This window comes from Rhineura floridana, chromosome 9, assembly GCF_030035675.1.
Source record: "Rhineura floridana isolate rRhiFlo1 chromosome 9, rRhiFlo1.hap2, whole genome shotgun sequence".
Lineage (NCBI taxonomy): Eukaryota > Metazoa > Chordata > Lepidosauria > Squamata > Rhineuridae > Rhineura > Rhineura floridana.
The window spans coordinates 101,346,596-101,490,774 of NC_084488.1; the positions used below are offsets into that span (position 1 = coordinate 101,346,596).

General features: G+C 41.4%; 1 protein-coding gene, 1 long non-coding RNA gene and 1 other non-coding gene across 11 annotated transcripts; 1 reads left to right on the forward strand and 2 right to left on the reverse strand.

The window, feature by feature from the left end:
* Window positions 1-1,523: 1,523 nt before the first annotated feature.
* Window positions 1,524-65,332, reverse strand: SMARCAD1 (SWI/SNF-related, matrix-associated actin-dependent regulator of chromatin, subfamily a, containing DEAD/H box 1). Of its 7 annotated transcripts, none has more exons than XM_061583006.1 (25): window positions 64,835-65,054; window positions 63,099-63,230; window positions 56,907-57,248; window positions 50,634-50,799; window positions 47,986-48,133; window positions 46,893-46,956; window positions 34,437-34,528; window positions 33,354-33,437; window positions 31,877-31,961; window positions 28,923-29,317; window positions 18,739-18,941; window positions 17,387-17,477; window positions 15,432-15,531; window positions 14,959-15,018; window positions 14,652-14,727; window positions 12,893-13,028; window positions 9,676-9,813; window positions 9,264-9,359; window positions 8,963-9,080; window positions 8,656-8,777; window positions 5,916-6,104; window positions 5,365-5,483; window positions 4,538-4,720; window positions 3,347-3,456; window positions 1,524-2,065 (listed from the first exon to the last, which is right to left on the reverse strand). In XM_061583006.1, exons 2-25 carry the CDS (start codon window positions 63,130-63,132, stop codon window positions 2,004-2,006), a joined length of 3,213 nt encoding a protein of 1,070 aa, XP_061438990.1. In that variant the 5' UTR covers window positions 63,133-63,230; window positions 64,835-65,054; the 3' UTR covers window positions 1,524-2,003. The 7 variants fall into 7 exon arrangements, with proteins under 7 accessions (XP_061438990.1, XP_061438991.1, XP_061438989.1 ...); XM_061583007.1 differs by lacking the exon at window positions 64,835-65,054 and adding an exon at window positions 64,375-64,769; XM_061583005.1 differs by lacking the exons at window positions 63,099-63,230; window positions 64,835-65,054 and adding an exon at window positions 65,216-65,332 and having other exon boundaries at window positions 33,396-33,437.
* Window positions 65,333-115,928: 50,596 nt separating this feature from the next.
* On the forward strand, window positions 115,929-116,003 carry TRNAR-CCU (transfer RNA arginine (anticodon CCU)). The gene has a single exon. It is a non-coding gene; the product is annotated as a tRNA-Arg (tRNA).
* Window positions 116,004-118,337: 2,334 nt separating this feature from the next.
* LOC133364313 (uncharacterized) lies at window positions 118,338-128,234 on the reverse strand. Of its 3 annotated transcripts, XR_009757913.1 has the most exons (5): window positions 127,995-128,234; window positions 124,613-124,665; window positions 124,247-124,335; window positions 119,629-119,713; window positions 118,400-118,480 (listed from the first exon to the last, which is right to left on the reverse strand). It is a non-coding gene; the product is annotated as an uncharacterized LOC133364313 (long non-coding RNA). The 3 variants fall into 3 exon arrangements; XR_009757912.1 differs by lacking the exons at window positions 118,400-118,480; window positions 124,247-124,335 and adding an exon at window positions 118,338-118,370; XR_009757911.1 differs by lacking the exon at window positions 124,247-124,335.
* Window positions 128,235-144,179: the final 15,945 nt, after the last annotated feature.

A 144,179-nucleotide genomic window follows, 5' to 3' on the forward strand; every position in this document is an offset into this window, starting at 1 on the left:
CACTTAAATAATCCAGAGGCCCAGCTCTGCATCCCTGTGCCAGCAGGATGTGTGGCAGTCGATGGAACAGGATCTTTTCAGCAGCAGACTCAATTCTCCTTGAGGTTGGGAGACTCAGTTCATTCAGTCTTTGCTGGCCTTTAGGCAGTAAGTCGACAAAGTTTTGTTTCCAAGGGCTTTGGGGATCAATTTATGATAGAAGTGTGTCCAGATGTTATGGGACTATAGCAGGGATGGAAAACCTGTTTTGTAGACGACAACTCTCACACTCTCTGGCCATTGGCCATGTTGGCTGGAACTGCTGTCCAAAAACATCTGAATAGTAGCATGTTGGGCACCCTATTTATGGTACGCTGACAAGTTCTGTGAGCTGATTATTCTTAGTTTTCGCCTTTTGATATTTGTGTGTGCATTGTGGGGAGTTCCTGTTGGATTCTATAACTAATGCTGGCATATATATTCACAACACTTTTTATAAGGTATAAGCTGCTTCATGGACCCATGTTGGTCTCATGTGGGACATGTGTATCATAAATAAATTAAATTATTTATTTATTTATTTATTCAATTTGTTAATTGCCTATCTGGCTGACCATCCAGCCACTCTAGGCAATGTACAAAGCAAAATGATACAGAAACAACAACAGATCTAAAATACTAAACAATGAAATAACACTTAACCAGCATTAAAAATAACAGAATACAACCAAACAAAACAATAAGAACAAGGAATCTTCCATGATCTTCTTCTGATCTTCTTTTCCAGGTGACCTCAAGGCAACTTGAGGCCTCAGGCAGCCCCTCTTCTTTATATACCTGGAGCAGGGAAGACACAGGATGAGTGTCCAGGCAGAGTTGTGGAGTAATTGGAGCAAGTGGCCGCAGCTTATCTAAATTAAGTTCAGGTTTGTTCCTAGCCACATCCAGAGGTTTTGAAATGATAGGAGGCTGGTAACATTTATTATATTTAGATTAGATTGCAAGCCCATTGGGCATAACCTGTTCTTTTTACGCATTTTGTACAGCACCTAGCATTTTAAGCACTTCACAATCATCATAATCTTGTTTATTCCCGTACGATTCAAGGGAATTTTAATCCATAATACAATACAACTATTTCTAAACAATACAATCCATAAGAAAGTCAGTAAGTTTAATTATATAATTCATATAGTATTAAAACTAGTCTGAGAACTGAAAATGGATTACAAACAAATATACAACTGTACAAGACATTAAAACAAAGCATATTTAAAATATAATGATCCATAGATTTCAGTGTTTCTGAAGAACAGATCTACTGTCCACTACTTTCTAAAACCCACTGGGATTGGGACCAGGCAATATTTAGGCAAAGAATTCCAAGGAACCATGGCCACAACCCAAAAAACCTCAGTGTAACTCCACCATATTGAATAGAAACTTAATATGAAGAATTTTAAACTTTTATTTACGTTGCATTACCAGTTGAAAGCCCCCCCCCTTTATGGGTTCCAAATAACCATTTATCAAAACACGATCTGTCAAGGTTCAATTTTTATTATGTGAACAATTTGATACAAAACATTACGGTACTTCAAATAAAAACAAGCAAAGAGACACAATATGAGCATTTCAAATAAGGCACATGTAAAAAACCCCCACATATCCAGTGAAATAGACAAGTTCTGTATATATATTTGGAGGTAGAAATAATTACAAAAATATGGAACAATTTTAAGCATTAGCAGTTCAGTTAAAACAAGGGTCCCCATTTAAAACTGCCTTGGTACAATAAGATTATGTGGCATTTTATGCACTACATTTTTGTGGCATCTCTACCTTTTGCTTCTGAGTACCAGAGTGGGAAAAAAACCTATGACATGAGGAATACAACAAGGAAATTACAAAAAGTTATAAATGTCCATACAAATGTATTTAGTAACAAGAAATTCTTGAAGCACCACATTTTATTTCTTCTCAAATTAAAAAAGGTATCTACAACACTTTTCTATATATTACTATTAGAGACCTAATGATGCCTTTAATAGTGTTGCTATATCTGCTGGAATGGCCCCTTCTTCTCCTGCAGAATAAAAAGAATGCATCAGAGCTGTAGTTGTAAGAAACATTTCATGCAACAATATATTTGTTTATTTATTTATTTGGTTTATCTCCCGCCCCTCCTTCCAGTAGGAGCCCAGGGTGGCAATATATTCAAATATAAAACCAATGTTTTAAACCTTTTTTAAAAAAATCTTGAAAGCTTTTTAAAAAAATGTTTTTAAAGATGTTTTGTTTCAATGTATTTTAAAGTCTGTTTTTATGATGTTTAAAGTGTTTTTAGTGCTTTTGTTTGCCGCCCTGGGCTCCTGCTGGGAGGAAGGGCGGGATATAAATCAAATAATAAATAAATAAATAAATAAAATATACAACTAAAAAAACCCCAACTAATCATCATCCCTATTTTTCTGCAACCTTGCTACCTTCTTAAGATGGGATCCCAGTGACCTCAGGTCCATATGGATGTTACCTTATTGTAAAAATGGAGTGAGGGACTGTAATGAGTTGCTTGGATCTGTATGTGTAAAACCACCGATACAAACTCAATCCATATGTTCCACATAAATCTCCAGGTTTTGTACAGCACATGTTCTTGCCTTTGTTTGCACTAGCTGTGATCCAATATGGGAACTGGCACAGTAAATGGTGTGGTTTGCAACCATCCAGCATGCAGGTTGCTTGTGCAAAAGCAATACAAATGTTTAAGAAAGCCAATGGAGCAGGAGACTACCCTGAGCCCAGCTCCTGCCTTTGAAAAAGGGTGGCAACCACATTGAGGAAAACAAATTCTGATTAATCAATATGAGATTTTCTACTCTGGATCTATGGTGCAGGGAATGTGTTGAGTTAGAACCCAATTCACAACTTAGTTCAAATAGCAATACACAGCTTTTTTCCATTTCTTCCTCCACTGAATTCTTATCTGCTAAGCTTCTAAAATATTGTTCTACAGAATAAGAATTATATCTGGGCAGTTTAAATATGAGATGTCTTCTCCATCATCCATTACATTTAAAGTACTGTGATGAATCTGCTATTGAACAAGCTTACGCTGCAATGTTCTGACCAATTGGTGAAATTAAGCATTGCTGGACCTGCAGATTCTGCTGTCTTTCGTGCCTTTTAAAGATCTTTAACTTAACAAAACAAACTATACTTGCCCATAAACTCTTCATTTCCCTTCCCCATTAATCTCCTGGCACAATGAACACAAATATCTTTAATTACTTTCTCTCACATAGTTTTGGGCCCAGAATTACTTCTTATAACTCAGCACATTCAAAATGGTGCTGCAAGAGTTTACCTGCATCTGCTGCTGTCATGTCTTGTTCTAGTTTTAACTTCTGCTGGCTGATTCTGAGCATGGATTCCTCTATAGTCCCTTTACTTATCAGCCGTATCACTTTCACTTCTCTTAAAATTAAAAAAAAGAATGAGTTTATATAAATCTGTAAATCCTGGTTTCATCACAAGAATGAATTATTTCTGTTTAAATCTCACAGTTCTAAGAACACAACGGTCCCTGTACATTAATCTTTTTAATGGAAAGGGAAATGTCTCATATACACCACTGTGAAAAAATAATATGCCAATATAAACTCCCTTTTGAAACTTCTGAATTAACATGCATGTGTGCCAAACAATTGCAATATCATCTAGCAGTGAGTCAGACCTGTAGTGGCTCATTCACACATGTAATGTCACAAACAGATCATATGCACTGAATATTTTTAAATAGAGGAAAATCATACTAGTCACTTAATTACAGCTGAATGTAAGCCAACAAGTGAGGAGCTGTTTTTAACTAGTGGCCACCAGTCTGCAATGTTCAAGATATTTGCATCTGCAATTGGGGATTTCTCCCATCATTCCACTCATGTTATATAGTAATAGGACACTCAAGTAGCCCACTCCCAAGTAGAAAAAGCAATTTCTCTGTAGGGTCATATAAGCAAACCACAGTGAATGCTGCTGCCAGGAAACAGCATGAAGATGACATGGGTGCATGCACTGATACTGGGACTACGGCCAGCTTGCTTGTCCAGCACCATGTCACTTATACCAGTTTGCTTACACTCTCTCTTTCTCTCTCACACACACACACTCTCTCACTCACACACTCTCTCACTCTCACACACACACTCACACACAGAGTCTCACACACAGTCTCACACACACACACACACTCTCTCACTCACACACACACACTCTCACTCACACACACACACTCTCACTCACACACACACACTCTCACTCACACACACACACTCTCACTCACACACACACACTCTCACTCACACACACACACTCTCACTCACACACACACACACTCTCACTCACACACACACTCTCACTCACACACACACTCTCACTCACACACACACTCTCACTCTGTATTAAAGCTGATAATCACTCCAACACTTTGTGAAGTATATGGCGTTTGTTTACAACTGAAATTTTCCCTCAAACTAAAAAAAATACACACAAAACATACCTAGTTTGTCCTACTCTATGGCATCGGTCTTCAGCCTGCTTGTCGTTGTAAGGGTTACAGTCAATGTCATGAAGGATGACCACATTGGCGGAGGTTAGATTAATCCCAAGACCCCCAGCTTTAGTTGAAAGCAAAAAGATAAATATACCCATATCTGAATTGAACTCGTCTATGAGATGTATCCTACCAAAGAGAGAAAAATCAAAGAAGTCATCAGTATACAAGCCTGTGGATTTTTTTATTTCTTTCACTATTTGAGCTGGCATACATGAACATTCACTTGTTGACTATCAAGCATATCTGCAAGTGAACCATTGTAGATCACGCCTCTCAGATATACTTTTCACACAATGCATTTCAATGGAGTCAGTTCAGATATTCAGACTGCAATTCTATGCATGATAACCTGCAAGTAAACTCTGCTGAACACAGTGGGACTTAATGCTGAGAAAACATTGCTCTGTTAATTGTTAATCTTTGAATACTGAGAATTCAGTTACGTGTAGGCTCCAAGCTTCTTGGTCATCTCAACCATTACTCATTTATCTTTTTATTTCCAGGTCGTCTGTCGGGAGTGATATCAATCAACTGTGCATTGTGTAATTACTTTATTATCTTTGTTTCAAGTTTTACAGCTATTTTAGTTCCCTTCATTCTATTTATCACATGAAGGGAAGAAACGTTAACCATCTAGTTTAAGGGGTTTTTCATTCTATATGTCTGTTCTGATCCGCAGTACTACCCAGAGTAAAACTCAAACAGAGGCATGAATGACCATTAGTTGAACCCGATAATGCTTCCTTGCGTTATTATGGAAGTTCACCTACCTGTCCGAAATCTGTGTCTTTCCATCCAGCCTAAGGTATCGGTGCTGTTGATGTTTCAGAAGAACCTCTAGGATGTCTAGCATCATAGTAAACTGGCTAAACAGGACAACTCTGTCACCCTAGAGGAAGAAAGAGCATCACTGAAGAAAAGTCTCATGCATGGTTCTGAATGTTTGTTTTATACATGTATGCACATTTCAACAACATCTGGAGGACACCAGGTTGGGGAAGGCTGCCTTATGCAGGCATAACACTACCCAGGGATAAACTCGAAACAGGTAGGAATTTCAACCAAGGTTAATTACAAACCTAGGTAGAGTGGGGTGAGGGGAACGGAGTGGCTGATTTCTAAACCCTGGTGACAGTTATGTCTAGTCTGGCTCCCAATGTTCATCATATTGCCAGAGATTTGGGCTTCCCACATCCAAGTCTAACATTCTAATAACTTTCTACAAGATTTACTGACATTAGAATAGACCACAGCTGAGATCAGCATATTTATGTGTGAGATGTGTACATTACAGGATGTCTAAAATATATTTAGAGCAAACCTTTTCTTTGAAGTCAGACAAAATGTGTGTCAGTGTTCTAAATTTTCCAGAATCCAAAAGCAGATCAATTTCAAGCATGAAGTCACGAATATTTGCATACTGTTTACAAAGCAAATGCAATTCATAGTCTGTCATCACTGACATATCTTCAAATATAAGGTCAGGGTTTGCTTCACAGTGTGTAGGCTCCTAAAAAAACAAACAAGAGGGATCCAATGAAGCAAATTATTTAGGAATTCCCAGAAATATTAAATTGTCAATGATTTCATTGGGCATTTGTACACATACTGCTAGCAAATTGAAATGCGGTTTATATGAGCACAATTAGCTCCTGCCGAATTTTGTTTCAGACCTGGCAGGTAAGTGAGGCTATAATTATTATTAATCAGATTTATTAGTCATCTGCTACCTGAAGGTCTCCAAGCAACTTACAATGTTAAAAACAAAATCAAATTACCATACTATAAAAATGATAAAACAACAATATTTCCAATCAGCCATAGCCATAGGAAACTTTGGCAGCATACTAACAAACACATTAGACTGACTTGGTATATGTTCACTTCTGTACAAATGAGATACAAGCAAGAAATGGCAGGGCTAAATTCTGCCTTGTTAGCTATGAATAGCATACTCATGCCTTAATAAATTTGTCAGTTTTTAAGGTGCTACAAAATTATTTAGCTTTGTTACATTTTATTTGGAGGGGTACAGAAAGAGTAGACATTAATGGTATTTTCATTTGATTGCATTTTGCTTAATGATATCTAAATGTCGCTTGTAGTAATATTCAATTGCATTTACTGACATGTAATTAGGTAAATTGTGTCTCCATGGTTTGTCTCCATCCATTTGTTCTGGCTAATACCAACTGTAGGCAAATCACAGAAATGTGGACCCTTTATCTTGTTTCATCCCTCAATCTGTGGCCCATTTTCACTTCTAGCAATGTTTTCCTAAGGAAGCTTGCTCTAGTGACACTTGATTTCATGTCTTAAATAATCTAATTCATTTGATGAGGGACACATAGTTGAACAGTTATTGATTGATTGATTGCACTAGTATACTGCCCCACAGCTGAAGCTCTCTGGGTGGTTTACAGCAACTAAAAACATTAAAACAAATATACAATTTAAAACACATATTTTAAATACAATTTCAAACACAATTTTAAAATTTAAAAACAATATAAAAACCATTTAAAACACATGCTAAAATACCTGGGAGAAGAGGAAAGTCTTGACCTGGCACCAAAAAGATAACAGTGTTGGCGCCAGGCGCACCTCGTCAGAATGATCATTCCATAATTTGGGGGCCACCACTGAGAAGGCCCTCTCCCTTGTTGCCACCCTCCAAGCTTCCCTTGGAGTAGGCACCCGGAGGAGGGCCTTTGATCTTGAACATAGTGTACGGGTGGGTTCGTATCAGGAGAGGCATTCCATGAGGTATTGTGGTCCCAAGCTGTGTAAGGCTTTATATGTCAAAACCAGCACCTTGAATCGAGCTTGGAAACATACAGGCAGACAATGCAAGCAGGCCAGAATCGGTTTATATGTTTGAACCGTCTGGTCCCTGTTACCAATCTGGCTGCTGCATTTTGCACACGCTGCAGTTTCTGAACCGTCTTCAAAGGCAGCACCACATAGAGTGCATTGCAGTAATCTAATTTGGAGGTTACCAGAGCATGGACAACTGAAGCCAGGTTATTCCTGTCCAGATAGGGACGTAGTTGGGCCACCAACCAAAGTTGGTAGAAGGCACTCCGTGCCACCGAAGCTACCTGAGCCTCAAGTGACAGAGATGGTTCTAGGAGAACCCCCAAGCTACGAACCTGCTCCTTCAGGGGGAGGGCAACCCCATCCAGGACAGGTTGGACATCCACCATCTGGTCAGAAGAACCACCCACTAGCAGCATCACAGTCTGTCTGGATTGAGCCTCAGTTTATTAGCCCTCATCTAGTCCATTGTCGCAGCCAGGCACCAGTTCAGCACATTGACAGCCTCACCTGAAGAAGCTGAAAAGGAGAAATAGAGCTGCGTGTCATCAGCATACTGATGGCAACACACTCCAAACCTCCAGATGACCGAACCCAACAGTTTCATGTAGATGTTGAACAGCATGGGGGACAGAACTGACCCCTGCGGAACCCCATACTGGAGAGTCCAGGGTGCCGAGTAATGTTCCCCAAGCACCACCTTCTGGAGGCGACCTGCCAAGCAGGAGCGGAACCACTGCAATGCAGTACCTCCCACTCCCAACTCAGCTAGTCTCCTCAGAAGGATACCATGGCCGATGGTATCGAAAGCCGCGGAGAGATCAAGGAGAATCAACAGAGTCACACTCCCCCTGTCTCTCTCCCGACAAAGGTCATCATACAGGGCGACCTAGGCTGTTTCTGTGCCAAAACCAGGCCTGAAACCCGACTGAAATGGATCCAGATAATTGGTCTCATCCAAGAGTGTCCGGAGCTGGCCTGCAAACACTTGTTCCAGGACCTTGCCCAGGAATGGAACATTTCCTACCGGCCTATCGTTATTAAGATTTTCTGGGTCCAGGGAGGGCCTCTTCAGCAATGGTCTCACTACTGCCTCTTTCAGGCAGCCTGGGACCACCCCCTCTCGCAGAGAGGCATTAATCACTTCCCTGGCCCAGCTACTATTTGGTAAAAATGCAAGTTCATTTAAAATTGAATTAAAATGCACCAAGAGACTATTGGGTTATTTAAATCCAGCATCTTACCTTGAGCATAAGTTTTGACATCACTTTAAGTTTCTCTGATGTGTAATACTGGCGGTGTAGGAGAGGATGATTGGCCATTTTTCTCAGCTGCATCATGACATTGCCCATTTCTGAATTCTTTTCTAGGGACAGAAAACAAATGATACAACAAATCCATAGAATTAGACTACTACCTGCAAGTGGTTGATTCTCTGCCTCCCTCCTTGTGTATTAACATCTACATACACATACACACACTAACCGGAACTCAGCATTTCTGCTCTGTACAACATGAAATAAGTGCCAGAAGAAAATTTAATCTACATACCATGACTGTCAATAGATTTTTTCAGGCAGCTGAAGAGATCTTGGTATAGTTTTTCCTGTTTCTCAGACATTTCACACCACTCAATAATATCTTTTTTGGGAGGTAGCTGCTTAAGGACCTGGTGGGCCAAAACAACATTTTGAATTATTTGCAGACTACCAAGAGTTTGGACTTTGACCTGGATCCTAACACACACTTTAAAGGGAGGTTAGTCCTATTCAAGAAAATCGGTGTTCAAGTGATTCAAGTTAGCACTGGAGCCTAAACCAACCACTATAGGGTAAAAATGAAAAAGATATACCTCATCTTTTACTCTTCTCAGGATGAATGGTTTTATTATCTGCTTGGCATGTACAATTCTCTCCTTTTCATATATATTGTGTTCCTCAGTTGCTTTCTATGGAAAGAAATCATATGGTGTTTTTCAGACAGTGGATGCTATCACATTGTGTTAACTTTACTATTTACTAAAAAGGAATGTGATTGTTCCAAATGTGAATGCTTTGCGGTAAATGGCTCTGATTTCTATAACGTTTACTATAGTGTAACCCCACTAGCCAAAATGGAGGCATTCTTCAGTGCTAAGTATGAAGACTGCATGATGACCTTTTGGGTTGTCTGTGATGATAGGATACAAGACAGTTTCCACTATGAAGAACTAACAGGGATTTAATTTGTTCTGAGTTGTAAAAATGCCTTCCAAGTATACTTACTGCTTTAGAAGAGAACATTCTCCGAATCTCACTAGTGCTACTGCGGAACATGTGTGGCATGACAAAATTCAAGAGAGACATAAGTTCTAAAAGATTGTTTTGAACTGGAGTTCCTGTTAACAGCAAACGGTGTTGTGCCTATATTCATAAAAAAAAGACAACCATTAGGAGACAATTTTATATCAATACATTCTCTTCAAAATGCCCTTGCAACAGAAGAATTGTTTCACTGTTGAGCAATTAAATTGTCTCAAAGTTAAATGCCAAAAAATGAGTTTTTTTTCTTGAGGATATTCTGCCTAGTTCAATTTGAACATTTTGCGGGAGGACAATTAAGAGGCTTGTTCAGACACAACTCTAAACTATGTAGCTATACTGAACACTATATTATGTTACTATATGCTTTAGTGTTATGTGAGCAAACCTCAGGGTTATCAGATCCCCTCTTCCCTTCCTCTGACATGACCAAGAGGAGATTGAAAACATTCATGTTTTAACTAACCAGTTTACTGTTATATACTCAACTGGACAAATGGTGGTTGACGTTTTTATTATAGTTTAGGGCAGGGCATAGCTAATGTGGTGCCCTTCAAATGTGATGCCAACTCCCATCAGCCTCAACTAGCACCATCAACAGCCAAGGAGTTGTAGTCCAACAACATCTAGAGAGCACAGTGCCTACCTCTGATTAGGAAAACAAGCCAACTTAAAACCATGATTGATCAAGCTGGCTTGTCTCCCTAAGTCGTAATGAGCTACATTTTAGGGGTAGGACACAATGACAAACTGCAGTTAATTGAAAATGGAAGTGAGAGCTTTCAACTTCTTCCTTGTGGCTGTGCAGAAGGACAGGGGACAAGAGATCCTGAGATTTGTGTAGTCAATGCTAAACAGTAGTCTAGTGTCGCATCCAAACCACACCCAATGAGACAGCAGCACAAAATATGAATTCTTCCATGCTTCTCCACTGGTTATCAGATTAGAACTTTCACATCACCAACAGCAAGATAAGTTGCAAAAATTCTGTTTCAAATGAGATGGTAAGGATAAAAGGGAATGGAAATGGATTGCCTTCAAGTTGATCCCAACTTATGGCGACCCTATGAATAGAGTTTTCACCGTAAGTGGTACCCAGAGGTGGTTTACCATTCCTCTGAGGCTGAGAGGCAGTGACTGGCCCAAGGTCACCAGTGAGCTTCATGCATGTGTGGGGATTCGAACCCTGGTCTCCCAGGTCACAGTCCAACACTCTAACCACTACACCACACTGGCTCTCAAGGATAAAATATTTCACTATAAAAATTGTACTATCTGCTATCCACATATCTGAAGCCATTCTAACTGCTAGCAAGTCATATCAATTATAACTAACTGGCCAAAAGGCTACTGTATTTAGATATTACACAAATCTACTGTTTGAACACAGAAGATGACACCCCCCCCTCCCAGTTGTGAAACTAACATCTACAATAACCATGGAGGACTGGTGAAGTGCCGGATGACTGGAGGAGAGCTCATGTTGTCCTTATCTTCAAAAAGGAGGAACCGGTGAACTACAGACCAGTCAGCCTAACATCAATCCCTGGAAAAACTATGGAGCAGATTATAAAGCCGTCAATCTGTAAGCACCTTGAAAACTGCAGTGATTACTAGGAGCCAATATGGATTTATGAAGAATAAACCCTGCCAAACTAATCTTATCTCGGTTTTTGATCAGGTAACCTCCCTTGTAGACTGTGGGGATGCTGTGGACATAATATATCTCGACCAGCAAAGCTTTTGACAAAGTGCCCCATGATATTCTGGTTAGCAAGCTAGCTAAATGTGGGCTGGATGGAACAACTTTCAGGTGAATCCACAGTTGGCTCCAGAATTGTTCTCAAAGAGTGCTTATCAATGGTTCCTTCCCAAACTGGGCGGAAGTAACGAGTGGGGTACCACAGGGCTCGGTCCCGGGCCCAGTGCTCTTCAACATTTTATTAATGACTTGGATGAGGAGGTACAGAGCATGCTTATCAAATTTGCAGATGATATAAAATTGGGGGGCATAGCTAATACTGTGGAAGACAGAAACAAAATTCAAAGGGACCTTGATAGGCTGGAGCATCGGCTGAAAACAACAGAGTGAAATTCAACAGGCATCAATGCAAAGTTCTACACTTAGGAAAAAGAAACCAAATGCACAGTTATCAGATGGTGGATACTTGGCTCAGCAATACGACATGTGAGAAGGATCTTGGAATTGTCGTTGATCACAAGCTTAATGTGAGCCAACAGTGCGATGTGGCTGCAAAAAAGGCAAATGCTATATTAGGCTGCATTAACAGAAGTATAGTTTCCAAATTGCATGAAGTATTAGTTCCCTTCTATTCAGTGCTGGTTAGCCTCATCTTGAGTACTGCATCCAGTTCTGGTCTCTGCACTTCAAGAAACTGGAACAGGTTCAGAGGAGGGCAACAAGCATGATCAGGGGACTGAAAACAAAGCCCTATGAGGAGAGACTGAAAGAACTTGACATGTTTAGCCTGGAGAAGAGAAGACCGAGGGGAGATATGATAGCACTCTTCAAGTACATGAAAGGTTGTCACATAGAGGAGGGCTGGGATCTCTTCTCAATCGTCCCAGAGTGCAGACACGGAATAATGGTCTCAAGCTGCAGGAAGCCAGATTTTGACTGAACATCAGGAAAAACCTCCTGTGAGAGCCATATGACGATGGAACCAATTACCTAGAGAGGTAGTGGGCTGTCCAACACTGGAGGCATTCAAGAGGCAGCTGGACAGCCATCTGTTGGGAATGCTTTGATTTTGGATTACTGCATTGAGCAGGGGGTTGGACTTGATGGCATTATAGGCCCCTTCCAACTCTACTATTCTGTTATTCAAACTACAAATTTAGACTTTAAATCTTGTTTCCAAGCAAACAAAAAATCCATCATCAATTCCCTACTGTTTTTAGAGTCTGACAGATACATTTTCTACTACAGCTGGCTTACTCAGGTTACACTTCCAAGTAAACAAGCATAGATTAAGTCCTCTGTATTCAATAGAGTTTACAGGGTAAGTGTGCACAGAATTATAGCTTAATTTTGTAATTTTGTATAACCCATGCACAACATCATAAAAACAATTTCACTGACATTGTGCTTAACAAAACTTGAAAACATAAGGTAATATTTGCAAGGAAGTACCAAGAGTAAAGGCAATCAAAATCTTACATTAATTGTCATCAGGTGTTGATAGCGCACAGAACCCATGTTTTTTAACATATGACCTTCATCAAAGATGGCATAATTAAGTTTCATTCGACGAAACAGACTACGATCTTCTGGACTGCTGATTGCACAGTTGTACCTATCAAGAGAGAAAAGTACAAGCCTATAGCCATTTACACACACACACACACCCCTCAACCATTCAGGTGTTTTATTTTTGTGTATTTAATTTATTATTTATTTATTTAATTTATTGTTTTATTTATATCTCGCCCTTCCTCCCAGTAGGAGCAGGAGTGTATAAGATGCATGGGAGGGGAAGTAAGTATGAGTGTGCCAACTCTGCCCCCCATTTGCCCTCCATTAATTGGGGGGGCAACATCTTTCCTACTCGAGTACGTGTCCCACACAACGGAAAGACTTCTAAATCATACAGGAAACCTACACGAGTTTAGCAGGCTCCTTGCTTCAGAAATTATCTTGCTAACTGAAGGAGGGTGACAGAGAAAACAAATGGAAGGATGGAGGCAGAGCTAGGATGTCCTCACTCTCCCACCCATGCATGTTGATTTAACACAGAAGAAAATGCTTGAATAGTGCAATAAATACAATATACTCAGACATTCGCAAATGCCAAGAGAGGCAGCTGTGATAGCCCAGGGATGCACTTTTTACTTTAATGCCCTTCACCAAATAATCTGGAGGCAACACCTACTTAATCCTTGGTTGGATCCAAAGAACTGTGGGCAGAAGGGGAATAGCCACTAGTATTATTCAGCAAACACTTGTGCAAGTGAATTTGCATAGTGCTATAATAGGTTCTGTAGCAGCTCTCATGCTTTCAAGAAGATCATTGGTTTCAGTTTAATTTCTCATGCGATACTGTAGCACAAAATCTAGAACAACCTTTGCACGAGTGGAACGCATTTCCTACACATGGAAGGACGCATGTGGAACCTACCCCCTAAAGTGGAAAATTATATAATGAACACCAGGGCTGGGTTTACTTTGCAGTTTTATAGCAATGCTCAATATTTGTGCAAATACGATTTAAAATTAGGATCAGTTGAGAAAAGTCTAGATTCAACACAGTGTTTCAGATGGCAGGTGAAAACTATGAATGCATATGCACAAATGGGTACATTTAATTATAAGCATGACTTCTGCATGCATTTATCACATTCAATGTTGTTAAAAGTTTGGTGTTGCTATGAGAACTCCTTCCTTAATTTTCCTAATACCAAATCCTCTACTGATTACTTTTTAAGTCCTAGAAAATACCATCATTATGAGCAACAACTGATGGTTTTATGAGTGGAGGGACCACAAACTCCTCGGAGAGTACAATATATATCTACATATTCTGTACATAGCCACCTAACATACACTGCAAGCCCTTGTGGAACTCCTGTGAGTGGGGAGGAATTGGACCATAGAGTGTCATGAGAGCAGGTTGTGTTTTCACTCTAATAATTTCCCTCAATGCAATGTGCTCTTTTCCCCATAGGAGAGAATGATAAACGTTTCCTGACATAGGAAAAGAGAAAGGCATACCTGTGGGGATATTACTGGAGTAAAAACCTGCCCTGCGTCATTCCAGCTTTTGAAAGTCAAGCTTACTACTGTCAGTATAGCCCCAACCTGGTTTCTAGAATGGAGTGATTCAGTAGATAAAAGTCCCAGCTACAGGTGGGAGAGCTTGAAATAAGTGCCTGCTTAGAGAACAGCAAGTGGCTACATTTCACACAGTACCCGTACTTACGTTGTCACAATGACATTGAAATCTGCAACTTTATTATGGATATCCATTCTCAGATGCCTCCTATCATCTTGTGATCCTAGGCAGAAATATAAACTCAGTTAAAATTTTCTTTGCAATTCTAGAGAATTCTCATACATTCTCTGCAGTTCACAATTTTGGTTTGCAAGTTTACATTCCCTCCTCCCCCCCAAAAGGCATACTGGCTATATTTCAGCCCTGGGCTCCTGCTGGAAGGAAGGGGTATAAATAAAATAATAAATAATAATAAAATAAATACAAATGCTTAGCTTTTCTTAGCATTTCTTACCATAATAAAATAAAACTTGGAGTTCAGGACACCACAGGTTAACTTCTCTTATCCAATTATCTATTTAAAAAAATGAATTAAAATTATTACAGAATGATTTTACAAATGTACATACAGATTAATATTCCTATTTTCTTTCCACTAAACTACAAATCAAGAATAATGTGCTGACTAGAATAGCTGTTGTGCAACAGACAGAGTGGACTTGGCTCAAGAACACCTTAGTTCAAAACACCACTCAGCTATGAAGCTCATTCAATGTCAGTCTCTCTCAGCCCAACTCAGCCCAATGGGAGGTTGAATGGGGAACCCCCATGTGTGCTGCCCCGAGCTCCTTGGAGAAACGACAGGCTATACATGTAATTTTTTTTTAAAGTTCAACATGCAATATGCATATTTACATGAAGTCCTACTGAGCTTAATCCCATGTAATCTTGTTCAGAATTGCAGCCTTAAAAAAATTCCTTACTTACCTATTGTCGATGCTGGGACTACAATCAAATGTGGACCTACATCACCCATTTGGTAAAGATATGCCAGAAATGCAATTGCTTGAATGGTTTTTCCTAAACCCTAGGAAAAAACAGAGGTAATTTCTAATAGAATACAATTACCTTTTTACAGTATTTGTACTATGGATTGACATTTCATTGTTTACTCACCTTTGTTTCTCAAGCTAAATTCTGGTTTTAAAATTGGAAATGAAGGGTCATATTCAAAAATGTTATTTTGCTAAATACTACTCTTTAAAGAACCACATAGCCATATTTATTAAGTGCGTGATTGGCAGAGGCATATTGAAATTTCTGGTTTCCACATTATCATACAGCAGCCAGCACATGAAGTCAAAAGGTAATCAATTTATTGAGTACCCAGATTTATTACACCACAAGCAGGTGCAATGGTCATATATCCCTTCCCCTTTCTTCTCAGGTGGCCACAGAGTCCTTGACCTTGTTCCTTCACAGGTTCTACATATGGCAGGTCTTCCTCTTAGGAATTGAGTGTTACAAACCAATGATACCAAAGTTTCTCACTGTACTACTTGGACCATACAAAGTTATTCCCTGAGAACTGAACTTGAGAAGTTCTGTGGAGATTCCTGCTCCTCTTAGTGAGGCTCTAGGTGCCATTTGAGCCCCTCCCCCATGTTCCACCTCTGCCACCAACCTATCCTAAGCATGATTGCAGGGGAGTAAATCCCACTGAACTCAATAAGCATGCAAATGATCAATCCATTTTCCACAGGATCCCTTTTCTTACCTCCCGGATTAAAAAGCAGAGAAATTCACTAATATGCAAAAATGCTTGCGGTTTAAGAATGTACCTATAGCCGACAGATATTTCTATCAAACTTTAAAAAGCAGGGAAATTGGGCAGCTATAGTGAATCCCCAGGGGAGCAGGAGACCCGATCTCCTCTTTGAGACATTGTACTGCCCTACAAATTTGTCAAAATGCAAACACAATTTGGGTTGGTCTTTCACAGTCCAATCCCCTTCCTGTGTAGCTTGGAAGAATTTGGTAACATGTGCCTCTGAGCATATGATGAGCGGTGGCAACATCTGCAATCAGCCCAAATAACAGAAACAGGGCATGTGCTGTGCTGATCTTGTTTTAGCAGGAAGGAAACAACTAAATTAAAACAGTTGATAGAGTTCAGATAGTCACTTTAAATATGTTTGATTTACTTTGCAATTTTAGTGAAGTCTCCTATAGTAAATCATTCTCTTTTGCTTCTGCTTCTGTGAATATGTGAAGTATAGCAACACTTTGCAACACTAAAAAAAAGCTCCAAAACAATTGTGGAATAATGGCACTGACTGTTCTGCAGAATAGTTTCCAACGGACATGAGGAGTGTCTCAGTTTGCACAAGATCAAACAGTGGGAGGTGAAATATATTCTAGCAAACTGCTAGGTGTACTCTATGTTTTTAATTGACCATGCCCACCTTTTCTTAAGTGGAGTAGTTTCAGCAAGCATAGCAGGCTGAAAACATGCATCTTGGGCAGGCCAAGTTTGTTTTTTCCAACAGCTAAAGGCATTGCTTAAGTATCAACATATTGTAATCAGTCTGATTTTACATCAAACTAAAGTTTCAGATTCAACTGTTAATGCACCCGAAATAGAAATAGAGCATAACCTCCAGTTTGAAACACAAAAGGCTGTCTTCACCATCATATGACACTGACCAATAAAAAGGCTTTGAAATTAGTAAAAAGAAATTTGACACAGACTTCAAGGACGAATAATGAGAGAAATCTAATTTTCTTGGTTAGATTCTCTGTAGAAATAGTAGTAACACAGAAAAGAAGCAAAGTAAGAACACCAACAAACATACAAAAATGTAATTCTCCATCTTTGGAGATGGCAGGTACATTAGTGAATATATTCATAAACTAAAGTGATCATAATGATGTCAACTTACCATTTCGTCAGCTAAAATGCCATTCAACGAATGTTTATGCAAAAGTGCTAGCCAGTTTAAACCAATCTTCTGATAAGGCTTAAGCTCCATGCTGATGATCAAAAAGAAAATGCACTATTAATACTCATGAAAATTCCAAACTAATGACCTGCAACAATCCATGAGACTTGATGTTTACAATACAAGGGTCTCTACAGGCTTACCTAACGACAGTGGGACATTCCTGTCATGGTTTTTGAAGGCAAGGAAAAAAATTGTAATAGATCTGGAGCCCCCAATGTGGCACCCATGGGCAACACATCCTCAGACACCCCCCCTTGGCAAACAGCAAGGCTCCCTCCCCCCCCCTTGCATTTATATATTATAACGTGAATTTTTTGTTGTTTGGGTGGTTGGCTTTTTTGAGAGAGGGTTTTTGTCTGTGTTTCATTTGTTTTGGGGAATGTTTGTAACTGTTTTACCTATTGGGTTCAGAGCACTGACAGTACCCCCCCCCACCTATTTTGCAGGTTGGGGATCTCTGAACCATACTTTCAAAAAATGAACAACTATAATAATAATAATAATAATAATAATAATAATAATAATAATAATAATAATAATAATAAAATAATAAAATTTAATTTATGTGTCGCCTATCTGGCCGGTGGCCACTCTAGGCGACGTACATATAGTAAAATGCAGCAAAATACAATACAATAAAATACAATATAACAATATAAATTAAGATAACAACAATACAGGGTAGGAGGCGTTTCGATCATAAGAACATTAAGCCTCCCCAGAAGTCTCAAAAGCCTGTTGAAAAAGCCAGGTCTTTAAGGCCTTGCGGAACATATTCAGGGAAGAGGCGTGCAAAGATCTTGTGGAAGGGAGTTCCAGAGGGTGGGGGCTGCCACTGAAAAGGCCCTCTGTCTAGTTCCCGCCAATCTAGCTGATTTGGTTGGCGGGACTGAGAGAAGGCCTTGTGTGGCCGATCTTGTCGGGTGGCATAATTGGTGGCGTTGTAGGCGCTCCTTTAGATAAACTGGGCCGAGACCGTATAGGGATTTAAAGGTTAATACCAACACCTTGAATTGGGCCCGGAAAACAACTGGAAGCCAGTGTAGATCGAACAACACTGGCGTGATGTGGTCCCGGCGACGACTGAGGAAAGAGAGGAAAAACAATGGAATTCTAAGCAGCACTCTAGGATTTGCTGTGAATGAATAGGCACATGGATGCTGCTGGGTGTTGGCTATTTTCCAAAAGCAGTTTCCTCATTGAGGATTTGGAACCCTAACTTCTAGCAACTATTACATCTCATCTCTTCTGTATTTACATAACATTTACTGAACAGCAATCCTACCAACCTTGGATTCAGAATGGAAGGCTGCTCAATGTTCCATCCACTTCCAGTATCGCCGGTGATCCTTGTCACTTGCTTGGTCAGTTTATTTGAGATCTCTTCACATTTGTTCATTAGCTTTAATACAACGTCTCTCTCTCTCAACAATATTTTGCAGTTCCATATAATATCTTCTGACAATCCATTGGTCTTGCACATTTTTGTAAACTGAGAGAGATCGGGGGGGGGGGGGAAATAGCCACTACTTCAGTAAAAATCAAACTGAGCTTGAAGGAACTCAAATGTTTGCTTAGTGCTCAATTATTCTTATAAAACATTGTGCTATACGTGTCAGGCAAAACCCGGGGGAGGAAAAACCTCAAGATGCCAAGGTCAAACAAGAAGCAGCAAACAGTGTAGATATCAACTATTTAGATATTTCATAGAATCATAGAATAGTAGAGTTGGGAGGGGCCTAAAAGACCACTGAGTCCAATCCCCTGCTCCACACAGGAATCCAAGTTAAAGCTGTCCAGCTGCCTCTTGAATGCCTCCACTGTTGGAGAACCCATCACCTCCCCAGGTAATTGGTTCCACTGCCATACTTCTCTAACAGGAAGTTTTTCCTGATGTTCAGTTGAAATCTAGCTTCCTGTAACTTGAGCCCATTTTTCTGTGTGCTGCACTCCGGAATAATTGAGAAGAGATCCTGCCCTGCTCTGTGTGACAACTTGAAGAGCACTGTGATATTTCCCCTCAGTCTCCTCTTCTCCAGGCTAAACATACCCAGTTCTTTCAGCCTCTCCTCATAGGGCTTTGTTTCTAGTCCCCTGATAATTTTTGTTGCCCTCCTCTGAACCCGTTCCAGTTTGTCTGCATCCTTCTTAGTGCAGTGTCCAGAACTGGACACAGTACTCAAGATGAGGCTTAACCAGTGCTGTAGAGGGGAACTTGTACTTCATGCAATTTGGATATTATATTTCTGTTAATGCAGCCTAAAAATAGTGTTTGCCTTTTTTGCAGCCACAACACACTGTTCAGCTCATATTCAGCTTGTGGCCAACAACAATTCCAGGATCCTTCTTGCGTGTAGTGTTGCTGAGCCAAGTATCCCCCATCTTATAACTGTGCATTTGGTTTATTTTTCCTAGGTGTAGAACTTTGCACTTATCCTTGTTAAATATAATTCTGTTGTTTTCAGCCCACTGCTCCAGCCTATCAAGATCACTTTGAATTTTGTTTTTGTCTTCCAAGTAAAACATAGGAAATCTGCCTGTGCTTTGCTTGGATATTGCAAAAAAAGTTATTGTCAAGGTTTTCAAGACTGCCCTTGAGAAAAGGTCCTGTTGGCTTGACACGCATGAGGATTGAATAAATATCTAAATAGTGGATATCCATGTTTTGCAGCTTTTTGTTTGACCTTGGCACATCAAGGTTTTTTTTATATCCCTGGTTTTGTTTGTCTTCTAGTGCCTCCCTGGTGTTTCTGCTATATATGGGAGCAAATATTTTTAAAAATTATGCAAAATCCCCCAAAAACTTTATCTTGAAGGGCTGAACCTCTACACTCCATAAGAAGCAAGCTTTGTCTCCAATTGCAGCGCTTTTTCCCCCCACACACAGAAGTGAATGGCAACAACTTACATATTGGAGGATGTATGGCCTATGGCAAGAGAAGCTCCCCATGACCAGTCATCAACTACACATAATTAGTATCTACACAAAGCAAAGTTAATTTATGAAAATTCACCATTACAAAAGGTGGTAAAACCTAGAAGGCTTTAATTATGCATGGAAAATAGATCTATGAGTGGCATCTAGCAATGATGGTTCAATTAAACCATGCTCAGAGACTGTACTCATGAGGTCACTTATTGTCCTCTATATGAGCTGGGGTGATGGTGGTCACTGACATCAACAAAAGATTAAGTGATAGTTGTAAATTTAAAGTGTCACAATAATATGCATATTTCTATAAACTCTTAAACGAATATTTATTTATTGGTAAACACATTTTCATCACTTTGAGATTTTGTGCCCTAGCACTTAAATTTCATAGCTTTCTCTTTTTGTCCCAGCATGCCTCCCTAAGTATTAAGAGTTCCTTCTGAGTTGGCAAAGGCAAGATGAAGACAGAAATCTCAGCCATCAGTTTGAAGATCCATTAGAGTGACACACAGACAACACAGACACATATCAGACTAGAAGGGTGGCGGTTTGCTGATTGTCAGATTGACTTTGCATATTATTCCAATTGTATTTTATGAAAACAATCTCCACTTCCTGGTCCACAAAAAACAAGAATGTATATATAGTCAGGGAGGTGATCAAGCCTCCCTTAGGGTGAGCTATCTCACACTGAGAACTACAAAAATAGGCGGTTGGATCCAGACTTCCCATGATTAGAGTTCCATACACAGGACACATTTGTCAAAGGCAGGGTTGGGAGCAGGGAGAGATATTTTCACCAACTTCTATTTGTCCCTGAAGCTTCTTGAAAAGCTGCTCCAGAACAGTGTGGGAGGTGGCATGAGGGGCTGAAAGAGAAAAAGTTGCCTTCCTGCATCTCTCTCCAGTAGGAGCCTCCATTGGAATGGAGTATATTATGTTTGTGGAAGAGTATGTCTGGATCGAACTCACTACATTTTTCAACCCCAGTATAGTTTTTAGCGATCACATTTAAACCACTGTACGAAAATGGAAGATTTATGTTTCAACAATAGAGGGCGCTATTAATACAGAGTTGAAGACATAGCTGTGCTGTAACTTTTTTTTAAAGTCTGTACTGTATGGTTTTATTTATCGTGCGTGTCTGAACTACAGATGAGAGACTAAGGATCATTATCCACAAAGTAACTTTACAGCAATCTCTCTCAATTAATTACAAGGAACAGAATAAATGTGGTATTCAGGCTACTTATTAAAAGAATAAGTGGATATGATTTCTGTATGAATCCATTCATTTTGTATTACAATATTAGATGCTTAAAAAGCAGAACAGATGCAGATTGTTTCTTATACTATTATAATTGTGGTAATTGTACCACAGTTTAGCAAGAACCCATGTGATGCTGTGGTGAAGGATGCATGGGGTAGGGGGAAACCTATGCTCAAATCCCCAGTTAGAAATACTAAGACAATTAGTAACCTCATATTTACTAAATTCATTAGTAACGTTGAAAATAAAGAACAACAGAATATGTGTAGATACTCCTCCTGATCTGCTGGAGGATGATCCACCAGTTTGCAACATGGACCACTGTGACAGAAGATTAGAAATAATGCCTAAGTACATGGCAAAGACAGACATGCAGGTAAGGTCTTCATGTTCCTGCACCTCCCTCATGTAATGGAAGAATGCCCTTTCAAAGTCAAGATAATCAACATGGACAATACTTGTCACAGATCTGGCTACAGTTCTAAGATTGCCTCTAGCACCCGAGAACCACCCTCCATACTTGTCTAAACAGGGATATGAGAAACAGAATGCAAAATAAGTTAATATTTTCCTAATCCCAAAGCTGTAAGAGTCTTTTGTTGCACTCACTATTGCAAATTTGTATGATATAGCATCTATTACTTGATTTCTATGGGCGTTAATCTCATATTTTGCTTTGCCAGGATTGTTTCACAACTATGGCTTGCTATAAAGCCCATTAAAAGCATCCTGAAAAATCACCATGAGTTAAAAAGGAACTCTTCTAACATTTAGTACAAAGGAAAAGTATGGTTTAATCTACACTGGTGACAGAATGAAGTGGTAGAACAGTCAAAATCCTGAAGGAACACCTCTCTCTAGATCAGCCTGCCCATTTTGTTAGATCTGGACAGGAGGCCCTTCTCATTATTCCACCATTAGGAGAAGGGTATCATGTGCAGACATAGGATAGAGCCTTCTCTGTGTTGGTGCCCTGACTGTGGAATGTCCTCCTTCTAGAGGCATGACTAAGATTGACATTTTTTGTCATTTTGAGATGCCAGGTTTCCCTTGGCACTCATTTGCTTGCCTGGGCTTTTTTTTTCCGGGGGGGAGGGGGGTTACTTCTCCAAGTGAGGAGCCCCGTTGTGATTCCTTAAGGATACACTGTATTTTTATCTGTTTTTAATAGATGTGTTGAACTAGTTTTACTATACTGTTACTTTACTGTTTTGTTGTGCTGTGGCCCACCCTGGCATATATGAGGAAGGGGGGCTAGAAATTGTCTTATAAAATAAATAAAATGGAACACATTGAGCCACTTCAGGCTGTAGATGGGAGAGTATTAAAATTTGATGCATATAAAGAATTCCCTGCAAATAACATCAATAAAAAGTACAGCAGACAAAGGCTTACATTTTTCACTAATTTCTTTGTAACATAAAAATCCATTATGAAGAAGCACTCCATTTAACAACTGCATTTCAGCACATTTATTTCAAGAACTCAGTGTAGCTTTGATTTTGTTGTTTTGGTGAAACCTTTTGAAAGTAAGTTTAAATATTCACAAACTATTTTGCATTTAAGCAATACTGAACCACCAAGAGTAGAAATGGTGTTAAAAACCCACAAAGATATTTTAAATAGGAGATTAAAAATTCTATTAATTATTCTAAATGCCTAAAGCTCAGGTTGGCATGAAGGTAAAACTTGTAATCTTTAAATAATGCACCTGAAGTTATAAAAACCACCCATTTTGTTTCATATCAGATTGTTAACATCTGTTTCCAAGTCACAACAAGAAGTACCTTCAGCTGTTTTCCAACGTCAGCCTCATGAATACTAGGATATACCCAGTTTACACACAATTTATTTATTTATTTATTAAATTTATATACCGCCCGACTAGCCATAGCTCTCTGGGCTGTGAACATAAAATAGCATAAAAATACAATGAATAACAAAATAATACTAAAATACAATCAACAATCCAATACAATAAACATTTTTAAAAGTAAATCAGTGTAACTTAAAATGCTTCAGAGAATAGGAAGGTTTTGACCTGGCGCCGGAAGGAGAGCAGAGTCGGTGCCAGGCGTACTTCCTCGGGGAGACTGTTCCATAGTTCGGGGGCTACCACTGAGAAGGCCCTAGATCTTGTCATCACCCTCTGGGCCTCCCTGTGAGTTGGAACCCGGAGGAGGGCCTTCGTAGCGGAATGTAATGCACGGGCCGGTTCATATCGGAAGAGGCGTTCCGACAGGTATCGTGGTCCCGCACTGTATAAGGCTTTACAGGTTAATACCAACACTTTGAATCTAGCCCGGAAACATATTGGCAACCAGTGCAAGCTGGCCAGAACAGGTGTTATATGCTCAGACCGCTTGGTCCTTGTCAGCAATCTGGCCGCCGCATTTTGCACTAGTTGTAGCTTCCAAACTGTCTTCAAAGGTAGCCCTACGTAAAGCGCATTACAGTAATCCAAACGTGAGGTTACCAGAGCATGTACCACTGATGTAAGGTCCTCTTTACTCAAATAGGGACGTAGCTGGGCTACCAACCGAAGTTGGTAAAACGCATTCCTAACCACCGAGGCTACTTGAGCCTCAAGTGAGAGGGAAGAGTCTAAAAAGACTCCCAGACTACGAACCCGGTCCTTTAGGGGGAGTGTAACCCCGTCCAGGACAGGGTATATATCCACCATCCGATCAGAGAACCCGTCCACCAACAGCATCTCCGTCTTGTCTGGATTGAGCTTCAGTTTGTTAACTCTCATCCAGTCCATTGTCGCGGCCAGGCAACAGTTCAGCAAATCGACAGCCTCACCTGAAGATGAAAAGAAGTAGAGCTGCGTGTCATCAGCATACTGATGACAACGCACTCCAAAACTCCTGATGACCTCTCCCAACGGCTTCATGTAGATATTAAAAAGCAGGGGGGACAAAACTGACCCCTGCGGGACCCCATATTGGAGAGCCCGCGGTGTCGAGCAATGTTCCCCAAGCACTACGTTCTGGAGACGACCTGCCAAGTAGGAGCGGAACCACTGCCAAGCAGTACCTCCAACTCCCAACTCCGCGAGCCTCTCCAGAAGGATACCATGGTCGATGGTATCAAAAGCCGCTGAGAGATCAAGGAGAATCAACAGAGTTACACTCCCTCTGTCTCTTTCCCGACATAGGTCATCGTACAGGGCGACCAAGGCTGTCTCGGTGCCAAAACCGGGCCTAAAACCGGATTGAAATGGGTCTAGATAATCAGTTTCATCCAATAGCGCCTGGAGCTGGCCAGCAACCACCCGTTCCAAGACCTTGCCCAGGAATGGAACATTCGCCACTGGCCTGTAGCTGTTAAAATTGTCTGGGTCCAAGGAAGGCTTTTTCAGGAGTGGTCTCACCACTGCCTCTTTCAGACAGCCCGGGACCACTCCCTCTCGTAAAGAGGCATTTATCACTTCCTTGGCCCAGCTACCTGTTCCATTCCTGCTAGTTTTTATCAGCCAGGAGGGGCAAGGATCCAGTACCGAAGTGGTTGCACGTACCTGTCCAAGCACCTTGTCCACGTCCTCGAGTTGAACCAACTGAAGCTCATCCAACAAAACAGGACAAGACTGTGCTCCGGACATCTCACTAGGATCTGCTGCTATAACTTGAGAGTCTAGGTCCTGGCGGATACATGTGATCTTATTCTGGAAGTGATCGGCAAACTGATTACAGCGGGCCTCCGATGATTCCACCGTGTCCGGAGGGTTTGAATGGAGAAGCCCCTGGACAACTCGAAAGAGCTCCACTGGGCGGCAAAGAGATGATTTAATAGTGGCAGCAAAATGATGTTTTTTAGCTGCCTTCACTGCTCCTACATAGAGCTTAGTCGAAGCACTAACCAGCGCATAATTGTATCCGTCAGGAGTTCGTCTCCATTTCCGCTCAAGCCGCCTCCTATCTTGCTTCATCGCTCTCAGCTCCGGAGTATACCATGGAGCTGTATGAGCTCTACACAGGAGAGGGCATGCAGGAGCGATCGTGTTTACAGCCCGGGTCATCTCCGTATTCCACAGAGCGACCAGGGCTTCAGCAGGAGCGCCAGTCCTATCAGCCGGAAAATCCCCCAGAGCCCTTTGAAAACCTTCAGGATCTATTAGTCTCCGGGGGCGGACCATTTTAATAGGTCCCCCACCCTTGCAGAGGGAAGAGGTTACTGAAAGTCTAAACTTCAGCAAGCAATGGTCTGTCCATGACAAAGGGAGTGTTGTAAAACTCCCCACATCCAGATCACTTTCCCCATGCTCAGTAGCAAAAACAAGGTCTAGAGTGTGCCCCGATACATGTGTTGGACCACTAACATATTGAGACAGCCCCATGGCTGTCATGGAAGCCATGAAGTCCTGAGCCGCGCCAGACAAAGTGGTCTCGGCATGAATGTTGAAATCCCCCAGTACTATTAGTCTGGGGGACCTCAACAATATATCCAAGACCACTTCCGCCAGCTCAGTTAGGGAAGCCATTGGGCAGCAAGGTGGGCGGTACACCAAAAGGATTCCCAGCCTGTCCCTCTGGCCCAACACAAGGTGCAAACACTCCAGGCCAGTAACTGAATGAACATGGTGCTTGGTGAGTGAGATGGAACTCTTATAGACGACAAGCTGTTCAGGTTTAAACACTCTTCCATTTGTTAAGCATGGCCACAAACTGGCTAAACGTTCCATTAATTTAAATAGAAGAGAGTTTAGATCATTGCATCTGACAGTGCTTAATTATGTACTTAAGAACCTGACTTAAACCAAGTCAGACCCCATCTTGCTCAGTCTGACTGCCACTTGTTCTTCCCAGCCTTGTTTTCTGAGGGCATCCTCTTCTACTTTTTTTAAACTGCAGTTGTGGGTAATTGAACTGGGGACCTGCATGCCAACAGATGTGCTCTACTGCCAAGCTACAGCCCCTCCCCAAACACAGCTGGCTTCAACTGAATATGTTCAGAAGTTTGTGTGTCTCTGAAATCTCTGAATCAAACCTTCACTTTAGCGAAGTTCTACCATTTTCAGTCAGAATTGCAGTGCAAAGGGCTTTGTACACCCTAGTGATTGCTGGTCTATTTCTAAGAACTGACTCTTGCAAACAGCTTGCCCAACAGAAAAGGCATCACATATTCCATGTCTGTGGGGAAAAAGCTACACCCCCCCCCCGAATTTCACATGGTGAAAGTGAGCAACTGTAACATTTTATATTTAAGGTGCATTTGTTTCAGCCTTCACACTTTTGTCTGAGAGTAAAATAAACTAAGCATAGTTTTAAATATTTTAATTCAGATGAGATCCCACTATTCTATCCTAAGCATTAATGTCCTTTGAGAAATGTTAGACACGTCTTCTTCCCACAAGAGTATAAGCAGGCAAAATGAACATAATGATTTGCATTCAAGGGTGTCCTTGCTCTGGAAGGAGCCCCTTCAGTTGGATCCAACCCAATGTACTTTAAGTAAACACTTTTCTGCTAGTAAAGCACCTTTCCCACAATTTAAAATCATGCTCTTTCACACTGATTCAAGAACTCTAGCTTACATGAATAATTTCCATAAAGACATCTCAAGCTATAATGTAAGCATGCAACTTTAAGTTTATAGAATGCCTTGCCAATACTGCATATGCTTTGGCTATTTTTAACCAGGGACCAAACATGAGAAAGAGAAAGTAAAATAAAACATTTCTAACATGTGTCTGTTGAAAACAGACTAGAACTGTTTTGTTTCTTATTAGCATTTGGCAAAGTAAGACTAGAATTAAACATGTTGCAAAATACCATCTTACAACTTAGTAGCAAAAACTGCAGGTCTGCTGTAGAGTCTGCTTTAAGCACATTTAAAAGCTACTCTTAAAAAACTTTCCAGATCTCTAATTTGCTGCATTTCATTAATATTGTGGGCATGCATGTAGCTGTAGCAACTATGTACATCTTTGGGTGCTGACAAACACACCTTTTATGAAAGGGATTTTTAATCCAAACAGGCCCACATAGCTTAATTGTATGGAGCTATTTCAGAGGGTGGCAGCCCTTTAGCAATTCCTTTTGCAAAAAACCTGTCTAGGCAAAGTTCAACATGCTCCCAAATGGACAGATGTTCTGTTCAAAGACAAAGGCTTCAGGCAAAACAGTCTCTGAAGCAGCATTTCTGTAAAGTTGCACTTTTCTTTCACGCACATTCTGAAATATAAATGAGTATATTTTTTTTGTTCAAAAACTTGACCAAGTCATCTTAGGGTCTATTATGATGAAACAGATAGTAGCACAGCATATATAAAAATGATTTTAAAAATAAATAAAAACTGAGTATGTACAAAAATGCAATTCCCCTCCAATCACTCTCCCAAAGGAATATTACTTTAAAGAATACAGTCCGCACAATACCTAACGATTAGAAGGGCCCATCTACTACTATTTATCTAAAACCACATCAAACAGAATTCACAGAGTCAGAAATACTGGAATTCCACAACTTTCCCTTTGAATTATTAGCATTTCCAATCACACAATCAGTCTGCTCAGGCTAGAGGCTGTTCACTTTGCTGGAACATATACAGCTTGAAGCACAGAATTATAGATAAAGTTTGAAATAAATAGTACCCACGACTGGGACACTGCACCAAGTACTCACTGTTAGCTAGTTTTTCTTCTTTCCATTCTTATGTTAAGGTTTTCTGGCATTGCTTTTGAAAATAAGAAGTCATAGCACTCCATAAAATGGCCACATTGCTTAGTTAATAAAACCAGTGTTAAAAAGACAGAATGATTTAAAAAGAGGGAACCACCACCACAAAAAATCATCAAAAGAACAGTTTCTTCAAACAGTGAAGCTTATAATATCCATCCTGGCATCTTCAAGCATGCAGCAACCCTGGAAGGTGGTTGCTGATTCTCTGAAGTAGTTGCAGTAAAACTTCTGCCACAATCGTGCTTTTTGCAAGGTTTTTCAGCCACAGCAGATCAGAACAGGCTAGAAAACAACAGCCTCCCAAATGAAAGCTCTAAATTCTTCTTCTACAGTGAAATGAACCAAGTTTCGGTGCTCAAGAGTGAGTGACAGTGTTGCCAGCCAATCAGATTGGGTTTTTCAGGAAAATCACCCCTTAATTCATTCAAAATTAGGTCATCTGACACTATTTGAAATGCTATTGGCTTAGAATAAGTATAGTGTTTTAGCCTAATCAGGAAAAGGCCACCTATCTATGTCTTTTTGGATTTAAGACATCCTTGACTATAATGCTGTAGATATTTAAAAAAAAATGAATGCAGACTTACCAGAGTATCCCAACTATTAAAGGGACGGAGCTCTATTATCCTCTGAGCCTTTTTCTGAGAACACTGAGGGATCAAAGTGAGTTCACCCAGTGAAGCATCTTGCAGGAAACTAAGTATTTTAGCTCTGAAACCATCCTCCATCACTTCATCACCACTGCCATAGTCCTCATCAAGGGAGCTACCAGCTTCCGAAGCAGACTCGTATTCCAAATCTTGTGAGTCTCTTTTAGTACTCCAATTTTTTTTCTTTTTTTCTTTTTTTCTGAAGCCATTTTCAGATTGTGTGGAAGATTTCTCTTTGAGTGTGACATTAGTGTCATTCTGATGATAATGACTGTTATTAATGGAGACCCCTTTTCCATTTGAAACTTCATTTTTGGAAGGATATTGGGTATCTGTATATACATTAAAAAAAAACCATACACAGAGAACTTACAAGCAGACAGTAAAGATTAGGCAGGAAACTGCATAGTACCAATGCCTATCTTCTGGAATATGCTACCATGTCCTTATTCAAAAACATTTTATCCAGTATTTGGCAGTTTCCCCATGATTGCATCGTGCAGCTCTGATACTTGTCACAATCATCACAGAAGATTGCACAATCCTATTTAAAAGCTTAAATATTATTGTCAGTATCACATATCGGGTAGAAATAAGCTCTAAAAACAGCAATACATTTTTTAACCCCAAGCTATAGATGAAAACTGGTTAAATCAGGGCACTAAATAGCCACTGCTTCTTTCTACATTGCACTACTAACTGCAGTGCACTAAATTGTACATTGGTTGAGAGTTTTAATAATAAAAAGTCATTTTGTATCTGAATTTGTTTTAATGTGATGACCATATATTCAGCAACAATAAAACATGCTGCTGTTTTAGTAATATTTCATGATTGCTATAAATATTGCTTAAGGCTATGGTGCAAGGTGAAGATCTTTTTGTTCTTCCAGGCCTTTTAATTGCAATGGGTACATTTGTCTGGTGCTTTTAGATCCTTGAACCAAATTATTCCCTCTTTGTTTCTAAATATTTTTAACTGCTGTGTCTAAGTTGGTTGTTTTTTATCTGTTTTATATTATTTATATTATATTATTTATAATTTACAGTTTAAAGGATGGATTGTTATTTGCGTTTTTAATGTGTCTGTAAACCCTAGAGAGAACTAACTATACGGATGTCTTATAAATCTAACAAGTACATACATACTTAAATAAAAGTTGGTAATGTGTACATCTACCACTGTGGTGTAGTGGTTAAGGTGTTGGACTACAACCTGGGAGACCAGGGTTCGAATCCCCACACAGCCATGAAGCTCACTGGGTGACCTTGGGCCAGTCACTGCCTCTCAGCCTCATGAAAACCCTATTCATAGGGTTGCCGTAAGTCGGAATCAGCTTGAAGGCAGTACATTTACATTTTACCACAGTCACAGCAATTAATTCCATTCATGCAATACCTGAACTAAAAGGTAAAGGAATCCCTATGTTGGCAGATGAAACAATAGCTAATGAATTTGCTTCAATTTACCGAAGACAGAATCCAAAAACGATGAGCCAAAGGAAGCTTTAGACTTGTGTTTCTCAAACAGCAGCTCTTCACCCATATGGCAAACTGCTTTTAAAAGTGACAGGATTTTGTGACATTTTGTGTTTGGGGGTGCAAGAGAGAAAGAGTTTGTGTGCAGGTAAGAAAGGATGCTGTTCAAAGGGGAAAATGAAAAATTCCACTGCTTCAAGTTCGCATGTACACATCTCTGGATCCTGGCCTGAACATTTAAGTGTGCTCATAATTTCATTTTATGAGAAACCTTAAACAGTATACCTATATTTAATGAAATGTTAGTAGTGCAATTTCTTAAAAGAGCGGCTGGTAGAACAGCATCAGTAACATGTAAGAAGTGGATGGACATTTTACATCACTGTCCCCCTCAAAGCTTCCATAAGTCACCTGGCTGCTGGGACAAGCCAAGAGTTACAGACCATTCAGGTGCTTAGGGGAGGGGAACCCCCCCCCCCGCCCTTTGGACAAAAACATCCAGTACTACATGTTTCTGGTTGTTATATAGCACACTTCCAAGGGTGCCCCCCCATGACTACTGCAGAAATACAACAAATGAAGCAACCACTGCAACTGCAGTAACACTGGAGGCTAGGGTATTGACATTTTACATAATTATGCCACTCAGTGGCAGCAGAAAGGCAGGAAATAAATATTTTAAAATAAACAAATGTGCTCCAGCATTTGTCTTGTTATCTATAATAAACTTAAAGCCACTCACAGTCAAGACATTCAAGCCTAATCTCTTTCCCCAGCACACCTTTCAGTTGATGCATCAATTTACTATTTTAAGTGCATTGCTAAGTCCTACTCAGAGTAGACCCACTGAAATTAATAAACTCCACCTGGGGAGAAGGGAATGAAGAGCAAAAAGGGGGAAATATATAGAAAGAATGGCAGGCATGTGAAGTTGCTATAAAGTTGCTTCTGTTCGTGACTTTTTGGGCTCTTCTTTGCATAGCAGAATCTCCGTTATCCATGCCCTCTCCAGAAGTCAGTTGTGGGGGTCAGAGAACATTTCAGAGAGTTATTTGATATGACTTGAGGGACTGCTAACAGAAACAACTATTGTTGAACTGTCTCTTTGAAGGCTTTAGGCACACATATATAAGGCTCTCACCAAAGGAGAGATTGCATTATTATAATATATATTGCAATAGTTCTGCCCACATTAGCTGCACAGTTCTCACTCAAACTTTACATCACTTATAGTTCCTCAACTTTCATTCTACCATAAAATCATTCATTTTAAAGGGTAAATTGCTAAATTAACATCTGACATAGTCATTTTTCCTATTAAAAATTATTTCCATACATATAACAGGAAATGCAGCTCCTTGGGACAGATAGAGAACCTTAGGGGAGATATAGATGAATGAAAATTATCTTTACCCTCTTGATCTTCCATAAATACTTTTAAAGACTCAAAAGCTTCCTGGAATATCCAGTTGTGTTCCCGAAGTACATCTCTCAACTCCTAATTAAGAAAAATTCAGAAGAAATCCTATTTAGTCACAGAATAGCCTATAAATAGCAAGGTTTTCTCACAGCTGAACAAACTTACATCTATGCATATTAAAGCCAGGAACAGACACTTCAGGAATCTTCATATTATATCCAATTAAAGCTGAAAGTACTCCATATCAAAAACTAGCAAATTCCAACTTCAAATTCCAGAATGCTACACATTATTTGTTTACAAGACTATCTTGTAACTTAGTAACAGCTTTCTATTCTACTTCATAATGTGGACTGATTATTCATTCAATCTTTTGTTAGATTGCGTAAGCATTATATTTATTAGTAGCAAAACCATTCTGAGTGCCTTTGTAGCCAGAATGACACCATCCATGCACAACAGGAAGGTTTGCAGAGGTACAAAAAAGACTTTTAAAAATCTAAAGGAGGGGGGCTCAAAACAGCCCAGTGAGGTTTCAGCATACTCAATGGCCACAGAATGCTGAGGGTCTGAAGGGAGGGAGGGAGAATAGAAAACTAGAGGTGGGGGATAATGGAATGGCATATCCTAGAAAAGTGTGTGGCTGGCTGGCTGGCAGGCACTGTGAGCGGGAACACTTCACACTGCAACATTTTGATGCATCTGGTTGCTTTTAAACCATTATGCCTTCTAACAATTCTGTCTCCAAAAAGCTTGACAAGTAACAAACCACACTTCAGCTTTATTAATCAGAGTTACTAAAAATAGTGTAACAAAAGCCTAAACTAGAATTTATACTTGCATGTTTACAGGGTAGGAAGCCTCAATGAATTCCATGAGACTTACTTTACTCCCAAAGTAAGTGTGCATAGGACTGCTTCTAGGCAAAAGGGCAAGCCAAAAGAGAAGCATTAGTAGAAAGGGGTTGGCAGGTGATTTTTCCACCCACTTGTGTACCTTTAAAGCCTCTTGTGTTAGCACCCTCATGAATGGGACAAATGCAGTGGGCTAAAGGAGCTCCAACTTACAAAAGGTGGCTCCACCCAATTTTCAGTAACCCATCCACTTTCCCTAGAGCCACTTGCATTCAGAAGGGTCCACCACCCTCAGGAGAGGCTTTGGGGGGGGCACAATACTGAGAAGGAGGGGCTGATGCTTTTTTGGTTCAAAATGTTGTGTTGGTTATGTTCTGAAGTACTCCTGAGTGCCTACACTCCAACTGCCAGATAGGAGGGGAATGTATATTTTGCACCCCGTCACAGAAATATTTCTGTGCACCAGAGGGCCAAACGTAATCTAGTCAATTTCCTTTATGCAACCCAAAATTCTTATTCAAAAGGAGCAACAGCTAATAATAGCAGCTAGAATGTGAAGTATTATTTTTTGTATAAAGGTGGTATAAAACATGCTTGTTGGGCAAACACAACATACCTCTTTATCCAAGCTGGGAAATTCTTTGTGCAGTTTGCTTACCAAATTCTCACGCTTCTCCCACTGATTTTCAGGGCTTTGTAACTACAATTCAGAAATGATCCAGTTATTTTAGAGTTCATCTTATTCCACTAATTAGACGAGCACCAAGTAGGAAAACACAGTCTTACAAATATCACAATCTGATATACTTGCCCACATAACGAAAACAGGTAATTTGTAGGAACCACAATTTTGTAGCCCAGGGGTGAGGACCCTCAGGCCTGGAGGCCAATGCAGCCCAAGCCTCTCTATTGGCCTCCGGGACTCTCCCCACACCACACCCTCTCTATAGCCACACCCCTCACCCCAGGCCACAACTCTCACTGGCTCTGAATTGCACCCTAAGTGCTTTGCTTTCTGAGTGCTTTGCTGTGTTGGAGATGTGTTTTTGAACTCTTGACAATGCCTTTTGCTTGCCTGGATGGAGAACAGAGAAGTGTGTGTGAGTGTGTGTAAAAGCTTACCCGCCATACAAAGGGCAAAATTTACATCTACTGCTCCATCCACATTTGCCTTTGTCCCCACCCACTACTGGACTGTGGCCCCTGGTAGGTTGCCTAGAAGGCAATGCGATCCTCGTGCTGGAAAAATTCTTCATGTAGTCAGATATAGCTGATCTTCTATATTTAGCAACTGCAGATATGGCTTAACTTCAAAAGTTTCTTTCCTCCAACAGAAGGACCAGGTATTTCACATTTTCAATTCAACACAATTCTATCACCATACATGAGGTTTGAAAACTTTATCTATTTAGAAAAAAAGAGGTTTGAGGCCACACAAAAAAGTGTAGAGTTGGAGTTCCCTGCTGCATGTAATCCCCCCCCCCGTAAACTGAATTGGACATGTGGCTGCCAAGCTGTGCATTAAATACAGAAAATTCAGTGTATAAAAGAGATATGCTTAGGATAACATTTAATTTCTAAAAGTCATTTCACAAATAATTACCTCAGAAAAAGTGAAGACAGATGGAACATTTTGGCAAGGCATACAAATGCTAGTTTGGGTATCTGTACATAAATGAAGATATAACCAACTACTTACAGGATCAGGCCTTTTCTTCTTTGTATTTTGGTCATCATTATCTTCAGCACCATCCCCGGCACTTTCCTCAAGTTTCCTTTTGCGAGATCCACCTTTTAAAATAAAGAGGGGTTTTATATATTTTTTTAAAACGGTAACTACATGCAGTCCAATATGAAAGCTTAGGTTATTTCTGGCAATTACTCCAAATGTCCTTTAATTAAATTATTATATAAACAGCTAAAACAGAATAGACTCCAGTGAAGAACTTTTTAAGTCTCATGATCTTAAAAAATGCTTAACTCTGACTTGCCCATCCTCATACATTTTAAAAATCTAATGCCCATTTCCTATACATGTGGTCAAGTATAGAAGTATAATTTCACTCTGTCCTGATGTTTCCCCATTACATATTAAAGCCATTAAGTAAAATTAAAGAGACATATTTACATAAACACAGTCTTATGTCTACTGCACCAGGAAGTATCTTAAACAATTTCTAAACCAGCACAACATAAATATGATTTTGCAGCCTGATTTTGACAAGGTTATGCTAGAATGTTAATAATTAATAGTAGGTGAATACTCAACACCTTTGCACATTTTTAGATGAGTAAAGACAAACTGGAATCCAGATGACTGCATAATCTCATTATTTTGTGCACTTGAGATTATTTCCCTGCTTTGCTTAGGGTTTTTGTTGTTACTGCATAGAAGTCATCCCCCTCACCACAATATAAATTACAAGCTACTTTTGAAACACGAGGAATGATTGTGCTGCTATGCCATAACTGAAAAGTCAAAAACTGTACGTGCGCAACCCCTCCATGTGTGTAAATGGCTTTGCTGGATATGTGCCACAGCCTAATCGTTATGGAAGAGCTACACTTTATAAAACATTTAGTGAGGTCAACAAGCCTTGGTATATAGACACATATCATGTAGTACATGATTATCAAAATTATATATTAATGGTTATTAAGAAACAACTATTCAATTCAGGCTTTAAAGACAACTGATTTGATATTTATTATGAGAAATCTGGTGTAATTTTACTGTGTTCATTTCAGATTAACCAAGCAGTCAAAAACAGATCAATTCTATTGTATACTGCCATATGTTTTTGAGTTCATGGTTTAGAAATATTCTTATAAATAAAATAAATAAAAACGTGCCAGTTTTTCTTCCATATTACCCCACAAAACACACACACACAAAAGTTTAAGACTGAAAAGCAGATGTTCAGAAATTCCTCCTCCTTTTAAAACTTGTCCAGAATCAGAGGCACTGTGCCCTTATGCTTAGACATGTTTATTCATGTCTATGCATTTATACACAGGAAGACCAGCTGCAATGTTTTCCACAAATGTTTGCTGTCAAACAGATACACATCTGTGAGACTATAAGCAAGATGTACAATTTCTGTTTTAGAAAAAAATCTGGACTAAACTAAGAAAGCCAAGGGACAAAACAAAAAATACAACACACTTTGGAATACTAAAGAGATATACAGTTGAAATAACTTGTACCCAAAATCAGAGACACTGCTATGTGTACTTCCCTAGGAGTAAGCAAGACACTTATGGGTTAATATGCAAAGGATTGTTTTGTAAATAATTTCAAAAAAGTTGACTTCCACAGAAGATACCAACATATCTGTATGCACTCTGCAGTGGGACCCCCAAGTGCGGTTGCCGATACCTAGCATTCAAAATAAGCTTGATAATTCAGAGCAAATTGAGTAAATGAAATGGAACTCAACCAATATTCATGTAAAAAATCAGGCACAGAAATAAATTGTAGATGGTATCATATATTTGAACTTAGGAATCAGTAAAGGAAGGACGCAAACCGTTGGGTTCCTGAAGATCTGTATTGGAACCAGTGCTTTTTAACTTGTTCATAAGTGATCTAGGGTTAAGGGTAAGCAGTGAGGTGTCCACATTTGCAGATGATACCAAATTATTTAGTGTGGTTAAAACAAAAATGGCAAAGAACTCAAAAAGGATCCTTCTAAACACGAATGGGCATTAAAATGCAAATGTGGTTCAATATAAGCAAGCATATATTGATGCATTTTGGGAGTAAAAAAATCCTAACTGATGAGGTCTGGGCTGGCAGTGACTGACCAGGTAAGGGGATCTTGGGGTAGATAGCTCAACAAAGATACTGACTCAGCTGCTGTGAAAAATGTAAACTATCTGCTGGGGATCACTAGGAAAGGAATTAAAAAATTAAAAATAAAAGTGCCAATGTCACAATGCCTGTATACCAGGAGTTCCCAAACGGTGGTCTGCAAACCGCTAGTGGTCTGCAAGCTTCATTCAGGGGGTCTGTGGTGTGTTTGTGGTTGAAAACTGGGGATGGCACATCCATCCCATTAAACATTCATATTGATTTTTAATTGTATTTTCATTTCTTCTTTTATTTCTTATATTATATTGCAATTTGAATGCTATGGAACAAAGCAATAAAAATAGAATTAAAAATCATACTGCATCTAGCACAGCACATTACAATTGCTACAACAGGCAAAAAAATCATGTAGTGGTCTGCCAAGACCCTCAGTAATTTTCAACTGCATCTTGGGGGCAAAAAGTTTAGGAACCACTGCTCTATACAAATATATGAGGCTACCACAATGGGAAGAAAAGGGACACAGAAGTTTTTCTCACTCTCCCATAATAAAATCTGGAGTCATTCAATGAAGCTGGATGGTGGAAGATGCAGGACAGACAAATGGAAGTGCTTCTTCAGACATTACACAGTATGCAAATTATTATTATTTATTTATTTATACCCCGCCATTCCTTCCAGCAGGAGCCCAGGGCGGCAAACAGAAACACTAAAAACACCTTAAAACATCATAAAAAGACCTTAAAAATACATTTAAACAAAACAAAGTTAACATTTTAAAAAACCCCGTTAAAAACATCTTTAAAAAACAAAAGGGTTAAAGATATTAAAAGACATATTAAAAGCAATTCTAACACAGACGCAGACTGGGATAGGTCTCAACTTAAAAGGGCTGATGAAAGAGGAAAGTCTTCAAAAGGCGCCGAAAAGATAATGGCACCTGTCTAACATTTAAGGGGAGGGAGTTCCACAGGGTAGGTGCTGCCACACCAAAGGTCCGTTTCCTATATTTGCAAAACGAACCTCTTGATAAGATGGTATCTGCAGGAGGCCCTCACCTGCAGAGCACAGTGATCAGCTTGGTATATAAGGGGTAAGACGATCTTTCAGGTATCCTGGTCCCGAGCTGTATAGGGCTTTGTATACCAAAACTAGAACTTTGAACTTGGCCCGGTAGCAAATGGGAAGCCAGTGCAGTTCTTTCAGCAGCAGGGTGACATGTTGGCGATACCCTGCCCCAGTGAGAAGTCTTGCCGCTGCATTTTGCACCAGCTGCAGCTTTCGGACCAACCTTGGGCAGCCCCACATAGAGTACATTACAGTAATCCAGCCTGGAGGTTACCAGTGCATGGACAACAGTGGTCAGGCTAACCTGGTCCAGAAACAGCCGCAGCTGTCTTATCAGCTGAAGCTGGTAAAAGGCACTCCTAGCCACTGAGGTCACCTGGGCCTCTAGTGACAAAGATGGATCCAGGAACACCCCCAGACTATGGACCTGCTCTTTCAGAGGGAGTACAACCCCATCCAAAGCAGGCAACTGACCAATTATCCGAACTTGGGAACCACCAACCCACAGCACCTCTGTCTTGCTAGGAGTCAGACTCAGTTTATTGGCCCTCATCCAGCCCACCACCAAGTCCAAGCACCAGTCCAGGGCTTGCACGGCCTCTCCTGATTCAGATGTTATGGAGAAATAGAGCTGGGTATCGTCAGCATACTGCTGACACCTCACCCCAAATCTCCTGATGACTGCTCCCAAGGGCTTCATATAGATGTTAAACAGCATGGGGGACAAGATGGTACCATGCAGCACTCCACAGCGCAACTGCCAGGGGGCTGAAAGACAGTCACCCAATGCTATTCTCTGAGAATGACCCTGAGAGTGACCTTGGAGATAAGATCGGAACCACTGTAAAACAGTTCCTCTAATACCCATCTCACCAAGTCGGCCCAGAAGGATACCATGGTCAATGGTATCAAAAGCTGCTGAGAGATCAAGTAAGAACAACAGGGTCGCACTCCCCGTCCTTCTCCCAATAAAGGTCATCCATCAGGGCAACCAAGGCCGATTCAGTCCCATAACCAGGCTTGAACCCAGACTGGGATGGGTCAAGATAATCTGTTTCATCCAAGAGTACTTGCAATTGCTGTGCCACAACCCTCTCCATCACCTTCCCTAAAAAGGGGATATTTGCAACCGGTCAGTAGTTGTCATAAACCAATGGGTCCAGGGTGGGCTTTTTCAGGAGTGGTCTGATCACCACCTCTTTCAAGGCGCCCGGAACCATTCCCTCCCGCAATGATGCGTTGACCACACTCTGGATCCACTCGGTCAAGCCCCATCGGCAAGCTTTAATAAGCCAAGAAGGGCAAGCAAGAGGACATGTTGCTGGCCACATCATCGCAAGTACCTTGTCTACGTCATCAGGCCGCATCAACTGAAGCCATTCCCAAGAAGTTGCAGCAGACTTTGTACTGGACACCTCATTGGGGACTACAGTAGATGTGGAGGGAGCATCAAGACTGCCATGGAGATGAGCAACTTTACCCTCAAAGTGCCTAGCAAACAATTCACAGTGGGCCTCCGAAGGGTCTAAAACTCCATTTCCTGGAGTTGATGTCAACAGACTCCTGACAATACGGAAAAGCTCCACCGGACAGCTACTTGAGGATGCGATGGAGGCAGAGAAGTGGGCCTTCTTCGCCGCCCTCACCGCCACACAGTAGGCACGGTTGGGATGTTTTACTTGTGCCTGATCAGCCTCACAGCACGTCTTTCGCCACTTGCGCTCTAGCCGTCATCCAGCCTGTTTCATTGCCCTTAGCTCACTAGTGTACCAAGGTGCAGACCGGGCTCCACAATGCCGGAGAGGGCGCTCGGGGACAACCGTGTCAAGAGCCCGACGCGCCTCACTGTTCCACAGTGTGACAAGGGCTTCAACAGGGTCCCCTGCTCTATCAACTGGAAACTCCCCTAGGGCATTCAGGAATCCAATGGATTCCATTAGGCTCCAGGGATGGACCATCTTAATCTGTCCACCACCCCTGCAAGGAAGCGTTGCAGCCATAAGTCTAAACTTCACCAGGAAGTGATCTGACCATGACAATGGGGTGACATCCACCCCCTCTATGTCCACACCACCCCTCCCTCCATCTGGAGCAAAAACCAAGTCGAGGGTGTGTCCTGCCCTATGCGTCGGGGCAGTGACGACTTGAGACAATCCCATGGTCATCATGGAGGCCATGAAGTCCCGAGCCGGAACACTAGAAGCAATCTCAGCATGGACATTGAAGTCACCAAACGCTATCGTTCTGGGCTCCTCCAACACCAAAGCAGAGACGGCCTCCGCCAGCTCAGAGAAGCTGCTGGGCAGCAGGGTGGATGGTACACCAGCAGCAACCCTAGTTTACTGTCTCCTTGGCCCAACACCAGGTGCAGGCCCTCACATCCAGCTCCAAGACAGAGTGGTTTCCTGGTGACAGAGATGGAAGTTCTGTAGACGACAGCAACTCCTCCCCACCGTCCCTGCAGCCTGTGCTGGTGTTGCACTGAGTATCCAGGTGGGCAAAGCTGTGTCAGATCAACTCCTCCCAGCTCACCCACCCAGGTCTCAGTAATGCACACCAAAGCAGCACCTTCATCCACAATCAAATCATGGATGAGAGTGGTCTTATTATGTATCGATCTGGCGTTAAACAACAACACACACAGGCCAGTGGGCATAGCAGATGAGCACAAGAACATAAGAACATAAGAAGAGCCTGCTGGATCAGGCCAGTGGCCCATCTAGTCCAGCATCCTGTTCTCACAGTGGCCAACCAGGTGCCTGGGGGAAGCCCGCAAGCAGGACCCGAGTGCAACAACACTCTCCCCTCCTGAGGCTTCCGGCAACTGGTTTTCAGAAGCATGCTGCCTCTGACTAGGGTGGCAGAGCACAGCCATCACGGCTAGTAGCCATTGATAGCCCTGTCCTCCATGAATTTGTCTAATCTTCTTTTAAAGCCATCCAAGCTGGTGGCCATTACTGCATCTTGTGGGAGCAAATTCCATAGTTTAACTATGCGCTGAGTAAAGAAGTACTTCCTTTTGTCTGTCCTGAATCTTCCAACATTCAGCTTCTTTGAATGTCCACGAGTTCTAGTATTATGAGAGAGGGAGAACTTTCCTCTATCCACTTTCTCAATGCCATGCATAATTTTATACACTTCTATCATGTCTCCTCTGACCCGCCTTTTCTCTAAACTAAAAAGCCCCAAATGCTGCAACCTTTCCTCGTAAGGGAGTCGCTCCATCCCCTTGATCATTCTGGTTGCCCTCTTCTGAACCTTTTCCAACTCTAGAATATCCTTTTTGAGATGAGGCGACCAGAACTGTACACAGTATTCCAAATGCGGCCGCACCATAGATTTATACAACGGCATTATGATATCGGCTGTTTTATTTTCAATACCTTTCCTAATTATTGCTAGCATGGAATTTGCCTTTTTCACAGCTGCCGCACACTGGGTCGACATTTTCATCGTGCTGTCCACTACAACCCCGAGGTCTCTCTCCTGGTCGGTCACCGCCAGTTCAGACCCCATGAGCGTATATGTGAAATTAAGATTTTTTGCTCCAACATGCATAATTTTACACTTGTTTATATTGAATTGCATTTGCCATTTTTCTGCCCATTCACTCAGTTTGGAGAGGTCTTTTTGGAGCTCTTCGCAATCCCTTTTTGTTTTAACAACCCTGAACAATTTAGTGTCATCAGCAAACTTGGCCACTTCACTGCTCACTCCTAATTCTAGGTCATTAATGAACAAGTTGAAAAGTACAGGTCCCAATACCGATCCTTGAGGGACTCCACTTTCTACAGCCCTCCATTGGGAGAACTGTCCATTTATTCCTACTCTCTGCTTTCTGCTTCTTAACCAATTCCTTATCCACAAGAGGACCTCTCCTCTTATTCCATGACTGCTAAGCTTCCTCAGAAGTCTTTGGTGAGGTACCTTGTCAAAAGCTTTTTGAAAGTCTAAGTACACTATGTCCACTGGATCACCTCTATCTATATGCTTGTTGACACTCTCAAAGAATTCTAATAGGTTACTGAGACAGGACTTTCCCTTGCAGAAGCCATGCTGGCTCTGCTTCAGCAAGGCTTGTTCTTCTATGTGCTTAGTTAATCTAGCTTTAATAATACTTTCTACCAGTTTTCCAGGGACAGAAGTTAAGCTAACTGGCCTGTAATTTCCAGGATCCCCTCTGGATCCCTTTTTGAAGATTGGCGTTACATTTGCCACTTTCCAGTCCTCAGGCACGGAGGAGGACCCAAGGGACAAGTTACATATTTTAGTTAGCAGATCAGCAATTTCACATTTGAGTTCTTTGAGAACTCTCGGGTGGATGCCATCCGGGCCCGGTGATTTGTCAGTTTTTATATTGTCCATTAAGCTTAGAACTTCCTCTCTCGTTACCACTATTTGTCTCAGTTCCTCAGAATCCCTTCCTGCAAATGTTAGTTCAGGTTCAGGGATCTGCCCTATATCTTCCACTGTGAAGACAGATGCAAAGAATTCATTGAGCTTCTCTGCAATCTCCTTATCGTTCTTTAGTACACCTTTGACTCCCTTATCATCCAAGGGTCCAATTGTCTCCCTAGATGGTCTCCTGCTTTGAATGTATTTATAGAATTTTTTGTTGTTGGTTTTTATGTTCTTAGCAATGTGCTCCTCAAATTCTTTTTTAGCATCCCTTATTGTCTTCTTGCATTTCTTTTGCCAGAGTTTGTGTTCTTTTTTATTTTCTTCATTCGGACAAGACTTCCATTTTTTGAAGGAAGACTTTTTGCCTCTAAGAGCTTCCTTGACTTTGCTTGTTAACCATGCTGGCATCTTCTTGGCCCTGGCGGTACCTTTTCTGATCTGCGGTATGCACTCCAGTTGAGCTTCTAATATAGTGTTTTTAAACAACTTCCAAGCATTTTCGAGTGATGAGACCCTCTGGACTTTGTTTTTCAGCTTTCTTTTTACCAATCCCCTCATTTTTGTGAAGTTTCCTCTTTTGAAGTCAAATGTGACCGTGTTGGATTTTCTTGGCAATTGGCCAGTTACATGTATGTTTAATTTAATAGCACTGTGGTCACTGCTCCCAATCGGTTCAACAACACTTACATCTCGCACCAGGTCCCGGTCCCCACTGAGGATTAAGTCCAGGGTTGCCGTCCCTCTGGTTGGTTCCATGACCAACTGCTCTAGGGAATAGTCATTTAGAATATCTAGAAACTTTGCTTCTTTGTCATGACCGGAACACATATGCAGCCAGTCTATGTCCGGGTAGTTGAAGTCACCCATTGCTACCACATTTCCTAGTTTGGATGCTTCCTCAATTTCATATCTCATCTCAAGGTCTCCCTGAGCATTTTGATCAGGGGGACGATAGATCGTTCCCAGTATTAAGTCCCTCCTGGGGCATGGTATCACCACCCACAACGATTCTGTGGAGGAGTCTGCCTCTTTTGGGGTTTCGAGCTTGCTGGATTCAATGCCTTCTTTCACGTATAGAGCGACTCCGCCACCAATACGTCCTTCCCTGTCCTTCCGATATAGTTTATATCCAGGGATAACCGTATCCCACTGGTTTTCTCCATTCCACCAGGTCTCCGTTATGCTCACTATATCAATGCTCTCCTCTAAGACCAAGCACTCCAGTTCTCCCATCTTGGTTCGCAGGCTCCTAGCATTAGCGTACAGGCACTTGTAAGCAGTGTCTCTCTTCAAGTGTCTTTGGCACTTGTGGTTAGGCCTGTGGTAATTTTGCTCTTCTGAATTTATATCCTGTGCCCCTGCTCTCACAATGCCTACTTCTAGGCCTACCCCTTTTAAAATTTCATCATTTCTTTGGTTTTTATCCCAGGGGGGAGGTTTATTCCGAACCGGACCTTTCTCAGCTCCTGTCGGGTTTCCTCCCTCAGTCAGTTTAAAAGCTGCTCTGCTACCTTTTTAATTTTAAGTGCCAGCAGTCTGGTTCCATTCTGGTTCAAGTGGAGCCCGTCCCTTTTGTACAGGCCCGGCTTGTCCCAAAATGTTCCCCAGTGCCTAACAAATCCGAACCCTTCCACCCGACACCATCGTCTCATCCACGCATTGAGACTGCGAAGCTGGGCCTGTCTGGCTGGTCCTGTGCGTGGAACCGGTAGCATTTCAGAGAAAGCCACCTTGGAGGTCCTGGCTCTCAGCATCCTACCTAGCAACCTAAATTTTGCTTCCAGGACCTCACGGCTGCATTTCCCCATGTCGTTGGTGCCAACGTGCACCACGACCACTGACTCCTTCCCAGCACTGTCTACCAAACTATCTAAACGACGGGCGATATCCGCAACCTTCGCACCAGGCAGGCAAAACACCTTGCGGTCTACACGCCCATCACACACCCCACTGTCTATGTTCCTAATGATCGAATCACCCACTACAAGGATCCCTCCACCCCCTGGAGATATATCCTCGGCACGAGAGGATAGCTGCTCATCCCCCAAGGAATGGGTCCCTTCTAAGGGATCGTTTCCCTCTTCCTCAGCTGGATGCTCTCCTTCCCCGAGACCATCGTTGTCCATGATAGCAGGAGAGCTATCATCGTTGGAGTGGGACACAGCTATAACGTCCCTGAAGGCCTCCTCCACACACCTCTCTGCCTCTCTCAGCTTTTCCAGGTCCGCCACCTTGGCCTCAAGGAAATGAAGTCGTTCCCGGAGAGCCAGGAGCTCATTGCACCGAGAGCACACCCACGACTTCTGTCCAACAGGCAGATAGTCGTACATGCTGCAGGCGGTGCAAAACACTGGAAAGCCCCCACACCCCTGCTGGCTTCTTACCTGCATAGTTTTGTTTAAGGTTTATTACGTCAATGGGTTGGAGACTGCGGTTTAGTTGAGCTCAGGGAACAGACGGGCAGAGTGGGGGGCCCTGGCCTCCTCGCCCTGCTGCCGAACTCGCTCTGCTGCTTAACTCGCCTTGACGCTTTGTCAGCTGGGGCCTTGACGCTTCGTCAGCTGGGGTTCCCTCTAGCTCGTGGAGCAGGCTCCCTCGCTAGGGTGCTCTGACTTTATATGTGTGGCTGGTTCCTCCCAGCTACTGCTGCCAGCCAATGATGTGTTACTTGAGGCTGATGGCTATCAGCTGGGGCTTAACTCTTTAGTATTCTCTCAGGCTTCCTTCCTGAGCGAGGGGCGGGGCTGTTTAAGCTTTTGGCTGCTTTTAATCTCAGCAAGGGGCTACGCCTTCCAGGCAAGTCTTTTGTGTTTGTTGTTTTCCCACCTAGAACAGCCTGAGCTTTCTTTAACCTAGGGAAACAGAGCTTGTGGTTGTGTTTCAGGAAGGCTGAAGCTGCCCTTTTTAGCAAGGACTGAGCTGACTCTCTCCCTGTATGTATCGGTGGAGTTTCCTTTTCCCCCATCCATGAGAGGAGCGGCAGCAAGGAACAAGGCGTAGATAGCCTTGCCCTCATTTTCTATGGTAATTCACCACATCCCCATGTCTGTATTTCCCTCTACCCATGAACACTGAAATTGGGGTGGCATCACCCATGTTCCTCCGTACTAAGACTCCTCCTAAAAACCTGACATGGACCCAACACAAGCCCACCAACAAAGCCTGCCAGAGCCAATTATCCCAGAAGGCCTCTGTGAGAATTGGGAACAGTCATACCCATTCAAACTTTTTCACACGGGACCCATCTACTCCCCCTCCTGTCTCACACCCAGGGAGGGCCAGCCTTCTGCCACTTACAGACTCTCACTCTGAAGGCATCTGGCGACTTTTTCCTACCATTCAATTCACTGCACAGGCTCTCACCCTGTGCAGGAACTACAGATGCACCACACGCCCTCCCCACCACCAATCTCTTCTAGATTGGTTTAACAGAAAATTAAAATGAACAAAAAAGGAAGCTAATAGAAGGGGGGTAGCGCCCTCACCCGCGGGACTCCCTAAGGGGCTCCCCAAGGGCAGCTGGGCTTTTATGCCTCCTGACCCAGCCAGCAGCTGATGCAAGAGGCTGCAAGATTAACTGCAGCCTCTCTCTGAAGCCAGGGTCAGGCAGGGGGTCCCAGTCCTTGCAGCACTTACCAGGGACTTCAGCTGTCTTGAGAGACAGCACCCCAAAGGAGCAAGCATCAAGCACCCAGATGCTTAGATACTAACACCCAGGGCAGGTCTTCTTCAGTCCCCTAGTGCTGCAGCTGTTTCCCTTACATAGCATGCAGTATGTTGATGACACCCAGCTCTATCTCTCCATACCATCTGAATCAGGAGAGGCTTCACAGGTGTTGGGATAGTAATCTGGAGGCAGTGATGGGCTGGATGAGGGCCTACCAGCTGTGGTGAATCCCAACTAGGGATGGCCCCAAGCACAAAAACCATGTTTGATGTAAAAATCAATTAAAAAAACCCATACGAGGTGGTCCAAGTTGTGAATGCTTACAAGTTTGTCCAAGGGCTTGCCTGTCTGTCTTCTTTAAAAAAATAACTTTAGCCTCCTAAGAGTGGCTAGCTACTGTACAGGACTCTTGCCACCAAGCATGCTGAAATCAATGTAGCAAGTTCTGCTGGAAACAATGAGTCTTAATGATGTGTTGTCACTCTCAGGGGGACGTTTATGTATTTGACATACATTTTATGTTCAATTCCTCAATCTTAGGGAGATTAGAATGTAAAGTAAGTAAAATACTTAAAAAATTTCCTTGAGAGCAGTAACATGTAATCAAGACCTGCCTCTCCCATTGGGAACTGCTCCACTGATTTCAACATGAACAGCGGCAGAAGCCCTGCACACTACCAAACCACTCTTACGTGGCTGAAATGTCTTTTTAAAGACGACAGGCAGCCCTTGGGCCACCATGTATGCAAATCCATAAAAGTGTGAATCTAACAATGCATGGATTGTAGAGCAAAACCCTAACCTTCATCCCTCCCCATATTGATCTGGGTAAATCAGACTGGCTGTCTCCACTTTCGAATCATGGCTAGCTAGATTCCTTCCTCACCCCTAACCCTGACAAAACAGACGCTTTGCAGGTTGGTGGTCCCTGGGTCTGAGAATGAGGCAGACTGCCTGTTCTGGATGGGGTAGAACTCCCACTTAAGAAACAGATAAGCATCCTCCTTATTGACAAGCTACAGCTGATTCACCAGCTACAGCCATTCCTGGATCAGGATAACCTAGCTACAGTGGCCCATGCTCTGATAACTTCCAAAATGGACTGCTACAATCAGTCTATGTGGGGCTGCCCTTGAAGACAGTCTGGAAAAGTTATAGGAAATGACTGCTTGGATAAGCAACAAATAACAAAAAGTAATTCATACTTTCCTCAATTAACTTCAGGCCAGCAGCTATAGCTTCATCCATTGTATCAGTTGATTCTATTAGCTAAGAGAGAGAACAAAAGAGTCAACAAACATTTATTTATTATAATTAGAGCAATTTTAACTATACTCTGAAGAATTTACAGTGAAACCCTATGCATGTTTATTTGGAGGAAGTAAGTCTCACTAGGTTCAGGTTCTCCACCCCAAAAAAGTCAAATCCTTCAATCCAAACAAATTATGCAAACTGAGCACACTTGCACGATTTTTTCCCCAAATTTTGCACAGTTTATTCTAGCTTTGCTAGTTATAGAGGGGGACAAGGAGCTATGCAGAGCCCTGTAACCTACTGGAAACGTTATGTACCCTTCTCTCTGCCTTCTGAGCCATTAAGAGACATTGGTCACACTCCATCAAGTGTATCCCCACAGCCATAAGGGCTGGACAACTTGTTTAAGAGAGAAAGCAAAGATTTTTAGGAAGCTGCTACACTCTGTGCACCCCCCTACAACTCCTGCATTGACAACAACATTTAGCAATTCTATGCTGCTATGAGTTTCAAAGAGCTTTCCATACATCACCTCAGCAATCCTTAAAACTGCCATTTAAACTAAGGTTTGCTTAAACTCTTATTTTATTTATTATATTTTCTATCATTTTTATGAGTCAACTGGGAGAGCGGGGAAAGAATCCCACTTTGTGGAACAGAATTGCAGGGTATAAATATTTTTTAAAATCAACACATAAACCACAAAAGGTAGATGGTATAAGAGCCTCAGGCTGGTATATATAGAAGTGTTGCCTACCCAAGATCACCTAGTGCATTCAGAGTAATGCAAGATTTGAAATGGGGATTTCCTGGGTCACAGCTCAGTTTTAGCCACTATGTTACATTACCAATGTCATGTGAGAATGAGTAAGTGGGTGAGTATGAGTAGCTTACTGCCAAATGTATACTAACATTGCTTTAAGAAGATTAAATAAACCAATCTTCACAATCTTCACAAGATTTTTTTGATTGAGATTTGTCAAGAGGCTTATATGTGGTTGCTCCTTTCAAACTGGTTAACAACTCAAAATTATATTACTGTACTTGTAATAACTCTTGGTCACTTTTTTGCGGAAAGAGTTCCTTTAGTGTTTGGAGTTTGCAATAGTTCAGATCCTCCTCCTCCTCCTCTTCCTTTATGGCAGATTTTGATGGTTTGACTTCATCTTCTTCGCTATCAGAAGGCTCAGAGCTGTCATGTATGATAAAAATATTTTAGTCTAGAATTGTAATATTGCATTTCTGTAAATATATGAATTGGTGTAACATTGTAGGAACAACAAATTCATTATGACATAAGCTTTTCTGGTCACATCTGATGAGGTGCACTGTAATCCATGAAGGCTTATGCCATAATAAAATTACTGGTTGTTAAGGTACCCCAAGACACTCTTGTTTTTTCTGCACAAGATTTAATAAGGCTATATTCCTTTAGAATTTGCAGGAATGTAACTTTTATAAACCAATTGCCCTGTAAACAGTCTTGCTAGAGCAAGCAATTAACTCTAGCCTTATCGTAAACTCTTATCCAACACAGGAGCTGTTTATAATCTGTTTCTGTCTGGGAAACCTATCTGCATTCCTCTCTACAATATTTTGCTGCAGCAGATGCAACATTTTCTCTACAAATAGGTGAAACCTAATTGTCTAAGACTATGTCTTTCTGATGTCAAAGTAGCATTCAGGAAAAATTGCCAGAGTTATCCCATGGAACAATATCCACCCCTAAACATTCTAAGTTACATCTAACTTGATCTTCTTGATCTAAGAAATCTCAAAAATATTGTCAAAACATAAGTACCTATATACCACACTGTTCTGGATCAACGTTTTAAGTTTTCTGTATTCCAACCTAGATGGCTTTTAAGGTCATATCTATGCAAGAGAGGGTGTGGAGTGGTTGTAAGATTTCATAGGTACACAACCAAGCCCATATGAATTACAGTAGTTGTACAGCACTACAATTATTTATATATATATACACACATATATACATACATACATACTTTACAACATTGGGTTGTATCCCACTAAGTCTTACCCAGAGCAGAGCCACTCAAATGCATGACCCTAAGTTAGCCATGTCTATTAATTTCAACAGGTCTACTTTGAGTAGAACTAATATTGGATGCAACCCATTACATTCACAAATGCTGGCACTTTTCCTGTCTATACATAGCCAACACAACGTTTTTAGACATTACCAAACTGAAAAAGAACCTGTTCTGTTTACAAAAATTCTTCCACCTGCACGCCTGGAAATAATACTTATTGACCACAAGCGACTGGCTATTTATAAAGGCTGGGATAGTTCCTTCATTCAACAAGAGGAAGGTCCTGAATGTACTAAGAACAGTACATAGAAGCGTTCTCTTTCAGGAAATATTTAAGAGCAGAAGTCACCTAAATACACTTATGCAGTAGCAGAATTATAACCACATAGGAGTAAGAAGCTCCTTTCCAACACTACCTAGTTTACACATTCAATCAAGAAGCTGATTGTGAACAGCCACACCTGAACACAGTGAAATGTAATAGCTCTTTTTAAGAGAAGGCGTTAAATCCTTATGAATCTGCCTTAGATTTGCCTTGGGGAAAAAGGATTAAATATTTGTGTTAATTACAAAAGATAAAAAGTAGCTTCAAAACCCCAATCATTTTTTTGAAAAGTTAACTCACAAGACATCTTTTAAATCTTTTATGAAACTGAATGCTCAAGGGCATATTAAAATGCACATCCAATTACCAAGTTGTTGTCATTTATAATCACCTTTTCTTGAAGATGTGTAATTAAACATAAAAATAAGTACATAAATAAAGCTCTATGGAAACAGTCAAGGATGCTCAATGTATCATATAAAACAAGTATTTTCTACAGACTTTATTTTATATTAAGAATAATTTTTCATAGTTAAAAAACATATGGATTTAAAATGCAGAATGCAGAAGGTGCACATCTATAATTGAGAGATTTTAAACTGGGAATGCTTGTTTCAATATCTGAAATTCTCCATTTTTCCTCTCAACTCCTGGGCTTTTTCAAATATGTGATACATAGGAGTGTAACAGATATTAGTAATTAGGAGCGTTACGTTACAATCCAGTCAAGCACCCTTGCACATGCAGTTTGTCATTATGCTGGTGTATACGCTGTTGGGTCTACAATCATTGGCTAATGAAGTGGTAAACAGTGAAAATGGAAATAATTGTGGACTTACTAAGAATGTTTTCTTCAAAGGATAGCGCTTTAAAAGTTATAAAGCTCTATAATTGCCACCTTGGTAATAGCATTTGTATGTTACCAACTGATGAAGGTGGAAGCTGAAATGTTTTGCTAGTAAAATAAAAACCTCTGTTTGGTTAATTACAATTACGCGTGTGTCTCTGTGTGTATACACAGAGAGAGAGAGAGGTTATGGACTAGTCCATCCTTTAGAATTTGCTGTGTGTGTGTGTGTGTTGCAAATTCTAAGGGAAGGACTATTCCATAACCACCTAGTTCTTATATGGCTGAGTAGGGATGTGATCCAATCCCACATTCTTCACTTGGTCTCATGCAGTTGCTAATTATAAGCTTCATTCATTTTTAAGCTAACAATCCAGCATTTTTTTCGTAAGGAGGCATTCAGAAATACGGAATTAGTATCTTAGAATCCAAATGCATAAATAAAGCAGGTATTACTAAGGCTTACATTATAATCACATCCTTCCTGGGTGCAACGTGTTTTGCATGGGAGTGTTTTGGTGCCGCTTCTTCTTCACTTTCTGATGACAATTCAATAACATCTTTCCGAAACTTAAAATAAGATAACTGTGTTGTCCTCTTAGCTTCAGGGGTTTCTGGAACACTGGAATCATCTGCCAAAGCATTTTGAAGAACGAATACATATATATTATAAATTAACAAGAGTACATGCCTTACTATAGACCATGGTTTCATCAGAAGTTGCCACATTGATGATCCAACTTAATTAGAAGTGTGCTTTTACTGTTGATGAGAAAAGTTGATGAGAAAAGTCTAGACGTAGTTGATGAGAAAAGTTGATGAGAAAAGTCTAGACATAGGTGAAAACTACAGCCATATTTAAGCTCAGAAAATAGAGTGTGGCCTTCTGGTATGAAAAGGGAAGGGGTTTCAGTGTCCTGCTATGCTCTTGCTTTAAATGGCTGGCAGCAGGAAAAGCAGATGGGGGAGGGGGGAGAAGTGAAAAGATTATGGTTTCCCACTGTGTGCCACCTAAATAAAAATAAAGAGCATCTAGAGCTCCTTTCAGGGCTGGAAACATTCTGACCCTGGAGGCATGCAATGCAAAATGAGAAAGACAGCAGCACACACAAGAGAACAGCAGCTGCAGAATGGGATTGCTGGCTGACAGAAGTTTACGGGAAATAAATTTAAAATAATCTGAAAGTGTTCAAGAGATGCTTCGTGGAAGCTCCAATAAATCCTGAGCTTTTATAACCTCAAGCAACTGACTGTCACTGGACACTACTACACAGTGTGAACTTTGAAAGTGGGAGGTGTAACATCCCCCCACCCCTAGTTGTAGTTAAAATGGACTCCCAAATGGTACAAACTGGAGAGATTTATTGGACATGGGGAATAAAAAAAGATCTAGAAAAGACTTGCAACTTGGAGAGCAGCTTTTGGATTATAAAAATGCATTCCACACACCTGCTCCATTTAAAAGTAAAATCAAATTATCACAGTGTAGTAATATGACCATGACATTACATGCTTCCCCCTTCCCAGTATTCAATGTTTCATCTGACCATCACCAAGCCTAATTAGGGACATGTTAAATTCAACGTTGGATCATCTGCACTGAAGCACTCGTAAATCAGGGTCGAGCAACAGTCAGATACTACACTGAACCAGGATAGAGAGAGTGGGGGATGGAGTTGCATGCGATCTCACAAGGAATGGAGCATGCGATCTCACAGCCTAAGAACATAAGAAGAGCCTGCTAGATCAGGCCAGTGGCCCATCTAGTCCAGCATCCTGTTCTCACAGTGGCCAACCAGGTGCCTGGGGGAAGCCCGCAAGCAGGACCCGAGTGCAAGGACACTCTCCCCTCCTGAGGCTTCCGGCAACTGGTTTTCAGAAGCATGCTGCCTCTGACTAGGGTGGCAGAGCACATCCATCATGGCTAGTAGCCATTGACAGCCCTGTCCTCCATGAATTTGTCTAATCTTCTTTTAAAGCCATCCAAGAGCCTACTCTTAATACCTAAACCATGGCTATTATTGCATTTGTCTATAGTACAGAAACAAACTTTCCATTCATCTTACCAATAAACTCAACTGGAAATTCTGATTTCTACCTTGTTCGTTAACTTGTTTGCTTACAATTCAAGGATAGTACAGCCCTTGGACTATACATGAAATGCCATGGAAGCAGAAACAGGAATTTGAATTAAGCTATGGAACATGGGTGCTACGATATGTACAGGTGGGAGAAGAATATGAAAAATCTGCTACAGACATTTAGACTGTGACTGGTTAAAAACAATAATGTATTATCACCATCCTATAAATTACAAAACTAAGCAACATAGTCTAAATCATATGTCTATGATAAACTGAGACTTGATTAGTATCTGAGAAAGTTTGCACAGTAGGTACCAACTTGCAAAGGAACTTGTGTGATCCAGTTGTGCTAGTACCTACAAAATCACACTACTTTGAATTCTTTCTTTCTATGAGTTATTTAGAAAAAATATTCAGTGATAACCATTTGGTTCAGTAAATTCTTATTCATATCTCTGCTATTAAGCCAAGATGGGATTGTCCACATGAAGGCACTGGAAACTTTGGTTTGTCACTGTGTAACGTGTGAAATATCTCTCAGATGCTGTTGGAGCCTTCTTACTACAGCTGCTGATTCCAAGGAATAAGATGGATGATGTCTCATTAACACATGAAGAACAGACAAGTTTATTTCCTCTGGACAACAAAACTGACTGAAAAAGCACTGAAATATACATGACTGTAAATAATCACCAGCCAATAAACACTTGAAAAATTCCCATGACAAACTCATTCTACATTTATAGGGGACATGTGCCCATTCACCCATTAAAAGATATTATAATTATTGATTTTTTATCAATAAGCAGCCACCCCAAGAGCTTACAATTTAAATTTTTGCAGTGGAGGAGATAAGGTTAACAATGGATAAATGTTAACAAATTTAGTAAATAAAGTCACTGGTTATATTGCTCCACACTGGATATCATCATCATCATCACCACCACCCCTATTGTATTTGTTGAGTAAAAACATACTCCCCCTCTGTCTTCTTTACTGTATACCAGTAGACCCAACTCTTTTAAGCCGCTACTTAGGTGCTGGACAAGAAAATTACTCAGTTTCTATGGAGACTATTTGAAATCTATTTCTATTTCAGATCTATTGCAAAAAAAGGTAAGTGTATACTTTACCTATAAACATGAGATTTCTTCATTATAGGAAACAGCTTATTTATCTCATGTTAATGGCATCATCCATAGCTCAAGATTTCCCCACATTTTGAGGAGGGGTGGAAAATATTTTTGCCTTAGGTAGATCTCTTTTCTTAGGACAGGACTAAACATGCATCTATATAACCATTACACTGCTCTTGCTGTAGTACACTCTGCTTTGATGGTGAGGGGAAATACCACATTATCACTGACCAATACAATGGCTCTCAAAAGTAATTGAACACGCAACATGGAATAGTAACGGCAAGAGTGAATGCTATGCTCACACAGAGAAAATATCAAAGGGTTGTCCAGCTTGTTTTTCTACCAAGGTTAGCTTCAGTGAATCAGGATACAGACAAAATGTTGCCATGAATTTTTAAAATAATCAAAGTCTGGATGTATGTTATCAGGGTCAACTTATCAGGTATTTTCTTGCAAGTTCTTAATTAGTCCAAATTCCTAAACATTTTTGGTAACACGAGCTTTGAGACCAGAGAAAGGAAATGACTAGTCAACTCACAGGAATACTACCCACTCAACTGGAGGGATTCAGTCAGTGCTCTTGGGGAAAAAAACAGAGCTGCAGAAGGTATCACAAGATGGAGCCACCACACTGCTATCAAAACTTTATCCAGTTGTATGAGTCAGGATCAAACACGCAAGTTATCAGCATGAGTACAGCATGCATATTTTCTTCCAGACAAGAAATACTGAGGAAATGTTATTCATTTTATAAACTATGACAGTTCTCTAACTTTTTGTAGTGGTGGAGCCCTTGCAGTAAAATCTTTTTTTAAAATAATGTTTTTTAAAGGGGGAGATGGAGTTGTTTATTGGGAGAGGAAACAAGAGTCAGCAAGGGAGAGCCAGCCAGAGCAGCAACTTTAAAAAGCAGCAATTCTGAAAAACTTTGCTGTCAATCCCCTAATCTCCTCAAATGGGAGAAACTTTTTTTGGTCATCCTTAAGGCTTCTGCTGTTATCAGAGAAAGTTTTTATATCTCCCAGCATATTTAATGCAGCATATTTAATCCTTGCTGCCAGGCTGCAGCTCAATGGAAGGTGCTAAGAGTGGGACAAGAGATTCCTATGACAAGTGCTTGAACATCCCATTTAAGGTTTGGCTTCCCTGTGGTGCCCAGACCAAGCAGAGCTCCCTACTGATGTGCAGTGCTGGGAAGCCAGATAAGCAACACAACCCTGCCTGCCCCAGGTTGCTAATGATTTAAGCCTTGGAAAGTGTTGCAAGGGAAGGAAAGAAGGAAAGGGATTCCCAGGATAACTGAGTAGTGTATTTTATCCCCATGGTTGCAGCTCAACGCAAATCACACATTGTGCACCCTTGTCTGCTGTTACAGCTTTTCTTTGTGGAATCCCTTGGACTGCTTTGCAGAACCCCAGGATTCTGCAGAACACAGTTTGGGAAAACCTAGACAATAGATTTTCATGTTTGTGCTATGAACATTTAATCAAATGACAAAACAACACACACAAAAAGTCTTACACAAATCCATGAAAGGGTAGATCTGAAATGTTTTTGACTAAATACTGCAAATGCCTGCAGTCACAAAAAGCAACACATTACTATGAAGAATCCAGTAGCATTCTCAAGTACATAGGTAGGTTATGGAAACTGCATCAATGGAAGTTGCATCAGCTTAACAGATTACCACTGAAGGGAGTACAATGTCAAAAACTTAGTTGCTTTTCATAAGTTAGTCTCAAATTCATCCTTGCCAAGTCAATATATTTCACTTCCCTTTCACTCTGTTTTCCAGAGCTTACATACTAATCAAATATCCAAGCAGTCATCATCGTGGTGCCCTCCAGATGTTGCTGGATCTGTTGGGGAAATTCTTTATATACAAACAATAAGCAAAATATATTCTTTTATAAAGCTATAAAATGTTATAAAGGTTTATAACATTTTAATAGTTTAGTTTAACATTTAATAGGTTTAGTAGCCAGCCTTTTTCTTCTTAGAGCTGTCTTCCCTGACTGTGCTGGTTTGTTTGGAACAACATGTACTCTAAACAAGATAACACTGCATAGAAACTGAACTCTCCAAAACATAGGAAAATTGCAGTAGCTAAAAAGCTTACCTAACTTGCTTAGCTCATTAGCTGGAGTACTCAGCTCATGGCGAAAATGTACTTTTATGTGAAGTACTGAACATTGCTAAATTCACTAGAACATGATGCAGTAAGTACAGTACCTATGCAATGCATGTGCAATGCCTTCTGCAATACTGTAATGCCTATGTCATACTGTGTCATACTGATGTGTAACCTCCTGATTGGTAGATGCTAAAGTCTTTGTCCTGAAATGTATAAAAAACCCAGGCAACCAGTGCTAGGTTGCAGTTCTCCACTCACTATGAGGGAGACTGACCAAGCATATGCTTGTCATCCAATAAAGGCCTACCTGTGTTCTTCGATTTTACTCAAGGACCCCCAGTCCAACAAACTACAAAATTCCCCATCAGATCATCATCCATGACCATTAGCCATCCTGGCTGAGGCTATGGAAGTTACAGTCCAACAATATCTGGAGGGCACTACACCGATTACCTCTGAATTAGACCGGTTGAGAAGACATCAGGTTGCACAGAAGAACATTCACGCAGCTAGGCAAGGATTCTGGAAAATATTGCTTTGGATTATATACATGACAACTTTGCCTTAGTGAAAAAGGCTTCTGTTAGGGCCAGGGGTGCAGTTGTTTGGGGTCTTAGACCCCTTACTTTTTTGGGAGCAGTGTCCCAGCTGGGTCCCTATGTGTCCAGCATCATATGAGCCAAACAGCAGTGGCTCAGTGTTAGCCACTGAGAAGAATTTTCTAACAAGTTTGTCCTTTCCTGTTGATTGCAGCCAATTAGAGTGAAAGGAGATGAGTCAGCCACTGAGAAGACTCATCTCAGTAGTTAACACACTCTCCTTTCATGCTGATTGGCTCCTAGGGACGTCAGTTGTGGGAAAAGGCACGTGCAGAAAGAACTGTGGAGATAACAGACAGCAAGCAAGCGAGTGACAGGGCATGGTTGTCAGGGGGCATGGCATGGCTATCATGAAGGTACCCTGCACTTCTGAATTTGCCACTACACTACTAGTTAGGACACCTGATGTTTGCTGATCCTCTTTAGCTACTGCAACCCTCCATGATGTATCCCATTTTGTTTCAGAGGGTCCCACAACCTAGTAAATGTTTACATATTCACAAACAGAAGTCAACTCAGTAAAATATAAAATAAGCATTTATATTTTTAATGGCATAGTTTAGACTCTGAATGAGCTCACCCTTCTTTGTAACCTCGAGAGGTTTATGTTGCATGTAAGGAATCAAATGCTGCAATTTAAAATTTCTTTTTTTAAAAAATCCCAAACCAAAGACCTTTATGAAAGTAGTTGTAAACTCTGGCTTACCAGAAATGTAGACTAAATCAAAGGTAGAAGCATATAGACTTTCTGTTCATTTATAAATCAGATAAATGAGAACTTACCAGTTTTCTCTGACATGTCAGATGCTGGAGTGGCTGGCCTGCTACTGTGATCAGTAACATTGTCGCCTTCTTCATCAACAGTAGCAGCACAGTCTTCTGAAGGAGAAGGATATGCAGCATCCTTATCAACTGCATCCAAAGAAGTAGAAGAAGAAGCCTCCTCCTGATCTGCAGAAAGGCCAGGAGAAGGAGCACTCTCTTCCTCAATGCATGTCTTTTTTTCAAAGCGAAAGCGGTCCAGATTAAACAGACTCATGATTAACCTTTCACTTCTGTCACAGATTATGGAGTTCAATTTACAGTCTCTGGGGACGACGATACCACCATACAAATGAAAAGTATCTGGAGATTTAAAAAACAAAACACAGGGTGAGGGTGGAAGAGACCTCATGGAGCTAGAGAACATGACAGAAGCCCCATTTTATGTATTCATTTATTCAATTGATTTCTGTACTGCCCTGGGTCATAAATAACCTCAGAGTGGTTTACACATGTAAGAATTATAAAAATGTATTAAAACTATAAAACACACTAACAAATTAAGACCTGTACTAAAATCCATACCAAGCCAACAGCAGTAAGCAACAATTATTAATGGGTAACACTAATCAACTGCCCCAAAATGTCTTGGGGAACAGATATGTCTTCAGCTAATGCCAAAGCCAAAATAGACGTCTGCCATACTTCTGATGGGAGGGAGCTCCAAAGCCAGAGTACCACCACATAAAAGGCCCTATATAGAGTCACCACCCAATACCCCAGTTACTTGGGGGACCTCCAGAAGGGCCTCTTCGGTAGTTCTACGGGCTCAGGCAGGATCATATAGGGAGAGGCACTCCTTCAAGTATTTGGGTCCCAAGTCATTCAGGGCTTTGTATGTCAAGAGCAAGACAATGAACTGGGTTTGGTAGCATCCAAGCAACCAGCAAAGCTCTCATGAAATTGGTGTCATATGATTGCAATAAGCTATGTTACTCAGCACTTCTGGTGGCCCCATTCTGCATTACAGTCCCAGCTTCAAAACCGTCTTCAAGGGTAGTCCCATGTAGAGCACATTATAATATTATTATAATATAGACAGGAGGTTACCAGAATGTGGGTTACTGTGACATGGCTATGGCCATGGCTGGAGAACTTGCCAGAGCTGGAAAAGGGAATTCTCCCCCACTGATGCCACCTGGGCATCACGTGACAGTGCTGGATCTAGGAGTATCCCCCCAGACTACAAAACTGCTCCTTCAAGGGGAGCACAATCCTGTATAGAACAGGTCATCTACTTATTTCCTTGACACATGTGCCACCTGCCCACAGCATCTCCATCTTATTAGGATTCAGTTTATTGGGTCTTATCCAGTTCACTACTGCCACCAAGCTAACCTGCACACTTCTACCTGATTCTGATTAAAAGGAGTAATAGAGCTGGGTTTCATCCATATTGATAATGCTGTGCCCCAAATCCCTGGATGACCTCATTCAGATGCTTTGTTAACACGCATGGGGACAAAATGTGACATCATAAGACCCCATAGCACAGGCACCAGGCAGATGGGCATCAGTCACCCAGTATTAGTTTCATTCCCACAAATTGGAGTGAAGCCACCATAACACCATGACTCCAACTCCCAGCCCACAGAGCCGCTCCAGGAGGATACCACAACCAATGATATTGAAAATTGCAGAAGAAGAAAAAGAAATACGTTTGCACTCCCCCTGGCCCTCTCATTGTTCAGGGTGATCAACGCTATTTCAGTGCTAAAACTAGACTTGAAGTCAGATTCAAACGGGCTCAGAAGATCAGTGTACTCCAAGCATGTCTGAAGAGCCACCGCCCTCTCCAATACTTTGCCCAAGAAGTAGATTTTAGCAACTGGACTGTGATTTTCACAAAAACCTCTGGGTCCTCAAGAGGGGTTTACAAACTATCCCCTCCTGCAAGGCTTTAAATCAATCCAGTCAATCTCTCTGGCTAGCTTTCATAAGCCATGATGGGCAAGGATCAAGAGCACACATAGTTGGCTAAACCTATTCAAGCACCTTGTCTACAAAAACTGGAAATGATCCCATACAACCTGATCACCCAGTGCTCTGGAATCTCCTCCAGAGTTATATTAGTATCCAATTCAATGCAATTGTAAGCAAGATTACCGTCAAAGTGTCTTATAAACTTATCACAACAGGCCTCTGATGGTTGTGCTATTTTCACCTTTGAAACAGAATTCACAAGCCCATTCGTCCCTTGGAAAAGCTCTGCTGAATGACTACTCGATGATGCAATAGTGGCAGAGGTGTATACTTTTTTCGTCACAATCACTGCCACATGGCAGGGATGATTATGTGCTCTCACCTGCCCCTATGCAATTTGTGCCACACGTGCTCCAGCCATCACCCTGCCTGTTTCATCATCTGGAGCTCCCTGGTGTTGCTTAAACTGCAGAATGCCAGAGGGGACATGTGTAACTAATGGGGACACTTGTAACTAATTGTGTCAATAGCCCTCTCCATCTCACCACTGCACTAGGCAGTAACTAGGCCACCAGCCATGCCAAACAGAAAGTTGTCTTCTAGCTGCACTTATCAGAACTTTGTATTTAAAAACTCAGCTGCCAGCCATTGCCAACCAGGAATTCTATGCATTACTAAACAAAGAACTATGACTACTCACAAACAACACTCAGCCCAGTAAGGATAAAGCCAGACAAATAATATTAATGTAGCACCATATATTCAGCAACCCAATAAAATCTTGAAGACAAGGCAAGTGTAGTGCCTGTTTAAAGGTCTGCAACGGGGGGACGATGACGATGACGCTGGCTAACATATTTCCACTGGAAGAGGGTTCCACAAGTGAGGAGCCACTGCTATGAAGTCCCTATTCTTCATTCCTGCCAGCCTAATTGGTCTCACGAGTGAGAACACAACTAGGGACCCTGCTATGGGTAGCTTATATGGATGAAGACATTCCTCCAGGTAACCTGACCACAAACCATTTAGGGCTTCAAAAGGCCAATACCAGGATTTTAGAATGGACTTAGAAAAGTAGCAATCAGTTCAAATGATACAATATAGGTGGCACATTTTGAAGACCTGACCCGCACCAATACCCAAGAAGCTGCTTTTTGCACCAACTTGAGTTTCTGGACCATCTTTAAAGGTAGGCCCACATATAAAGCTTTACAGTAGTCCAGCATGGATATTGTTAACTGAGATAAGGTCCATCCTCACCAAATAAGTTCGCAATTGGCATACCAGCCTATGCTGGTAAAAAGCACTTTTGGCCACTCTTTACACCTGAGCTTCCCAGTTAGTGCTGAGTCCAGAACTCCCAAACTCCATAAATGGTCCTTCACGGGAGTCCAACCCCATCTAGGACCAACTGCAAACTTTCATCCAGAGTAGTCTGTTGACCCACCACAGTATCTGCATCTTATCTAGATTAAGCCCTAGCTTGTTCCTCCTTATCCAGACCCAAACCACTTTCAGACACTGGTACAAGAGTTCCATAACCTCCCTGAAATGAGTAAATGAAAATGATCCAAATCCCAAGAGTGCAATATTTCTGCATCTGCAGCCTGTAGATAGAGAACACCATACACTATATGTTATATTGTAAATTTTATAAAACACTCAGGCAAAAATATTTAGTGAAAGTTTTAGTGGTGGTTCTGTATTTGCTGTCCAGTTTGGACAGGTCTGTAATGTTTAATATGGCTGAACTCACAGTGAAGGCTGCTCAACTCAGACAAGTATACGTGGCCAGTCTTGGGATTTTTTGTTTCCTGTGTATGTTTTATTGTTGTATGTTGTTGCATTTCATTTTTAGGCTTATGTATAATTAATGTTTATTTGTGTTTTTATTTGACTACAATCTGCATTTGGTTGCCTTATGAATAAATTTAAAAATAATCCAGAGATAGAGCAGGGATGATGCTTTAACCCAAACCTCCCAATTTCCCTCAGCAGTTTCATACAGATGTTAAAAGCATAGAAATCAAGATTGTCCACTGGATATATTCATGATAAGGCACCATGTAAGTCAACAGATATGGAGGGGAAGGGCGGTGGCTCAGTGGCAGAGCATCTGCCTTGCATGCAGAAGGTTCCAGATTCAATCTCTGGCATCTCCAGTTAGGGTTAGAAGAGAATCCTGTCTGAAATCCTGGAGAGTCACTGCCAGTCACAAGGCAGCTTCCTATGATCCTATTGAACAGAAAGTATCCAACATCACCTTCTGAGATTGATCCTCCAGGACGGATTGGAGCCATAGTAACATTGAGTCTCCACAGCCCAACCCAGACTGACAGTCCAGAAAGATACCATGGTCAATAGTATTTAAAGCTACTGAGAGGTCTAGAAAAACCTACAGAGTTGCCCCCCCCCCCAATCCATTCCCCAGTGTATGTAATTCACCAGGGCACCCAAGGCTGTTTCCACTCTGAAATCAGGCCTGAAACTAGACTGCAATAAATCATCAGCATCATCCAACACTACATAGAGTTGAGAAACTACCACAAGCTCCAGCACCTTGTTCATGAATGAAAGGTTAGAAACTGGGCAGTAACTGTCCTAAACTGCTGCCCTGGGCTCCTGCTGGGAGGAAGGGCAGGATATAAATCAAATAATAATAAATAAAATAAATAAACTTGGATTCTTTAATAAAGGATATCATACCATGTCTCAGAGATATATTAACCACCTTCAGGATGTATATTCAATAACCATGGATCAATAGAACATTCATTTATTTTCACCTTTTCTTCAAGGACCTCAAGGTAACTTACATGGTCTCTTCCCTTCCAACTGTGTCCTCACAACAATCCTATGGGGTAGGTTAGGCTGAGAGACAGTGGCTGGCCCAAGGTCACTCAGTGGGCTTCATGGCTGAGTGGGAAGTAAAACCTGGGTCTCCCAAATCCTATTCCAACACTCTGACCCCTACACCACAGTGGCTCTCATTAGGCAGGTGTCAATTATCCAGTGTCTACATCCTCAGGCTTTTCTAGTTCCATCCATTTCAGACTGTGTCAAATCTATGGCATCCAAGGCAGCACATATGCAAGCAATTTTATCTATAAAATATGCAGCAAACTGATCACAGAGGGCCTTTGAGGGTTCCAGTTTTTGCAACCCACTGCCAACACTTTCTGCCAACCCCTTTCACTCAAGACCTTAGCTGCAGGATTCTTCACTGTCCCATGACATATCATCACCATGACGAAGTACAACCAAAGATGGATTCTCACCTGTGTTCAGTCATATTCATTACATGTTTTCCACCATCCATTCTAGTCATCAGCCTTTATCATCACCCTCAGCTCCTCAAAAACCAAGAATCTGGCTCTACAATTGGGCTGAGACTTTTTCAGAGCAATCATAGTGATAGCCTGCATTATCCTCTTGTTCCAAGTGGAGACCAAGGTAGTAGCAGGACTACTAGCTAAATCAGCAGGAAAATTTCTAAATCTTAGAAAGACATCCTGATCCATCAGTCTCTGAGAACATACCATGAAACTTGGGCCTTCTACCCCAGTCAAGGTTATACGTAGCCAGAATGTCAAACTTGATATGTCCATGAAAACTAAGCCATTGATTATTGGCTTCCCCATCACAGATAATTTCCTCCTAATCCAGTACAGGCATACCCCGCTTTAACGTATGCAATGGGACCGGAGAGTATACTTTAAGCGAAAATAACCTTTAAGTGAAGCAATTGTCTTCACTTGTACTGCACACAATCACCACAGATGGCAGCGGCGTCATGCCAATAAAGTATACGTTATTGCGAAGCACACGAACGTTAAGCGGGATATGGGGACAAATGGAGCATGTACGTTATAGCGAGGCAACGTTAAGCGGGGTATGCCTGTATAGAAAATTAGATATAAAGTGTGCCTTACTACATGTGTTAAGCCAGATATAATTTCAGAAAACTAAGGTTGCCATGGAGGCTATTGAACTCCTCAGCTGCTCCTGACAAGATAGCCACAGCAAAGATACCTTAAGTTAGAAAAAAAATGCAGGTTAGCAATTTTTGTAGATTTATTTACAAGAATGAGTTATCGCAACTCTGTTCCTATCTACTATTTACATCCTCAAAATGTTAGCATGTTCTAATGCGTCCTAGGTTGACAATAACCACTCAGAGATCTATATTAATCAATCATATTATTGCTTTCTTTCGCATTTGATACTAACCAAAAGTGAGTGATGCCCTGTGGCACATGTCCATTCCTTGAGGGGAGCCATCTGATACAGCAATTATAGCTACTTATCATATTCTTGTATCCTTCCATATGAAGTCTTATAAGGTTCCACCATGTCTTCCTCCTGTTTGAAGAATGTGAATCATTTGGAGGGAGTATATAGGGGCTTGTAGACTAATGATGTACAGATCTATCAGCAGCCCAAGTTCTGCAGTCTTGATGCTGACACAATGTATGGCTCTGGAGGGGAGCGCACAGGAAAGCGAAGGTGTGTTTAGCATTATTCTGAATTGGCAGATAATATATGGGGGGGGAGGGAAGCACAGGATATATGCCTCCATTCTTCTGTCTGTTAGTATGTGTGTACACATACTCACTGAACTAGGTTACTGTTATGTATTCACCCTACAGAAAGCTGTCCATACAACAGGTGCAAACTGCAGTGTAATGCTCACTTCACAATTTCACTGCTACTGTCCATTGACAAGTGAAGTTTCTAGTTTTTGAACTACGTAACTTTAGACATCTTGAACCCTACACACCACAGCAACCATTTTCACCATTAAGTTAAATATTCTGATGTAAGATCACCTTCCTCTTGACTAAACTAATCACAGAATTAGCATAAAGTCATTTTTGTGTGTGTGTGACAGCACCACACCTATAGGATACAGGTAAAAGTACTAGTGAAATGAGCTCTCAGGGACCCAACCCCACATTACACCGCATTTTGTACCAGCTGAAGCATCTAAACAGTTAGATGGACAGCCTTACCCCTACACCAAGTGTGGAAGACTTTTGGCCCTCCAGATGTTGCTGAAGTACAGCCTCCCATCATCCCTGGCCACAGGCTATGATTTCTGGGGCTGATGGAAGATGCAGTTCAGCAACATCTGGAGAGCCACCTGCCTTATACACTTGAATGTTAAACAAAACAAATGGAGAACTAGTTTACATTGACTTTTAAATGCTGGATTCCAGCTACCATGAAGTTTTTATGCATTTGTGTTTTAAATGGCTATTTCCTATTTTTTTTAATCAGGCTGAGGTTTCCATCTGCCTCAAACTGCTGGAAAAGTTAGAGTTAACCTTTTAGCATGAAGTAAATAAAGCAGGCAAAATCTCTGAAAGTTCCCCCCCGCCTTGACGTTATTTCAACAACCTACTTGCCCGTTTGCTTACAGCCAAACCCCTATGACAGAACATGGCACAACAAAAGGAGTTCAACAGAGACAATATTTTACTACCCTCATTTTAAGTAAACTCACTCTCTCTCTTGCCTTCATTCTCACTTCATAATCCAGCCGCCCTTAATGCCCCGCGCCTCCTTGAGAGTTTATGCTCAAATACTCCGCACATATTTTCCTCCCCAACATTCCACAGTCAAAATCCAGTCTCTCTCTCCCCCTTCCTCTCCCTCTTAACAACCACCACACAATAGTTCTGCCTTCTCCCTTCCACCATCTTCCCTCACTTCACAGAGCCTCCATCATCCCCCGCAATAAGAACCCAATTTTGTTGCCTGTCTGCCTCCCCCTGCTAAGGAAGACCCCCCACACACACTCCCTTTAAAAACAACAACACAAAAACCTTTCTTCATAAACGCACACAACACAGTCCCTCACAACCACCCCCGCCCCAGCTGGAGCAGATTGAGAGAGATGCAAACAAAGGAGGAAGGGAAGAATGAAGAGATCCACCACCCTTCCCCCCCCCCGTGTTCCTTACCCCGCCCCCACTCCGATGAGGCGCGAGCCTTTCAGAGCGCCGACACCGGCCTGCGGCGACGGCAAAGCCGGGTGTGCCGAGGGAATGACGGCAGAGGCTAAGACAATAATGACGACGACGGAGACAAGCCTCAGGCACCAACCGCGAGAGGCAACGATAGAGACGGCAGGGAGAGAAAGGAGAGGAGTGGGGAAACGAGAGAGAAAGAAAGAAAGGAGGATTATACCAAAAGAGGACGCTTAGTGATGACCTCACTGAGTTTGTTTGGTTTTTCCCAGCATGCATCTCTTCGTGGCTTGCTTATTTATTTATTTATTATTCCTCCCTTCCTCTGTCTTATATATGAAGGACCATAAATTTATTTATTTACTCGATACGCACGCAAGAGCTGAAGAGGGGCAGGGCCCGCGAACGGCTTTCTTCTGAGCCAGTGGCTAATCCAGTTAGTCCTGGTCGCGGAACGCGCACCCACAGCCCCCCTCACCGTGCGCATGCGTGACAGTGGCTGGCTGGCTGGCTTGAATGAGTGTAGGCAGAGTATAAGGGCGTACTTAAACCCCATAGAAATCATTTCACCTTTAAATCTGCGGAGTGGGGACTGGAGAAGTTAACTGAAAGTGAAAAGGCTTGATCTTGTTTTTGATATGGTGATGTGAGATTGTGGGTGCTTTATGTATATCTCAAAATACGCATGCACACACACGTTTCACATATATGTGACTGCCGTGTGACTGACGACAGCCTAGTCAAATAACTAGATATTCAACTGAATCTGCATACATTTGCACATCCATGAAAGAAAAAGACATACTTTGTTTTTAATTGATGCGAGCATGTGGCACAGCAGGCAACCTGGCATTCCCTGTTGAGTGTGTACATGATTGTAGCCTGAAAGTAGCAATGGAGGGTTGTTGTTTTTTGTGGTGGTGGTGGGACAGGAACCACAAATGTCTCCTGCTTCTCTGTAATGTTTATAGCTTAGCAATGGAACAGATGCTACGCATGCTGAAGGCCCCAGGTTGAAATCCCAGCACCTCCAATTAAAAGGATAGGTGGCAGGGCTTGGAAAGACCATTCAGAGTAATACTGTGACAGATGGATCAAAACTCTAATGTATATGAACGCAGCTCAACTTTGATACCCCTTTCATGGGGATATGAACAGACTCCTGAGTCGGAATCTCTGTGCATCTCATCAAGAGGTGAATTGAGAAACATTATCAGAGGCTCAGGACAGCACTGTCGGTGGATGCTGGTGTTGCATCTGTTTACTTTGTAGGAAACTTGGAGCTTCACATATATACTGCTGGTGACTAACACAGAGATGGATCTGGGGGTCACTGTGGACAAATTTATTGCGGATAAGACTATCAATGGCTACTAGGAGGACTGGTATGAGGTTTCACTTGGTCCTCAGCAGTCCATCTAGGTAGGGCTCCCCAGCAAAGCTCCCAGATGGTGGCAGCAACAGCAAAGCCCCACAAGCAGCAGTGATGACAATCCCCCTGGTGCCTCCTCTACCCCTATCTCTTTTTTTGATGCAGGTGGGTGCACAGCCACAGTGAAAGGGCCACTCTAGCTTCCAAGTGCTACTGCTGATGGCACTTGCCATTTTAATCCCTCCCAATGCTTCTGGGACCCCAATATGATGTTGCTCTGGAGCAATGCTCTGGTGGGACCACTCAGAGGTACTGGCAGAGTTAAAATGGCAGACATAAACAATGCCTTCTTGCTAGCTAGACTAGCATTCCCCCCCCCCGGTGCAACTCTATTCCCTTGCAGAGGAGGCAACAGCTCCTCGAGGCGGCATATTGTTTGTTTGTTTTTATTGCATTTATATGCTGCTTAATCATTTGCATTTTAAGTGGTGTATATACAATAAACCATACAGAGAATAAAACAATACAATTCATAAAACTGAACAGAAACCCAGATTTGATTTGGGTTGTTGGCAACTGCCCAGTGGTGCCAACCCCTATACCAGTCATGATGATTATATATTACTTCCAGGACCAGCGTTAGCATGCCTCTGAATCAGAGCTTGGAAAATGTTACTTTTTTTGAACTACAATTCCCATCAGCCCAATCCAGTGGCCTTGCTGGCTGGGGCTCATGGGATTTGTAGTTCAAAAAAAGTAACTTTTCCAAGCTCTGCTCTGAATACCAGTTGCTATGGAACAACAGTGGGCTTGACTTCATGTCCTGCTTATGGGCCATTCATAAGTATCTGGCTGACCACTGGACGCAGGACTAGATAGACCTTTGGTCTGATTCAGCAGGGTTCTCCTTATGACAAGTTCTAATAACTTCACCATAGAAGCAGTAACACTGTTGATCATGGGACATAAGAGTGGCTGTATACAATAGCCAGCATGGATTTTTCACATTCCAACATGTTAAATTGAAAATACCCCCCATGTCATTCTGCTGCTTCCCATAAACTCATTTCAAAACAAAATCTTATGAAACTTATAGTCCTGAACTCAGAAATGCTTGCTTAAAAACCCTCTGTGTTTTCATGGCGATACACAAAACAGAGATAATCTAGAGTTCAAAGTGTAAAACAAGGGGAAAAAATCCAGAAGAACCCTGTTGGACTTTTTTCTGTCAGTGGTCTCATAGTTTGTTGAAATTAATTAAAAATTAGCCATGTTCACAAAGTACATGTAATCCTATTACTGACCTTGCCCCATAGTCAGACCTTCTGCAGTTTAAAAGCTTAAAAAATGCATGGCTGATTTTTAATTCCGAAATTTAACATTGGAGTCAATGATAGCACAGGTATACTCAGTAAGAACCAACTGTCAGTGTTCTAAAAGCCAGACTAACAGCTCTTTGGCTTGGCTAATCAGGGGGCCACACCCACACCAGACATTTATTCCATTTGAAACAATCATGGTTTCCCCAAAGATTTCTGGGCAGTGTAGTTTGTGAAGCGTGTTGAGAGTTGTTAGGAGGGTCCTATTCCCCTGACGGAGCTCCACGGGCCAGAGTGGTTTAACAGTCGGCACCTCTTCTGGGGATTGTAGCTCAGTGAGGGGAATAGGGCGTCTCCTAGCAACTCTTAGCAGCCTTCACAAACTACACTTCCTAGGATTCTTTGGGGGAAGCCATGACTGTTTCAAATGGAATAAATGTCTGGTGTAATGTGGCCTGGGACAGCTTTAGTTTAAATCTGGGTGGGAAACTACACATGTCTCCTATAGAATAAAAAGGTGGGGGAAACCCTAAAAAATAATGATACTGTTAAAAATGTTTTCCATTTGTAAGGAAAGGGGCTTCCCCTCTCCCAGTGCCCACCCACCCAATCTCCTCCCCTCCCTACACCTACCCCCTCTTCCCCATCTCCCCTCCCAATTCCTCCCTAGCTCTACCCTTCCTCCCTTTTTCCCTCCTCCCCCCACCATGTCCCTTTCCCCAGTTCAGTTTCACGTATCCTAAGCATGATTGCACAGGAATAAATCCCACTGAACTCAATAATCATGGAAATGACCACCTCCCCTCCCCCTCCCTCCTATCCCCTCACCTCACCTTCTTTCCCCCTCCCCCTCCCTTCCTTCCTCCTCCGCCTTCTCCCCGGGGGTCAGTTTCGCCTATCCTAGCATGATTGCACAGGAGTAAATCCCACTGAACTCAGTAAACATGCAAATGACCAAACTTACCTTTCCCCTCCCTCTAGTCACTTCCTCTCCCTCCCCTTCCCCCTCTCCCTCCCCTTCCCCCTCTCGCTCTTCCTTTTTCCTCCCCTCTTCCTCCTTCCTCATGGTCAGCTTCACCTATCCTAAGCATGATTGCATGGGAGTAAATCCCAATGAACTCAATAAGCATGCAAATGATCAAACCTCCCCTCCCACCTGTTTGCATCCCCCTCCCCTCTGCCATCCCTCCCCCTCCCCTTTTTTCCTCTCCTCCCTTGTGGTCAGTTTCACCTGTCTTGAGCATGATTACAGGGGAGTAAATCCCACTGAACTCAAGCATGCGAATGATCAATCTATTCCAAGAAAACTTGCACAGGATCCCATTTCTTACCTCCCAGATTAAAAAGTAGAGAAATTCACTAATAGGCAAAAACCTTACAGTTCAAGAATGTATCTATAGATACAGATATTTCTATCAAACTTTAAAAAGCAGGGAAATTGGGCAGCTATAGTGGATGCCCCAGAGGAGCAGGAGACCTGATCTCTCTAAGATGTTGTACTGCCCTACAAATTTGTAAAAATCCACAAACAATTTGGGTTGGTATTTCACACTCCAATCCACTTGTTGTGTAGCTTGGAAGAATTTGGTAGCATGTGCCTCTGAGCATATGATGAGTGGTGGCAACGCCTGCAATCAGGACTGCATCTCCAAAGATGGAGAATTATATTTTTTGTATGTTTGTTGGTGTTCTTCTTTGCTTCTTTCCTGTGTTACTGCTGCTTCTACAGAGAATCTAACCTAGAAAATTATGTTTCTCTCATTATTCATCCTTGAAATCTGTGTCAAATTTATTTTTATAATTGCAAAGCCTTTTTATAGGTCAATATATGATGGTGAAGACAGCCTTTTGTCTTTCAAGCTGGAGGTTATATTCTGTTTCTATTTTGGGTCATTAACAGTTGAATCTGAATCTACAGTTTGATGTAAAATGAGACTGATTACGCTACTTAAGCAATGAATCTAGCTGTTGGAAAAAATAAACTTGGCCTGCCCAAGATGCATGTGTTCAGCCTGCTATGCTTAAACCACTCCACTTAAGGAAGGGTAGCGGTAGCCATGGTCAATTAAAAACATAAGAGCACACCTATACATTTGCTAGAATATACTTCACCTCCCAATATTTTATCTTGTGCAAACTGAGACACTCCTCATGTCCACTAGAGATTATTTTGCAGAATAGTTAGTGCCATTATTCCACAATTTTTTTAGTGTAAATTATGCAAAGTGTTTTTGCACTTCACATATTCACAGAAACAGAAGCAAAAGAAAATAATTTACTATATTTTATTTATTTATTTATTATTTGATTTATATCCCACCCTTCCTCCCAGCAGGGAACTTCACTAAAATTGCAAAGTAAACAAAACATATTTAAAGATACTATCTGAACTATGTCAACTGTCTTAATATTGTTGTTTCCTCCCTGCTAAAACAAGATCAGCACAGCACTTGTTTCTGTTATTTGGGCTGATTGCAGGTGTTGCCACCACTCAACATATCCTCAGAGGCACATGTGACCAGATTCTTCCAAGCTACAAAGGAAGTGAATTGTCCCCGAGCGCCCTCTCCAGCATTGTGCCTACTGTGTGGCAGTGAGGGTGGCGAAGAAGGCCCACTTTTCTGCATCCATCACATCCTCAAGTAGTCGTCTAGTGAAGCTTTTCCATATTGTCAGGAGTCTGTTGACATCAACTCCAGGAAATGGAGTTTTAGACCCTTTGGAGGCACACTGAATTGTTTGGAAGGCATTTTGAAGGTAAGTTGCTCGCCTCCGTAGCAGTCTGGATGCCCCCTCCACATCTACTGTAGTCCCCAATGAGGTGTCCAGTGCAACGTCTGCTGCAACTTCTTGGGAATGGTTTCAGTTGATGCGGCCTGATGACGTAGACAAGGTGCTCGAGATGATGTGGCCAGCAACGTGTCCTCTCGACCCTTGCCCTTCTTGGCTTATTAAAGCTTGTGAAGGGAGTTTGACTGAATGGATCCAGAGTGTGGTCAACGCATCATTCCGGGAGGGAGTGGTTCCAGCTGCCTTGAAAAAGGTGGTGATCTGACCACTCCTGAAAAAGCCCACCCTGGACCCATTGGTTTGTGACAATGCAATGACCAAATGGTTTTGATAATAAACTATTGTATGAGGTGTATGTATTTTTACATCTCTAGTGTGTGTGTGTGTGTGTGTATATGGAGTCTTCCCAACAACTCTGTGAGGTAGGGTTGGTGATTGGAAACCAAGGCAGCTCACAACAAGAAATAAATCCCTTTAAAATCCAATAACCCTAAAAACAAGTACAAACAGTTGCAAAACAGCGTTAAGTGGCATGATTCTGAATTTTGGGTTGGGTGAGTGAAGTTCCTTATCACATGAGGTTGCAGACCTGTGCATGCTTCCCTGCTTCAGTAAGCCCCATTGAATACATTAGAAATTGCTTCTGAGTCAACATGCATTGGATTGCACTGTAAATATCTTTACAGGTTGTGTAAATAACAAACATCTTTGACAGTTATGCTTATATAAGCATATGCTTATATAAATATTTCTTCATAATATGTCCCAATTAGTATCTGATTTCACACTATGATTATATATGATTATTTCCTCTACATATTAAGTGTGCCCTTCTTCCTTGGGGTGTTCATGGTCTCCCTCTGTTGTTTTCACCTTGAGGGGCAGATTAGGCTGAGAGATGATGAGTAGCCCATGGTCACCCAGTAAATGTTGTAGCTGATTTCCATTTTAAAAAATTAACTAAAATGATTTACATGCAGGCAAAGTTTATTAAATAGATCCATACAATACATTTAAAGCACATCCAACTAGCATTTAAAGCTCATGGCTTTCCCCAGAAATTGTGCTTCACATGTGTATTGAAAGTGCTTTTAATGAATAATGTGGATCTGCCTTAGATATGCTGTGCATTCATTCTTGATTTGAAAAGAACATTTAAAAAAAACTTTTTTAAACAGGAGAAGGGCTGTAGCTCAGAGGTAGGGCACATGCTTGGCATGCAAAGGTCCAACATCCAATCTCTGGAAAAGACTATTGCCTGGAATCCTAGACAGCTAATGCTAGTCCATGTCATCAGTACTGAGCAAGATGGTACCTGAGTCATTGTAAGGCAGGTTCCTTTGTTCCTAAAAGAGGAATGAGACCCAAGGGCTACAGTGACTCCAAAATTTATTTATGTATTTTATTTACAACATTTGTATACCCCTTTATTGTAAAAAACCTCAAAGTGGTTTACAGAAGGAATTAAAACAATAAAATTATTGACAAAAATAATTAAAGACAGGTATTTAAAACATTCAAAATAATAAAACCAACGACGAGTTAAAAACAGATAAAATACATAATAGCTTCTATATCACTGGGTAGGCTTGCCTAAACAAAAATATTTTTAGCAGGTGCCAAAAAGAGTTCAATGAAGATGCCTAATGTCAATATCCAGGGAGTTCCAAAGTGTAGGTGCTGCCACACTAAGAGCACAAGAGCACTTACAAGAGCACAACAAGTACTATGTGGAACCCATAACATGGAAAGCACACCTTGCATTTGGCCTGGTAGCAAATTGGCAACTAATGCAGGTTTCAGAGCAGAGGAATTATGTGCTGATAGGGTCTCATTCATGTCAGTAATTGTGCCACAGCATTCTGCACTAACTGCAGCCCTTGGGTCAGATTGTGCTACATGGGGATTTCTGTGACCTTGACTGATTGGCTGCCAGGATTTTTTTAATTTTGGCTTTTGGTTAAGAATCCTGACTGATTGTGGGATGCTGAGTTTTCTGCCTTACCCATAGGAACCTTGTTGTGGTTGGTATGGTATTGCATTTAGCAAATCATCACTGTCTTTTCTTTTTCTATCGGCATTTAATTTACCTTCAACCTCACTCCTTTACATCCATAGAAGCAACAACAGTAATTCCATGAGGTCAGCTCAACCCCCTTAAACCCACTGATGATACAGCTTGTTGTTTGCACGGTGGTTTGTTTCTTGCCCAATAGCAGTAGAAGAGAATTCACATACTGGGAAGTGTGGCTCCAATTGCTGTTCTCAAGCTACTGCCTGTGAAGGTATGTCAAGGTTTATCAGATGCCAGCAATCATGGAAAAGGCCTTCTGAAGTGCGTGACACTTAGAGAAGGGCCTCAGAAGAGAATCTCAGTTGATGAGCAGATTCATATGGGAGGACACAATCATTTAGAAAATGCTCCTGTACCTTTAATAGTCAATAGCTTGTAGCCGCAATGGCTATACTCTCTACCTCCACTGTTGGAGTCTGTATGCCTCGGAAAACCAGTTGCTTTGAATTGCAGGTGGAGAGAGTGCTGTTATGGTCAGGTTCTCCTTGCAGGCTTCCCATGGTCATCTGGCTGGCCACTGTGAAAGCAGGATGCTGCATCAATTGGCCTGACCCAGCAGGCTCTTTTTATGTTCTTATAATAAGTGTAAGAGGGAATTTCAGTAGGTGCAATCTTATACTTACCACACTTGCTTCTCTTCTGTAAACCAATAAAACTTCCAGATTTCTGCCTTTGACCTAGACTACATTGGATCTCCTGTACTTGCTCTTCATGTGACATTTGTTGATGTCTAATAGGGGATAATTGCATCTGCATATAGGACCAGATTGCCTCTGGCACCTTGCCACAGAGTGCTAGAGACGGTGCCTTGAAGATATATTGATCTCATCTAAACTTGCCATTAAACTATATTCAACAGCATTTATCCTGCATCCCAGTATGGAACATGGCAATAGCTTTGTAGAGATCAGTTAGAGATCTAAAGGAAAAATGAACTTGGTGGTGATAGATAGCAATGCTTATACTTTTCCCATTATTGTTGTTTTTTTGTTATGAGGTGTTTTTCTCTGCAGATACTTAGTAAGCATTGGCACTAATTTCTGTAGGATAAGAAGAAATACCTCCTTTGTTTGAATTTAATAAATTGTTCTGAAACCATTTAGTGTGGGAGAGCGAACTACAGCCTAGGGTCTTCTGTGGAATCTTGAAGTACGAGTCGAGGCCTGCTTCCAAATCTTGTAAAGAATTGGTGGGAACTATTTCTAGTGTTATAAATTGTGAGCAGCAAGACAAGCTGTCAACAGCAGATTTGCTTGTACTTGATTGCCAATTAAAGGAAAAAATACAAAGATGTTCAAACTAGCTCACACATCTGTAGTTGGTGAAGGGGTGCGCAACTTCATGTGTCGTACATGAGCTTCTTTATTTTATTATTTTATTTATTACATTTATATTCTGCCCTTCATCCCAGAAGGAGCCCAGGGCAGCAAACAAAACACTAAACACACTCTGAAGACATCTTAAAAACAGACTTTAAAATTTATTTTAAAACATCTTTAAAAACATCTTTTTAAAAAAAGCTTTAAAAAATCTTAAAAAGCAATTCCAACACAGATGCAGAGTGTTCTTGTGGCAACCACACCATGCCAAATCATTGTCCCATACTGTCTCTTCTCTTTAGTTCAGAACATAGGAAGTTACCTTATAAGGAGTCAGACCATTGGTTCATCTAACTCAGTATTGTATACACTGATGGGCAGCGACTCTCTGCGGTTTCAGGCAGGGTTCTTTCCCAGTCCTACCTGGAGATGCTTGAGACTGAATTTGGGACCTTCTGCATGCAAGGCAGATGCTCTGCCACTGAGCTACGGCCCTTGTTTCAAGAGTGCTCTTTTTAATTTCCTCTTGAAAATGTCCAAGGCAATAACAGCTGACAACTAACTCTCGTCACACTTCTAGGATCAAAATCAGCCAAGGATCCATATAAATAACAATTGAACCTTTCCTGTGGTCTTCTATGGGATTATAGGAACCCATTTAATTCCATCACCACCCTTTCCCAACATATGCCAGTATGGCTTGCTCATGTGACCTGAAGAAATATTTCTGTAAAACACTCCTGGAATAAATCCTTAGTGTTAGTGTGTATATGTGTGTTTATTGCGGTCACTTCCAGATGGCCTTTTTATTGAGCCTTCATCCTGATTGGTTTGCACAAAGTTTGCAGGGAGGTTAGATTTTATCAGCTACTGACAGAGCATTCTCATTTGTTACATAACATTGCATCAAACATTATTCCAAACTTCCCAGTGTATTTTTCTTTCACCTTATTACAAAAAGTGTGGTTTGGGGTTTGAGTATCAAATCAGATTTCATTGTGTAACCTGAATTTGCCATTATGTGGCTGAATCCCACCCAAAAATCGTGACCGTTTGGAAGCACCCTGTGTATGCGTGTTTTAAAAAGCAGTGTTCTGCCAGGGAAAGTACTTTGCATATTTACCTGACAGTAAACTTCATTGAACTTTGCGGTTAACTTTCATAAGAGTGGGTTTCATGTGTTTTCCTTGTTTGTTTGTTTATTATTAAATTTATATCCCACCCTTTCTCCTTCCCCCTTAAGCTAGGAATCCCAAGGAATCTGGTATATGCTGGTACTTGTTAAGACTAGTGCCCAGTCCTTCCAGTCCATCCTCTCAGTCATCCAGTATAAGAGAATATCCAGATTAGTTGGTTTTGCATGTGATTTGCTACAGTCCATACAGCATCAGTGACTACTAGTTATGACGATGACTTTATACTACCTGCAAGATCAGAGGTGGAACAACAGCAGGAAAGGATAATTGTGGCCCTTCATGGGCATGTGGTTGGTTGTTGAGGGAAACAGAATGCTGAACTAGGTAGCCCTTTGGTCTGACCCAGCAGGGCTTTTATGTTCTTAGAATTGCTAGAAACATCAGCCAATATATTTTACTTCCTTTTTTTTTTTAGCTGTAAAAACTTTTGCCTCTTTTAAAAAAGTTGCATGTTTTGTCTGATTGGCCTGTACAGAACTTACTGTGGCTTGTATCCAATGCAGTGCTAAGTGTTCTATCAGTGCAAGGATCCCCACTTGTGCAAAGGGGCTTTCCCCTCCTTTCCTCCTCCCATGCACCCCCAAAAACTGTTCTAGGGGTTCTCATTTCCTCACACCCCACTGTTATCAGAACCCTTTCCTTTTAAAAACAAACATTGAATTTGCATGATCGCACTGTGCATCACCCTTAGAGAAGTGAAGACCCAGGATAAAAAGAAATTTGTGGGGGGAAATTGTCCCCCCCCATTTTCCTATTTTTTTCTGGGCCTTCACATCTCTAGCATCCTGCTACCTAGACCTTAATTTTGTCAGCTAATACCTTTTAGCAGAAACTAAATCTAGAGTTTCTTCATGGTTCAGTCTCAAAGCATCTTCCCCCCTTTTGGCAAGCTGTATTGTATTTATTGGGGTGTGTACAAATGCAGTGTGCCTGCAGCCCCTACCTGCAGGGGCTTTTCTTTAAATCAAGTCCACTTCTAGTATTCAGGCCTGATTAGGAGTACTGGAGTAGGGGCTGCGTGGGCAAGAACTACAGGCAGAGGTAAGAGGATGAAAAAAATCATGTGTTTTTAAATTGTGGAACAGAACAGGAAACAGTTTTCAGTTCTGGAGCTTGTTGGTAGAGATTATTAAGGGGTTTCTGCTGAGCAGAAAAACACTTTCAGGAACTTGTATTGGTAAACTGATGTTGCTTAAGTGTGCCTACTTATTTCCCATCTGCTTTACCTGTATATTTCTGGAAAGGTCCATTGCTCAGTAGTAAAACACATGCTTTGCATGCAAAGGGTTCCAGGTTCAACCCCTGACATCTCCAAGTAGGGCTGGAAAAGGGTCCTGCTGGAAATCCTGGAGAAGTGCCTCCAATAAGTATACTGAGCTAGATGGACCAATGCCAGGACTTCTTGCAAGGAAACTGGTGTTTACAGTGGAAGCTAGAGGCTCCATGTCAGTGGGACAGTGGATCCATTCTGGGTCTTTCCATGAGCTGTCCAAGGTGCTGAAACCCAATCCCAAAATATATCTATGAACCTTGGAATGCTCCTGGAAAACCTGGAGTGAATTTCACTGCCCTACTGAAATGGAGCCACCAGCCTCCACTGACTGGTGTAGTAAAAGCCGCTGTGTAACATTCTACTATCCAGGGAAGTCTGGAACAAGAAACAATACATTCAGTACTTTGTTGTGTATAAGTGGCCAGGTGAAAAAGAGGACAATGCTCCTGTACTTTCAATAGTTTGCCCAGCCTCCCATTTTTTCATCTGGCCATTTTAATTGTACATGTAGTAATTTCTTACTGCACATTTCCAGCACAATTCAGTGCATGTTTGCTCAGAAGTAAAGATCAATGGGGCTTACTCTCAAGTAAGTGGACATAAATATTATAGCCTTAGGTTCTTGTGATTTCACACATTGTAGAGAAAGACATGCAGGTTTTGCCAGCAAGAGTACACTCATTGGGGGACGCAGATGCTTAACAAACTTTAGGCATGCATCTTTACAATGTAATGTGTGAAGGAAGCCTTTGGGTATATTTCAATTAGGCATCAGATAAGTTGTTTCAGCATATCTCAGCTTTTGCCAGCCTGATGCCCTGCATGCTGACTGGAGCTGAGAGGAGATTATTTATTAATTTATTTAATGTATATCCCACCCTTCCTCCCAAAGTATCCAAGGCATCAAACACACAAGTGATAAAATATCCAAAAACATCGAAAAAGCCATTCCAATACAGATGCAGACTGGGAAAGATCTCTACTTAAAAGTCTTGTTGAAAGAGAAAAGTCTTCAGTAGGTGCCAAAAAGACAACAGAGTTGTAACCCAAAACATCTGGAAGGCACCAGATTGGCAAAGGCTGGCATATCTGATCCCTACAGTATGCTTCTGACAGAGTGGTTGTCCATTGGTTTCTTAGACTGACAAATGACCATGTGAAGATCAAAGCAAACTGTGCAGTTCTCGGGATAGGCTGCGTACACGTAATATATTTAAAGCACATGATATCTCCCAAGAATTCTGGGAACTGTAGTTTGTTAAGAGTGCTGGGAATTGTAGCTTTGAGAGGAGTAAGCTTTGCGTCTTCCTAGGAAAATTGTGGGACAAAAAGATACCTGTCCTTGCCAGGGCCAGTTCTCTGAATCCAGTTTGGGCATTTTAGTGCCCAACCCTCAGAGAAGAGGAAACTGCCATAAAGAAACTGCCTTAAACTGATTTGTAACAAGAATAATAAAAATTTAAATAGTGGAATCAGTCCAGTAAAAGATTTTGCTGCTTTCCATAAAATTAAAAGTAGTTCCCTGCATGGTTAGCAGTACCAACAAAGATCAATGCCACACTCTTTTCATCCACCCAGGGAACCACACCTAGTGATAATAACATCCCTTTTATTTCTGAATGTTCTATAAAATGAATGTTTACTAGCCTCAACTAGTCCAAAGTGATTGATGAAATGCTCATCTTCTTATAACGCACATTAAGTCAGAGAGGTACGTGCCAGAGGACTTACAGTCATACTTAAAATAATATCTCCAGGTCTGTTCCTCAGCAGTACCCTTTTAGTAGGCAAAACTTCTGCTGCAGTTTCAACTATCAACCTAATTATACCAAGGCATGATCTACCAGGACCTTCTCTGCTGCTCAAGGTCCTCAAAAGCAGCTATGCAAGGATGTTCAGGAAGGGACAGGAAAGCCACCCTGGGCTCCTTCTGGGAGGGCGAGATATAAATTTAATAAATAAATAAACAAGCTTGCTGAAATTTAGCAAATCTTGGTCTGGTCAGTGTCTGCATGGAAGAGTAACTGGGAGTCCTATGCATGCTTCCTTGAGCTCCATGATACTAGAAAGGTTGGATATAAATGCAATCAATCAATCAATTTATTAGATTTATGCCTGGCCCTTCCTCCCAGCTGTGATCTTCTGCATCGCGCTGAAGGTATTGTTACTAATACTATTAATTAGGGGCACTTCCAGAGTCTCACTATTTTGGTTAAGGACTCAATTACACAGTGGCAAATTCAGGTTGCAGATTTATTTATTTATTTATTACAGTTCTATCCCACCTTTCCTCCAAGGAGCTCAAGGAGGTGTACGTGGTTCCTTCTCTCTCTCCATTTTATCCTTGCAACTCTGTGAAGACTGTGACTGACCTAAGATCACCTAGCAAGCTTAGTGGCTGAGTGGGGATTTGACCCCTGGTCTGTGAGGTCCTAGTCCAACACTCTAACCACCATACTGCCTCATATTATATATAATCAACTGAAGTAAACCTAGGGGGATAGGCTACCCCCACCATCATTGCCATTGAGGGGCAGCAAAGGTACCCAGGGTAGGCACAGTGTGATTTGTCCTGGCCTGTGCATCCCCCTGGGAATGGTCCTGCCGTGAGTTCTAGTCCTGCCCTCTGAGGCAGAAAAAAGCTGGCTTTTGCCTCTTTCTTTTTTATGAAGAGTACTACCATACATCATTCACTGGGGACACATCCATGCTAGGGAAGGGAGAGAAATTTGGTTCAGTTCACATTAAAAGCCAAATCTATCAAAATCACACTTTCTGAAAGTGTGAGAACAGAAATACCACCATCCTTCAAAATCTGCACTTATCCAAATTAGGGAAATAAAATAAAATATAACAATGAATATATTAGTGAAAATAACATAAAAAAGAGGATTATATTAGGAGAAATTGCTTGTAAAATGTGTTCATTAGTCAAAGCTGCCTACAACAATGTGTTTATTTTTTAATTTTTTTAAAAAATCACAAATTGCTGCAGAAATGTGCAAAACTGAATTTCAGATGGAAACATGAGAAACTGAGAGAACCGAAAGAGACAGATCCTTCCATCCTTAATCCACACCATACATTTAAAGCACATTTAAATCTAATTGTTTCTCTCAAAGAATCCTGGGAAATGTAGTCTCCAAAGGGTGCTGGGAATTGCAGCTCTGTGGTGGGTAAACTACAGTTCCCTGAATTCTTTCGAAGAAGTCATATGCTTTAAATGCATGGTGTAGATGTGACCTGGGAGGAAGTAAAGGGGGGCATTTGAGGCCATAATTGGAAAAGTGGCTACATCTTCATCTCCTCCTCTTTGGTGACCACAGCCACTAAGAATCAAAGCTGCTTTTATTTGTATAGCCCCATCCCTTGTTTGCATAGCACCATCTTGGGTTCTGTTTCACTTCATGGTATAATGGGATGTTGGGATCTTGCTTTCATAGGCATACAAGGTTTTTTTTTAAGAAGCCCCCTATCTTGCAAAGGGGTCATCACACATGAAGGGGGGAATCATGTGATTTCTGGGAGTGGGACGATGCTGTTGGTCCCCACTTCACACGTTATGTTATGTTAATGTTTATTTATACTCCGCCTTTCGGCCAAAAGGCCCTGAAGGCGGCTTACAGAAACAGGAAACACAAATATAAAAATACATCAGCAAGGCAATACATCAATAAAGACTGGGAGTTAAGATGGCAACCGGGAAGGACGCTGAATAACAAAGCTCCGTACTTGTGTTTTATATTTTCCTTAAAGATTCCTCCTTTGAAGTACTGAAATTGTATCAAGCTAATTTATGAGGTTCTATATGAAGACGGAGCCAAGAAACGTGGATTTTTAAACATGGAATAAGCTATGCAGCAAATAAATTCTTTTTTATCCCTCATTTTGATTTGAGGGGCTTCTGGAGGCGACTATCAGCTAATTAACGATTTTAAAGACTGTTTTCTATACTATCTGACCTAACCCCCACTGATAAGAACAATAACTCAACAAGGGGTGGAAGAATTTCCCTGAGCAGAACGTAAGTGTCTGTTTGTTGCTATTAATTTTAAACTTGACTGGTTTATCTTATTCAAGAAAAACCTATACGCCAGGGAATGTTAAGAGAATGTTAAGAGTCTTCATATAGATATACTCTTGAGTAAGACGGGACTAGCAGCTATGGTGTTAACAAGACAATCCTATAAAGAACTGGGAATTATCCCCTCCTCTGAAATGGATCTATCTAGAATTAATATAAGATCTACAATAAGAAGACAACCTAAAATTACTCAATATTATAATGTGATAGAGCCTGAAACAGCTCTCCTTTCGACAACGGTGGATAAGATCCCTGTTAATATGGAGGTGGCGAAGACAGCTAATGAATTTCTCTCCCCTCTACTAAGTAAAGTGAATCTGCCAAGGGAAAGTATAGCCTTTGAACTGCAGACAGAGGGAGAATTAGCTGGATTTCTACCGTGCCCTGAATATGAGGATATAAATATTAGTACAAGTAGCTCTATGCCTACATTGGAATCATCTTTTGAGGAGGACCAGATAGAATCTTCAAAGATACCTTTAAGAGACACGATTCCACAGCAGCCGGTAATTAATCAGGAATCTAAATCCGGTGAAAACTTGGTGCTAGATAATTTGAATTCTATGGACTATACGATTAAAGAATCCCGGATTGTACAGGAAGATGTGGACACACTATTAGAAACATCAATAAGTAGTGTGGGAAGAACGGAGATACTGTTAACCCAAGATAAAATTAGAAATGGAGAGACGTGGTCATCAATGGTTACAGCTTCTCTCTCTCAAATCTCTAAATTTATAGAGGAATCTATTCCCTTGCTGACAATCTTAACAGAGTTAATAACAACAACAAATAGCTCCACTACTAATGGGGAAAAAAAACTGAATAAGAAATCACAGTCCTCTCAAACTGTATTGACTGACCCCACCCTATTGGCAAAGGAAAGTAAAAAGAGGACTCATAAGGCACCATGTCGTAGGAAAAGTAAGAACATTAAGAATACCAAAGCAAATTATTACTCCTCCCTAAATTTCCAGAAATTGTTTATGCTTCTAGACACTCCACAGCAACAACTGAAAAAGAAAAGAAGGAAAAGGAAGCGCAAGAAACGCAATTCCAAATCGTATCATGAACAAAACTTACCTGTAAAGAGTGATCTTCCCTCTTCCTCTTCTAGTGACAAACCAGAGACTGAAAATGAACAAAACTTACCTGTAAAGAGTGATCTTCCCTCTTCCTCTTCCAGTGACAAACCAGAGACTGAAAATGGGGACATAATCAACAATCAAAATGGGGTGTTTGCGATAGACCAGATTTCTAATCAAATCGAGGCTTTTAAGATCATTCCTACGAATGAATCTGTGCCAACGGAGCAAGCATGGGAATTAGTTCTAAACAACCTTAAGTTAGTGTTCATAAATTATCCTAAACCCAGAGGGTTATTGAGTTCATCTCAACAAAGGCTTCATTTTTGGAAAATAATTGAAGCTTCTGAGCCAGGCCTTTTAGATTTAGATGGAATTCTATCTATTCAATATTTATTTTATAATTATAAAAAGGCCAGAGCAGTAATTACCTTTCAAAATTCTGCTATTACGAATTTAATATATGATAAAAGATTCATTTTTGTAGCCCGAAATATTCAGATATCCAGACTATTTGAAAATACTGCACCTCCATTGAATCTGCTAACCTCTATATCATCTAAAGAAACAGTTTCTTCCCAAATTAATACGAAGATATTATCGATTCCAAGCCCAATTAAGATCCAGGATTTTATTGACAATCCCACAAGGCACACACAGGTTTCTATTGATAAGAATAAAAAATCTGAGCGCCCTTTATCCTTACCTACTCTACCAGAAGAACAGATGCTTGTTACATTATGCAATGAACAAGATCCAAGTGAACGAGGTAAAATTGTTGCTCGCCTCAGATTTGTAATAGATGCCATTGAGGATAGAACGATAACTCCACAAATTAACACCACAGATGAAATGCTGGAACTAGTGCCTTTAAAGAGTTTAAATGATCAATCGATTTTTCTGAAAGAGACTGTGGACCCTCTGGAATCTAGTTTCTTACTAAAGTCTCCTGAACAAGTTTTGAGGAAACCATTGGATGCCTCATCCTTAAACTCAACTTTGGACCAATCTGATAGGAACTACATGAATCATAATTCACTCCACTGACTACAAACATCCATTTCAGCTGATCAGCTTAAAATAATTTCATGGAATATTGCGAGATGGCAGAGTAAAGCAAAAGATCGTGACTTTAAAACATTCCTACTATCCTATGATATCATCTTGCTCCAGGAAACGTGGCTTAAAGATAAACTATATATAGATGGATACTCAACATTTGATATTCAAGCTTTGGCTAGTATAAAGGGAGGTCATCCTATGGGAGGGGTATCTATATCGGTGTCGACCTCTCTAACAGCTAAAATTAAGCAATTAGATCCCCTCCATGAATTGGCTACTGCTTTAATACTAGAATTTCCTCATTTTTCAATAATCCTAATTAATGTTTATTTACCCCCAGGTAGATCTAAAGGCATTATTAATAACTATTTTTTCTTATTGGAACCATTTCTCTCAAAATTGGTAACAACATATCCAGAAATCCCGATTATACTAATGGGTGATTTTAATGCTTCTGAAGCATTATATGCTAAATACTCACAGCAGCATTTAATTCCCGTTGAGACCTTAAATTTCCCACCAAGATGTTCGAAAGATTCAGGAATAAATTATGCGGGTTTCCTTTTAATGAAGTTAACATCTAAACTGAATCTTACCTTATTGAATGGCCGATCACCGGGGGATATGGAGGGCGAACTTACTTATGTTTCTCACTCAGGAACATCCCTTATAGATTTAGGTTTTATCTCAAATGAATTAATTTTTGTGGTATCTAATTGTACTGTTCTTAGGCGTATAGAGAGTGATCATCTCCCAATATCCATAGAATTAAATTGCAAAAAGAAATCTATACATCTAACTAAAAAATCTTTTCCAGATGAGGATATTGTTATGCATTCAACTAGAATTAGATGGATCCCCAAAATAGCAGAACAAATCACTAGTGTCCTTATAACACAAGAGGTTTTGTTTATTAAGCAGGAGCTATTAACTTACCCCTATCTGGTAGATCCTTTAAAAAAATTTCAGAAATTAACGACACTTTTACAGTTGACATTATATGAGTATTCCTCAAATATTTCGAAAGTGAGATCAAATAAATCAAAACCATGGTTTGATCTGGATTGTATTAATACTAAAAAGCAATTGAGAGAAACTTACCAGTTGTATAAGTTGACAGACTCACAAGAAGTCCTACAAGAGTATGGCATAATAAAGAAAAAATATAAACTTTTAATTAGGAAGAAAAAAGAAGCAGAAAGAATTGAGATCTGGCTTCGTCTCCAAAATGCTGCAAAACTAAAAAATTCGAACCTTTTTTGGCATCTAATCACATATTATTGGCCGAAATCATATTCCTATCCCAATTGTAATATTCCCTCTAATGTTTGGGAAAATTATTTTGGCAAACTATTTAACGATTCAGTTGATTTAGGAATATATGAGTATACAATTTTAAATGACCTCCCGGAATGGCCTTCAGTAACAAGTGAGGAAATTTTAAGGTTGATTGGCAATTTGAAATCTAATAAAGCCCCTGGCCCGGATAATATTCCACCAGAAGTATATAAAGCTAATGCTAACTGGTGGGCACCGGTGTTGGCGGCATTATTCTCACATATTGATTCCACCATGACCATTCTGGAAGACTGGGGAATGGCAACGGTTGTTCCCATTTTTAAAAAAGGTTCTAGGTCAGACCCAGTAAATTATAGACCAATAAGTCTTTTAAATGTCATAAGTAAAATATATGCGGCTCATTTACACAGTAAATTACTAACTTGGATGGAACAATCAGATATATTGGCCCCAGAACAGGCGGGTTTCTGTCCAAAAAGATCAGTAATGGACCATATATTAGTATTACAGCATATTATTTCTAAGTATGCACAGAGAAAGGGGGGATTCTTCTATGTAGCGTATATAGATTTGAAAGCAGCATTTGATTCGATACCAAGATCCAGGCTTTGGTCGAAATTATATAACTTAGGAGTGGATAGACGCTTGATATCGCTAATGCAAGGCCTATATAAAAATACAATGTTACAAGTAAGATGTAATACTCAAGGCCATTTAACTAACCCTATATCAACTAATAAAGGGGTGAGACAAGGATGTATTTTATCGCCCTTGCTCTTCAATCTATATATTAATGATGTTATAAAGGAATTAGCTCTCTACGCTATCCACCCACCAATGCTGGCCAATATCCCTAGAAATGCTCCTCTGTATGCTGATGATTTGGCTCTGTTATCAAAAACATCTGTTGGATTAAAGCGATTATTAGGAGGATTAGCCCAATACTGCCATACTGAGCTTTTAGAAATAAACTATAAAAAAACTAAAGTAATGGTATTCAGTAAAAAAAAGAGTAAAACATAAGTGGCTCCTAGATGGAAAGTCAACTGAGCAGGTAAACTCTTTTAAATATTTAGGATTTACCTTCCAGACATCAGGAAACCACCGCTACCATACAAAATCGGTCCTGCTGAATGTGAGAAAAACATCTAAAGCGTTGATAACTTTCTATTATTCTAACAGAGGCCAATTGATCATTCCAACGATCGAAGTATTTAAAGCAAAAATTATCTCGCAACTTATATATGGTATGCATGTGACAACAGAGGAAAAATTTACTGATCATGAAGTTGTCCAAACTTCTTTTTTATGGACTATTATGGCAGTGCCATCATGTGTTTCAAATTGTATAATTCGCCTTGAAACAGGTGTACAATCTATAGAGTCAATCATTTGGACATTAAGGATTAACTATTGGTTGAAATTGGTTTTAGATCCTCAGGGATTAGCTCCCCATATTCTTGAAGATAATTTTAAATCATCATGGAATATCCTAATTCAAAAGAAATTACAGTGTTTAGGTTTTTCCATGCAAACTATTATACAGATGGGAATAGAGACTGCCCGATTAAATGTCAGACAACGTATTAGAGATGTTGATTATCAACTTCATCTAGCACAGGCAAGAAGACATAGACATAATACAAATTGTTTCATACCAATGTCCTTTTATCAAACTTAAGTACCTCCAAATATAGGAAAGCTTTCACCTTAATTAGACTAAACATTCTCCCTTCCGCCTTACTTGAAGGCCGATATAACAAGAAACCATACGCAGAACGACTCTGCCCCTGCGGTGTAAGAGAAGTGGAATCGAATGCTCATGTGCTTTTACGTTGTGCTTTTTATGATCAAAAGAGACTCCAATTAATTTTGCCTCTGCTAGCCCCATATGCCTTAAATTCTGATCACTCTCAACTAGATTATTGATTAGGTGATAACAGGGCAGAGATTACATTAGCTGTAGCAAAATTTACTACAGCAGCCTTACTAGAGAGAAGAGCAAAATTAAATATTCCTTAATAATTTTAGGAGGAACCTATATAACTTAAGTATATATACTACAGAAAATTACTTAGAGATTTCTTTCTGATTCAATGTTAAGTTTAATCGGTATAACTATATTATACTATGTCTATATTATAACTATATTATACTATGTCTGAAATTAAAGGCTGGATAAATCTGTAGTAGAAGATGGAATTTAAAATTTTAAATTTGGGAATTTTAAATTTTAATTTAAGATTTTATCAATTGTAATGTATGTTTCTTGATATGCTGGTCTTGTGACCGTAATAAATTTTTCATTCATTCAATACATCAATAAAGCAATGCATTCTACAAAAAATTAAATTAAATAGCAAATAACATTAATTAAGAAAAAATATCCAGGAAAGGCATTCCATCTTGCCTGAACTTACAGCTATTTCAAGGGGTGGTACACCAGTCCGAAACGGCGACAGCCTGCAGCTCAGGCCAGAAGTAGTGCAGCTTAACGCTGGGGGTCTTTGTCTGCATGCCCTGGCCCAGGATGCCACCGCCGCTGGTAAAGTAAAAACAGGGCGGCGGCAACCGGCAGGTCGACCAACTAGTCTGGCCTGCAGGCCTTCCAACGCTGCAGCGGTACTTCCCAGGCCTCGTAGTCTTGCAGCTCTTCCGGGGTGTGGATGCCACCGTAAGTTCCTCTCGAGCTGGCCAAACAACTCTCCGGCGGCATCTGTGGATGGAGCGAATAGACTGGGTAGATGCAGATCTTGGTCGGCCAGTTGTCATCGTTGTCATCGGCGGGCAGCATGGGGTCGAAGACAGGCCACGGCATGGATGACGGTATAAACTGGGCCAAGACAGTGCGCAGGTGTGCCTGCTGGGGTGGCTTACTCTCGCCATCACGGTTGTAGTAGTGTAGCGGGTGGTGACAGAGCAGGTAGTCCGGGCAGGGCCAGTGCCCAAACCACTGGTGGTATTCCCGGCAGGGCAGAAAGCGCTCCTTGCTGCTCCGCAAGTCCACGGTGACTTTGAAGAGCCCCAGTGTGTAGTAGAGGCAGCAGGGCTGCGGGAAGCTGCTCTTGTGCCGGCGCCATCTTGGATCTTATTTGCAGATTTCAACTTATTCATGACTTCTCTTTTCTGGTGGCTTGTTACTAGAATTCAGTCCCAGATGGCAATGAGGCTGCAGCCTCCACACACTGGAGAGGATTATCTGCTGTGAAGAAACATATAAAAGTAGCTGCTTCTGCATGGGTTTCTACGCATGGCCCCCATTCCAGATCAGGATCCTTGCAGGGAGGGGACGGAGCCTTTAACCCTTTGCCCCCCAGGGTGGTCCTCACCTGGGTTGGAGCCCCAATGCCTGCCATTTGCATTGGAAAAAACTTCCATTCCATTGGTGAGGAGCGTCTGCAGTGAAGAAGCCTACCTAGGAGCAGCTGCTCACATATAGCCATGGGTTCCCATGTGACTGGGACTCCCAGCCTTTGAAAGTCAACACTTCAGCAGCTGCTCACATGGGAGCTTCTTCATTGCAGACAGTCCAACCAATGTGTGGGGTGGGGGGTGCAGCAGGGAGTCCAGCTCTGCTCCTGCTTCCCATGTGCCTACAGAGTGATGTCAGTGTTAGGGATGGAAAGATCTGTCAATTCTGTTCTCTCAATTTATTAATTTTTTTTAAATCCTCATTAAAATTCTTCAGCATTTTTCCTAAACTTTAGCAAGTTTTTCCTAATACACACATTTTTGTAGGCAGGTTTGACTAATGTAACCAATTTTGCAAGGCATTTCTCATTAAATAATCCTTTTTAATGATATTTTCACTCATATATTCATTTTTATGTACACTTTCCCCTAACATATGCATTTTTGTCAGCATTGGTTGGCAAACTGCATCGCAAAATTTGAATAAGTGCGAATTTTGAAAGATGGCTGTGTTTCGGTTCTCATATTGTTTCGGAAAGTGAGAATTTGATAGATTCTCCTTGAAATGCGAACTGAATCAAATTTCTCACCCATCCCTAGTCAGTGAACATGACACTTAAGATAAAAACACAAGCAACAAAGAGAGGGAAAGAGGCATCTGCTTTAAAGAGCCTACAGTATTTATATACCGCCATCTCACAAGATATCAGGACAATGTACAACAATATATATACAATAACATTTAAAACACAATTGCAAACAGTACAAAATAATCATTAAAATGACTGGCTAATCAAAAAAGTTTTAAACAGCCTGTCAGCATAAAAAGATCTTCAAGAGATGCCTGCCTAATCTCTGCTGGAAGAGGCTTACACAGCCTGGGACTGGCAACACTAAATGCCCAACTTCTAGTTGAGGCCAATTGGGCCTCTGTAACACAGGGGACAATTAACACTGCAATTCCAGATTATCACAGCAATTGGGCTGGGATATAAGACATCAGGTGGTCCTTAAGGGATCCTGGACCCAAGTTGTTCTGGGCTTTGTCAGCAAAGGACCCCAATGATGGGGAATTAGGTTTGCCAGGTCCATGGCCTGAGACTGATCCTGTATCTTTAGGAGAAGAGAAAGTCAGCCAAGTGCAGGTGTTCTTGCAACACTGTAATGGGAAAAACCACAAGGTGGAATTCTCCCTCCCCCCTCCACAACTTTTAAAGATACAGAAGACCTCTTGGAGGCCAGGCCTGGCAACCAAGAGGTCTCCTGTATCTTTAAAAGTTGGGCAGGGGGAAGGGAGAATTCCATCTTGTGGTTTTTCCCATTACAGAGTTACAAGAACACCTGCACTTGGCTGATTTTATCTTCTTCTAAAGATACAGGATCAGTCTCAGGCCATGGACCTGGCAACCCTAGGAATGACAAACGACAGTGAGGGATGGGAATAGGAGATGGGAAAGGCAACAACAGAGGAATGAAATGTAGTGCTTGGGATGTGGCATGCACAAGGTGAGTTTTGAGGAGGGAACTTAAGACAAAGCTGCACTAGATTGGAGGAATAGCCCCCCCCCCGTCTTCATCTGATGGCTGATTATTTATTAATATGAACTGTGTCTTGCTTGTGCCTAAATCTGAGATAAAAGATATTTATGCAGAAAGTCATGAGCCAAGTAGTCTAGCTGAGAGTCCAGGGGAGCTTTCCATAATCAAGAAAGGCTGGACTGGGCCATCAAGCCTCTTTTTAAAAAAATATTCTTTAATATCCACTAGGGGGAGAAAAGCGTCTGATTCAAGTTCATATCCTAGAATCACATATTCTATTTCCCATTTAGCAATGCCACTTTTAATTGGCAAAGTCCATGTATATAGGTTTGTGTATCCAGTCCTTTTTCTAACTGAAATGTTTAATTATTTCTGCTGAAAAACTCATGGCACTGTATTTTAACTGTATTATTTCTGGTGTATATTTTATACTTATTTTCAGTTTTCTGTATACTGCTCTGATAGTTTATAATGTGAGTGGCTTCTAAAATCTTTTTAAATTATCTGTCTGTCTGTCTGTCTATCTATCTATCTATCTATCTACTTCACATTTTGTTGGCCTATTTTTCTTCTTGACTTGCTAGTTTTGCATGTGCAGGAAAGTTTTCCCCCACCTCCCCCCAGATAGACAAGCCTTCACAGCAACATTTTGAAGTGGTACAGTTTAGCAGCAAGTTCCTCATGTGAATTTGCTGATCATGTATCTTAGTTCTTGGAGTGCACGTATAGGACCACAACAGAGAAATCTTGTTGCCAAGTCTTGTAATCACTTTGACACGTACAGAGCTTTTGGATGGGCACACATTGGTGACAGGACAAAAAATGAGTCAGTGAGAGGCATGCAATCCTGTGATATCTGCTTGGTCATGTCAGTAGATGTGATGTGCTGGAACAGTGTATGAAGAAACGAATGAAGGGATAACACAGAAGAAAGGAATCACCGCTAGCCCCAGCTGAAATATCGTTATGTATCACTGACCTGAAGCACTGTAAACCACAAGCATAAAAATAGACATCTGTGTGTTTTCTGTTGAACCTTGACTACTGATTCAGGCTTCATGCAGGTGTTAGTAACACATTTATTAAAAGTGTTATACATAGCTTCTTGGTGAGCCTCCAAAACACAAGTATGCTGCCGGGTTTCTCTCAAGTATCAATCCATAATCTGAGTATCAGTCCATAAACTAAAGACCTAATATAAAAGGTATATTTTGGTTGCAACACTTTTTCTTTTTTTTAAAATCAATGTTCATAATATCTTACAGATTTGTAAATCCTTCCCTTCCTGGGGGTTGTTTGACTACAATTCCTGTATCATCCCTGGCCATTGTTCATGCTGATGAGAGCTGGAGACCAACAAAATCTGGAAGGCCACCAGTTTCCCATCCCTTTTCTAGACCCTCTCCTTGAATCTTCACCCCTGATTTTTTAAAACAAGTTTTTGAAGGCTGCATACACACCATACATTTAAATAACATTATTTCCCCCAAAGAATTCTGAGAACTGTAGTTTGTCATGGGTGCTGGGAATTAAAGCTGTGTGAGGGATAAACTATAGTTCCCATGATCATTTGGTGGAAATAGAGTGCTTTAAATATATAGTGTGTACACAAGGTTGGTGTCTAACAGTGCAATCCTACACATGTCAGTAGTATGTCCACTCAGAAGTAAGGCCCGCTGAATTTCAGTGTGACGTTCTTTCCGAGTAAGTGTGCATAGAAATGCAGCCCTAAATCTTTTACTTGTGGACACAAGTTTTGAAAAGTGTGTAGGGCAGGCTGTATTCTACCAATTCCTTGCTAAATGAAATACAATCAAAGAAATTTATGTAGAATAGAGTACCAGTCTTTATGTTCAGGCTGTTCTGCAGTGTTCTCCCCCTTAGCCCCACCGCCACCACAAAATGTCTGGCCACAGATCTCGTTTTGTTCTGTGCAACTTTCAGTAGATCTCTGTTCAAAGGTGCTGGGGATTGTGACATAACTGCTAAATGTCCACTAGATGCCAGGCTTCCTTTGCACAGAGCAGCAGCACTATGTGCTTTAGGGAACTTCACACAGCTATTTAGCAGAAAGAAATGCACATTTTCACTGATGTTAAAGAGTTTTGGAGCAGGCCTTTATAACCAGGGCTGTGTGCATACCCCATGCATTTTTAAAAAAAACCTGTTAAAATTCTGCACCCAGGAAGGGAAGGACTTATAAATCTGTACGATATTATGAACATTGGATTTAAAAAAAAAATCTATTGCAACCAAAATATACCTTTGATTATATTAGGTCCTTAGTTTATGGATTGATACTCAGTTTTTTAAAATGGCGGGTTTTTTAGACTTGGTTTGGATACTTTGTATATTTATTTGATGGTTGATTGAGAAGTTGGTTTGATAAGTTATACTGGACGCAAGATATGTGTGGAAGTATCAGTGTAAGGTTACAACCAATCCCTTTTTCTGTGGATTAAATCTCTCAAATTTTGCTAAGGCTAAAGCCAAGTGAAGTCTTGTATTTTGTTATTGTTTGGATTATTTTAAGTGTCTGAAATGTAATACTTACATGCATTTTCTGCCTAAAAATAATTTTAAAATTGTATACCCAAGAATCCAGATTCTGTGAAACTGAATAGTTCCTAAATTATGCAGACTGAGGAAGTGTGTTAACATATTTTACATTTTGAACTTGCCAAGAAACAGATGCAGCAAGGATGCTGAAGCCCTGCCCACAACCACTGAAAGTCTTCCTCAGCATCTAGTCTGGGTTCTAATATTACAGTGGCATTGTCCACACACTTTCAAGCATCACTCCTTCCAATAGTGAATTCAGGTGATGAATGCCAGCAGGACTGTAGCCACTGAGAAACAATAGAGAGGTATTAGCATGCTTGGGGGAGACTCAAGGTTTGCAGAAGTACAAAAAATCAACAGGAAAAAGACCCTTAAGAAGACCAAGGAATGCTGAGTATCTGGGAGGGGGATGGAAAATTGACAGACAGGGATGTAATAAAGCATGCTGGAAGAGAGCATGGCTGACTGGAACATTGAGCAGGAGTGCTACATACGGCAACATTTTGTTGCAGGTCCCATGTAAGTCCATAAGGCAGTTCTAGCTAGAAACTTGTTTGAAATGAATGAATGAATGATGCCCAGAAGGTAGAGATTCTATACTCACTTTCCTACTCTGTGCTTTTCTAGCATTCCTGCAGAATCTTTGCATATAGTCAGGATATAGACAGCCTTGTTTACAATTGAATTCTGCCTTCATAATGGCAAAAAGGAGTTAATTTTAACGACGTAAGCAGGCTCAGGAAACATAAGAAAAATGCACACAGTGTAACAGAAAAATGCATATAATGTAAAAAGAAAGGCTATTTAATTTATATTTAATTAAGTTTCATACATCTAAAATAGATCTAGTGCAGGGGTTTGACAGATTTCTAGATCGGGGTGGGCAGAAGGTAGATCAGGCTCTTCTGATAGATCGCTAGATTCACAGTAGATCAGCATGAGTTTTGACTCCCGCTTGTATAACATTAGCAGCAAAAAATGGATTTCTGTTTGTCTTATAAATTGGGCTGCAAGAACCCCTGATTTGTATAGTAACTCAAGACTATGAATAGACAATATATTTGCCAAGTGACTGTCCTGGACTGGTTTTCTTAACAGCTTGGGGTGGTGGTGTTGAGGCAGTAGGGCTATAGCTCAGTGGCAGGGCACCTGCTTTGCATGCAGAAGGTCCCAGCTTCAGTCCCTGATATCTCCAGGTAGGGCTGGGAATGTCCGCTGTCTGAAACCCTGGAGAGCCGCTGCCACTCGGTGTGGACATTACTGAGCCAGATGGACCAATGATACTAGGCAATTTCCAATGGTAGTAGAGATGGAGATAAAATGAGGCCCTGGTGGTTGGGCTTAGGTTTTCTAATGATTTCCCCCCCCTTGAGGAGATGCTTACAGGAGAAGAAAGTTGCACACTGATAAACAGAAGGGCAAAGAGAGCAGGATGGCAGATGACACAAAGGCAGGAGAAGGAAATATTGGAAAGTAACTATAGATGAGATTGTGCAGAATGGAGTGAGTGAGAAGGATGTATGGGGAGACAAGGGAAAAGGTATAGGCTATAATCCTATATCCACTTATCCAACAGTAAGAACCACTGAACTGAAAATACTTGCTTCTGAGTAGACATGCATAGGATTGCCCTGATAGACAAGGCTAGAAAGAGGGAGAGTTTTAAAAGGTAGGTAATCAACTTAGTGGCGCATATGAATATCAAGTAGACTCAAAAGTGCCCATTTAAGAGAGGCAGGAATTCACCAGTATTGTAATCAATGATAATGGGTAGGGTTCATTGACACATTCACTTTATAATCAGACTATTTTGTATAGAATTGTGGTTAATTTAATTTGTATATTGCTGCATGCCACTTTTGACATTGGTAATAATGGAAAGGCGGTTCATAAAATAAAATATAATAACTTTTAAAGGACTATTCCTTAGTCAGCAGTGTTCCAACAGTGTGTTTAATTTTTTTTTCTAATCACCTTCTTTTGTGTGAGTGTGTCAGCTCTTCACTGAGACAGCAGTGTCGGTGGGGGTGCAGGCAGGGCTGGAGATTCCTTGGTAACTGCCAGGCTGTAAGTCCTCAGCCGGCAGCTTGGCTATCAATCTGCCAGGCTAGCAAGGAGGACGCAAGATAAGGGCAGAGGCCATTCGAAGCTTACATGCCAAGCCAGAAATCCAGAAGAGATGTCAGTGAAGGTCCGGGTCTAGTTTGCCGAGAGATCAGTCCAAGTCAAAGTTCAGGGGATAGGAAGACACACAGTGGTCACACCTGATGTTGTAGTCAGCAACAAGCTGAAGCCAAGGTTTGACTTTTAAGGAGCAGGTTTGTCAGCAGGTGTGAGCCATCAGCGTTTTGGCTTTAAGTGGACAGGCCTGCCCCCTCTTCTGCCTGACCTTCTGTTGTCTATGTTCTGCAGGTGAGGGGGGAGTCTCCTGTTCACTGTCTGTGTCTGGCTGAAGGGCTTCAGCTGTGTCTGGGGTGCTCTGCAGCTGAGGGGGAGAAGGAGCTGGGTTCTCAGGAGTTTCCTCCATTTCTCCTTCTGGGTCTGCTGCTTCTGGGTCTGCTGCTGTTACTCCCGAGTTATCCTCATCTGATGAGTCCTCTGACGGGGCCATGACAGAGTGTAAGATGGGAGACAACAACATTTATGGGCCCAGGGGCATATTTGGAATGCTAAGAAACTATTGTGAGCACCGCAAAATATCCATTTCACAGAAGAAAAACTAGCAATTCTCAGGAAAAAAATGGAATGGACTGCCTTCAATCGATCCTGACATAGCTACCCTATGAATAGGGTTTTCATGGTAAGCAGTATTCAGAGGCGGGTTACCATTGCCTCTCTCTGAGGCTAGTCCTCCCCAGTTGGCTAGGGCCTGCTCAGCTTGCCATGGCTGCCCAAGCCAGCCCCTTCCTGTGCACAACTGCCAGGTGGGGGGCAACTGGGCTCCTTGGGACTATGCAGCTTATCCACAGCTGCACAGGTGGCAGGGCACGTAACCCCTGAGCCACTCACCGTGGGGGTGATCTTTAGCTGGCCCTTGACACCCAGAAGACATGAGCGGGGATTTGAACTCACAGACTCTGGACTCCCAGCCAGGTTCTCCTCCCCATTGTGCTACATCAGCTGAGTACAATGCTCAGAATCTCTCCCCCCGAAAAACACAAGCAAAACATCTACACTCCCCACAAACAGATAAAAACCAGACACCCACAAAAGGCATCCCACAAAAAAATTAAAAATAAATAAATTGGGAGGAGCAGGGGTCCTTGGCTAGCACCAAGGGTGCCATTGTACCCCCATGTGCTACATTATGGACCCCAAGACACTACACTTACCCCAGGCAGCACCTATGTATGCTTACTTGAAATTAAATCCCCATTGAATGAAGCGTGGTTGACTTCTGAGGAAACATGCATAGGATTCCACTGCACACCTGACTTTATACTTTTGGGGGGATCATTTCTCTCATTTACCAGCATCATCTAGAATTCTATTCTGGTTCTCCAAGCTTTTGAAACTTTGGGTGATTCTAGATGACCTTTTTATTGAGTATTCATCCTCATTTTGTGGGGAGATTAGACAATGTTAGTTATTCAATGAGCAGTAAGTCTGATTTGTTTGTGGGGAGGTTAGATGATGTTGCTTCAGAGCAAGCGGTATCTCATATTTTCCAGTGTGTCTTCCCACCACTTCCTTTATTGCAAAAAGTGCACTCTTTTGGGAAAGAAGGTTTGTTGTGCATGACCTCCCAATCAACTATAATTGTGCAACCTGGATTTCCCAGTATGGGAGTGAATCCCATTCAAAAATAATAACCAATGTAGTTTGTGAAGGGTGTTTTGGGGAGGCCTGTATTCTCAGATAGTTACAATTTCTTGGGTGGTTTAACAATCACATCCTCTTTCCAGGGAACTCTGGGAACTGCGGGTCTGCAAGGGGAATTGCAGTCTCCTACCAACTCTCAGCACCCTTCACAAGCTATAGTTCCCAGGATTCTTTGGGGAAAGCCATGACTGTTAAAGTGGAATAATAGTGGAATAAATGTATAGTGTGAATGCAGCCTCCATCAGATTGCACCGTTAACAAGGCATCTTGAGGTGGATCCAGAACGGTTCCCCCCACTTTCTTTTCTTTTCTGAGAAATGAAACCAAGCTGACGTGGAACCAGTCAGAGCTTGAGAAGGAAGGGAGGGAGGGAGGGAGGAAGGGAGGGGTGTGTGTGTGTGTCTTTCATTTTGACAGAGAGGTCTAACTTTTAAACACCATGAATCATTTTCCAAGGCCAATTACAGTGATTGTGGGGAGGGATGTTAAACTATACAAACAGAGTTGTTCTTCAATCATTATCCTCCTATTTGGCTGTGAGATCAGGGCATAAGTGGCCAAGTTAGACTACTGGGGCAGCCTGCTTCTTTTCCAGCTGCTCTTTCTTACAACAATGAATGAAAAAACTTTCTCGTGCTCTTTTTGAGAGTACTTCCAGGAAGGGGGGGGTTGAGAAAAAAACAGTGACTTTTCCAGTTCTTTATAACAAAGCTAAAACCACCTAGCATGATAGCCTGAGGTCTGGCAGGCTTATTACACAGGGCCGCCTCCCTCATGTCCCCAATTTTCAAACCGATTGTCCACAAAAACAAAACCGAGGGGAGGGAATGCTGCCCCAAATGGCAAAGTCTGCCCTTCTAGAGGCACCACTGCACGCACCTATCTTACTGAATTTTAGCAGGCTTCAACTTCTCAGAAGGGGTGGCCATGTCTGCAATTTACATCCAATTCTGGTAGAAAATAAAAAGGACTTTTATGTATTTTTATTTGTGTGTGTGTGTGTATTTAAAGGTCTCCTGCATGAAAATCCCTGGATGGGTCTGCCTGAAATTTGGTGGGTTGTATCCACATGTGTGTGTGTCTTTTGTGTGCAAATTTTATCCCCTTATGCGAAAAGGAAAAAAAAACATTATAGTGGTTTGGAGTAGCAGCCGGCAGGGCTGTGTAGTCCTCCTAACTTTCCAGCACTGTGTGTCACTGCCAGTTACTGAGAGGGAGAGGGAGACCTTTAGGTCATAGCTGATAGCTTGATGAAGATGTTGACGCAATGTGTGGCAGCAGCAAAAAAGGTGAATTCTCTGTTTAGGATAATTAGTTAAAGGACTGAAAATAAAACTGCCAATACCATAATGCCATTATACAAATCTGGTCCAGATTCCAAACCACAGTTGGAATACAGTGTACAGTTCTGGTCTCCTTGCCTCAAAAAGGAAATTGTAGAACTCAAAAAGGTTCAGAAAATGGCAACTGAAATGATCAAAGGGTTGGCACAACTCCACTATGAGGAAAGGTTACATTTGAGGCTGGTTAGTTTAGAAAAAAGGTAAGCAAGGGGGGACATGATAGAGGTAAATTATGGCTGGCTGTGGAGAAAGTGGGCAGAGAGAAGCTTTTATCCTTCTCTTCATAATATTAGAACACAGGGCCCTCCAATGAAGCTGAACGTTGGAAGATTCAGGACACACAAAAGAAAGTACTTCCTCACACAGCAGTAGGGATGGGGAAGAAATTCAATTCAATTCACGTTTAAAGCCGAATATATCAAATGTGCACTGTCCAAAACAAGCTGATAACAGAAACTCAGCCACTGCTGAGAGTTGTTTGGAGAGTCCTATTCCGGTCACAGAGCTACAATTCCCAGAGTGGTTTAACAATCAATCCCTCTTCCCAGGGAACTCTGAGAATGGTACCTCTTTGAGGGGAATAGGGGTCTCTCAGCATCCATAAGAAAATACAGTTCCCGGGATGCTTTGGGGGAAGCCACAACTGTTGAAAATGGTATGATACTGCTTTAAATTTATAGTGCAGATGGGGCCTCAGACACTGATAGACGTGTGCTGAGGAACAATAATTGACTGCAGCTCCTTGACATTTATCCACCACACATTTACCGACATGGAGTCTCCCTTCTGACTGTAAAAGGAGTCTTCTGACTGCTGGGAGATACGTGGTGGCCATCTGTCAACATGAGCATTCACACATTAAATTCAAATGTACAATCTGTGTACCTGTTCACTCGTACAGTTACTCACATGTAACTCGTACAGTTATTCACATGTAACATTCAATGAGTGTACAGTTTGTACAGTTCCTGTGTACATAGTACAAATCAACCCTCTTTCTGTACACTCTTTCACACAAACACTTGTACATGTGTAGAGACAGTATGTGTATGTGTGAACAAGCCTAGTGAAACTGGAAGACAACTTATCTCCCACAGAATGTCAGAATTAAATGTTACCCATTGTAGCTACTGGAGACAAAAAAAAGATGTTTTATTCTTATACTAGTCATTTGTTTTCTATTTTACAATGGTGCCGTCCATGGAAGATAGAGACATTTCTTTATTCATGTGTCTCAGTGAGTGGTAAATGAGGCATGGTTGCTCAACTTGTTTCGGATGGAAATTAGTCTAATTAATCCATCCAGCTGAATAATAGTTCTCATATTCCAGTACAGAGCAAATCTGCTGTAGCTGATATGTTACTGCCTTTGTTGGGTACAAAAGTTCCATTTTTGTAGCAAGTGTGCAGGGAGTAAAAATACATAGCAAACTTGTCAACAGTGTATCCCATTTGTAAGATTTCTATTATGTGGAATTAAATCCATTTTGTAGGGGCTTCCTTTTAAGTATAGTTTTAGAATGGATATGTTAAGTTTATTTTCTGTTTCAGACAGACTTGTGTACATTTTAAGTACTGGAGTCATGAAGAAGTTATTTAGTGCTCTGAATTTAGTGTGTACTTTCCACATCATCTATTATTTTCATTTTAGTTTGGTCTTTTACAAATTGTTTCAGTATGGAACTGTAATTTTTGCAGTTTCCATATCTACATTGTGTTACAATAGGCACGGCCAACAGACAAAATAAGAGCAAATTTGATTTGATGTGGCAGCACGACTTGAAGAAATAATAATAATAAAATTACACAAACCAACTTGGAAATTTTGAAAAGGCTGTTCCAGAGAAAACAATTACCTGATTTAAGCACAATAATTTCTGTATCTCTTCCCTGCCCCCCAAATATATATCAGATTCTGACAAATCTTTTTAATTGATAAGAATCACTCCCCATAATGAATTTACATTCCTTGAGTGAACAATTCAGCTCTTGACGCCAACCTCTGAGGGAGAATATTGTGGTCATGGTGTCTGAACAGTGCGGTAGCTATGGCTACCTATATAATTCTTAGCAATGGAAAAAAAGTGACAATGACATTAAATTTAATCAGGTTCCCCTTTTCGGTAGTTCCCACTGGGATGAGCCACTAGTGTCCTGCCTTAAATATTCAAAGCTTTCAAAGTTTGCATGCGTTTTTATGGTAGGACAATATCCTGCTAATAGAGAACAATGGATCTGTCATGTATTTCTGCTCTGAGTAGCCATAAGTCTGGATTTCGCTAGTACAGGGATATTATGATTGCTTCTTTAGCAATTGTCCTTATGTTAGCCTTCACATCGGAAGAAGAAGAAGAAAGGCTGTGATGAAATGTTGGCACTAAAATTTAATGCGCCTGTCTATTTTTCTTTTGGAATATAGATCAGAGATGACTGTCCTTTTTAAAGAAGCTGGAGCTTTATTTCCAGTCACACTTCATCTGATATAAATGAACCAGCACTGAATATCACATGGCTGAATGCATTTGGAAACACAACCCAAAATACATTAAGGAAAAAGGAGACTGGAAAACACATCTCTGCAGCATCAGTCTACCAGCCCAGAAGTTGAAAAAGGTTCCCCACCTCCAGTTTAAAAGAGAAAAGGGTGATTTTTTAAAACTAACTTTACTGAATTAACAGGTATACTAGGAGTCTTTTGCAGGGGAAATGCTAGAAGTGATAATGTGGATACAATGTGTAATGCTAACTGAAAAGGAAAATGAGATGAAAATCTAAAAATAGGTAGAAGATGTTTAAGAACATAAGAAGAGCCCTGCTGGATCAAAAGGACGGGAAGAGTATAAAGGACTGTCTACTCCAGCATCCTGTTTGCCACAGGGGTCAAGCAGATGCTTATGGGAAGCCCACAAGCATTGCTTGAGTGAAGTAGCCCTCTCCTACTCACATGAACCCCAGCAACTGATATTAAGAGGCATGCTGCCTTTTCCACCAGGTAACATAATGTTATATGATTGGGGGGTTGGTATGGATGATGTCTCTGAGTCCCCTTTCCAGCCTTTGATTTGCAATTTGTACAGGTGGAATTGTAGCGGGGAAACCCGCCCCACTAGTCAAAGTAGCTCTTTTAAAGGGCTAATGGGTTCAGCCAAGTTTGTCAATTGGCCTCCATTAACATGTGTAAGATTTGGTAAGGAGAACAATGTGTGCCAAAGGCCTCCTTCCTCCCCCCCCACCAGGCTGAACCAGAACGTCTGAGGAAAAGCTTGAAGCTGGAAAAGACCCAGAGAGGTTAGCTTGCACTCTGAGCTGAATCCCAATTCCCAAGCCATGACTTTGGGGTACATCCTGAAAGCTTGGTGAGAAGATTGGAAATTGGGGTGTGTGCAACAATATAGTCATCCTGACTTGTAGCCATTGATAGCCTTATCCTTCATGAATTTATCAAATTTCCTTTTAAAGCCATCTAAATTCATGCCCATCACCTCTTTCATGCCCCCTTACTTGTCCTTATTTTCAAAATGCAATAACCCAAACATGTAACTTTTCTTCATTGTGAAGTTGTTCCAGCCCCCTGATCATTTTGTTGCTTTTTTCTGCACCTTTTCTACCTCTTTACAGTTGTTATGTGCCTTCAAGTTGATTACGACTTATGGTGACCCAATGAATCAGCGACCTCCAATAGCATCTGTCATGAACCACCCTGTTTAGATCTTGTAAGTTCAGGTCTGTGGCTTCCTTTGTGGAATCGATCCATTTCTTGTTTAGCTTTCCTCTTTTTCTACTCCCTTCTGTTTGTCCCAGCATTATTGTCTTTTCTAGTGAATCATGTCTTCTCATGATGTGTCCAAAGTAGGATAACCTCAGTTTCATCATTTTAGCTTCTAGTGATAGTTCTGGTTTAATTTGTTCTAACACCCAATTATTTGTCTTTTTCGCAGACCATGGTATGTGCAGAGCTCTCCTCCAACACCACATTTCAAATGAGTTTATTTTTCTCTTATCTGCTTTTTTCACTGTCCAACTTTCACATCCATACATAGATATTGGGAATACAATGGTCTGAATGATCCTGACTTTAGTGTTCAGTGAAAAATCTTTGCATTTGAGGACCTTTTCTTGTTCTCTCATAGCTGCCCTCCTCAGTCCTAGCCTTCTTCTGATTTCTTGGCTATTGTCTCCATTTTGGGAAGCCCACAAGCAGGACCTCAGTGCAACAGTGGTCTTCTCACTTGTGTTTCCCAGTAAGTGGTATTCAGAGACATGCTGCCTCTGGCAGTGGAGATGGACCACTGGCTCTTAGACCGTGGCTATGAGCCACGGCTAATGTCAGCAATTTACGTGAGTGAGCTGCTGAAAAATCTGCTACCATGTTCATGTACATTGTTCCCAGTTGTTGTTGTTACGTGCCTTCAAGTCGATTACGACTTATGGTGACCCTATGAATCAGCGACCTCCAAGAGCATCTGTCATGAACCACCCTGTTCAGATCTTGTAAGTTCAGGTCTGTGGCTTCCTTTATGGAATCAATCCATCTCTTGTTTGGCCTTCCTCTTTTTCTACTCCCTTCTGTTTTTCCCAGCATTATTGTCATTTCCAGTCAATCATGTCTTCTCATTATGTGTCCAGCTCTACAGTATTCTTTTTGTAGTGTAACAATTAGAACTGCATTCTAAGTATTGTCACACCTAGGGATGGAAAGATCTGTCAGTTGTGGTTCTCTTTTTTTCTCATTTTTCTAATCTCAGATTCCATTCTCCACATTTCTGCAGTAATTTGTGATTTTTTAAAAATAAAATCCTCATGAAAATTCTCCAGTATTTTAGTGCAAATTTCTCCAAATAAACACATTTTTGTAGGCAGCTTTGATTAATGTACACATTTTTGCAAGCCATTTCTCATAGAATGCATTTTTGTATGTTATTTTCGTTTGAAAATTTTTATGCATACATTCCCTTAATATATACATATATTTGTAAACATTGTTTGGCCATCAAACTGCATTGCAAAATTTGAATTTTGGAGGATGGCTGTGTTTTGGTTCTCATATTGTTTTGGAAAGTGCAAATTTGATAGATTCAGCTTGAAATGCAAACTGAATTGAAATTCTCACCCATCAGTCACACTACAGATTTGTATAAAGACACAACAATATTGGCAGTTTTATTTTCAATCCGTTTTCTAATGATCCCTAACATGGAATTGGCCTTTTTGTAAAGCTTTCACACACTGGATCAGAGTTTGCATTGATTCCAAGTTCCCTTATATGGTCAGTTATTGCCAGCTCAGAGCCCATCAGGCTATTTGTGAAGTTAGGATTTTTTGTCCCACTATGCATCACTTTACACTTATTTACACAGAACCACATTTTCCCCTTTGATGCCAATTCACTGTTTAGAGAGATCCTTAGTACTTTTGAACTAGAATTTCATTAATTTGAAATTTATTGCAGGAGTGTGTGTGAGAGATTTTTAAACATTAGGATGAATTCAAACATCTGACCCCCTACCTGCATTTCACAGTGGTACAGTGCAGGAATACTTTTACCTATGCTTCTTCTGAATGGTTAAATGGCCTCCAAGTGATATATATGAGAAAGCACAGCTGTGCTTGCTTACAATAGCCAGTCTTGTGTCTCTTATCTCAGCTGCTGAATGCTTACCATACTATGCTGATTGCAAGCAATGCAAGGTTAATCACTTCTCACGTTGATTAGGCAGTAGAGAAAGACCACAACACATGCTCTGCATGCAAAAGTCAATGGGATTTTCAATCTGGTGCTCCCACTGATGCACCTGCATAGCCCCATCCTCACCAACATCCTGACTCACCTCCTCCCAGTAAATGCAATGACCCCGATACTGGGAGGATATTGTTATGATTCGGCTCCACTAGGGGAACCTGCTCCTGGCCTGGAGAACTGCTATAAATAAGTGTAGAGAAATACATGGACCAATGACCTAGTTTATCATAAGGAGCTCCCTATGTTCCATAATCATGTCATTTTATTTAACAGACTCCACCTAGCTAGGTGTGTATGTAATATATACAACTTTTTTTGACTAGCTGCTCCAATGTTATGAAACCTATTACCCTGAGGACTGACTCAGATTTCATTTTCCTTGGTTGCATCATGAAGACATAAGAGGCAGAAGTAGGGGAGGGGGAATGGTTGACGCTGCAGTCCTGTACACACCTGGGACAAAACACCACTGAACTCAGAAATATTTAAGAAGATAAGCCAGCTGAATCAGGCCAAAAGCCATCTAGTCCAGGATCCAGTTCTCACAGTGTCCAACCAGAAGCATATATAGGAAGTCGACAAGCAGGACTTGAACACAACACTCTCCCCATGTGTGATTCCCATCAGCTGGTATTCAAAGGCACACGTGAGGCCCTCCAGATATTGCTGACTACAGCCCCCATAATCCCTGACCATTGGCCATGCTGACTGTGGCTGATGGGATTTGGGATCCAGTTAGGGTTGCCAGGTTCATGGCCTGAGACTGATCCTGTATCTTTAGGAGAAGAGAAAGTCAGCCAAGAGCAGGTGTTCTTGCAACAGTGTAATGGGAAAAACCACAAGGTGGAATTCTCCCTTCCCCCTGCACAACTTTTAAAGAAACAGAAGACCTCTTGGTTGACAGCCTCCAAGAGGTCTTCTGTATCTTTAAAAGTGTTCAGGAGGAAGGGAGAATTCCACCTTGTGGTTTTTCCCATTATAGAGAGTTGCAAGAACACCTGCTCTTGGCTGACTTTCTCTTCTCCTAAAGATACAGGATCAGTCTCAGGCCATGGACCTGACAACCCTAAATCCAGTAATAGCTGGACAATCCAGGTGGTTCCCCATCTTTAGTCTGAGCAAAGGTTAGTAGAGGCTGCAAGGTATTTCTTGGTATGTCTTCTACTGAAATGATAGCCTCAAAAGAATTGAATGGAACTGAGTAAGAAGCCTGAGTAAAGGATGTCCAAAGTTACTGTTAAATGCACAAGAGCAGAGTCAATACAAACGTTGGTCATATTGTTCTTTAGCCCAGGATATCTGTTTAATTTTAGAAACTAGTGGTAAACCCCCTCTGAATACCGCTTACCTTGAAAACTCTATTTGTAGGGTCACAGTAAGTCGGAATTGACTTGAAGGCAGTCCATTTCCAATTTCAGTATATCTGTTTAATTCTGCAAACTAGATAAAAACTCATTTCACTTTATTACTGCTGCTGTCAAAGGTCACCTTACTGAACTGTTGCCATGCAGGTGGTATTTTCTGCATTTAATTACCATTTGACCCCACTGCTTACAAGTTTGTCTCTCTACACCCATGTGCTCCACGTGCCAGCTGAAGATAACACTTCAGGCATCTGCCATAATAAAGTCTTGAAAGTGGCATAAGGTTCTTTGCTGTTCTTTTAATTAGTCATCAAGGGCTTAGTCCAAATGCCCACAGGGTTTGTTTTGTTTGTTTTACTTTTAGCATAGGATTTCCTAGTTGGCTATGGAAAGGACCACGTGATTCAGCCCACAGTACAACCCTTAGCAGAGTGAAACGTGAACTGGGAAAAACTGTCCTTGGCATTCATGCTTCTGTTTTAATCAGAAATGAGCAGAACGCAAGAGCCCTGGGAGGGGGAACTGGAACAAGCTGAGAGAATGGGAAAGAAAGACCTTAAAGATCTGGGGCAGAAAACACCCCCATCCTCAATCAATTCCCTGGATCTCATATAGCATATTGAATGTAGCAGCTACCCACCTGTTCTTGATGTGTGATAAGTGATTACAAATGCATGTTTCAAATTCATCTCCAGGGAAATGAAGGCATTCATGTTTCCAGCTTAAGTGACAACAGTCACATTCACTGTTGTGCTGGAGATACCTCTACCCCACAAGGGAAGCAGCAAGGTGACCCAAACTTATTCTTCATAGGAGTTGGATCCAGATTTAGATCTACTTAGAACAGAGTCACTGAAACTTATTATTTTTACTATAACTATTTAGATTTGTATTCACTAATAGGCAAAAAAACCCTTGCAGTTTAAGAACATATCTATAGCCAATGGATATTTCTATCAAGCTTCAAACAGCAGGGAAATTGGGCAGCTATTGTGAATGCACCAGGAGAGCAGGAGACCTGACCTCCTCTCTGAGATATTTTACTGCCCTACAAATTTGTCAAAATGCGAACCCAATTTGGGTTGGTCTTTCACAGTCCAATCCACTTCCTGTGTAGCTTGGATGAATTTGGTAATAGGTGCCTCTGATAATAAGGCAACTAATAGGGAGGAGAAGGGTAGGGTAGGTTTGATCATTTGCATACTTATTGAGTTCAATTGGATTTACTCCTGTGCAATCATGGTTAGGGTAGGTGAAACTGACCTGGGGGCGGAGAGGTGGAGGGGTAGGAATGGGGAGGAAGGGAGAGGGGAAGGGAGGAGATTGGGTGGGTGGACACTGGGACAGAGGAAAAGCCCTTTCCTTTCCAAAAGGAAACCATTGTTAATAATATTTTTTAGGATTTTCCACATCTTTTTATTCTATAGCAAACACATGTAATCTCTCACCCAAATTTAAACCAAAGTTGTCCCTGGGCACATCCACGCCAGACATTTTTTCCACTTTAAACAATCATGGCTTCCCCCTAAAGAATCCTGGGAAGTGTAGTTTGTGAAGGGGGCTGAGAGTTGTTAGGAGACTCCACTGGAGCTCTGTCAGGGGAAAAGGAGTCTCCTAACAACTCTCAGTTCCCTTTACAAACTACACTTCTCAGGATTCTTTGAGGGAAGCCATGACTGTTTCAAATGGAATCAATGCCTGGCATGGGTGTGGCTCCCTGATTAGCCAAGCCAAACAGCTGTGACTCTAGCTTTTAGAACACAGTTGATTCTTACTGAATATGCCTGTGTATCATAGACTCCAATGTTAATTTTCTTAAATTAATTAAAAATCATCCATGCTTTTCTTTTTTACTTTTAAACTGCAGAAGATGAAGGTCAGAGTATGAGGCAAGGTCAGTAACAGGATTACAGGTACTCTGTGAACATGGCTGATTTTTAATTAATTTCAATACATTATGAGACCACTGTCAGAAAAAAGTCCAACAGGGTTCTGGATTCCCCCCCTCTCGTTTTACACTTTGAACTTTAGATTCTCTCTGAGTGTTCTGTGTATCACCATGAAAACACAGAGGGTTGTTAAGCAAGCGTTTCTGAGTTCAGGACTGTAAGTTTCATAAGATTTTGTTTTGAAATGAGCTTATGGGAAACAGTAGAATGGCATAGGGGCTATTTTCAATTTAACATGGCAGAATGTGTATAATCCCACCCTTCCTCCCAAAGAAGCCCAGAGTGGCAAAAATAAAAATGTTAATACAGTACAATTTTAAAAAATGGTTAAAACAGTGCTTCTTGGACATACCTTCCTGCTCTAAAAGTTAGTTAAATAACAGATGGGCAAAGCTATCAATTTCAGTTTGTGATTTTTTTAAAGAAAGTCCTCATGAAAATTCATCAGCATTTTAGTGTAAATTTCTCCTAATATACACATTTCTGTATGCAATTTTGCCTAATGTACACATTTTTGCAAAGCAATTTCCCCCAATATAATGCATTTTCTCTCTAACATATGCATCTTAATGCAGACCTTACCTCAATATATGCATTTTTACACAATAATTCAGAGAAGTGTGGATTTCAAAGGATGGTTATGTTTCAGTCTATGCATCATTTCAGAAAGTGTGAATTAAGTAGGTTCCCCTTTAAATGTGAACTGAACTGAATTTCTCCCGTATCGCTAGTTACTCATGACAAACTGAAGTGCTGTTGATTTCAATGGGTCTACACTAAAAATGACTAAGTCTAGACCCAACCCACAGCATTATATTTTTAGGGTGTGAAGTAGGGTTTTAAGGGGGGGGGAACAGGCAACAAAAAAGTACCCACATAATAATACATTAAGGTCACAAAAGAGATAAACTCACTGATTACAATAATAGACATAATTCGTTGATTTCAGTGGGTCTATTTTGAGTAAGACTTAACTGAATACAACCCCAAGGCTACCATCATCATGCACATTTACTTGTAGGGTAGCCAGGTATAAAAGAGAAGAGGATCTCTTGAATCATTGATAGTTGTACAGAAGGAATTTCAGCAGGTACGACTTGTCTTCTTTTGCATCTGGCCTCCCTACTTGGGACTAAGCCCTACTGAACTCAGTTGGACATACCTCTGAATAAATATGCACTGTAAGTACTGGCACAGAGCTTAGTGCAGGGGTCACCAACCTCTGTGGGCCTGTGGGCACATTTGCAAACTGGAGAAACTGACATGGGAACCCTGGCCCCCACAACCAAACACATGCCATAACTTACTCCATTGGCTATAACAGAATGCTTTTTTCAAGCCTAATTTCAATGTGTGGAAGGGGCCCTGTGAGTACATGCATGCCTGTGGGTGCCACGTAGTGAACACTTGAAATGAGCTTTGCCTGTCACTTCAATGACAGACCTACAGAATATGCTGAAGCTGATGGACCAGGGACTTGGATTTTGAAGATACAGAATTGTAAGTAAAATCAGCCCCACCATCTGTTGCAGGCAGGCAATCCACCCATGAAGCTCCTCTTTCCCTTTTCTCACAGGATGGTCCTTTCCATTCAAGATAATAAAAGCACATGTATGGCTCTCATGTGCTATTTGCATGCAGGTGGCAGAGCTTGGAAAAGTTACTTTTTTTGAACTACAACTCCCATCAGCCCCAGCCAGCATAGCCACTGGATTGGGCTGGTGGGAGTTGTAGTTCAAAAAAGTAACTTTTCCAAGCTCTGGCAGGTGGGTATGTTATTGACATCTGAAACTGCAAGATATACATTCTAGCAAGAATTTCAGAGCTTGGAAAAGTTACTTTTTTGAACTACAACTCCCATCAGCCCAATCCAGTGGCCATGCTGGCTGGGCTGATGGGAGTTGTAGTTCAAAAAAGTAACTTTTCCAAGCTCTGAGATAGGTATTACGGTGTGAGATGGGGAAGAAAAAAGTATGTAAGATTCATGTATCAAACCAGCTGAAAACCAGGACTGCAAAGTTGTTGACATAAATGCAAGTTATGAATGCTAAAATGTAAGAAGTTTAAGCATTGAAAAAGACTTTAATTCAGACTGCATTCCCAGAGATGCTTACCTTGGAGTAAGCCTCGTTGAATGTAATGGGGCTTCCTTCTTAATTGACATGCACAATCAGTTTATATATGATTCCTGCCCCCCCTTCCCATCATGGCACTTCAAACTTAAGGGCCAAGGGGAAGAGAGATGCATATATGTTCATGGTTAACTTCTGGTTAGACAAACAAGACCAAAGATAATTTTGCAAAGTTAAGTTAGAAACTGTATACTTCTTTGTCTCATCACAAAAATGTTCAGTCTAAATGAACCTTAGATCTCTGAGTACTTTGTCATGGTAATGGTAACCTAATGCATTAGATTTTCTTAAACCTTTTCTCCAACCCTTTTAGCAAGGTCACACTGAAAGCACCTCCTATGCTGTGCCAGTTAAATGCAGTCTATTCTGCTGTGTGAGTATGTGTGTTTCAACAGAGGCAGAATATTTCTTTCTTTTGAGGACATTTGCAACCTGCCTTTCGCAGTTTAAGGTTCAAATGTTTGGATTTTGGTCATACTCTATTAAATTGCACCATGCTACCTTGGACTAGTATTTGTCACTCTGCAAGATTTTATATTTTTTCCAGCTGTGACAGAGGTTTGTTAATTAGATTACATCAAGGATGGGGAACCTGTGGGCCTTCACATGTTGTTCATGCTCCCACCAATGGAGGTAGTTCAGGGGATGATTACATGAGACAGATCATTCTCAGTGGTGGCACATCAGTTATGAATTCCCTCCCTGAGAAGTAAGAACACAACCTACTGGATCAGGCCAATGGCCCATCTAGTCCAGCATTCTGTTCTCACAGTGGCCAACCAGATGCCTGTATGGGAAGTCCGCAAGCAGAACCTGAATACAACAACACTCTCACTGCTTGTGATTCCCAGTACCTGGCATTCAGAGGCATACTGTCTCCAACAGCATATAGCTGTCATGGCCACTGATAGCCTCATCCGCTATGAATTTGTCTAAGCCTCTTTTGAAGCCATCCAAATTGGAGGCCGTCACTACTTCTTGTGGGAGCAAATTGCATAGACGAATTGTGTGTTGTGTGACAAGTACTTACTTTTCTCTCTCCTGAATCTTCCAACATTCAGCTTACACAAGTTTGTCCTCATTGTCAGCCTTTAGGCATCATCTGAAGACATACTTGTTCACCTGGGCTTTTGGGACATAATCTGGGGGACACAGCAGTTGAAATATGTTATTGTAGTTTATAAGTTAGGCTGTGGTAACTAGAGGGAGTTTTAATGTAACTGGTTTTAATGCAATGTTTTGTCGACTGACAAAACCACCTTGGGTTCCTGATTGGGAAGAAAGGTGGTACAGAAATTAGAATGCCTGCCTGCCTGCCTGCCTGCCTGCCTGCCTATCTATCTATCTATCTATCTATCTATCTATCTAATCGATTAAAACAGCATTAAAAATATTCCAAATAAAAATGTCAGTAATAGTCAAATCATAAGTAAAATATAAGCCATAAACTAGTATCAGTTAAAAGCATTATGTTTCTTATATGTTACAGGTATTATTAGAAGTTGACAAAAGGGAATGGGGAAAAAATCCTCCCCTGGAGTGGAGACAAGAGAGGAAACATAGCACAACATTTTTATTCTCTAATCCAAGGACCAAAAGCAGCCTTCCAGGCCTTGGTGCTCTTCCCAGGCCACACCTCCTCTCCAGCCACATACATTCTCCCCAAACCATACCCTTTACTGGAGCTGCTTGGCACCCTCCTTGAAGCTTTTTGCCTGGCTGGAATTGAACTCTGATAATGCCTCTTACTTGTGGGGTTGGAGGACAGAGAGGGGTATGTGAGTGTGTAGAAACTGGCCTATTGTACAAAAGTAAAATTTACATTTGTTGCTCCACCTACTTTTGCATCTGGCCCCACCCACCACAGATAGTGGCTCCTGGAAGGTGGTCCCAAAGGGAATGTGGCCCTCGGGTTGAAAAAGGTTTCCCACTTTTGCCCTAATCCTTTCTGTTCCTGCACATAATTTCCTCACTCTGATACACCTAAGGAGAGGTGCACATGCCATCATGCTTCTTCACCTGTATCTCTTCACTAATTGGATCAGGAAACATGGGATAAATTGTATATGCATCTACATACTCAGATGAGTACAGATGCTCTCTATCCACACAGCATTGCATCCAGTGGAATGCACACACTCATGCAAAGCCCAAAGGTGTATCCTAATGTGGATGCTGATGTGCATTTGAATTTGTTCCTGAATGTCTATTGTACTGAAAGCACATGTCCTCTAAGCCCAGTTTCCTCACTCTCCACCAGGATCTATTAAGTTGTCAGGGGAAATGCCCCTCACAGTTTAAAAGATAGGAGGAAGGAATTGTCCTTGAGGAATGCATGCTCACCCTGTTCCTCTCAGCCCTCTTCTCTACCTCAGCATTTCCCAGCTGGAACTGAGGTATAGTTACAGCACCTGTCCCTTGATCTGACTGTATGAAATTTGGAAGACCCATTAAAGTCTGTTCAGCTGGACATTTTCCAGGTAGGTGACTATAGCTGTTTTCTCCAGCGCTGGCTCATTAGAATCAGGCACCTTGCTCTAACCAGAAGGAGCTGTACCAAACCCTGCTTCCACATACCTCACCTTGGCTGAATGTGCATAACTTTTGCTGAATCAGGAGTTGCAGGTGTTCAAATGTGAGTGCAGCAGAGGCAGTCTATCTGTACTGCTTTCAGTACAATAGAAATGGAAATGGTGTCCTCCACGTAAAATTCTTTTCCCATTTTAAACTCTAAGCTGAAGACCAGAGCTTGGAAAAGTTACTTTTTTAAACTACAACTCCCATCAGCCCCAGCCAGCATGGCCACTGGATTGGGCTGATGGGAGTTGTAGTTCAAAAAAGGAACTTTTCCAAGCTTTGCTGAAGACTAGCACATTAAAGCTGCTCTTTCGTTGTCAGTGTTTAAGGGTAGCATGCAAACAGTATATATTTGCAACCCTTGGCCTTCACTCACTTTGGAGTATGGGAGGTGCATTTAAAAACAACCCCCCTCACCCACAATTTGTCTGTATATCTCATATGCTATATGTTTTTCCTATCTTTTAATTATGTTTTAGAATGTTTATAATTGTAATTTTTGGAATGTTTTAAACTGTTTTTAGTATGTTTTTTCTTTTTGTTAAATTGCTTTGTTTGCTACCCTTCCTGAGAAAAGGCAGGATATAAATCCAATAAACAAACAAATAATCTCTGCATGTAGGAAGGACTGCAGTTCAATGGTAGAGGACATAATGCCTTTCATGCAAAAGATTTCCTGGTTCTGTTACCAGCAACTCCAGGTACAGCTGGAAAAGACTCCTGTCCTGTCTGAAATCCACTTCTAGTCTGTCCATTTTTCCACCCAGTGTGTCCATGCATAGGATACCAACTTTATTAATAGGAACAGTAATGAAGGCTAGAAAGGAAAGAGGCGAGAGTTATACATCAAACAATAACACAGGCTTTCCACTCAAAGCTAAAGTACTTGGGCCTTTGTAGTAGGGTTTGGCCAACCACAATAACTCTCTTTGTTGTGTTCACAGCTGAGAGAGACCTTGACTCTCACCTTTGGCTCAGGGAACATAACTCACAATACAACCAATTATCCCACAGTCAGGTTAACAATGGCAATAACTGGCTTATTTAAAGTGAAAATACTCTTGCCATCAGAAAATTGAAGATAAAAAATTAGCAATGGGGTTTTTTCCCCTTTATCTACTAGTTTAAAAACAAATAAAACATAGAATATCATATCAATCCATGCCTTCTTGCTTCCAAACCAGAATACAATTTGTGCTTTCTTTGAGAAGCCTATTTATTTATCTATTATAAAATTTGTATACCACTTTCCACTTCTATCAAAGCAATTCAAGTAATAAAAACCAACAATATCATGTACAATCAAATCAAATAAAAAACAGAAAAAAACATCATAGGTTCAACCCCAGGAACTAAATAAATTATCAGAACACCAAGGCAAAAATAGATACTTTTTTTTAACTTATGGTGGAACCCGATGAAGACCAGTGCTCGCTTCATCTCAGGTGGGAAGTCCTTCCACTGGGTAGTGTCATTATTAGTTGCCCCAAACTAGTTTTTCTGGAGTCAACCTGGGCAAAAATCCCAATGAGTGGAATGGAGATTATCCATGTAGATGCACATAGGAATTGCAGTTTAGCTAACTTTTAATATGCCTGTTTATACAACTTCATTATAAGTGGAGTTTACCCATTGTAGGGATTGTAGCATTCATATACAGCAAAACCCAGGTCCCCTTTCTGCCCCTTACACCATTCTCTGTAGTGTGACATTTTGGGGAAAGTGTGTATTGTACCTCTAAAGCTAGACAGGGACTACCACTAAAATAGCACACACACACAAAATAATAACACAGATTTTGTGAACTTCATGGCATATCTGAGCATGAGCCTAAAGTTCAAGGATTCAAATGCAGTTAGGCATAGGCAAGCCCCACTGAAATGCACAGGCTTCCTGATGAATAATCGTGGGGGAATGCCACCTAAAACAATGCTTTTTTAATGTATCCATTTATGTCGCTGGCTTCACAGTGGATCTAATTCTCCAGACAAATCATTTCAAAGCCTTCTGTGAGTGAACATGAATGCATTTGTTGCTATAGACATACTGTGCATTGCTCCACAAAAGTACTTCTACCTCCTATACATCTTCCAGTTAGAGCAGTTTTTCTTCCTGTTATTTTTTCTTCTTCTGAAGTTGAGAGAAGCATTGTACCTGTGATCAGTAGCTATGGTTGCTGATACTTGATCTATGTATTCCACCTGAAAATGTCTGACCTCTGCATTACCTGTGTAAGCAGAAGAATAGAGCGGTGGAAATACATTGACACAAGATTCTCCCCTTACTTGCAAGACAGCTATAGACATGGGGAATTAGAATTACAATAGGCAAACCTGCCCTTTGGGATCCAACTACAGGTCCTTTTAGTCTTCCCATTTCAAAGGCAATTGCTCCCTCTTCATCCCCTCTCTAGCTTTAGCTGTGGGAGTCACTGACTACATTAACCTGGCCATTGACAAATTCATCCCATCTTCTCTCCTTTGAGAGAAAGAGAAAGGGGGGTTGTTTGTTTGTTGATGGTGCTCTTTTCTAAATGGGGGGGGGAAGAAACAGAGTCTCACTAAGCCACCTGAGTTTTGTCTCCATAGGATAGTGACAAATGGTCAGCTGAAGTGCAAAGATCAAGTGCTGGGAGAGCAAGGTCACATGCTTTACATGACACCTAATGGGACTGTCATTTCTCAGACTCGTGGCGACAGGATCTTCCAGTCACTAAGGTACCATGTCTGGCATCTCATTTGAGAGTGTTAATTCCAGCAGGGCCAAATGATTTTGGATCTAATTGCCCTTGTTTAATGAATTCTTTTATGTTACATATTGTGTGCATGAGAGAGAGAGAGAGAGAGAGAGAGAGAGAGAGAGAGAGAGAGCACATGTGTACATGTCATGTTCAGACACATTCTTAGAGTAGGGCACCAGCTACTTGGCTGCAATGCAATTGCTTCTTTTATGGTCTCGTTTGATAATCCTATTCATTCTCATGAATTAATAAAAGGCATCAGATAGATATATCTATGAATAATGGAAGACATAATACTAGTTTATTGGAGAATACTCAGTGGTGATGGGGAAATGCTAAGATTGTGCTCTAGGGAAAAGTAAGTGTATTGACTGTTTGAAAATCCATCCTCATACATATAACTCATACTGTGTTCTAGGTTTCAAATATTTCAAAAGGCATCTGTCAGTCATTGTGTCCCCTCACCCTTTGCTTAAGGAATATTTCAGGGAACATTTTAAATCTCTGTGTGCGTGTACAAGTTTGCCTTTTCATCAAGTAATGTTGGTATCAGAAATGACAGATATAGATTTAGATACACATACCTTGAAGTGACTTCAGTTATCCAAAATTTAGTTAAGCTCCTATTCTGCACGTATGAATTTACCCATGAAGAAGGGTTTATCTTACCTATATATATGTACCTCTGATCCACATACACCTTTGGCGCAAACATGGTTGAGTGCACTTCAGAAGTAAAGTAAGTCTCTGTTGCAATCTATCAAACTTGCAGACTGATCCTGTGGAGGTTTACTCAGAAATAAGTTTCACTAAGTTCAATGGGACTCACTCCCAGATAATAGTATTTCCTCCTCTTCTATTTCCCAGGTTACATCTTTGGTGAAAATCTGCCTAATGTATTTGTATTTTGGATGTTTTATTCTGTTCTTAATTTTATGGTTAAGTTTGGTTTTGAAGTTGGTATATATCTGCCTTGGATCCTGCTCTGACTGAAGAAATAAATTAATGCAGCCTTCCCCAAAGCTGGTGCCTCCATACTCCAGATATTTTGAAGTACAACTTCCATCACTCTTAGCTAATCATCAGGGATAAGGGCAATAATCAAGGATGACGGGAGTTATAGTCCAACAACATCTGGAGGGCACCAGTTTGGACAAGGCTGGCCTAATTAGTGTGAGTGAGAGATGCTGAGATTTTATTTACTGAAATATTTACAGACTCACTCATAAAAATACCGCAAGGCAGTATACAGCATACACTATTTCAATAAGATAAATAAAAACATCAATAAAAACATTGGTAAAAATATCAATAAATACTGTTTGGTATAGGCCCGGCCTCCAAGAGGTCTTCTGTATCTTTAAAAGTTGTGCAGGGGGAAGGGAGAATTCCACCTTGTGGTTTTTCTCATTACAGTGTTGCAAGAACACCTGCACTTGGCTGACTTTCTCTTCTCCTAAAGATTCAGGATCAGTCTCAGGCCATGAACCTGGCAACCCTAGTCTGGTAAAGAGAAATTCACATTGCAAGGCCTGTCTAAATAACACTTTTTAGGGGATCTCTAAAAGAAAGCAGGAATTATTCCTGCTGAACCTCTACTGGCAGGGAGTTCCTCAGGGCAAGGCCTGCGACACTAAAGGCTCAGTCCCTAGTAAAGGCCCACGGAATCTCTGGGGCATGTGGGGAACCACAAGGAGTGCCCCATCAGAGAATCTCAGTGATTGAGGCAGAGCATAAGGAATCAGTCGGTCCTCAAGATAGGCTGCAATTCTACAAGTTTACAAGGTAGCACATTCCATTGCATGCAGCCGGACTTTCTACAAAGTAAACCCATTTATGGATTTGTCTGGCAGAGTCCACAGACGAGCCAAATGTTTAGTGGGTGAGGGGTCAAAGTCTTGGCCAAAATCTAAATATTCCAGCTTGGTACCAATTACATCCAAACCAATTTCCTTGTAATAAACGAGGCAGTTAGAAACCTTAACACATGTAGAGGTTTTATAGTCTTTCTTGGAAGGTCATTAAAAACCCCTCCCCTCTCCTCGTTTCAAGGCATTCATGTGTGTACATGCAGCTTGAAGAAATCTACTGTGGAAGGCAGGTTAGGAGTATTCTTTGATTCTGTGATTGACAGCTATAGACTTGCCTGGTGACAATGTCACTTGAGAAACCCTTCATTCCCACCCCCAAGTCTTCTGCAGTCTGTGGTGTCACAGAAGGACAGCCCCCTGTGGTACTGCCAAGCTCCTAGCTGTCAGAGGACTAGGACCTGGACTAATTCATTGCAGTGCAGTTTAATTAAACTGCACCAGAGTTGTTTCCTTGGTAAAATAAGTGTGGGAAGAGAATGTGTGTCAAAAGAGACATACCCCTTACTGTGTGAGCTTTATTGTTACGCCACAACCGATATATTGTGGGAATTCCCATGGAGTCCATGATAAACTGTATTATCAGCTTCCCTAAAATAGGCGCTTACCAGTATAGCCTACCACTGCAGCCTGCAATTCTATTAATCCCCTAATGTATTATATTATACCTGTACGTGAGGTCTCCTAAATTCATTGCACCCCTTTCATCTTGATAAAAAATGCTTGTTTTTCCTCTCAGATAAAGCCAGTTATTATTTGTGGTGTCTGTCTCTTCAAAACCACTTGCACAAAAATATAACAACTGGCTGAGAAATGTAAACTGTATTTGACACGTTGTCTGCCATAAAATGTAATGATTTTACGAGATCTACTTACTACTGTAGCATATGAAGACACACACACAGAGAGAGAATTTTTATTTAGTTCTAGGTTTATACTGTATTTTTTAAATACTGTTGTGGTTTTTTGGTATATGTGTATATATCTGTATCTGTCTAACCATACACAACAAAAATATTGTGTGTGCACACAGACATTCACACATGCATGTGCACATGCAGACACACACATAAACTAGTAAATTGGAAAAGCTGTGTCTGTAGGATACTTCCATTTTATACGATATAAGAATAATAAAGATATAATGATGATAAAACTCTATCATTAGGGAAGGGCTGTAGCTCAGTGGTAGAGCATCTGCCTCCTATGCGGAAGGTCACAGGTTCAATCCCTGGCATTTCCAGGTAGGGCAAGAAGAGAATCCTGTCTCAAATCTTGGAGAGCCGCTGCCAGTCAGTGTAGACAATACTGAGCTGGATGGACCAATGGTCTGATTCAGTCTAAGGCAGCTTCCTATGTTCTTATAACTATCAAAGTTGACTAATGTTTTTGTGACTGGACTTCACTGGGTTGTTTTACCCAACATTCCGCAATTGCGGCCCAGGGGTGAAATAAGACACAGAAACAATATATATTTGGGTTAAATAACGGGCCACTTTATTAACCAAATTCACATTGCATAACGAACCTACAGAGGGGGACATAAGTGCGGGATTCTCCTGGTGAGTCAGGCAAAGCCTTCTTGCAGCTATTGAGGCGATTCAACCCCTGCCAGGCAAGGGGCTGCCAATCTGCCAACCCCTTGCCCTGACCACACCCATAGGGTGTGTAGGAAGGCCAAACTGCGTCACCGCCTGCCCCCGGTGCCCTGAAACTCCGAGTGGATGAGACATGTTGGCCCCAAAGGCGACCCGTATCCTGCCCTCGGGCTGTATAACCCGGAGCTGCAGGCCTCCGGAACCGCCAATCACCTCCAAAGATGCCTAAAGGTGTCACCTAGCTGCCCTTCACCTTTACACTTTCCCGCACTTCCTTGCCATAAAGCGACCAATTAAGATATTAAGATCAAACAGCCAAATCAACCTAATAACCAGAAATGCACCCGTGCTAACCCTGAGCACCCTCACTGCTAACCACAGTATGGAGTAGGCAAAAGAAACCCGCCGGCTAAAGCGCAGGCAAGCCAAAAATTCCTAGTTGGCCCCGAAGCGACCAAATTAATCACACTGCAGCAGAGGGAGGGTAGGGCGGGTGCTGAAGAAGAAGAGGAGGGTGAGGGGCCGGCGCGAGCTTAAATAGGCTCGGCCGCTTGTTGCCCGTGGCGCGCCTTGATGACATCATGCCAGTCCTGGCGCGCCTGCCCTTCCTCTAAATGGCGGCTAGGGCTTCACCCCGGGCCGCAAATCTCACCCTGCAGCCGGTAAGTACTGTGCGGAGCGGGGAGTTTTTTTTATATATAAAGGGAGATGAAAGCCCTCTGTGAAATGAAGAGTGCAATGTTATGCATGCTTACTATATCTCCCTTTGAACTTAGTGGAATTTACTTCAGAGTAACCCATGAAAGGGGCCAAGGCTTTGCTCACACATACATGCTTGTGATGACTGCAACATCCAGTGATGAACTGCATGTGTAAATGGGCAATTCACAGAAGTAACATCACAGATAGAACTTTCACAAGCAGGATGACCATCCATCCAAACTGAGGCCACTGAGCATGCTCAGATCTCAATTAGTATTTTGGAGCCCCCCCCTTTTGGTGGTATTTCTGAGAACTACAGGGTTCCCCTGAGCATTGTCAGGACCCTCTTTTTCACTTTTACCAGTGTGGATAACCTTTGGCCCTCTGGATGTTGCTGAACTGCCACTCCCATCATCCCTGTTCATTGGCCATGCTTGCTAGGGCTGATGAGAGTTGTAGGTCAGTAATATCTGGAGGGCCAAAGGCGCCCTACTCCTGCACTATTGGAAAGTGGCTTCTGTTTCAAGGTTTTGTAGTTCTGTCCCTTTATCTGGGAGTTATCAAATGTAATCATGCATCCATGCACGCACATGTGAATCAGCCCTAAGAAATCGAGGACAGGCTTTTGGCCTCTTCTTCCACCTTCCTATGCATCTTGCCTGAACATGCACTGAATGTATGTTTCAGAATATGTACAACTTGTTCAAACCAGCTATCAATAAGTTGTGACTCCTCTTTCCACTTCCTAGGTGCAACTTTTTGGGGAGGGAGGCCATTCAACAGTGCATGTCTTGTAAATGCCAGTCAGCAATTGAAGTAACGTATGTTCTGTATTGCTGGCTGGAAGGGATGACAGGTCCATAATCACCCAGTAAGTTTTCTGGCTGAGTTAATATTTGAACTGTAAATCAGGGATTCCCAAACTGTGGTCCATAGACCACCAATGGTCTGCAAGAGTCATTCAGGTGGTCAGTGGCATGTCTGTATTAAATATTCATAGTGCCTCAGCACAACTATCAGCTTCACAGCAGACATGGCAGGGTAGAGATGTCTGAAGTAAAATGTATGTTTAGCCAACCTTATACAATCTGGGGTCTGAATGTTATTTCCAGTCTCTAGTGCTCATATAATATTGCAAGTGTCAATTCTTTTTCTTTCTTTCTTTCTTTCTTTCTTTCTTTCTTTCTTTCTTTCTTTCTTTCTTTCTTTCTTTCTTTCTTTCTTTCTTTCTTTCTTTCTTTCTTTCTTTCTTTCTTTCTTTCTTTCTTTCTTTCTTTCTTTCTTTCTTTCTTACAGCATGCATATATTGCCTGGTTATTTATAGAGTTGGAATGCAATAACATATAGTAGTTTGAAAAATTACATGCAATAGTATTAGGCATTTCATAGCTGACATGGTGTGGTGTTTGGTACTTGAGAGCTTGAAGGGCCCCAGGGAGGAAAAAAAAATCCAGGTTGTTAATTATCTGACAAATTGCAAGTTTTAGTTCTAACATAATCCTGCAACTGATGAGCGGAACTTGGTTTCAGTCCTTAATTTTTTTTTACTTTGCTCTCTTCCCAACCACTTTCACTTACTAAAGGTCCCCTTGCACTTTAAAATGAACAGAGCTACAATTAACCTGGGATCTTGGCAACATTCCAGCAGAGGTAATTCCACTGTGTCTGCTTAAGTTTCCTTGCTGTTCCAATTGGATTCCTATTTGCTGCTTTCTTGGGCTCAGTCTTTCTGATGGCTAACACATGTATCTCATTCCTTCCTCTCCACTCCCTATCACTAAGAAAAGAGCTTAGCACCAATCCTATATGAAATGGTGCTCGTTAGCCAGCATTCTGCAACTGGACTCTCTCCAGTTGTTGTTGGACTCCAACTCCCATCAGCTGTAGCCAGCATGGCCAATGGTCAGGGATGAGGGGAATTCTAGTGCAAAACGTCTGGAGAGCACCAGGTTGGGAAAGCCTACAGTAGGCTACATGAACTTCAAATTAGTTGGCTATTCCTCATCAAAATAGGGCGGCCTTTTTCGCCGGAAGAAAAGCTCTCTATTGACTCACTTGCACATTAACAAATACAATGGCAATAATTGTTTATATATGCAATATGTAGATCTGTTAGATGGGAATAGTAGTCTGTTACACCACTCCCATCATCCCTGGACATTGGTTAAGCTGGCTGCAGTTGATGAGAGTTGTAGTCCGACAACATCTGGGGACCCAAGGTGGAAGAAAAATAGTTATTATACTATTTTTCTTCCTCTCATAATCCTAGAACTTGGAATCGACCAATGAAATTGAGAAGCAGAAGTATTTTTTTAACTCCCCTCCCCGAAGTATCTTCAATCCCCCCTCCCCCACTGATGATATGACAAACTGGACAAGCAGCCTGCTTCTCTCCATCACTCCTTCCAGACCGGAAGACACAGTTTTGCTGCACTCTTCATATTTGGAAGACTCACTCCTGGGGCAGCCACCACCATCTCCACATTAAAGAACTAGTGGCTGCCGAACAAAGCAATGGTCCCTTAAGGGTACAGAAGGGGGTGGGGCCAACAGCAGGACTAGACTCACCAGGTTTCATAAGACCTTGGAAGGCCTTTGCTGAAACAACAGCTCTTCTGCAGCCAGTGTTCAAACAGGCCTGGTCTATTCCACCCTAAGAAAGAAAAAGAGCAATGGTTCATAAGAACATAAGAACATAAGAAGAGCCTACTGGATCAGGCCAGTGGCCCATCTAGTCCAGCATCCTGTTCTCACAGTGGCCAACCAGGTGCCTGGGGGAAGCCCGCAAGCAGGACCCGAGTGCAAGAACACTCTACCCTCGTGAGGCTTCCGGCAACTGGTTTTCAGAAGCATGCTGCCTCTGACTAGGGTGGCAGAGCACAGCCATCATGGCTAGTAGCCATTGATAGCCCTGTCCTCCATGAATTTGTCTAATCTTCTTTTAAAGCCATCCAAGCTGGTGGCCATTACTGCATCTTGTGGGAGCAAATTCCATAGTTTAACTATGCGCTGAGTAAAGAAGTACTTCCTTTTGTCTGTCCTGAATCTTCCAACATTCAGCTTCTTTGAATGTCCACGAGTTCTAGTATTATGAGAGAGGGAAAAGAACTTTTCTCTATCCACTTTCTCAATGCCATGCATAATTTTATACACTTCTATCATGTCTCCTCTGACCCGCCTTTTCTCTAAACTAAAAAGCCCCAAATGCTGCAACCTTTCCTCATAAGGGAGTCGCTCCATCCCCTTGATCATTCTGGTTGTCCTCTTCTGAACATTTTCCAACTCTATAATATCCTTTTTGAGATGAGGCGACCAGAACTGTACACAGTATTCCAAATGCGGCCGCACCCTAGATTTATACAACGGCATTATGATATCGGCTTTTTTTTTTTTAATACCTTTCCTAATTATTGCTAGCATGGAATTTGCCTTTTTCACAGCTGCCGCACACTGGGTTGACATTTTCATCGTGCTGTCCACTACAACCCCGAGGTCTTTCTCCTGGTCATTCACCGCCAGTTCAGACCCCATGAGCGTATATGTGAAATTCAGATTTTTTGCTCCAATATGCATAATTTTACACTTGTTTATATTGAATTGCATTTGCCATTTTTCCGCCCATTCACTCAGTTTGGAGAGGTCTTCTTGGAGCTCTTCGCAATCCCTTTTTGTTTTAACAACCCTGAACAATTTAGTGTCGTCAGCAAACTTGGCCACTTCACAGCTCACTCCTAATTCTAGGTCATTAATGAACAAGTTGAAAAGTACAGGTCCCAATACCGATCCTTGAGGGACTCCACTTTCTACAGCCCTCCATTGGGAGAACTGTCTGTTTATTCCTACTCTCTGCTTTCTGCTTCTCAACCAATTCCTTATCCACAAGAGGACCTCTCCTCTTATTCCATGACTGCTAAGCTTCCTCAGAAGTCTTTGGTGAGGTACCTTGTCAAAAGCTTTTTGAAAGTCTAAGTACACTATGTCCACTGGATCACCTCTATCTATATGCTTGTTGACACTCTCAAAGAATTCTAATAGGTTACTGAGACAGGACTTTCCCTTGCAGAAGCCATGCTGGCTCTGCTTCAGCAAGGCTTGTTCTTCTATGTGCTTAGTTAATCTAGCTTTAATAAAACTTTCTACCAGTTTTCCAGGGACAGAAGTTAAGCTAACTGGCCTGTAATTTCCGGGATCCCCTCTGGATCCCTTTTTGAAGATTGGCGTTACATTTGCCACTTTCCAGTTCTCAGGCACGGAGGAGGACCCGAGGGACAAGTTACATATTTTAGTTAGCAGATCAGCAATTTCACATCTGGTTCTTTGACAACTCTCGGGTGGATGCCATCCGGGCCCGGTGATTTGTCAGTTTTTATATTGTCCATTAAGCCTAGAACTTCCTCTCTCGTTACCACTATTTGTCTCAGTTCCTCAGAATCCCTTCCTGCAAATGTTAGTTCAGGTTCAGGGATCTGCCCTATATCTTCCACTGTGAAGAGATGCAAAGAATTCATTTAGCTTCTCTGCAATCTCCTTATCGTTCTTTAGTACAACCCCCCAAAATGTATTTTATTATGGTTACCTATTATATCTCACAATAAAATAGCATGACTATCCATATAAGGACTACCAAGTTGGTTAGTCCTTTCACATAAAACAAAAATAATTTAAACTCTTTGCTCTGGAGCATTAACACTTTGCTCTGGAGCATTAACCTAAATTAACCATCAGTAGTCAGTAGCTTCATGGTCAAGAGTTTGATTTAGAGCCATTAACTCCAAGTAATACACACCAAATATTTGGCACGCATATATTACACATAGCCCCATTCAATTGCTTGTAACATTAGCCAGAGCAAGTGAGTGCCCGGATCTGACAGGGAACTGGCCACAGTTATACATGCTGTGATGGAAGAAAAATCAGAGCTTGGAAAAGTTACTTTTTAAAACTACAGCTCCCATCAGCCCCAGCCAGCATGGCCACTGGATTGGGCTGATGGGAGTTGTAGTTCAAAAAAGTAACTTTTCCAAGCTCTGAAAATCATATAGGATCTGAAACCTAGACAGAAAAGGCTGTGGCCACCTGTTTTGGTCCTAAATGGCATTCTTGTCTAGGTGGCTAAGGTTGTAAAAAGAACCACATGAAAGGTGGCCATATGCCTACAGGAAGTGCACAAACAAAGCAAGAAGCCAACGGGCTCCTCCAGACATCCTCTTTGTTGAGCATTCATCATGATTTGTGCTCATCATGTTATTGGGGTGGTTATACACGATCACACTTTTAATCCCATTTGTGCCTGCGAAAGTTTTAGAGCGGTCATACTGCTTCATTTGCAATAGCAGCATGTCCCATAGTTTCCTGCTAAAATCCTGTAACTTTTCATACCACAAATATTCCAGGTAGGGGTGTCGGTCAGTTTCGGTTCTCTCTAATTCCCCCCCCCCAATCTTAAATTCAGTTCTTCAGTATGAAAATTGCCTCATGAAAATTCTTCAGCATTTTAGCGTGAATTTCTCCTATTAAACACCTTTTTGTGTACAGCTTTTACTAAGGTACAGATTTTTGCAAGCATTTATTCTGATATAATGCATCTTTGCACACTAATATATTTGTTTTTATACACAAATTAACAACATTTCCCCCCCATATATAAACATTTTTGGATAAATGCAAATGTCAAAGAATGGCTGTGTTTCTGTTCTCATATTGTTTCAAAAAGTACAAATTGATAAATTTGGCTTTAAATGTGAACCAGACTGAATTTCTTCCTTATCCCTAGTTCTAGGTTTGTTTGGTTTTGTCCTGCTTTTTGTCATGCTCTATAGAGTAAGAGTGCCCCTCCAGGTGGCAATAATGCAGTAACATTGGGGGACGCATCGCAGAACAACTAATAAAGCAGAATAATGTGTGGACAATCCAGTATAAATTTACCACTAATGCACTATTATTGTGTCCATGACATGTTGTTGCAGACTACATCTGCAAAACATTACCAGTCTGGAGGGGCCCAATAGGCCTCTCCTGTTGTTGCTCCCCAGCAACAGGTTTTCGGCGGCATATGGCCTTCTGAACCTAGAGGTTGTAAAACAAACCATCACGTTGGACCCAGATGACTTGGCCACAGGATTCCATGCTCTGGTAACTTCCAGACTGGATTATTGCAATGCGCTCTATGTGGGGCTGCCCTTGAAGACAACTTGGAAACTTCTACTGGTTCAAAATGCAGGGGCCAGATTACTGGCTGGGGTTCCCTTTGCATCTATATAACCCCTGTTTTAAAACAGCTACATTGGTTATTGGTTTGCATATGGTTTAAGGTGCAGCAGAAAGTAAGAAATTCTACCAGGAATTCTGTACTTCATCCAAAGCTGGTCCGCTGCTATTGTAAACAAGCTAAGATATAATTTCTACACCAGCCCTTTGGACTGATCTTGGTGTGGGGGCAATGAATGCTTAAAGCTGAAATGTGAAACTGAGCTAGGTCAGACTCCTTCCATTGAAATGTCCCCCCCCCCATCTTGTCAAACCACTGAGGCGCATATTGTACTGCAACAGCCTATCACAAAGCCCTTTCTGTCTGGAACCTGTCCCTGAAACTTCTACTGGCCAGCAGAGCATAAACACCAAGGTGGAAGTACCGTCCAAAAAGCTACATAGTACAACAACTGCTGCTTTTACAGTAAGACAATCAAGTGGGTTTTCTGCTGGTGTATTTTTCTCATCATATGCATGACAGAAAATCTAATGGGGCCTGTTAGTTTCTTCAGCAACTTCTAATATCCTCTAAAGCAGCCTTTTATCAGCCCCAGCCTCTGTTCCCAAGATGTCTACATGGTTATCAGAGACCACTGGCAGTAGCTATGGCTTTATCCACCCTCTCAGCCCCCATCAAGGTAAAGATAAGATCATCCACTGAGAATTTAGGAAGTAAAACTCGTATACCAGATCTAAACTTTTAAGAATAATGAAATATTCACCTTTTAATATTCAGCACATAGAGTTCTATTTTACTTTATTTAGAAAACATCATATCCCCCCCTCTCCTTTGAACCCAAGACAGCTTACAACATAAAAAACCATCAAAGCAGTGAAGATCTAAAACAAACATTTAAAAGAACAATAAAAAAGCATAATGCTAAAATAATGAACAGTGATTGCATCATTTAAAATGGAAACAAATGTCTTTCCCTACCTCCACAAAGATAGCAAGAATGAACATCGATGGATCTCTCTGAGGGGAGATTTCGACAATTTTAGGGCCCAAACTGAGAAGCCCATGCTCTAAGCAAGAGAAGCACACACCATGCTTATAGACAGAATACAAAAGAATCAGCTTTTTGTTTTAAACTGTGAATAAATGTCTATATTACATTGTGGAATTTCTTTGATATTCAGTTATGATAGGAAATGCATTCATTTATTTATTTTAATAATATCTTCTTTCTCCCGCTATCCAAGGCAGTTAATAAAATATCAGTAAGGCATCATATAAATAATAATGAAATGTTTGACAAATACCATTGTACAGAAATATGCCCCCAATCCTACACCCACTTACCCAAGAGTAAGCTGCATTGAACTCAGTGGGACTTACTTCTGAGTAGGATTGCACTGTAGATTAAAAAGGCAGCAGATATGGGTAACAGACTGGAAATGGCAGTTCAAAGTAGTATATAAAAAGCTATAATGCCCTCCAAACCAATAAAATTAATTTTGCCCATCAAAGCCCAAGTGAACAGAACAGAAGTTAACAGGAAAGGTTCCAGGAAGATCTGCTTTAGAATTCTCTGGGATGAGAAATTGATTGTTAAACCACTCTGAGAATAGCAGGTCTGTGAGGGAATAACGGTCTGCTAACAGCTCTCACCACCTTTCACAATCTACAGTTCCCAGGATGTTTGGGGGGAAGTCATGACTGTTTAAAGTGGAATAATGGCAGAATAACTGTATGGTGTGAATGTGGCCTGCATCTCCAGCCATCCCTGACCATTGGCCATCCTGGCTGAGGCTGAAGCGATTTGAAGGACCACAGGTTTCCTATCCCTCTTTTAGGTGCTCCTTCCTGTCTTTGACTTGTGAGATTGTTGCTATGATTTCATTGTTTTGAATTCCTTCCAAGCCTCTTTGAACATTTTATTAGAAAGGCAGATGTGTGTGCCTACAAATGAATAAGATTTTATAGAAAGCCTTGTTGAAGAGGAGGTTCTTCGGGCTTATCCACATGGGAGCATTGCTTCGTACTAAAGACACTGTTTTTACCTCCATTTTCTGTTTGCACTGTCCATAATAATGGCTCAATGCCAGCTACATACATGGTGTTTTCTATTCACACTGAGGAGATGGATCAATCACCCAGTTTCCCAATGACACACCCTCTAACATTTCCACTCCCTCTGGTTACTTGGCAACTGAGCATGCTCAGTTCGTTCTACCAGCTGCAATAGGTTTCAGTTAAAAAAACAACCCAGAAGTGTGATTATTTGTATTTTCACTGGTACAATGCAGCTGAAATACAAATCTTTGTTTGAGAAGTGTTATGCTTTTGTGCTCAAGTTAGGGGGGAAACAAAAATAAGGCACCATTTGAAGCAACATAAAAGAAGCCAACAGAATGGAGAGCAGCCGGAAGTTGCTTGTCAGCCTACAGGAAACAAAATGAAAAAGGGAGGAGGAGATAGTGGGCATGAAGTGGGGAATGATTAACACACCCACCTAAAATCATCGGAGCAAAGCATCTGCAAGCACTAGCGATATGGAGTGAATATGTTTTTTCCTTCCCTTTTCGTATTATCAGAGGATTGGGTTGGTATGGATTTACAGAGGAGAAACTGTGTGATAGCTTCTGTTTGCTGGTAACGTCATGTGAATCACATGAATTAAAAGGGGACGTGAGTAGCACCAAACACACAGTAAACTACTGTGTAGATGAGCCCTTCATTTCACCACAATGAAGACAGACACCTCTAAGGTTTATCAGGATCCCATACTTCAAATATGGGGAACCTTTGGCCCTGCAGATATTGCTGAACTACAACTGCCATCATCCCTTGCCATTGGTCATGTTTTGTCCCTGGGGCTGATGGGAGATGTAGTTCAGCAACATATGGAGGGCCAAAAGTACCCCACATCTGCTTTACTTAAGAGCAACAGCCATCACTAGTTAAATAGAAGCAATGAAGAAAAGGGACAAGAGAAAACCTAACTCACAACTCAGGAAGGCCACTTTCTGTTCATAGGCCTAGACATACTAACCTTTTGGTGGCTCTTTTTCTCTCAGTGCAGTGGGTATTAATGAAGACTGTTGCTTATTCCAATAAATCTTTCCTAAATAGTTATACTCAGGCCTCAGAAATAAAATTGCCTGCTTTGGTAAAGACTGAAACCTTTGCTTCAGGCAGACAATTTTTCAGGTAAGTGCCTGACCACATATGTGTTGACTTCTCCATGACATTTGTACTAGGAATGTGGGCAGAGGGTGAAGGAAATCAACCCCTGCAGGACTCCTATAGAAATGCTTGGGGACGAAGAGTGATCCGTAGTCTTACAACAGTGTGCCACTGAAGAATAAGTGGAAACTTGAAATATATGTCTCTCTTTCAATGATGCTTTCGAATACAAGTGAAAGTTTGGGATAAAATCTGGAAAAGCAAGAGACTTCAACTGCCAGGCAGTTGTGCTGAAAATGTAGCTATTTTCCCCAAACATTTTGTATATTTATGCTTGATCTTGAGACACAACACGCAGGTCAGCAAATGTCAATAACATTTTAATTGCTAAAGGATTTTTTTACAAAACCACCTGGGAATGGGTAAAACAGGATCCTTTTTATTATTCCTGGTTTCTCTTCATGAAGCCTATTCTTGGCTGTACACATGATAGTTGCTATGCATACAGATAGAGTTTTAACAATACCGACCTGACATTTAAGCATTTCACCTGCCGCGCAGGACAGCCTGCTTGTGCTTTTAAACTTGCTTCTTGGGCCAAATGCAAAGGAACGACTGTGCAACTCTTTTACTTATCTGCTGCACCGAGTCGGCAATGTTAGTGCTTGGATGTGTCAGATATCACCCAGGGATTTAAGCAAGAGCTATTTTGTAGTTAACCCAATCCCATAGCCAGCACTGCATTGCCTTTGATTCTGAGGCAGTTAACAACTAATGCCAGCCTATGCCATTAATTGGCATCAAATTTACCTGAAAAGTGGCTGTATAATAAATTTTGTTTTGCCTCATATTGGCTTAAGGGATACTCTGTTATAATAGACCTGGTGAGCAGTAGGTGAAGAAGGTGTTTTTAAATATATATATATCTTCCATTGCATTTTTCTTCTTCTAAGGATTATTTACCGGACTATTTTCATCCTACTGGCATCTCATTTTCCTATAACAAGATAAAAAGTGTGAAGCATTCACTGGAAGCACAAAAAGGAGGTCAAAAACCAGAATGCTGGAAAGATGTGGCTTTATTATGTGCACAGTGGCACCAATAATTTCTTGTATATAAAAAAGAAATTTCTGTATAAAATATGTTAAAGCCCAACGCGTTTCAGCCTGTGTAGTCAAGCCTTCATCAGGGGCTAAAATACAAAACAATGAATATTCTTAAAAAAACATACTAACAACTTAAACACACACATTCATTTTGAGAAGGACACAGTTACAATTACAAAAATATTGCAGTCAAATATTGCTTTCATTATTTTCAAAATATAGTTATAAAACTCTAACAACTTAAATACATACTAACAACTTAAACACACTCATTTTCATTTCTGGGAGGACACAGTTACAGAAATGTTGCAGCCAAATGTTGCTTTTATTATATATCAAAATATAGTTGCAAAACTCTAACAACTTGAATATATATCTAATTCTGAAAGAACAATTACAGGATAATATTGCAGTCAATATTGCTTCAATATTTTCAAAATATACTCACAAAATTAAACTCTTCAGTAAAGTATTAAGACAACCTTTTTCTGGTATTTTCCTTATTGCTGTTGTCATGTAAAGCAAACTGAAACCCAAATTCAAAGAAATATAGAACTCTGTAGCATGCAATGAGTTGAACCTGCTTGATAATTGCTTCACCACACCTGACTTGAGTTGACTATGTTTGTTCTGAATTAGAGTAGAGGTAACAGGTTGAATTCCTCATTTAACCCATTAGGAATCATAGTATCTAGTTCCAAAATCCAATATAGTTCTCTATGCAATAAGTTATCTATGTTTCTTCCAAAAACCTTTTCCAAAACCCAAAACTTGTATTCTGTTATAGAATGAGGGCACTGATTATGATGTTCTACAAGAGGCACCCCTCTTCTATTATTCCTTAAATTACTCCAATGTTCCCCTATCCTTATTTTCACCATTCTTGAGGTTTGTCCTATGTACAGTTTTTCACATCCACATTGTATAATATAGATGACCCTACCTGTATTACAAGTGGAAAAGTGCCTCAAATGATATTTCTTCTGATTAGCAGGATTATCTGCAGTCATTCTGCTGGTGTTTTTACAAAAAATGCAGTGGCCACAGGGATGATGACCCAGGGGAGAAGTTGTACCTGGGAGTAAGCTCTGTCTTTGTTGAGTGACATCTTTTAAATCACTATGAACTAGAATGTCCTTAAGATTCTTCGTTCTTTTATAAGAGATCCTTGGAGGTTCCTGACAGCCCTTAAGATGTTCCACTATATGCCAGTGTTTTCTTATACTATTTTCTAACTTATTAGTGATATGATCAAACGTTAATATGCAGTTTACACGGCTAGAATCTTTTTGTGATGATTTTATGAAGAGTTCCTCCCGTTTCTTATTAGCTGCTTTTTTTAAGTTATTCTCAATAATAGGGGATGGATATCCTCTATTCCATAGCTGTTTTTTTAAAGACGAAGATTGCAATAAGAAATCTTCCTCTGTAGTGCAGTTCCGTTTTATTCTAAGAAACTGTCCATGGGGTAGATTATCTCTTAATACTTTTGGGTGTGAACTATCATATTTTAAATAAGTATTTTTATCTGTAGGTTTTTTTATAAATTTTTGTATGTAAACTATTGTTTAGTTTCTTAATATCTAAATCCAAAAAAATTATTTGATCCAAATTGTATTGATAATCAAATTGAATATTGGTGTTTTTATTGTTAACCCATCTTACAAAATCATTGAGAGATTCTGGGGTGCCTCTCCAAATCAAGAAAACATCATCAATATATCTCCACCACCCTATTAGTTGTTCAACACGAGATTCATTATTGATATCTTTTTCAAAATCTGCCATATAAAGGTTTGCTATTTCTGGAGCCATGGGGCATCCCATTGCTACTCCTTTAATTTGCCAATAAAAATGATTATCAAATTTAAAATAATTATTATGCATAGCTATTTCTGCTAAATCATAAAGGAAATGGGTAGGAGGATAAATCTCTGTTCTTAAATCCAATGTAGCACGTATATCAAGGGCTTCATTCTGAGGAATATTAGTGTATAATGATCTAATGTCCATAGTAACTAGAAGGTCCGCATCATCTATATGAACATATTGCATCTTATTAATAAAGTCAGCAGAATCTCTAATATAGGAAGGAATACAAGGTATAAAAGGTTTTAAAAAGAAATCAACAAACTGAGATAAAGGTTCTAGAACTGACCCACATCCAGATACAATGGGACGTCCTGGGGGAGGTCTTATTTCTTTATGTATTTTTGGCAGAACATAAAATACAGGAATTCTTGGATTTTCTTTACATAATTTTTTTTCTTCTTCCTTTGTAATGTACCCCAAACAAACTCCTTTCTCTAACACATTTCTTATCTCTTGAGTAATCTTATCTGTAGGGTCATATGGACAAATCTTATAAGCAATTAAATCCATTAGTTGTCTATATATTTCACCTTTATATTGTTGTAGATCTTATATCACTATTGCCCCTCCTTTATCAGCTGGTTTTTACATGGCCACTGGATTGGGCTGATGGGAGTTGTAGTTCAAAAAAAGCAACTTTTCCAAGCTCTGGAGACAACAACCCTGGATTGCTCTGTGTCAGGCTACCTGGAGTGATCTGGGACTATCAGGGTGGGAAGAAGGAGAGGCAGGAAGTCTCTGCAAAGAGCAGCCGAGGGCTTTTTGCAACAGGACTTTCGACAGCCCTGCACTGCTCTTTGGTTCCCCAGAAGGGGAACACTTGCCTGCAGTCAAACTTAGTAGGACTGAATCCTCTGCTCACCAGTTACTGAGAGAAGGGTGCAATCCTGCTGGCTGCAGGGGTCTGCTTTGCCAGCATGCTCCCTGCGGAACCCAGAACTGAGACAAACTGAAAAGGGGCTGGCCAAGACCCCAGACGTCCAAGGCAGGAAGAGGAGAACTAACCCTGGGATTGGTGAGGTCAGAAGGAGAGGAGGAGAGAAGAAGGGGCTAGCACCTCATGTTGGGCCAGCACTGGGGGCTGGCTTATCTCTCACTGCAGTTATGGCATCCATGGTGACCCGTCAGGGATTTTGAGGGGAGGGTGGCAAGATAGGTGGGTCTGGCTCAGGCAGCTGCTTCCCATAATGCTGGCAGTCAGGGAGTGGGTGGAGAGTCACCGTTAGTGGTGGCAGCAGAGGAGAAGACTTGGATCTGAACCACACCGAGCCAGGATACTTTGGGAGGGGTGGGGATGGCAGAGAGGGGAGAGCAAACAGGCCTGGCACAGCATCCAAGCATGTGCCGCAGCAGTGTAGAAGCCACCTGTCAAGGGTGCAGTCCTGCTGGCTACAGGGGTCTGCTTCACCTACCCGCAGGGAAGACACTGGGGAAGCAGACCACAGGAGGATTGCTCCTGCTGTCTGTAGTGTGGTCGGGAGGGGGGGAGATGCAGGGTCACTTTCCCCAGGCCCATCCTGGCCATATAGGGCTTTAAAATCCCTAATTAAACATCTGCCCATCCCCAGTTGATTTCGGGGGCAGTTCTTGGTCAGTTGTTGCCCAGATTGGCTGATGGGGGAGGAGTCTTGCACAGCCTTAGAAACTAGCAAATTACACAGTCCATTCATAAATCTCAGGGGGGTGTTGGTTCTCAGAATTCCTGTTCAACGTGGGTACTTTCTGCTAGTCTACTATATATTTTGGAAATTTGTTTGTTCACTGTGCATTTGGACACCTCTTATGATATCATAAGCAAATTTTGCATGATGGTTCCTGAAATAAAGGAGTAGGTTTTTGCTTATGTTTGCATACAGTTGGGTGCCATTTTGAATCAAGATGGTGGTCCTTAATATCAAGGAACACGTTTTCATCTATGTTTGGATAGAATTTGATATCATTTTGAATCAATATGGCAGACTGAACCTTTCAAAACTGCACTGATTTTAATGATTTATTTAAAAACTGCACTGATCTTTGGTTTCTTAGGATTCCCAAGCAATGCCTGCTATAAAGCGGCTAGTAACACATACGTGAATTTTCTTACATTAATTTCATTGCACCCATTCAAGGGCTATAATGGAATTTTTATCCATTCATACATATCACCTGCTGTTTTAGGTTTGGTGCTTGGATCAAGACTGTGTTAGTTGAACTGAGTCCCCATTGAAATCAATGGGACAACAGAAATATTTTCTAACTTGTCTCATTTATTTAAATGGGACCTAAATTCACTGTTTCATTATAAAATACAACAATGCTGGGAAAAACAGAAGGGAGTAGAAAAAGAGGAAGGCCAAACAAGAGATGGATTGATTCCATAAAGGAAGCCACAGACCTGAACTTACAAGATCTGAACAGGGTGGTTAATGACAGATGCTATTGGAGGTCGCTGATTCATACGTCCACCATACGTTGAAGTCGACTGGAAGGCACATAACAAGAAGTTCAATGCACTTAGTTTGGATTCAACCCATAGAGTTCTTCCTTGTTGTCCTTTGTTGTCCCCATTTATTTCAATAGGGCTAGAAATCAAGCTTTTGTAGGATAGATTAAAGCACATTTTAAATATAACTTTTTGTGAGATTAGTGTCTCTTTGGAAAAAACAGGAGTTGTCCCATGAGTGCTTTCTTTGGGGGAGGCTAACTCAATTGCTTTGATGTAAAGGGTCTGTCTAGTTCTTTTAAATATTCCTTTGATGTTGTATTGCTCCACTTGTAATAGACTGTTATTGCCCTAGATTGAATTTGCAGAGTGAAGGTAAATCTTTTGTGATGTGATTGTGCTGCCCTAAACTCAATATTGTTCAGAAGTCCTTTATAACTCTCTGGTTTCATTGCAGCAAACAGGACAAATTTTCATTTTTATCCTTTTAGGTTTTTTTATTATTTTTTATTCCTTGTTCCGAAACAGAGTCTGAGAATGTTTGCATGCACATTCCATGTGCTCAGAACTCTGGTGGCACAGCTAGAGCCCTTGATAATTGTCCTCTGAACACTGTTGGCATTTTAAACATTAAGATATTGTGAGGTTTATTATATTCCAGAAGGCACCGGGCAACATTATAACTCAAGCTGGGCTACAGAAAGAAAGCAACGTTTCTCATTCAGCTCAAGGCACAGTTCAGCAATGATTTGGTGAAAAAGTCATACGAGGCTTGAGCGCTGGACTTTGATATAACAAATCCAGATTCACATCACTGCTAACATAAGAACATAAGAAGAGCTTGCTGGATCAGGCCAACGGCCCATCTAGTCCAACAACCTGTTCTCACAGTAGCCAACCAGATGCCTATGGGAAGCCTGCAAGCAGGACCTGTGCACAAGAGCATTCTCTCCTCATGCGGTTTTCAGCAACTGGTATTCAGAAGCATACTGATTTTGACTGTGGAGGGAGAACATAGCTGCCTTGGCTACTAGCTGTTGATCGCCTTAACCTCCATGAATGTCTCTAACCCTTTTTAAAAGCCATCCAAGTTGGTGGTAATCACTGCCTCCTGTGGGAGTGAATTCTATAGTTTAACTATGTGCCACTAGTGCAGTCGTGTCCTGCTTTACAGAGGGCAGTTTTCTAGCTGAAGGAGTATTTGAAGGATTCTCCAGTTGGGCTGAAAGACAAAAGAACCATAAGAAGGGCCCTGAAGTTGCCCATTAACAGTTAGCAGACTGAGCTGGCACGCAGGTTGCCTGCTCACAGTCTTCCCTGCTATGATGAGATGTTTTGTATTTCTATTTAATTAGAGTAATTAGAGTAATTGTTTCTAAATTTGCATCAATACATATTAATATGTAAATCTTATGCAAATCAGTGTCCTCTTTGGGGGGGTATATTTCTTCCATAAGTGGCCACTCTAATCCCTACTCAGCTGTGCTGTGTATACAGCTGTGTAATGCAAGCACACTTATCAAAGGTAGATGGCATACCCCCACAGAACATATTGCTTACACAACACTGTGTTCTGGAACCAATTGCATGTATATTAGAGGTGCTGGATCAGTCCTCGAGTTTTTCCCCATATACCAGCTATTCTCTTTTTAAATTATGCACAGAAGAAGTGCTAACATGACCTGAAAAATGTTTTCAGGAGGAAAGAATATACCAACTATTCTCTGTATTAATTATGCACACTTCAGTCATGTTAACATGACCCTAGAAATGTTTTCAGGCTAATACAACAGGAGGCAAGCACAAAGTGCATTTCTCGTGAAAGTTTAGGGGTTGGAGGGGTCTTATTTGAATTTGCTTCTCATGATCTCATACTTTATTCCAGGTTAGAATTTCAGCCAAACTGCTCAGAGGAAACCAATACTAATTAGCCTGAACCACACTAAATGCATGTTTGCTGGCCCAGAGTCATGTAGTGTGATGAGCCAATGGACTCAGAAAGTCATTGTAGGGCCAGGTTTTAGCAAACTCCCCTGAACTCACCTTTCAAAAGTATAAGCAGTCAACAAGTCAGAGTGGTCTTGCTCAGAATTCAAGCCCGTTACACTTTCTGGATAGGATGGCTGATCTGCAAGCTTTCTGCTTGCTACTGTCCCTTTGCATGCTCTTATTGTTCCCAGCCTGTGCTCTTATTCGAAAAGGTTTGGCTCAAGCTTTTTCTCCCAGGTGAGTGTGCATCTGACTCTCTGTTAAGTTAAAGGTCTTTTTGTGAGATGTAACTTTGTCTACAATAACAGGATCCCCTTTCCATCCCTTGACCTTTTTAACGAGGCACTTTGGCTAAATTCGCCATTGAACTTGGCACAATGACTCAAAAGGAGGTGAAGGGGAGGAACATGGCTATTGGCCAACTTTATATCTCCCTTATTCTGGGGCCACTTGAAACCTCAACAACAACAAAAGTGGCCTTGGAAATCCTTTTTTGCATGTATCCAGATTTATATGCCACTGTATGTAAGCACCATCCATTGCCAAGCTTGTGGAAGGGATGGGGGAGTCATCCATAGGTCTCCTTGGATTGGCTTTGGATTTCATTGAGTCTCCTCCCCTCCCAAAATGGGAAAAACTGAAGCAATGTCCAGTGATGTTATGGGTGGCTCAGAAAGCTCATCCCACCGCCCCTGTCCATCTCTGCTGCCCTGTTCCCCCTCCCCTCCAAACCATCACTGCTAGCCTCTGCCCTCAAAACATCCATAATCTTTTTTTCTTACCTTCATGTCACAATGGGGGAGAAATTCAATTCAGTGTGCATTTCAAGGCGAATCTAACTCATTTCCACTTCTCCAGATTGTATCTGTATCTGTACCTGTAGTGTTTGGAAGCAGCCTGATCTGTTTTGGATCCACTCTGTGGTCACTCTAACTTGATATGTTATTTTGGTCCAAACCTATTGGATAAATCTAAAGTTCTGTTTCATCCCCATTGAGTATAAAGGGTGTACCTTTTTCTCCTTTTAATAATAATAATAAATAATAAAATTTAATTTATGTGTCGCCTATCTGGCCGATGGCCACTCTAGGCGACGTACATGTAAACAGTTAAAACACAATGTGATAAAATACATTAATACAACATATAAACAATACAGCAGCAACAACAATATTAGTGCAGGGTAAGAGGCATTTCAGTCATAAAAGTTAACCCTCCCCGGAAATCCCAAAGGCCTGTTGAAAGAGCCAGGTCTTTAAGGCTTTACGAAATACATTTAGGGAAGAGGCGTAGATCTTGTGGGAGGGAGTTCCAAAGGGTGGGGGCCGCCACTGAGAATGCCCTCTCTCTAGTTCCCGCCAATCTAGCTGTTTTTGTCGGCGGGATTGAGAGAAGGCCCTGTGTGGCTGATCTTGTCGGGCGGCATAATTGGTGGCATTGAAGGCGCTCCTTTAGATAAACTGGGCTGAGACTGTATAGGGATTTAAAGGTTAATACCAACACCTTGAATTGGGCCCGGAAGACAACTGGAAGCCAGTGTAGATCGAACAACACTGGTGTGATGTGATCCCGGCGGCGACTGTTCGTAAGTAGTCGAGCCGCCGTGTTTTGTATAAGTTGTAGTTTCACATAAGTGGATGAAATTTGCAGGCAAAAGACACACATACACACACACACACCAGAGTGTTTTAAGCCTGCCAAATATCAGGCAGATCCATCCATGGGTTTTCATGTAGGACCCTTTCACTTCAGAAAGATGGGCGCAGCAGTTCTCACACAAGGACAGACTTTACTGTTTTGGGGTGAGGAAATAGAAATAATGCCGCCCTAATTTTTTGTGGGCAATCAGTTGAAAACTGAGGACATGAGGAAGGTGTCCCTGGGCAAGAAATTTGCAAAGTTCAGAGAAGTAGGTCCAGAGGCTATTGTGCTAGGCAATTTTGCCATCATAAAAAACTAGAAAAGTCACAGTTTTTTCTCATCACTCCACACCAATGTGAGATCAGGACCCAAATTCAGGGTACACACAGAGTAGGGATGGGGGAGAATATTTTCTAAATTGGATTTATTACCAGATTTTCACACAATCTGACCATCTGTATGGTTTTTGGACTGGCATTGATTTTTTGCGGCATGTCGTGGCTGTCTGATGAAAACCAGTGGAATAAGTGTCTATAGCATAAGCATTTCAATTAGCATTTTCTTCAGCAAATACGTTATTTTTTCACTGGAAAAAAACCCTGGCAAATCAGCAATTGTGAACACAGTCGGGAACAAAAAAAAAATGGTGGATTGGTACTGAAACCTGGACTGTCAGAATTCAAACAGACAGGAACCAGCTACCAAACCCCATCCCTAACACAGAACCAGTGCATACTTCTAACATACACCAGCTTGATAAACTGAGAGAGAAATCCTGATACAAACACAGGAAGCTGCTTTATACTGAGTCAGACCATTGGTCAATCTAGTTCAGTACTGTCTACCCTGACTGGCAGTGATTTTCCAGGGTTTCAGACACGGGTCTCTGCCAGCCCTCCCTGGAGCTGCTGAGGATTTAATCTAGGACCTTCTGAATGCAAAACAGATGCTGTACCACTGAGCTAGGAGCCTTTCCCAAAATATTATCTGAGCAGTAGTATAGTGGCAAATTCAGAAGTGCAGGGTCCCTTCATGTTAGTCATAGCCACACCCCTCCCCCCTTTTGCTGCTGGGTTGAGAATTAAATCCTTGTTAACGCCTTTTCCCACAACAGACATCCCTAGGAGTCAACAAGCATGAAAGAGGAGAGTGTTAGCTACTGTGAAGAGTCTTCTGACTCGCTTCCTTTCACTCTGATTGGCTCCAATCAGCAGGAAAAGACAAGGAAGCATGTTGGAAGACTCTTCTCTGTGGCTAACACTCTCCTCTTTAATGCTTATTGGCTTGTAGGATGCTGCAGACACAGGACTTGCTCCTAAAAAAGAAACCCCCCTGAGCCCCTGGATGACTATACCCCTGTATCTGAGAAACCTCTGCAAGACCAAATTACAAACCGAGAATGGGGAGATCTTGCCCATCGCTAAAGGAGACATATGCGGCTTATGTTTAAGGTTCTTTGTCACAATTTTATCACTGCTGCATAACAAACTTTCAGGCATCAACAAAAGAAGAAAGATGCTCACACTACCCAGCTGATAGTGATCATGAAGCTTTGATATGCTGAGACCCCATCATCTGTTTTCAGTGGGGGAACTCATTCAAAGAAACCTGGAATAAAAGGCAAATGCCTAGTAGCTGTACAGAGACAGCATTCGATTAGAAAGATCACCCAGCACGTTTTGCTTTTCTTTTTGTACATATGCTGACTGTGTCAGATGCTGCCATGTAGGTCCTGGTTTGAACATTTTACAGCAATGCTCCTCTTTTGCTGTAGATTTAAATGTTTAAGGGGGGGGGAGAATCATTTTTCCTTTTTGAAGGTCTTTATAAAATAAACATTTTTTTTTAAAAGTGAAGGATTTATTACAGACTTCAAAGAGCAGTTTTCTGCTCTTATTTTTTATTCTTCTTATTTTATATTTACAGTAGGGATGTGCACAGCCCCCTGACCTGATCCAGGGCCCTGGATCCTCCTCAGCTTCACCTGGCCTGACCCTGGGAACATCCAGTCCAACTTGGATCCAGCCCCAAATCAATTTCGAGGCAGGGCTAATGTTTAGTTAAAAAAAAATCAAACCCTAATTAAACATACAGTCTCCCCCTCTCCTCCTGACCATACAGCAGAGAGCAGGTTCAATCCTGCTGGGTGCTGTTTCGCCAGTGTGTTCCCTGAAGTCCTTCAGCTGGCTCAGCTGAAGCTGGCAGAGTCAACGCTGGGATAAATCCCTAAAAAGGGGATTCTGATGTCATGGCAGGGCAGGAGGAGACCTACCCATATTCTAAGCTCTGTTTAGTTTGGTCATGTGAGCCAGTGGAAGTTACACTGGCAAAAAGGGTAGTGTAAGTCAAACTCTATTTTAAAGACTTGTTTCCCCCTCTCAGGCTTAGGCTGGCTCAGCTCGCAGTAGCCCCACTCCTGAATGGAGTTTGGAACAGGGGTAGTTTACACCAGCATAATTTACCCTGGCATAAATTACACTTGCTTCCTACAATTTGGATTGCTCTGTTAATCTCTTAAAGATCTAAGACCAAGTTACTTGAGTGATTGCCTTATTCTTTATATAGCTGGTAGGCAGGGCCGGCTCCAGGCATGCCGGGGCCCTTGGGCACCAGCATACCCGGGGCCCCTCCACTCCTCCTTCCGCGATCTGCGGCACGAGCGCAGATTGCAGGACAGAAGCTTCCGAGCCGCCCGCCATCCCCCCACTATCCCTCCGCTTCACTTACCTTTCTCTGCTGTTCTTTGCGGCTGTGCACACTCCGCGCACAGGGTTGCCGTCAATCAAGATGGTGACTGAGGTTTCCGTACGGGGTTGAAGCCTCTGCTGCCATCTTGGTTGATAGCACGCATGCACGCACATTGTTGCCATCAACTAAGGTGGTGGCAGAGGCTTCAGCCCCTTATGGAAACCTCGGCCGCCATCTTAATTGATGGCAACTCTGTACGCACTGCAAAAAACAGCAGAGAGAAAGGTAGGTGAAGCGGGGGGATGGTGGGTGACTCGGAAGCTCCTTCTGTCCTGTGATCCATGGCTCCTGCCTTGGGTCGCAGAAGGGGAGTGGAGGGGCCCCTCTGGGGGCCTCTGTAGCTCCAGGGGCCCTCGGGCCAATGACCCACCTGGCCGCCCTTTAGAACCGGCCCTGCCGGTAGGTCACTGTGTTCTGCAAGAGAGTTTCGCCTTCAATTCCCCAAAATATCAAAAGCCTGCTCCACAGTAACTTGGAGCAGGGCTTTCAGTGTGGCTACCCTGTTCTCTGGAACAGCATCCCTGTTGAGATATAACAGGAGCCCATTATTTGTACTTTCTGGAAACAATTGAAGACATTTCTGTTTCAACACGTTTTTCCAGTTGGATGAAAACATCTCTGCCTTAGAATTAGAAAATAGTACAAACCCAACACCTCTCTTTAGTTGTTGTTTTTCTTGTACTGCTTCAAAAACTGTTTTAGCTGTTGTAATGATATGGATGTCACCCAAATTTCAGATTATGTTTTTGTTTGTTTGATTCCTTTGGATTGTTTAATTTTCAACTGGTAATTGTTTGTTTTACTAGACTTACAAACTATCTTGAGTGAATTTCTGCCACCTCCCACTACATATTGTCCAATAAATGAAGAAATCCAAGGAGAAGATCTCTCTCAGTATCTCACAGTGCAGTCTATAACCAAGATCTGCCAAGATGAATGGGTTTGGAATAGGTGGGTCTTGGGCTCTCCTGGCTGAGCCAGACTTCAGCCAGGTCTGTGCTGGTGTAACTCCTTTATCCTGGCTCAGCCAGGGATACACTGTTAGTTCCTCAGCCTGGATAAACCAAGGCTATGCTGGCTCAGCTGGTGCTCAGCCAGTGGAACTTAAGCTGTGGGAATTTATGCTGGCGTAAGTCCCCCAAAATGGGCATTATGGGAGTGTGGCAGAGGCAGAGCGGGGCAAGGAGAGATTTACCTGTTTCAAACATCTTTCAGCTCAGCCATGTGACCTTACAACCTGACAGAGTTTATGCTGGCAAAAGGGTGGTGTAAATCAAACTCTGTTGTAAAGGCTTGTTTTCCTTCTCCCAGGCTCAGACTAGCTCAACTAGCAGTTTGGAAAAACGATAGTGTAAGTTGGCTTCATTTAAGGCAGCATAAATTCTGCTGACTTCCTATATTTAGGATTGCTCTACCCATCTCAGTCAAAGCTTATTATGGATCAAGAAATCGGACAGAGCTCTCCTGCTAACTCAGGTGATGTTTCATTTTATTCACAGCTTCAACCTAGTTTCCCCCCCAAAGAGTTAAAACTGGGTGGCACTCAGGGGCTTATATCCAAAGTAACTATTAGTGTAAAACAATCTGATACATTCAACAGAGCAAGGCCCTTCTCCTTCCCTCTAATCTTTCAGCAAGACTCGGGGGAGGCTAAAGTTTAGATCAGTCTATTCTCTCTAGAACTTTGATTCACTATTAAATTCCGCCTAATGAAGATGACTTTGCCATCTCACGTTCATCAGCAGGCTCTGCATGGAACAATGGCAAGATCTACTGTGCATAGAGGGATATTGTTCCTTGCCTTGCCTTGATGCAGCTGAGTGGAATCGCATGAAACTGCCATGCACAGGAGACCTGTGAAACCAGTTAGTGGTAACTGTTATTCTCAAGGGTGCCATGGTGAGTAGTATTCAGGTTGTAGCTCTTTGGCGGAAGTAGGTAGTACCATTGCCTTTTATGCCATGTTTACCCAATAACAATGTGAGGAGACAGAGGGACATAGAAAGTTGCCTTATACTGAGTCAGACCTCTAGCTCAGTATTGTCTACACTGACTGGCAGCGGCTCTCCAGGATTTCAGGGAGAAGTCTCTCCCAGCCCCACTTGGAGATGCTGGAAATTGAACTTGGAACCTTCTGCATGCAAGGCAAATGCTCTACCATTCACCTTTGGTTCTTCCCTTAATATACTCCCCTAAATTTACAGCTGATAAGACAGCCTCTTTAGATTTTATTTACTTACATTTATATCCCAATTTTCCACAAAGGAGCTCAAGGTTATGGTTCCCCTATTCTACATTTTGTCCTCATGACAACCTAGTGAGGTAGGTTAGGCTGAAAGGCTATGGCTAGCCCAATGTCACTCACTGAGCTTCATAGCCAAGTTGGGATTTGAACCCTGGTCTTCCAGGACCTAGTCCGACACTCTAACCACTATACCACAATGGCTTCACTTATGGCAAGGATGGGGAACCTGTGGCCCTCCAGATGTTGTTTGACTACACTCCCATCATTCCTGACCACTAGCCATTCTGGTTGGGGCTGATGGGAGTTGGAGTCCAGCAATATCTGGAGAGCCAAAGGTTTTCCATCCCTCATTTAAGGGTATGGCTGCTAATACTCCTTTAGCTGCCCCTGCAACAATAACGGAGGGTCTGAAGTCTTCTGCCCATTTAGGTTGCTACTTCATAGGTGGTAACCACCTGTGCCTGGAGTATGTTGCCTGCATTTTGAAATAGCATTTTAAAACAAGACAAATACTGCACCTAGGTACATGGTAGTGGCATGAGGGATCCTTGACTATTCTAAGAACATAAGAACATAAGAAGAGCCTGCTGAATCAGGCCAGTGGCCCATCTAGTCCAGCATCCTGTTCTCATAGTGGCCAACCAGGTGCCTGGGGGAAGCCCGCAAGCAGGACCCGAGTGCAAGAACACTCTCCCCTCCTGAGGCTTCCGGCAACTGGTTTTCAGAAGCATGCTGCCTCTGACTAGGGTGGCAGAGCACAGCCATCATGGCTAGTAGCCATTGATAGCCCTGTCCTCCATGAATTTGTCTAATCTTCTTTTAAAGCCGTCCAAGCTGGTGGCCATTACTGCATCTTGTGGGAGCAAATTCCATAGTTTAACTATGCGCTGAGTAAAGAAGTACTTCCTTTTGTCTGTCCTGAATCTTCCAACATTCAGCTTCTTTGAATGTCCACGAGTTCTAGTATTATGAGGGAGGGAGAAGAACTTTTCTCTATCCACTTTCTCAATGCCATGCATAATTTTATACACTTCTATCATGTCTCCTCTGACCCGCCTTTTCTCTAAACTAAAAAGCCCCAAATGCTGCAACCTTTCCTCGTAAGGGAGTCGCTCCATCCCCTTGATCATTCTGGTTGCCCTCTTCTGAACCTTTTCCAACTCTATAATATCCTTTTTGAGATGAGGCGACCAGAACTGTACACAGTATTCCAAATGTGGCCGCACCATAGATTTATACAATGGCATTATGATATCGGCTGTTTTATTTTCAACACCTTTCCTAATTATCGCTAGCATGGAATTTGCCTTATGCTTATTATAAGCTTATTATAATATTATTATTATAATTATAATTATTATAAGCTTATTATAAGCTTATGCTTATTATTCTAGCTGTAGCTGTCAGTTGCTGTGATCTAAGCTGATGCCAATAGAAGATTGCAGGAAGGAAAATTCCAGTGATAAATTGGGATACTCTAGATTCATAAGCCAAGTTAGGCTCTTCATGGAAAACACCAGGAGGAGAGATGTCTTCGTTAAGTAAAAAATTACTTGACTGAATTACTTATTGAAGAATAGATATTGGTGGAGTGGCGAGAGAACAATATATGTGTCAAGGGGCTATTTTAGATCAAATTGCTCTGGAACTGGTACATTACATCCCGTGTGTGATTGAAGCATGCTGGTGTCCCTTGTATGGATTTTGTGTGTGTGATACAATCCATACATATGGGGCTGTTCACCAGAAGGATGCTTATTTTGAGATAGCAGATGGTCCATCAGGTCAAGTGGACTTTGGGTAGTGGCTCAAAAGCTCACTGGTGTTGCTCCCTTGAAGACGCAACAGTGACAAGACTGTAGACAGTCGGGGTCTGTACCACTGTTCAGCAGCCTCCAACCTCTAGCCCAGCCTTTGCCAACCTGGCGCCCTCTAGATGTTGTGGAGTCTAACTCACATCTGCCCCAGCCAACATATGTGGTATAGGGGGAAGGAGACACTCAGGGTGCTTCCAGATGGGTGCTCCTTATGTTTGCACTTTTTTTTTTTTACAGCAGCCACAAAATATAATTCTCATAGGGTGGCTATATGTCCTGTTCTACAAAGGACAGCCCTCTATGTCGAAGGTGTCTTCTGCATGAAGAACAGTCTGTTCCAAATGTGGATTAATGATATTGGGTTGCATCCAATGTAGCACTATGCCAAACATTCCATCAGTACAAGGATTTTTCCTTGCACAATGCAACATTTCCCTCCCGTCCTCTCCCTCATGCCCCCTAAATATTTTTAGGGCATTACCCCAATTCTCCAGAGCAGATTTAGGGACAGTATGGGGCACATGTGTGTGGGGGTGGTGGTGGAGATGGGGGACATTCAACATAATACTGCCCAAAGAATCCTAACAATGGAGAGCGGAGGGGGGGCTTGAAGTTGCCCACATGTACCAGCATCTGGACAGCAGAATCATAGGATAGTAGAGTTGGAAGGGGTCTAATAAGGCCATCAAGTCCAACCCCCTGCTCAGTGCAGGAATCCAAATCAAAGCATTCCCGACAGATGGCTGTCCAAACTGAGCAGGAACACAGGTCACCTGGTAACGTTCACTCGCTATGGTGAGATGTATTGCTTATCTGTTTAAATTGTAGTAATTGTTTCAAAAGTTGCATCTATACCTATAAATGGATATATGCACATTTTATGCAAATTGGTGCCCTGTTTTGTCCTCTTTTTTGGGGGGGTGATCATAGAATCATAGAATCATAGATGCATGGTGATGCATGTCATTTTATTTGACAGTGCATAACTGGTTGCCCTACTTTGTCATCAGAATGCCAGTCTGTATTTTCCCCTATTTACTCCAATTTTACACTTTCCAGGAAAAATCCCATATGCGATAACTCAGTGATAGTGTTAAGCTTCCATCACAAAGCACCCCCAGTTCCACACAGCCTCAGAACCACACTGCCTCATGTTGCTGTTGCTGAAAACAGCCCATTCATAAACAGATTTCCTTCTACAGCATCAGAAACAAAAAGTTTACTGTATCTAGATGTACCATCATGTTTGGTTTGGGTGCTGTGTTTCCATCAGTGGCCACCGCTGACGCTCACAATGCATCACCAGTCAAATTTTATTTGCTCTATGGTTAATATTCATTTAAAATACAGAAATAGACAGACTCTAATTTAATACTATCAACAAATGGTAGGATCTGATTGTGGCCAAGAATGCCTTTGCCGATATTCCACTGAAAGGAAACAAATTGTTCCATGCTTATCTTTGAAAGAAGATCCTGTGGCAGACTGACTTGGCTTCATGTTCAGGTGCCCAGGATCAAACAAGAAACACTATAACAGAAGAGCAAACAGTTTGGTTCTCCACATATTTTTATTGATAGATATGAAAAATGTCACTTCAGGGGCATCGTACAGACAGAGATAGCAATGAACACAACAATTTAATATGATGAAACTTCTTTTTCTTATTTATAAATGGGAACCGCTCCAGACATGACATGTTGGAAATGACATTTCAGTTAGTACTGTGCCAAACATTTCTCGTGATTTTCCCCCTGCCCGTTCTCCATAAGTTAATGAGAAAAGAAATTGCATGCAAAAATTATCAGAGAAGGGAAAATTCTCATGGGTGAGGTGCTGAGTTTGTGCTTACCTCACTTTTGTGATGACTGTGGGTTGTTTGTGAGTATCCTGTCT

What these genes read in the sequence shown, in the direction of transcription:
- SMARCAD1 (XM_061583004.1), bottom strand. Translation starts at nt 65,327, where the DNA reads ATGCGCACGGTGAGGGGGGCTGTGGGTGCGCGTTCCGCGACCAGGACT. An exon ending in TGAGAAGAGTAAAAGATGAG is followed by an intron (nt 9,081 to 9,263) that starts GTATATCTTTTT and finishes TTGGCCCACCAG; the next exon opens with GTCCTTAAGCAGCTACCTCC. An exon ending in AAAATCTATTGACAGTCATG is followed by an intron (nt 8,778 to 8,962) that starts GTATGTAGATTA and finishes TTCTGTCCCTAG; the next exon opens with AAAAGAATTCAGAAATGGGC.